General features: G+C 43.4%; 1 long non-coding RNA gene across 1 annotated transcript; it reads left to right on the plus strand.

Annotated features, from left to right (window-relative positions):
* Positions 1-3,242: 3,242 nt before the first annotated feature.
* Positions 3,243-5,070, plus strand: LOC125728375 (uncharacterized). Its single transcript, XR_007389049.1, has 2 exons — positions 3,243-3,609; positions 3,942-5,070. It is a non-coding gene; the product is annotated as an uncharacterized LOC125728375 (long non-coding RNA).
* Positions 5,071-144,179: the final 139,109 nt, after the last annotated feature.

The following is a 144,179-nucleotide window of genomic DNA, read 5'->3' on the forward strand; positions in this document are numbered from 1 at the left end:
AGAGGGCGTTACAGTGGTCCAAACTAGTAGTGACAAAAGAGTGGATTACTGTCTCAAAGTGCTGCCTAGAAAGAATTGGCTTTATTTTGGCCAACTGCCTCAATTGTAAAAAGCTTGACTTGACAACTAACCTTATCTGAGTGTCAAACTTAAGGTTGGTGTCGACTTTAACCCCTAGGTGTGTGATGACTGGTTTACAATATTGTTCCAAGGAACCTAAAATTACAGTGGAGGTCAGAGGAGTGGAGTTACCAAAAACCAACACTTCTGTCCATTACCTCCCCACTTCCTTGTTAGTTACAATATTTGTTCTGCATTACTGTACTGCTTTGGAGCCTTTTGATATTAAGGTGAATAACACAGGTGAAAAATTAAGGTGAAAAAAGAGACAGATGCATTGACAGCAGTCGTGGCCACACTTTGGACTGGGAGTGTAAGAGCAAAGGAAACTGAATCCACTATGTTCTGTCCTGTAAATTTTTATTAAACACCACATGACACACATACGAGTCCTGTTTTAACTTTCAGGGCTGATGGTCTGCAGCCTGGCTTGTGTTCTACAGTGCAGCGCAGGTGCAGTCACTGTGCTGAGCCCGGCGTTATATTAATGACGCAGCCTTTCACACTGACCAGTGAGAAATAACCTTGAAAATGACTGTGCTCTTTGTGGTTCTCCTTTTTTCTTACCACCAAGCAAGAGACTAAACATATTTTCTACTTATCAGTTATCAGAAATCAGAAATGTCATGCAGTAATCAGAGGTTAGACAGCAAGAATGACTTTTGTATTTTTATCTTTTGTCAATCTTTTATCCAGCGACTACTAATTCTCATCGGGGTCTGGAGAGGGTGGGACCTGTCCCAGGAAGCACAGAGCACAGGCCTGCATGGGATGCCATTCCACACAAGCAAAAACAATTAAGATGGTCAGATTTGCCTCACTGTGTGATTTTGACTGAAAGATGAACTAAGCACAGTCTTGTGTGTATAAAAATGCGTAGATTCATTTAACTTTAACAATGAGATTCAGCAACATGACCTTATAGTGTTAATGATCGGTATCTTACTGGTATTAACTGAATTATGCAAAATTCTACATTATTCTATATTATTGCACCCAAATTGTTCATACTGACTAAATGTAATTACTGACATCCTGGACATACTGCTTTTTAGGTTTGAATTTAAAATGTTAGTAGACAAATTCATGCTGTCAATAACATCTCACTTGCTCACCCACTTTTAGATAAAAATACCCTTTGTGGTTTTTCTAGTGAAGCAGTGGGCCTGAGCTGAGGACCTGATGGTTGTGTGGTTTTCGCTCACTGAGAAGAGAGACACAAACACCCTGCTCTCAGTCGGTCAGTCTTCCTGTAAAATGCAGAGGTGAGACTGCTAGTGGAAAATTACTGACTGCAGCGTCAACAACACATATAAACAGCAGCACAAACAAAATGTTCCACAAATGCAGGACATCTGTATGCTTACAGCACACATCAGACACGCTGACCCTCAGCACTGAGCTCCTCCAGGCTCTGTGCTCTCCCTCTTCTCTTCAATTTCTACACAAATCACTGCTGCTCCAGTGAAGATCCTGAATTTTGCAGGTGATACTACTGTGTTTGCCATCATAACTGAAGGTGATGAGTCTGCCTACAGACTGGAAGTCGTACAGCTGACCATCCAGTTCTGAACTCACATTATCCCAAATGTCCACATGCTTAGACTCCTCTCATCATCAGGGAGGAGCGTCCCTTGGCACTGTAGAGTAGATGGATGAGAGCAGGCTGATAACAAGGCTGTCATCAATTTTATGTGACACCTCTCACCCCCCCAGCAGACTATGGAGGCCCGTAAGGGCAGCTCCTTCAGTAAGAGACTCAGACACCCGGCGTGTGACAGAACGGTACCGCAGGTCATTGGGCCCCACAGCAGTCAGGCTTTATAATCTGCACTCTGCTCATTGAACTTTTCCCCTGTTCACTGTCTTCTGATACAGTTTCTATCTGCTGCTGATCTGCAATATTGTTCCTCCTTATTCACTGATGTGCAGTGTTGCATTGAGCCAGTGCATTATGCCCTGTGTGGCAGCTTCCTTTGGGAGGCTAATATCTGGCACATGAGCAATAATGTTACATGCAATAGGATTGTGTATAAGTTAAGGATTGTGTATAAGTTAATTTTAATATTCCTATAATATTCCTCTGTATGTAATATATTCTTATTTTTTGTTTCTATTATTACCCTATATTTATATATACATCCATTTATTTTACATTCATAATGATGTTGTTTGTTGTTTTGTGCCCCACTGCTCTTGTAACAAGCCTCAGTCTTGACTCTCCCTTTTAAGGTCTTGGCCTTAAATCACACTCGATATAGGTGGTGTCGTCCCCATCACCCTGACCAGGATACATGCTGTAAGATTAATGGATGGTGTTTATCTGTGTGATGAAAAAGAATGTGAATAAAACAAAAATGTACCATTATAAATGGGAGCCCTAGGATGTGTGGTGGTTAGAGATGTGGACTGATGAGAATTTTGCTTTTCTAAAGTTCTGTTGTGAAAACTGTACATTCCGTTCCATGTACAGTAGTGATATGTAGCAATCATGTGCTCCAGTCAAATGTCCAGCTGCATGAATAATAATGGTGGCTTGTTTGGATAAAATAACTTAGGCTGAATACTTGAAAGCGTGACCTGGGTGAGGTAGAGAGGAAACAGGGTCTTACAAGAAGCAGATATTGTTCTGTCTGTGTGGTTTTTACTCTTTGCAAAGTGAGTCCAGCACAGTGCAGTCAGTGGGTCAGTCTTCCTGAGCTGCATCTAACCAGTGGAAACATCTGCAGCACTGCAGAGAAGCACTCAGCAGACAAACAAACCCAAACAGCTTACAGCTGTATGTCACTTTTGGACAGAGGTGGACAAAGTACACAACTTCACTACTTGAGTTAAGTATAGATACTCCTCGTCAAATAATACTCAAAGTTTTTCAGTTAATTTTTTACTTCAGTTAAAGTACTGGAGTATTTGCATCTAAAAATACTTAAGTATTCAAAAGTACATTATGTTTTAAATGCAAGACATTTTTCAGAACCTAATGACTCCTGAACACCCCACTGAATACACTGACTGGCTTGTACATCTTGTAGAATAAAAAGCTTGTGGAATATGATACAATGACTATAGAAACACAACTGACATAACAAAAGTACAGCCATTGTCATTTTCATCTTATTTAACCCTAGGATGCACAAGTGGGTCAAAAATGACCCGGTGAGGTTGTTTTCTTGCAGTATCTTTGTAATGAAAAGTTTTTATCTTTTCATATTCCAGGTATTCCTAAAATTACATGTTTTTGATATCATGTCATTAAAATTTTTAAGTTACCTCTTATACTTTTTAAGAAATTGTAATATTTGTATTACTACCCCAAGCTTCCATAAGTGGGTCAAAAATGACCCACATGCATTTCCCATACAATTTCTTGGGAACCTGTGCTTCTTATCAATTGTGGCTGTCAAGGATACATTTACTGTGGACCACACACCCTATGTTAGAAGTGTCACCGTTCAGGAAGATTATTTTCCACAGCAAGACCTGATACATGTAAGTATTATTTTTTTATCTCAGAAAAAAATATATATATTTCACCATACTTACACATTCATGAATATTATGTGAAGGATTATTATTATTGTTGTTATTAGGTATTATCAAATTATCCTACTTTATAGTTAGCTAACACTTGCTAGCTAACTAAGCTAGGTATCATTACTGTACATATGTATTGTGTGAGTGTGTGTATGGGTGGGGTTTGAGGAGAGAGTGTGTGTGTGTGAGAAAGAGAGAGAGAGAATGTGCATGTGTGCATTTATTTACATAGCTACATATTGATTGTCATTCAAAACATTCTCTTCCTTTTATGTTTCCTCATCTAGTGTCATGACTGCTAGGTTTACAGGAGATATGGTCATCCAGATGCCAAACAAGCCCACCAAGTATGGCCTAAAGATCTTCTGGGTTTGTGATGCACGCATCCCATATGCAATAGATGGGATGGTTTACACAGGGAGACAACCAGGGGAAGAAGTTCAGAAGAATCTGGGAGACAACATTGTCCGGCAGTTGTGCAGTAGATTCAGAAACACAGGTCGCAACATCACCACAGATAACTTTTTCACCAGTGTGCAGCATGCGCAGCATCTCCTGGAAATGGATCTCACTATTGTGGGGACTCTACGACAGAACAAGCCAGACATCCCTCCTCTGATGAAGGCTTCTAAGTCCAGGGAGGTTCACAGTACAGTTTGGATTCAATGGCAGCATTACCATGGCCAGCTATGACCTTCTATAACAAGACCAAAGGAGGTGTTGACACCATGGACCAGATGGTTGGCACCTACACCTGCAAGCGACAAACACAGAGGTGGCCCATGGTGCTGTGGTACAACATCCTTGACATCGCCACCCTAAATGCCTACACCTTTTTCACGACTCAGCACCCTGAATTCAACAGAGGTATCACCAATGCACGACGACTCTTGCTCAAAGAGCTCTCAAGGGAACTTATCACACCACACATGAGGAGTCGACTGGAAGGCTGCCCACAACTGCAAACCCCGATCATTGAAGCAATGGGAAGGTGTGGGGTGACAAAAGCCACAACCCAGCCACAGGACAGAAGCACACAGGGCCAACAGAAGAGAAAGAGGTGTCAGATCTGCCCAAGTAATAAAGATCGCAAAGTCAGCAATAGGAGTGGGAAGTGCAATGTGCCTGTGTGCAATGATCACAGCCAGAAACAGGTAGTCTGTCACAACTGCATGCAGTGAGGAGACAAGAAGGCAAAACAGGGACTATCACATCAAAAGCTTCAGCAAACACCGACACTTACCTGCAAGAGAATAGAAAAGAGAAAGGAACTGTCAATGACCGGACATTTACCCACATACACATAATGAATGTTCACATTGTTCTGTTGCTGTTCTGTGCAGTATTAGTTTTTTAATTATCAAAATGTTTAAAATCTGTAATAAAGTGGAAAATAATAAAATTTCAAACATGAAATCATTCTTGTGTGGTCCAGAAAGTAATACAGACTATAGTACAATTCATTATTCGTAACCAAAATGTCAAAAAATGGCATGAAACACATTGATTTTTATAAGTGGGTCAAAAATGACCCACTTATGGAAGAGTGTAGGGTCATATGACTCATGCATCCTAGGGTTAACACCCCCCACCCCACTCACACAAAAGAGCATGGTAGTGTTCTTACAGAGCCGTAGCAGTGTGTGTGTGTGCATGTGTGCATGTGTGTTTGTGTGTGTGTGTGTCTATGTGTGTGTGTGTTTGTGTGTCTGTGTATGTTTGTGTGTGTGTCTATGTGTGTGTATGTTTGTGAGCCAAGTAACAAGACAGGGAGCAAGAAACAAAACTCCTCTTTCTTAATTATCCACATCGTTATTAACGACACAGGTATATATACAGGTACATATACAGGTACATGTATATACTCAAAAATACATCCAGAACACACAATTAAATGAAAAACGTAATTTAAGAACACTTGAAATTTTCATTCAGTTTCTTTCATCTGTTTAATATAATCGATCAGTCCCTGTGCGTTTGCCCCAAACCATTCAGCATGGTACACAAGGGAGACAAGTAAGCATGTGTGACATCAAAGAACTGATTGCAGCAACTCAGCCTTTCCACAACATTAAAGCCGCTTATTCCCCCCCATGCCATGAAGAAATAATCTCTGTGGCTCCCCTCTCCCCCTCCCTCAGCCCCCAGTCTGGCTTGAACATTTGCACTTCCAGTAAAAATGCGCCCCAAACACACTGACACCAAACTCAGCACCGGTACTCCGTAAAATCCCGTGATTCAGTCTCAGAAGCACTGGCTCCCCTGCCCTCCTCTGAACATTATTAAAGCTACACCCTGAACACTCTGTGTGACTGACATGAATGAGAAGCATCTTTATTCATAATCTCTGTAGCGGAGGTCAGAATACAGAGTGTCATTATTCCCGTCTTTCTTCTGTCTCCTGGGTTTTGGCTTCTTAAGGTTCAGGGCAGCGTAATTCAGTGTGTCCTCGTCATGGCACTGTGGAGACAAAGATGGCAGAATTGGATGGATCAAATCGGTTTGCTATTACCTATTTTCACAAATAGCACTTAAAATGCTGATCCCAGGATGGAAATCAGTCTGAGGTTCATTTGTTTTACTGACGATTTGTAATTTGAAATATTTATTACATACTTGCTTGCGTGACCATTCCACTTTTGATATATCACTGTTCTTTTCATCTGTTTAAAATATATAACACATCAATATATTATTTAATTTCGCACGGTATCATACCGTGGTCAGATAACATTCCGAATTTTCAAGCAATCAACATCCTTTTTGTCTCAAAAATGAAAGTAAAAATGACTTCTGTCAATTTAAGTGTGCATGTTTGGATACGTGTCATTTGTTCTCATATATCATATATAATAAAATTGCTATAAAGGAGATCTTGGTAATAAAAGTTATTGATATGCAACTTATTGCAACATGTATATTTCAATAGATTTTGCAAAATATGAAAGATATAATACAAAAATGTAAATCTTACAGTACAAAAAGGTTTATATAAATAAGGTGAGATTTAATAATGGATTTTAAAACTGTATTACCTGCAAGAGTGGTTTTAATATGAAAATGTTATCTATCATAAAACAATTTTATATTTCTATAATTTGTTAAAATCTACATTTTGTCCTTCTGAGTGCATAAAGCCGGGCAGCGTACCTGCACAGTGTGTACAGGTCAGTTTACATCTTATACAAATGAGAGCAACGTTCAGAATAATGCTGCAAGATAAAACTATCAGCAAGCCAGAGTGAAGAGGATCCAGCAGCTTCTGAAAGCCTGTAACAAAGAGATAGATTTCAGCATAATGATATAGAGACACATTTCCCATTTGCTTACATTACATTAGTTAAAGATCAAATCGATAACACATTACAGCAGTTGTTTTGTAAATAGTCCATTTTTAACATGAACTTCTAGTATTTTGCATTTTAACAATTTATATTAATATTTGAAATAATTATTAAATTAGGGTTAGGGTCGAGTTTGGGACCCGGATAAAGGGGATTTAACCCAGAGGCTGCAAGATAGTATTTATCACTTTAGTCCTAATCAGGATAGAAGTCCAATCTGGAAAGTTTATAAAGAAGTTAGCAAATCAGACAGTCATGAAGTAATCAAGACAACATTTATTAAACATATTACAATATATAATTATTGACATGTGGCCACATACTTGTAAATACATTTGGACAAATACAATATTAAACAATCACATTCCTCAGCTGAGAGTGCACAAAGTTCTGCGGAAAGTATCTGACTACAGATGGACTTTCACGCAGTTCTCTGTGGGAGCTCTGATTACAGAGTAACTCCCCGAATCCTTCTGAGGCCCTTCCTTAAGTATCCAAACCAGGTGATGGCATGTCTCTGAAGACTGACCAATTTCGGTCAACGGTTAATTTTAGGGGCATTGTTGGCCTTGGTTCTCAAGTCCTCAGCCAATCAGATCACTTTAGGGGGTGGTCGTAATTCCCTTGTTCTGCCATGTGAGAGGCTCTCTCAGTTTGGTGGGTTTAGCCGAAGTTTCTATAGTTCTCTTAGGGAAAACTATACTGCCTTAAATCTGAGTGTATAACACTCGCCGTCTCATGCCTATTCAAACGAGACCAAACATGCGTGTATTTGTCCCTAACATCTATGTGTGGTGAGTTATCCTATTTCTAGTGGAAAAGGTGTCTGTGTCTGGGGACTGACAGCTGTTGTTGCTGTGGTTTGACTGTGGAACTCCGGCCACTCCAGGGGGTGAAAGGTCTTGCTTTTTCTGTATTGCTCCAGTTATTCTCAGGAGCCGGCAGGGCTTTGCCTTCCTTAAAAGGGATGGTTTGATGCGTGGAGTCCAATCTTGCCTGGGCCAGTGGATCCTTTTCTTGGAGCTCTGAGATGGACTGATGCAGGCTGATCAGAGTTGGGGCCTGCAGGACCTATAAGTTTTATGTCCTTACATCAATCTCTAGTTGTGATAGCAGTTGTTTCTGGCCACAACCGGGATTCGAACCCCGGTCTCCCGTGTGAAAGGCGGCGATCTTACCACTACACTATCCAGCAACTATATAATACAATATATAAAAAATATAATATAAATATAATATAAATATATAAAATATATAAAATATATTTTTGGCCACAACCGGGATTCGAACCCCGGTCTCCCGTGTGAAAGGCGGCGATCTTACCACTACACTATCCAGCAACTATATAATATAAGGGAGATTTACGGGAAAATACTAATACGGGAGGACGGCGGGAAAGAGAAGTAAAATACGGTAGTTTCCCGGCCAAAACGGGAGACTTGACAGCCTGAGATGGCTGTCTCTGGCCACGCCCCCTACAGTCGGTCCGGCCCCTGGCTTTTCCAGCGTGTTCGCGAAAACGACTTCATTATTTATCTGATTGATTTATCGACAGACCATCATACTTTTTAGACGTTATAATAACAACACTCTATTGATCCCCCTCTTACTGTCCATGATACACAATGACGAGACACATGTTCACTAATGACGAGAACTATTCTATTTTTCATGCCGGGTCCTTCAAATCTTACATTTACAAATCTTGTTCTTGTTCTCTGCTCGTTCCCGTAGATATATATTATTATACGGAGATTTACGGAGTCTTCAAAGACGGTCCAGCTCAAGGATCACTGTTGCTGTGGTGTAGATCAGCTGATCTGTAGTAGTCTTCTACGTACATCTTCTAGTAGACCTTCTGAGGGTACTTCACGCATTCTTGGTCGGAGGGTCCAGGTTTCCAGCTTAGCTTATTTCTTATTTCTCAGGTCAGCTGCTCTTGTATTCAGCCTACTAATATATATGGGGCTTGGTACCCAATCTCGGAATGTGGGGATGATGATATCTCCCCCCTGACCTGTCGTCCTGGCTCCCCCTTGTCGTAGCAATCGTGTTGTACCTCATCAATCTCTAGTTGTGATAGCAGTTGTTTCTGGCCACAACCGGGATTCGAACCCCGGTCTCCCGTGTGAAAGGCGGCGATCTTACCACTACACTATCCAGCAACTATATAATATAAGGGAGATTTACGGGAAAATACTAATACGGGAGGATTACTGTCCATGATACACAATGACGAGACACATGTTCACTAATGACGAGAACTATTCTATTTTTCATGCCGGGTCCTTCAAATCTTACATTTACAAATCTTGTTCTTGTTCTCTGCTCGTTCCCGTAGATATATATTATTATACGGAGATTTACGGAGTCTTCAAAGACGGTCCAGCTCAAGGATCACTGTTGCTGTGGTGTAGATCAGCTGATCTGTAGTAGTCTTCTACGTACATCTTCTAGTAGACCTTCTGAGGGTACTTCACGCATTCTTGGTCGGAGGGTCCAGGTTTCCAGCTTAGCTTATTTCTTATTTCTCAGGTCAGCTGCTCTTGTATTCAGCCTACTAATATATATGGGGCTTGGTACCCAATCTCGGAATGTGGGGATGATGATATCTCCCCCCTGACCTGTCGTCCTGGCTCCCCCTTGTCGTAGCAATCGTGTTGTACCTCATCAATCTCTAGTTGTGATAGCAGTTGTTTCTGGCCACAACCGGGATTCGAACCCCGGTCTCCCGTGTGAAAGGCGGCGATCTTACCACTACACTATCCAGCAACTATATAATACAATATATAAAAAATATAATATAAATATAATATAAATATATAAAATATATAAAATATATAAAATATATTTTTGGCCACAACCGGGATTCGAACCCCGGTCTCCCGTGTGAAAGGCGGCGATCTTACCACTACACTATCCAGCAACTATATAATATAAGGGAGATTTACGGGAAAATACTAATACGGGAGGACGGCGGGAAAGAGAAGTAAAATACGGTAGTTTCCCGGCCAAAACGGGAGACTTGACAGCCTGAGATGGCTGTCTCTGGCCACGCCCCCTACAGTCGGTCCGGCCCCTGGCTTTTCCAGCGTGTTCGCGAAAACGACTTCATTATTTATCTGATTGATTTATCGACAGACCATCATACTTTTTAGACGTTATAATAACAACACTCTATTGATCCCCCTCTTACTGTCCATGATACACAATGACGAGACACATGTTCACTAATGACGAGAACTATTCTATTTTTCATGCCGGGTCCTTCAAATCTTACATTTACAAATCTTGTTCTTGTTCTCTGCTCGTTCCCGTAGATATATATTATTATACGGAGATTTACGGAGTCTTCAAAGACGGTCCAGCTCAAGGATCACTGTTGCTGTGGTGTAGATCAGCTGATCTGTAGTAGTCTTCTACGTACATCTTCTAGTAGACCTTCTGAGGGTACTTCACGCATTCTTGGTCGGAGGGTCCAGGTTTCCAGCTTAGCTTATTTCTTATTTCTCAGGTCAGCTGCTCTTGTATTCAGCCTACTAATATATATGGGGCTTGGTACCCAATCTCGGAATGTGGGGATGATGATATCTCCCCCCTGACCTGTCGTCCTGGCTCCCCCTTGTCGTAGCAATCGTGTTGTACCTCATCAATCTCTAGTTGTGATAGCAGTTGTTTCTGGCCACAACCGGGATTCGAACCCCGGTCTCCCGTGTGAAAGGCGGCGATCTTACCACTACACTATCCAGCAACTATATAATATAAGGGAGATTTACGGGAAAATACTAATACGGGAGGATTACTGTCCATGATACACAATGACGAGACACATGTTCACTAATGACGAGAACTATTCTATTTTTCATGCCGGGTCCTTCAAATCTTACATTTACAAATCTTGTTCTTGTTCTCTGCTCGTTCCCGTAGATATATATTATTATACGGAGATTTACGGAGTCTTCAAAGACGGTCCAGCTCAAGGATCACTGTTGCTGTGGTGTAGATCAGCTGATCTGTAGTAGTCTTCTACGTACATCTTCTAGTAGACCTTCTGAGGGTACTTCACGCATTCTTGGTCGGAGGGTCCAGGTTTCCAGCTTAGCTTATTTCTTATTTCTCAGGTCAGCTGCTCTTGTATTCAGCCTACTAATATATATGGGGCTTGGTACCCAATCTCGGAATGTGGGGATGATGATATCTCCCCCCTGACCTGTCGTCCTGGCTCCCCCTTGTCGTAGCAATCGTGTTGTACCTCATCAATCTCTAGTTGTGATAGCAGTTGTTTCTGGCCACAACCGGGATTCGAACCCCGGTCTCCCGTGTGAAAGGCGGCGATCTTACCACTACACTATCCAGCAACTATATAATACAATATATAAAAAATATAATATAAATATAATATAAATATATAAAATATATAAAATATATAAAATATATTTTTGGCCACAACCGGGATTCGAACCCCGGTCTCCCGTGTGAAAGGCGGCGATCTTACCACTACACTATCCAGCAACTATATAATATAAGGGAGATTTACGGGAAAATACTAATACGGGAGGACGGCGGGAAAGAGAAGTAAAATACGGTAGTTTCCCGGCCAAAACGGGAGACTTGACAGCCTGAGATGGCTGTCTCTGGCCACGCCCCCTACAGTCGGTCCGGCCCCTGGCTTTTCCAGCGTGTTCGCGAAAACGACTTCATTATTTATCTGATTGATTTATCGACAGACCATCATACTTTTTAGACGTTATAATAACAACACTCTATTGATCCCCCTCTTACTGTCCATGATACACAATGACGAGACACATGTTCACTAATGACGAGAACTATTCTATTTTTCATGCCGGGTCCTTCAAATCTTACATTTACAAATCTTGTTCTTGTTCTCTGCTCGTTCCCGTAGATATATATTATTATACGGAGATTTACGGAGTCTTCAAAGACGGTCCAGCTCAAGGATCACTGTTGCTGTGGTGTAGATCAGCTGATCTGTAGTAGTCTTCTACGTACATCTTCTAGTAGACCTTCTGAGGGTACTTCACGCATTCTTGGTCGGAGGGTCCAGGTTTCCAGCTTAGCTTATTTCTTATTTCTCAGGTCAGCTGCTCTTGTATTCAGCCTACTAATATATATGGGGCTTGGTACCCAATCTCGGAATGTGGGGATGATGATATCTCCCCCCTGACCTGTCGTCCTGGCTCCCCCTTGTCGTAGCAATCGTGTTGTACCTCATCAATCTCTAGTTGTGATAGCAGTTGTTTCTGGCCACAACCGGGATTCGAACCCCGGTCTCCCGTGTGAAAGGCGGCGATCTTACCACTACACTATCCAGCAACTATATAATATAAGGGAGATTTACGGGAAAATACTAATACGGGAGGATTACTGTCCATGATACACAATGACGAGACACATGTTCACTAATGACGAGAACTATTCTATTTTTCATGCCGGGTCCTTCAAATCTTACATTTACAAATCTTGTTCTTGTTCTCTGCTCGTTCCCGTAGATATATATTATTATACGGAGATTTACGGAGTCTTCAAAGACGGTCCAGCTCAAGGATCACTGTTGCTGTGGTGTAGATCAGCTGATCTGTAGTAGTCTTCTACGTACATCTTCTAGTAGACCTTCTGAGGGTACTTCACGCATTCTTGGTCGGAGGGTCCAGGTTTCCAGCTTAGCTTATTTCTTATTTCTCAGGTCAGCTGCTCTTGTATTCAGCCTACTAATATATATGGGGCTTGGTACCCAATCTCGGAATGTGGGGATGATGATATCTCCCCCCTGACCTGTCGTCCTGGCTCCCCCTTGTCGTAGCAATCGTGTTGTACCTCATCAATCTCTAGTTGTGATAGCAGTTGTTTCTGGCCACAACCGGGATTCGAACCCCGGTCTCCCGTGTGAAAGGCGGCGATCTTACCACTACACTATCCAGCAACTATATAATACAATATAATATAAATATAATATAAATATATAAAATATATAAAATATATTTTTGGCCACAACCGGGATTCGAACCCCGGTCTCCCGTGTGAAAGGCGGCGATCTTACCACTACACTATCCAGCAACTATATAATATAAGGGAGATTTACGGGAAAATACTAATACGGGAGGACGGCGCGAAAGAGAAGTAAAATACGGTAGTTTCCCGGCCAAAACGGGAGACTTGACAGCCTGAGATGGCTTTTCCAGCGAAAACGACTTCATTATTTATCTGATTGATTTATCGACAGACCATCATACTTTTTAGACGTTATAATAACAACACTCTATTGATCCCCCTCTTACTGTCCATGATACACAATGACGAGACACATGTTCACTAATGACGAGAACTATTCTATTTTTCATGCCGGGTCCTTCAAATCTTACATCTTACATTCAAATCTTGTTCTTGTTCTCTGCTCGTTCCCGTAGATATATATTATTATACGGAGATTTACGGAGTCTTCAAAGACGGTCCAGCTCAAGGATCACTGTTGCTGTGGTGTAGATCAGCTGATCTGTAGTAGTCTTCTACGTACATCTTCTAGTAGACCTTCTGAGGGTACTTCACGCATTCTTGGTCGGAGGGTCCAGGTTTCCAGCTTAGCTTATTTCTTATTTCTCAGGTCAGCTGCTCTTGTATTCAGCCTACTAATATATATGGGGCTTGGTACCCAATCTCGGAATGTGGGGATGATGATATCTCCCCCCTGACCTGTCGTCCTGGCTCCCCCTTGTCGTAGCAATCGTGTTGTACCTCATCAATCTCTAGTTGTGATAGCAGTTGTTTCTGGCCACAACCGGGATTCGAACCCCGGTCTCCCGTGTGAAAGGCGGCGATCTTACCACTACACTATCCAGCAACTATATAATACAATATATAAAAAATATAATATAAATATAATATAAATATATAAAATATATAAAATATATTTTTGGCCACAACCGGGATTCGAACCCCGGTCTCCCGTGTGAAAGGCGGCGATCTTACCACTACACTATCCAGCAACTATATAATATAAGGGAGATTTACGGGAAAATACTAATACGGGAGGATTACTGTCCATGATACACAATGACGAGACACTAATGACGAGAACTATTCTATTTTTCATGCCGGGTCCTTCAAATCTTACATTTACAAATCTTGTTCTTGTTCTCTGCTCGTTCCCGTAGATATATATTATTATACGGAGATTTACGGAGTCTTCAAAGACGGTCCAGCTCAAGGATCACTGTTGCTGTGGTGTAGATTCTACGTACATCTTCTAGTAGACCTTCTGAGGGTACTTCACGCATTCTTGGTCGGAGGGTCCAGGTTTCCAGCTTAGCTTATTTCTTATTTCTCAGGTCAGCTGCTCTTGTATTCAGCCTACTAATATATATGGGGCTTGGTACCCAATCTCGGAATGTGGGGATGATGATATCTCCCCCCTGACCTGTCGTCCTGGCTCCCCCTTGTCGTAGCAATCGTGTTGTACCTCATCAATCTCTAGTTGTGATAGCAGTTGTTTCTGGCCACAACCGGGATTCGAACCCCGGTCTCCCGTGTGAAAGGCGGCGATCTTACCACTACACTATCCAGCAACTATATAATACAATATATAAAAAATATAATATAAATATAATATAAATATATAAAATATATAAAATATATTTTTGGCCACAACCGGGATTCGAACCCCGGTCTCCCGTGTGAAAGGCGGCGATCTTACCACTACACTATCCAGCAACTATATAATATAAGGGAGATTTACGGGAAAATACTAATACGGGAGGACGGCGCGAAAGAGAAGTAAAATACGGTAGTTTCCCGGCCAAAACGGGAGACTTGACAGCCTGAGATGGCTTTTCCAGCGAAAACGACTTCATTATTTATCTGATTGATTTATCGACAGACCATCATACTTTTTAGACGTTATAATAACAACACTCTATTGATCCCCCTCTTACTGTCCATGATACACAATGACGAGACACATGTTCACTAATGACGAGAACTATTCTATTTTTCATGCCGGGTCCTTCAAATCTTACATTTACAAATCTTGTTCTTGTTCTCTGCTCGTTTACGGAGTCTTCAAAGACGGTCCAGCTCAAGGATCACTGTTGCTGTGGTGTAGATCAGCTGATCTGTAGTAGTCTTCTACGTACATCTTCTAGTAGACCTTCTGAGGGTACTTCACGCATTCTTGGTCGGAGGGTCCAGGTTTCCAGCTTAGCTTATTTCTTATTTCTCAGGTCAGCTGCTCTTGTATTCAGCCTACTAATATATATGGGGCTTGGTACCCAATCTCGGAATGTGGGGATGATGATATCTCCCCCCTGACCTGTCGTCCTGGCTCCCCCTTGTCGTAGCAATCGTGTTGTACCTCATCAATGTAGGGAGCCGCCCACTGGCCCAATGGCGGAATCCAATGGCGCAGCCGAAGGCTGTGAATGCGTGTTGGTCCTTCCAAGCGCTCCTGGGAATTACTTACCCTTTTTAATATACAAGATATTCTTTTAGACACACATCTGACTCCATTTTATTAATGACCTTATTTCAGTATATTGTAGTCATGACGTTTATGTTGTTCGGATTACTTCGGGACTCTCCTTTAGATTACCAACTCTAGTTTACCCCTGACGAAGGAGTCCGCCAGATTCGCCTCGGCCGACAGGGCGATCCGTGGGCTTGTTCCACAGGGTTTGTCTTAGATGCACGGAAATCGGCACCATTTAAGACAATGTCAGCCTCTGATTATTCGGGTCCCTCGACCTATATAATTTCCCAAAGGCCCAGTGTCTGCCAATTACTGAGCATGTGGGTGCCTCGGAGATTAAGCCGATGTTTACCCGAACCACACGTACATCCACCTCAGAGGCTCAGCCGGGGGCAGCCCATATCATAACATGTGTCAACCTCAGCGGCTGTGACGGCGCACCTTTTGTTGCGGTAGTTTGTACGAGGTTTTACTTTGGGCTCGTCTCAGGGACTCCGCCGATGCCGCCCATTGTCTTACCATGTGAGCGTCTCAGGGACTATGCCCGGTGCCTAGGAACATAGTGTGTACGCCCCTCAGAGGGCAGACCGGTACCTTTCATCAGCATGTGTTGACCTCAGAGGTTAAGTCGGCCCGTAACTGAGCGTGTGCGAACTCCAGAGGTGCGGTTTTGGTATCCACCTAACTTAACTTGGGCAGTCGAGTTTGGGACCCGGATAAAGGGGATTTAACCCAGAGGCTGCAAGATAGTATTTATCACTTTAGTCCTAATCAGGATAGAAGTCCAATCTGGAAAGTTTATAAAGAAGTTAGCAAATCAGACAGTCATGAAGTAATCAAGACAACATTTATTAAACATATTACAATATATAATTATTGACATGTGGCCACATACTTGTAAATACATTTGGACAAATACAATATTAAACAATCACATTCCTCAGCTGAGAGTGCACAAAGTTCTGCGGAAAGTATCTGACTACAGATGGACTTTCACGCAGTTCTCTGTGGGAGCTCTGATTACAGAGTAACTCCCCGAATCCTTCTGAGGCCCTTCCTTAAGTATCCAAACCAGGTGATGGCATGTCTCTGAAGACTGACCAATTTCGGTCAACGGTTAATTTTAGGGGCATTGTTGGCCTTGGTTCTCAAGTCCTCAGCCAATCAGATCACTTTAGGGGGTGGTCGTAATTCCCTTGTTCTGCCATGTGAGAGGCTCTCTCAGTTTGGTGGGTTTAGCCGAAGTTTCTATAGTTCTCTTAGGGAAAACTATACTGCCTTAAATCTGAGTGTATAACACTCGCCGTCTCATGCCTATTCAAACGAGACCAAACATGCGTGTATTTGTCCCTAACATCTATGTGTGGTGAGTTATCCTATTTCTAGTGGAAAAGGTGTCTGTGTCTGGGGACTGACAGCTGTTGTTGCTGTGGTTTGACTGTGGAACTCCGGCCACTCCAGGGGGTGAAAGGTCTTGCTTTTTCTGTATTGCTCCAGTTATTCTCAGGAGCCGGCAGGGCTTTGCCTTCCTTAAAAGGGATGGTTTGATGCGTGGAGTCCAATCTTGCCTGGGCCAGTGGATCCTTTTCTTGGAGCTCTGAGATGGACTGATGCAGGCTGATCAGAGTTGGGGCCTGCAGGACCTATAAGTTTTATGTCCTTACATCAATCTCTAGTTGTGATAGCAGTTGTCTGCCAATTACTGAGCATGTGGGTGCCTCGGAGATTAAGCCGATGTTTACCCGAACCACACGTACATCCACCTCAGAGGCTCAGCCGGGGGCAGCCCATATCATAACATGTGTCAACCTCAGCGGCTGTGACGGCGCACCTTTTGTTGCGGTAGTTTGTACGAGGTTTTACTTTGGGCTCGTCTCAGGGACTCCGCCGATGCCGCCCATTGTCTTACCATGTGAGCGTCTCAGGGACTATGCCCGGTGCCTAGGAACATAGTGTGTACGCCCCTCAGAGGGCAGACCGGTACCTTTCATCAGCATGTGTTGACCTCAGAGGTTAAGTCGGCCCGTAACTGAGCGTGTGCGAACTCCAGAGGTGCGGTTTTGGTATCCACCTAACTTAACTTGGGCAGTCGAGTTTGGGACCCGGATAAAGGGGATTTAACCCAGAGGCTGCAAGATAGTATTTATCACTTTAGTCCTAATCAGGATAGAAGTCCAATCTGGAAAGTTTATAAAGAAGTTAGCAAATCAGACAGTCATGAAGTAATCAAGACAACATTTATTAAACATATTACAATATATAATTATTGACATGTGGCCACATACTTGTAAATACATTTGGACAAATACAATATTAAACAATCACATTCCTCAGCTGAGAGTGCACAAAGTTCTGCGGAAAGTATCTGACTACAGATGGACTTTCACGCAGTTCTCTGTGGGAGCTCTGATTACAGAGTAACTCCCCGAATCCTTCTGAGGCCCTTCCTTAAGTATCCAAACCAGGTGATGGCATGTCTCTGAAGACTGACCAATTTCGGTCAACGGTTAATTTTAGGGGCATTGTTGGCCTTGGTTCTCAAGTCCTCAGCCAATCAGATCACTTTAGGGGGTGGTCGTAATTCCCTTGTTCTGCCATGTGAGAGGCTCTCTCAGTTTGGTGGGTTTAGCCGAAGTTTCTATAGTTCTCTTAGGGAAAACTATACTGCCTTAAATCTGAGTGTATAACACTCGCCGTCTCATGCCTATTCAAACGAGACCAAACATGCGTGTATTTGTCCCTAACATCTATGTGTGGTGAGTTATCCTATTTCTAGTGGAAAAGGTGTCTGTGTCTGGGGACTGACAGCTGTTGTTGCTGTGGTTTGACTGTGGAACTCCGGCCACTCCAGGGGGTGAAAGGTCTTGCTTTTTCTGTATTGCTCCAGTTATTCTCAGGAGCCGGCAGGGCTTTGCCTTCCTTAAAAGGGATGGTTTGATGCGTGGAGTCCAATCTTGCCTGGGCCAGTGGATCCTTTTCTTGGAGCTCTGAGATGGACTGATGCAGGCTGATCAGAGTTGGGGCCTGCAGGACCTATAAGTTTTATGTCCTTACATCAATCTCTAGTTGTGATAGCAGTTGTTTCTGGCCACAACCGGGATTCGAACCCCGGTCTCCCGTGTGAAAGGCGGCGATCTTACCACTACACTATCCAGCAACTATATAATACAATATATAAAAAATAAATATAATATAAATATATAAAATATATAAAATATATTTTTGGCCACAACCGGGATTCGAACCCCGGTCTCCCGTGTGAAAGGCGGCGATCTTACCACTACACTATCCAGCAACTATATAATATAAGGGAGATTTACGGGAAAATACTAATACGGGAGGACGGCGCGAAAGAGAAGTAAAATACGGTAGTTTCCCGGCCAAAACGGGAGACTTGACAGCCTGAGATGGCTTTTCCAGCGAAAACGACTTCATTATTTATCTGATTGATTTATCGACAGACCATCATACTTTTTAGACGTTATAATCCCCCTCTTACTGTCCATGATACACAATGACGAGACACATGTTCACTAATGACGAGAACTATTCTATTTTTCATGCCGGGTCCTTCAAATCTTACATTTACAAATCTTGTTCTTGTTCTCTGCTCGTTCCCGTAGATATATATTATTATACGGAGATTTACGGAGTCTTCAAAGACGGTCCAGCTCAAGGATCACTGTTGCTGTGGTGTAGATCAGCTGATCTGTAGTAGTCTTCTACGTACATCTTCTAGTAGACCTTCTGAGGGTACTTCACGCATTCTTGGTCGGAGGGTCCAGGTTTCCAGCTTAGCTTATTTCTTATTTCTCAGGTCAGCTGCTCTTGTATTCAGCCTACTAATATATATGGGGCTTGGTACCCAATCTCGGAATGTGGGGATGATGATATCTCCCCCCTGACCTGTCGTCCTGGCTCCCCCTTGTCGTAGCAATCGTGTTGTACCTCATCAATCTCTAGTTGTGATAGCAGTTGTTTCTGGCCACAACCGGGATTCGAACCCCGGTCTCCCGTGTGAAAGGCGGCGATCTTACCACTACACTATCCAGCAACTATATAATACAATATATAAAAAATATAATATAAATATAATATAAATATATAAAATATATAAAATATATTTTTGGCCACAACCGGGATTCGAACCCCGGTCTCCCGTGTGAAAGGCGGCGATCTTACCACTACACTATCCAGCAACTATATAATATAAGGGAGATTTACGGGAAAATACTAATACGGGAGGACGGCGCGAAAGAGAAGTAAAATACGGTAGTTTCCCGGCCAAAACGGGAGACTTGACAGCCTGAGATGGCTTTTCCAGCGAAAACGACTTCATTATTTATCTGATTGATTTATCGACAGACCATCATACTTTTTAGACGTTATAATAACAACACTCTATTGATCCCCCTCTTACTGTCCATGATACACAATGACGAGACACATGTTCACTAATGACGAGAACTATTCTATTTTTCATGCCGGGTCCTTCAAATCTTACATTTACAAATCTTGTTCTTGTTCTCTGCTCGTTCCCGTAGATATATATTATTATACGGAGATTTACGGAGTCTTCAAAGACGGTCCAGCTCAAGGATCACTGTTGCTGTGGTGTAGATCAGCTGATCTGTAGTAGTCTTCTACGTACATCTTCTAGTAGACCTTCTGAGGGTACTTCACGCATTCTTGGTCGGAGGGTCCAGGTTTCCAGCTTAGCTTATTTCTTATTTCTCAGGTCAGCTGCTCTTGTATTCAGCCTACTAATATATATGGGGCTTGGTACCCAATCTCGGAATGTGGGGATGATGATATCTCCCCCCTGACCTGTCGTCCTGGCTCCCCCTTGTCGTAGCAATCGTGTTGTCTGCCAATTACTGAGCATGTGGGTGCCTCGGAGATTAAGCCGATGTTTACCCGAACCACACGTACATCCACCTCAGAGGCTCAGCCGGGGGCAGCCCATATCATAACATGTGTCAACCTCAGCGGCTGTGACGGCGCACCTTTTGTTGCGGTAGTTTGTACGAGGTTTTACTTTGGGCTCGTCTCAGGGACTCCGCCGATGCCGCCCATTGTCTTACCATGTGAGCGTCTCAGGGACTATGCCCGGTGCCTAGGAACATAGTGTGTACGCCCCTCAGAGGGCAGACCGGTACCTTTCATCAGCATGTGTTGACCTCAGAGGTTAAGTCGGCCCGTAACTGAGCGTGTGCGAACTCCAGAGGTGCGGTTTTGGTATCCACCTAACTTAACTTGGGCAGTCGAGTTTGGGACCCGGATAAAGGGGATTTAACCCAGAGGCTGCAAGATAGTATTTATCACTTTAGTCCTAATCAGGATAGAAGTCCAATCTGGAAAGTTTATAAAGAAGTTAGCAAATCAGACAGTCATGAAGTAATCAAGACAACATTTATTAAACATATTACAATATATAATTATTGACATGTGGCCACATACTTGTAAATACATTTGGACAAATACAATATTAAACAATCACATTCCTCAGCTGAGAGTGCACAAAGTTCTGCGGAAAGTATCTGACTACAGATGGACTTTCACGCAGTTCTCTGTGGGAGCTCTGATTACAGAGTAACTCCCCGAATCCTTCTGAGGCCCTTCCTTAAGTATCCAAACCAGGTGATGGCATGTCTCTGAAGACTGACCAATTTCGGTCAACGGTTAATTTTAGGGGCATTGTTGGCCTTGGTTCTCAAGTCCTCAGCCAATCAGATCACTTTAGGGGGTGGTCGTAATTCCCTTGTTCTGCCATGTGAGAGGCTCTCTCAGTTTGGTGGGTTTAGCCGAAGTTTCTATAGTTCTCTTAGGGAAAACTATACTGCCTTAAATCTGAGTGTATAACACTCGCCGTCTCATGCCTATTCAAACGAGACCAAACATGCGTGTATTTGTCCCTAACATCTATGTGTGGTGAGTTATCCTATTTCTAGTGGAAAAGGTGTCTGTGTCTGGGGACTGACAGCTGTTGTTGCTGTGGTTTGACTGTGGAACTCCGGCCACTCCAGGGGGTGAAAGGTCTTGCTTTTTCTGTATTGCTCCAGTTATTCTCAGGAGCCGGCAGGGCTTTGCCTTCCTTAAAAGGGATGGTTTGATGCGTGGAGTCCAATCTTGCCTGGGCCAGTGGATCCTTTTCTTGGAGCTCTGAGATGGACTGATGCAGGCTGATCAGAGTTGGGGCCTGCAGGACCTATAAGTTTTATGTCCTTACATCAATCTCTAGTTGTGATAGCAGTTGTTTCTGGCCACAACCGGGATTCGAACCCCGGTCTCCCGTGTGAAAGGCGGCGATCTTACCACTACACTATCCAGCAACTATATAATACAATATATAAAAAATATAATATAAATATAATATAAATATATAAAATATATAAAATATATTTTTGGCCACAACCGGGATTCGAACCCCGGTCTCCCGTGTGAAAGGCGGCGATCTTACCACTACACTATCCAGCAACTATATAATATAAGGGAGATTTACGGGAAAATACTAATACGGGAGGACGGCGCGAAAGAGAAGTAAAATACGGTAGTTTCCCGGCCAAAACGGGAGACTTGACAGCCTGAGATGGCTTTTCCAGCGAAAACGACTTCATTATTTATCTGATTGATTTATCGACAGACCATCATACTTTTTAGACGTTATAATAACAACACTCTATTGATCCCCCTCTTACTGTCCATGATACACAATGACGAGACACATGTTCACTAATGACGAGAACTATTCTATTTTTCATGCCGGGTCCTTCAAATCTTACATTTACAAATCTTGTTCTTGTTCTCTGCTCGTTCCCGTAGATATATATTATTATACGGAGATTTACGGAGTCTTCAAAGACGGTCCAGCTCAAGGATCACTGTTGCTGTGGTGTAGATCAGCTGATCTGTAGTAGTCTTCTACGTACATCTTCTAGTAGACCTTCTGAGGGTACTTCACGCATTCTTGGTCGGAGGGTCCAGGTTTCCAGCTTAGCTTATTTCTTATTTCTCAGGTCAGCTGCTCTTGTATTCAGCCTACTAATATATATGGGGCTTGGTACCCAATCTCGGAATGTGGGGATGATGATATCTCCCCCCTGACCTGTCGTCCTGGCTCCCCCTTGTCGTAGCAATCGTGTTGTACCTCATCAATCTCTAGTTGTGATAGCAGTTGTTTCTGGCCACAACCGGGATTCGAACCCCGGTCTCCCGTGTGAAAGGCGGCGATCTTACCACTACACTATCCAGCAACTATATAATACAATATATAAAAAATATAATATAAATATAATATAAATATATAAAATATATAAAATATATTTTTGGCCACAACCGGGATTCGAACCCCGGTCTCCCGTGTGAAAGGCGGCGATCTTACCACTACACTATCCAGCAACTATATAATATAAGGGAGATTTACGGGAAAATACTAATACGGGAGGACGGCGCGAAAGAGAAGTAAAATACGGTAGTTTCCCGGCCAAAACGGGAGACTTGACAGCCTGAGATGGCTTTTCCAGCGAAAACGACTTCATTATTTATCTGATTGATTTATCGACAGACCATCATACTTTTTAGACGTTATAATCCCCCTCTTACTGTCCATGATACACAATGACGAGACACATGTTCACTAATGACGAGAACTATTCTATTTTTCATGCCGGGTCCTTCAAATCTTACATTTACAAATCTTGTTCTTGTTCTCTGCTCGTTCCCGTAGATATATATTATTATACGGAGATTTACGGAGTCTTCAAAGACGGTCCGGCTCCAGCTCAAGGATCACTGTTGCTGTGGTGTAGATCAGCTGATCTGTAGTAGTCTTCTACATACATCTTCTAGTAGACCTTCTGAGGGTACTTCACGCATTCTTGGTCGGAGGGTCCAGGTTTCCAGCTTAGCTTATTTCTTATTTCTCAGGTCAGCTGCTCTTGTATTCAGCCTACTAATATATATGGGGCTTGGTACCCAATCTCGGAATGTGGGGATGATGATATCTCCCCCCTGACCTGTCGTCCTGGCTCCCCCTTGTCGTAGCAATCGTGTTGTACCTCATCAATCTCTAGTTGTGATAGCAGTTGTTTCTGGCCACAACCGGGATTCGAACCCCGGTCTCCCGTGTGAAAGGCGGCGATCTTACCACTACACTATCCAGCAACTATATAATACAATATATAAAAAATATAATATAAATATAATATAAATATATAAAATATATAAAATATATTTTTGGCCACAACCGGGATTCGAACCCCGGTCTCCCGTGTGAAAGGCGGCGATCTTACCACTACACTATCCAGCAACTATATAATATAAGGGAGATTTACGGGAAAATACTAATACGGGAGGACGGCGGGAAAGAGAAGTAAAATACGGTAGTTTCCCGGCCAAAACGGGAGACTTGACAGCCTGAGATGGCTGTCTCTGGCCACGCCCCCTACAGTCGGTCCGGCCCCTGGCTTTTCCAGCGTGTTCGCGAAAACGACTTCATTATTTATCTGATTGATTTATCGACAGACCATCATACTTTTTAGACGTTATAATAACAACACTCTATTGATCCCCCTCTTACTGTCCATGATACACAATGACGAGACACATGTTCACTAATGACGAGAACTATTCTATTTTTCATGCCGGGTCCTTCAAATCTTACATTTACAAATCTTGTTCTTGTTCTCTGCTCGTTCCCGTAGATATATATTATTATACGGAGATTTACGGAGTCTTCAAAGACGGTCCAGCTCAAGGATCACTGTTGCTGTGGTGTAGATCAGCTGATCTGTAGTAGTCTTCTACGTACATCTTCTAGTAGACCTTCTGAGGGTACTTCACGCATTCTTGGTCGGAGGGTCCAGGTTTCCAGCTTAGCTTATTTCTTATTTCTCAGGTCAGCTGCTCTTGTATTCAGCCTACTAATATATATGGGGCTTGGTACCCAATCTCGGAATGTGGGGATGATGATATCTCCCCCCTGACCTGTCGTCCTGGCTCCCCCTTGTCGTAGCAATCGTGTTGTACCTCATCAATGTAGGGAGCCGCCCACTGGCCCAATGGCGGAATCCAATGGCGCAGCCGAAGGCTGTGAATGCGTGTTGGTCCTTCCAAGCGCTCCTGGGAATTACTTACCCTTTTTAATATACAAGATATTCTTTTAGACACACATCTGACTCCATTTTATTAATGACCTTATTTCAGTATATTGTAGTCATGACGTTTATGTTGTTCGGATTACTTCGGGACTCTCCTTTAGATTACCAACTCTAGTTTACCCCTGACGAAGGAGTCCGCCAGATTCGCCTCGGCCGACAGGGCGATCCGTGGGCTTGTTCCACAGGGTTTGTCTTAGATGCACGGAAATCGGCACCATTTAAGACAATGTCAGCCTCTGATTATTCGGGTCCCTCGACCTATATAATTTCCCAAAGGCCCAGTGTCTGCCAATTACTGAGCATGTGGGTGCCTCGGAGATTAAGCCGATGTTTACCCGAACCACACGTACATCCACCTCAGAGGCTCAGCCGGGGGCAGCCCATATCATAACATGTGTCAACCTCAGCGGCTGTGACGGCGCACCTTTTGTTGCGGTAGTTTGTACGAGGTTTTACTTTGGGCTCGTCTCAGGGACTCCGCCGATGCCGCCCATTGTCTTACCATGTGAGCGTCTCAGGGACTATGCCCGGTGCCTAGGAACATAGTGTGTACGCCCCTCAGAGGGCAGACCGGTACCTTTCATCAGCATGTGTTGACCTCAGAGGTTAAGTCGGCCCGTAACTGAGCGTGTGCGAACTCCAGAGGTGCGGTTTTGGTATCCACCTAACTTAACTTGGGCAGTCGAGTTTGGGACCCGGATAAAGGGGATTTAACCCAGAGGCTGCAAGATAGTATTTATCACTTTAGTCCTAATCAGGATAGAAGTCCAATCTGGAAAGTTTATAAAGAAGTTAGCAAATCAGACAGTCATGAAGTAATCAAGACAACATTTATTAAACATATTACAATATATAATTATTGACATGTGGCCACATACTTGTAAATACATTTGGACAAATACAATATTAAACAATCACATTCCTCAGCTGAGAGTGCACAAAGTTCTGCGGAAAGTATCTGACTACAGATGGACTTTCACGCAGTTCTCTGTGGGAGCTCTGATTACAGAGTAACTCCCCGAATCCTTCTGAGGCCCTTCCTTAAGTATCCAAACCAGGTGATGGCATGTCTCTGAAGACTGACCAATTTCGGTCAACGGTTAATTTTAGGGGCATTGTTGGCCTTGGTTCTCAAGTCCTCAGCCAATCAGATCACTTTAGGGGGTGGTCGTAATTCCCTTGTTCTGCCATGTGAGAGGCTCTCTCAGTTTGGTGGGTTTAGCCGAAGTTTCTATAGTTCTCTTAGGGAAAACTATACTGCCTTAAATCTGAGTGTATAACACTCGCCGTCTCATGCCTATTCAAACGAGACCAAACATGCGTGTATTTGTCCCTAACATCTATGTGTGGTGAGTTATCCTATTTCTAGTGGAAAAGGTGTCTGTGTCTGGGGACTGACAGCTGTTGTTGCTGTGGTTTGACTGTGGAACTCCGGCCACTCCAGGGGGTGAAAGGTCTTGCTTTTTCTGTATTGCTCCAGTTATTCTCAGGAGCCGGCAGGGCTTTGCCTTCCTTAAAAGGGATGGTTTGATGCGTGGAGTCCAATCTTGCCTGGGCCAGTGGATCCTTTTCTTGGAGCTCTGAGATGGACTGATGCAGGCTGATCAGAGTTGGGGCCTGCAGGACCTATAAGTTTTATGTCCTTACATCAATCTCTAGTTGTGATAGCAGTTGTTTCTGGCCACAACCGGGATTCGAACCCCGGTCTCCCGTGTGAAAGGCGGCGATCTTACCACTACACTATCCAGCAACTATATAATATAAGGGAGATTTACGGGAAAATACTAATACGGGAGGACGGCGCGAAAGAGAAGTAAAATACGGTAGTTTCCCGGCCAAAACGGGAGACTTGACAGCCTGAGATGGCTTTTCCAGCGAAAATGACTTCATTATTTATCTGATTGATTTATCGACAGACCATCATACTTTTTAGACGTTATAATCCCCCTCTTACTGTCCATGATACACAATGACGAGACACATGTTCACTAATGACGAGAACTATTCTATTTTTCATGCCGGGTCCTTCAAATCTTACATTTACAAATCTTGTTCTTGTTCTCTGCTCGTTCCCGTAGATATATATTATTATACGGAGATTTACGGAGTCTTCAAAGACGGTCCAGCTCAAGGATCACTGTTGCTGTGGTGTAGATCAGCTGATCTGTAGTAGTCTTCTACGTACATCTTCTAGTAGACCTTCTGAGGGTACTTCACGCATTCTTGGTCGGAGGGTCCAGGTTTCCAGCTTAGCTTATTTCTTATTTCTCAGGTCAGCTGCTCTTGTATTCAGCCTACTAATATATATGGGGCTTGGTACCCAATCTCGGAATGTGGGGATGATGATATCTCCCCCCTGACCTGTCGTCCTGGCTCCCCCTTGTCGTAGCAATCGTGTTGTACCTCATCAATCTCTAGTTGTGATAGCAGTTGTTTCTGGCCACAACCGGGATTCGAACCCCGGTCTCCCGTGTGAAAGGCGGCGATCTTACCACTACACTATCCAGCAACTATATAATACAATATATAAAAAATATAATATAAATATAATATAAATATATAAAATATATAAAATATATTTTTGGCCACAACCGGGATTCGAACCCCGGTCTCCCGTGTGAAAGGCGGCGATCTTACCACTACACTATCCAGCAACTATATAATATAAGGGAGATTTACGGGAAAATACTAATACGGGAGGACGGCGGGAAAGAGAAGTAAAATACGGTAGTTTCCCGGCCAAAACGGGAGACTTGACAGCCTGAGATGGCTGTCTCTGGCCACGCCCCCTACAGTCGGTCCGGCCCCTGGCTTTTCCAGCGTGTTCGCGAAAACGACTTCATTATTTATCTGATTGATTTATCCACAGACCATCATACTTTTTAGACGTTATAATAACAACACTCTATTGATCCCCCTCTTACTGTCCATGATACACAATGACGAGACACATGTTCACTAATGACGAGAACTATTCTATTTTTCATGCCGGGTCCTTCAAATCTTACATTTACAAATCTTGTTCTTGTTCTCTGCTCGTTCCCGTAGATATATATTATTATACGGAGATTTACGGAGTCTTCAAAGACGGTCCAGCTCAAGGATCACTGTTGCTGTGGTGTAGATCAGCTGATCTGTAGTAGTCTTCTACGTACATCTTCTAGTAGACCTTCTGAGGGTACTTCACGCATTCTTGGTCGGAGGGTCCAGGTTTCCAGCTTAGCTTATTTCTTATTTCTCAGGTCAGCTGCTCTTGTATTCAGCCTACTAATATATATGGGGCTTGGTACCCAATCTCGGAATGTGGGGATGATGATATCTCCCCCCTGACCTGTCGTCCTGGCTCCCCCTTGTCGTAGCAATCGTGTTGTACCTCATCAATGTAGGGAGCCGCCCACTGGCCCAATGGCGGAATCCAATGGCGCAGCCGAAGGCTGTGAATGCGTGTTGGTCCTTCCAAGCGCTCCTGGGAATTACTTACCCTTTTTAATATACAAGATATTCTTTTAGACACACATCTGACTCCATTTTATTAATGACCTTATTTCAGTATATTGTAGTCATGACGTTTATGTTGTTCGGATTACTTCGGGACTCTCCTTTAGATTACCAACTCTAGTTTACCCCTGACGAAGGAGTCCGCCAGATTCGCCTCGGCCGACAGGGCGATCCGTGGGCTTGTTCCACAGGGTTTGTCTTAGATGCACGGAAATCGGCACCATTTAAGACAATGTCAGCCTCTGATTATTCGGGTCCCTCGACCTATATAATTTCCCAAAGGCCCAGTGTCTGCCAATTACTGAGCATGTGGGTGCCTCGGAGATTAAGCCGATGTTTACCCGAACCACACGTACATCCACCTCAGAGGCTCAGCCGGGGGCAGCCCATATCATAACATGTGTCAACCTCAGCGGCTGTGACGGCGCACCTTTTGTTGCGGTAGTTTGTACGAGGTTTTACTTTGGGCTCGTCTCAGGGACTCCGCCGATGCCGCCCATTGTCTTACCATGTGAGCGTCTCAGGGACTATGCCCGGTGCCTAGGAACATAGTGTGTACGCCCCTCAGAGGGCAGACCGGTACCTTTCATCAGCATGTGTTGACCTCAGAGGTTAAGTCGGCCCGTAACTGAGCGTGTGCGAACTCCAGAGGTGCGGTTTTGGTATCCACCTAACTTAACTTGGGCAGTCGAGTTTGGGACCCGGATAAAGGGGATTTAACCCAGAGGCTGCAAGATAGTATTTATCACTTTAGTCCTAATCAGGATAGAAGTCCAATCTGGAAAGTTTATAAAGAAGTTAGCAAATCAGACAGTCATGAAGTAATCAAGACAACATTTATTAAACATATTACAATATATAATTATTGACATGTGGCCACATACTTGTAAATACATTTGGACAAATACAATATTAAACAATCACATTCCTCAGCTGAGAGTGCACAAAGTTCTGCGGAAAGTATCTGACTACAGATGGACTTTCACGCAGTTCTCTGTGGGAGCTCTGATTACAGAGTAACTCCCCGAATCCTTCTGAGGCCCTTCCTTAAGTATCCAAACCAGGTGATGGCATGTCTCTGAAGACTGACCAATTTCGGTCAACGGTTAATTTTAGGGGCATTGTTGGCCTTGGTTCTCAAGTCCTCAGCCAATCAGATCACTTTAGGGGGTGGTCGTAATTCCCTTGTTCTGCCATGTGAGAGGCTCTCTCAGTTTGGTGGGTTTAGCCGAAGTTTCTATAGTTCTCTTAGGGAAAACTATACTGCCTTAAATCTGAGTGTATAACACTCGCCGTCTCATGCCTATTCAAACGAGACCAAACATGCGTGTATTTGTCCCTAACATCTATGTGTGGTGAGTTATCCTATTTCTAGTGGAAAAGGTGTCTGTGTCTGGGGACTGACAGCTGTTGTTGCTGTGGTTTGACTGTGGAACTCCGGCCACTCCAGGGGGTGAAAGGTCTTGCTTTTTCTGTATTGCTCCAGTTATTCTCAGGAGCCGGCAGGGCTTTGCCTTCCTTAAAAGGGATGGTTTGATGCGTGGAGTCCAATCTTGCCTGGGCCAGTGGATCCTTTTCTTGGAGCTCTGAGATGGACTGATGCAGGCTGATCAGAGTTGGGGCCTGCAGGACCTATAAGTTTTATGTCCTTACATCAATCTCTAGTTGTGATAGCAGTTGTTTCTGGCCACAACCGGGATTCGAACCCCGGTCTCCCGTGTGAAAGGCGGCGATCTTACCACTACACTATCCAGCAACTATATAATATAAGGGAGATTTACGGGAAAATACTAATACGGGAGGACGGCGCGAAAGAGAAGTAAAATACGGTAGTTTCCCGGCCAAAACGGGAGACTTGACAGCCTGAGATGGCTTTTCCAGCGAAAACGACTTCATTATTTATCTGATTGATTTATCGACAGACCATCATACTTATTAGACGTTATAATAACAACACTCTTACTGTCCATGATACACAATGACGAGACACATGTTCACTAATGACGAGAACTATTCTATTTTTCATGCCGGGTCCTTCAAATCTTACATTTACAAATTTACGGAGTCTTCAAAGACGGTCCAGCTCAAGGATCACTGTTGCTGTGGTGTAGATCAGCTGATCTGTAGTAGTCTTCTACGTACATCTTCTAGTAGACCTTCTGAGGGTACTTCACGCATTCTTGGTCGGAGGGTCCAGGTTTCCAGCTTATTCCAGCTTATTTCTTATTTCTCAGGTCAGCTGCTCTTGTATTCAGCCTACTAATATATATGGGGCTTGGTACCCAATCTCGGAATGTGGGGATGATGATATCTCCCCCCTGACCTGTCGTCCTGGCTCCCCCTTGTCGTAGCAATCGTGTTGTACCTCATCAATCTCTAGTTGTGATAGCAGTTGTTTCTGGCCACAACCGGGATTCGAACCCCGGTCTCCCGTGTGAAAGGCGGCGATCTTACCACTACACTATCCAGCAACTATATAATACAATATATAAAAAATATAATATAAATATAATATAAATATATAAAATATATAAAATATATTTTTGGCCACAACCGGGATTCGAACCCCGGTCTCCCGTGTGAAAGGCGGCGATCTTACCACTACACTATCCAGCAACTATATAATATAAGGGAGATTTACGGGAAAATACTAATACGGGAGGACGGCGCGAAAGAGAAGTAAAATACGGTAGTTTCCCGGCCAAAACGGGAGACTTGACAGCCTGAGATGGCTTTTCCAGCGAAAACGACTTCATTATTTATCTGATTGATTTATCGACAGACCATCATACTTTTTAGACGTTATAATAACAACACTCTATTGATCCCCCTCTTACTGTCCATGATACACAATGACGAGACACATGTTCACTAATGACGAGAACTATTCTATTTTTCATGCCGGGTCCTTCAAATCTTACATTTACAAATCTTGTTCTTGTTCTCTGCTCGTTCCCGTAGATATATATTATTATACGGAGATTTACGGAGTCTTCAAAGACGGTCCGGCTCCAGCTCAAGGATCACTGTTGCTGTGGTGTAGATCAGCTGATCTGTAGTAGTCTTCTACGTACATCTTCTAGTAGACCTTCTGAGGGTACTTCACGCATTCCTGGTTTCCAGCTTAGCTTATTTCTTATTTCTCAGGTCAGCTGCTCTTGTATTCAGCCTACTAATATATATGGGGCTTGGTACCCAATCTCGGAATGTGGGGATGATGATATCTCCCCCCTGACCTGTCGTCCTGGCTCCCCCTTGTCGTAGCAATCGTGTTGTACCTCATCAATCTCTAGTTGTGATAGTAGTTGTTTCTGGCCACAACCGGGATTCGAACCCCGGTCTCCCGTGTGAAAGGCGGCGATCTTACCACTACACTATCCAGCAACTATATAATACAATATATAAAAAATATAATATAAATATAATATAAATATATAAAATATATAAAATATATTTTTGGCCACAACCGGGATTCGAACCCCGGTCTCCCGTGTGAAAGGCGGCGATCTTACCACTACACTATCCAGCAACTATATAATATAAGGGAGATTTACGGGAAAATACTAATACGGGAGGACGGCGCGAAAGAGAAGTAAAATACGGTAGTTTCCCGGCCAAAACGGGAGACTTGACAGCCTGAGATGGCTGTCTCTGGCCACGCCCCCTACAGTCGGTCCGGCCCCTGGCTTTTCCAGCGTGTTCGCGAAAACGACTTCATTATTTATCTGATTGATTTATCGACAGACCATCATACTTTTTAGACGTTATAATAACAACACTCTATTGATCTTACTGTCCATGATACACAATGACGAGACACATGTTCACTAATGACGAGAACTATTCTATTTTTCATGCCGGGTCCTTCAAATCTTACATTTACAAATCTTGTTCTTGTTCTCTGCTCGTTCCCGTAGATATATATTATTATACGGAGATTTACGGAGTCTTCAAAGACGGTCCAGCTCAAGGATCACTGTTGCTGTGGTGTAGATCAGCTGATCTGTAGTAGTCTTCTACGTACATCTTCTAGTAGACCTTCTGAGGGTACTTCACGCATTCTTGGTCGGAGGGTCCAGGTTTCCAGCTTAGCTTATTTCTTATTTCTCAGGTCAGCTGCTCTTGTATTCAGCCTACTAATATATATGGGGCTTGGTACCCAATCTCGGAATGTGGGGATGATGATATCTCCCCCCTGACCTGTCGTCCTGGCTCCCCCTTGTCGTAGCAATCGTGTTGTCTGCCAATTACTGAGCATGTGGGTGCCTCGGAGATTAAGCCGATGTTTACCCGAACCACACGTACATCCACCTCAGAGGCTCAGCCGGGGGCAGCCCATATCATAACATGTGTCAACCTCAGCGGCTGTGACGGCGCACCTTTTGTTGCGGTAGTTTGTACGAGGTTTTACTTTGGGCTCGTCTCAGGGACTCCGCCGATGCCGCCCATTGTCTTACCATGTGAGCGTCTCAGGGACTATGCCCGGTGCCTAGGAACATAGTGTGTACGCCCCTCAGAGGGCAGACCGGTACCTTTCATCAGCATGTGTTGACCTCAGAGGTTAAGTCGGCCCGTAACTGAGCGTGTGCGAACTCCAGAGGTGCGGTTTTGGTATCCACCTAACTTAACTTGGGCAGTCGAGTTTGGGACCCGGATAAAGGGGATTTAACCCAGAGGCTGCAAGATAGTATTTATCACTTTAGTCCTAATCAGGATAGAAGTCCAATCTGGAAAGTTTATAAAGAAGTTAGCAAATCAGACAGTCATGAAGTAATCAAGACAACATTTATTAAACATATTACAATATATAATTATTGACATGTGGCCACATACTTGTAAATACATTTGGACAAATACAATATTAAACAATCACATTCCTCAGCTGAGAGTGCACAAAGTTCTGCGGAAAGTATCTGACTACAGATGGACTTTCACGCAGTTCTCTGTGGGAGCTCTGATTACAGAGTAACTCCCCGAATCCTTCTGAGGCCCTTCCTTAAGTATCCAAACCAGGTGATGGCATGTCTCTGAAGACTGACCAATTTCGGTCAACGGTTAATTTTAGGGGCATTGTTGGCCTTGGTTCTCAAGTCCTCAGCCAATCAGATCACTTTAGGGGGTGGTCGTAATTCCCTTGTTCTGCCATGTGAGAGGCTCTCTCAGTTTGGTGGGTTTAGCCGAAGTTTCTATAGTTCTCTTAGGGAAAACTATACTGCCTTAAATCTGAGTGTATAACACTCGCCGTCTCATGCCTATTCAAACGAGACCAAACATGCGTGTATTTGTCCCTAACATCTATGTGTGGTGAGTTATCCTATTTCTAGTGGAAAAGGTGTCTGTGTCTGGGGACTGACAGCTGTTGTTGCTGTGGTTTGACTGTGGAACTCCGGCCACTCCAGGGGGTGAAAGGTCTTGCTTTTTCTGTATTGCTCCAGTTATTCTCAGGAGCCGGCAGGGCTTTGCCTTCCTTAAAAGGGATGGTTTGATGCGTGGAGTCCAATCTTGCCTGGGCCAGTGGATCCTTTTCTTGGAGCTCTGAGATGGACTGATGCAGGCTGATCAGAGTTGGGGCCTGCAGGACCTATAAGTTTTATGTCCTTACATCAATCTCTAGTTGTGATAGCAGTTGTTTCTGGCCACAACCGGGATTCGAACCCCGGTCTCCCGTGTGAAAGGCGGCGATCTTACCACTACACTATCCAGCAACTATATAACACAATATATAAAAAATATAATATAAATATAATATAAATATATAAAATATATAAAATATATTTTTGGCCACAACCGGGATTCGAACCCCGGTCTCCCGTGTGAAAGGCGGCGATCTTACCACTACACTATCCAGCAACTATATAATATAAGGGAGATTTACGGGAAAATACTAATACGGGAGGACGGCGCGAAAGAGAAGTAAAATACGGTAGTTTCCCGGCCAAAACGGGAGACTTGACAGCCTGAGATGGCTTTTCCAGCGAAAACGACTTCATTATTTATCTGATTGATTTATCGACAGACCATCATACTTTTTAGACGTTATAATCCCCCTCTTACTGTCCATGATACACAATGACGAGACACATGTTCACACATGTTCAGGATGGCGGGAAAGAGAAGTAAAATACGGTAGTTTCCCGGCCAAAACGGGAGACTTGACAGCCTGAGATGGCTGTCTCTGGCCACGCCCCCTACAGTCGGTCCGGCCCCTGGCTTTTCCAGCGTGTTCGCGAAAACGACTTCATTATTTATCTGATTGATTTATCGACAGACCATCATACTTTTTAGACGTTATAATCCCCCTCTTACTGTCCATGATACACAATGACGAGACACATGTTCACACATGTTCAGGATGGCGGGAAAGAGAAGTAAAATACGGTAGTTTCCCGGCCAAAACGGGAGACTTGACAGCCTGAGATGGCTGTCTCTGGCCACGCCCCCTACAGTCGGTCCGGCCCCTGGCTTTTCCAGCGTGTTCGCGAAAACGACTTCATTATTTATCTGATTGATTTATCGACAGACCATCATACTTTTTAGACGTTATAATAACAACACTCTATTGATCCCCCTCTTACTGTCCATGATACACAATGACGAGACACATGTTCACTAATGACGAGAACTATTCTATTTTTCATGCCGGGTCCTTCAAATCTTACATTTACAAATCTTGTTCTTGTTCTCTGCTCGTTCCCGTAGATATATATTATTATACGGAGATTTACGGAGTCTTCAAAGACGGTCCAGCTCAAGGATCACTGTTGCTGTGGTGTAGATCAGCTGATCTGTAGTAGTCTTCTACGTACATCTTCTAGTAGACCTTCTGAGGGTACTTCACGCATTCTTGGTCGGAGGGTCCAGGTTTCCAGCTTAGCTTATTTCTTATTTCTCAGGTCAGCTGCTCTTGTATTCAGCCTACTAATATATATGGGGCTTGGTACCCAATCTCGGAATGTGGGGATGATGATATCTCCCCCCTGACCTGTCGTCCTGGCTCCCCCTTGTCGTAGCAATCGTGTTGTACCTCATCAATCTCTAGTTGTGATAGCAGTTGTTTCTGGCCACAACCGGGATTCGAACCCCGGTCTCCCGTGTGAAAGGCGGCGATCTTACCACTACACTATCCAGCAACTATATAATACAATATATAAAAAATATAATATAAATATAATATAAATATATAAAATATATAAAATATATTTTTGGCCACAACCGGGATTCGAACCCCGGTCTCCCGTGTGAAAGGCGGCGATCTTACCACTACACTATCCAGCAACTATATAATATAAGGGAGATTTACGGGAAAATACTAATACGGGAGGACGGCGCGAAAGAGAAGTAAAATACGGTAGTTTCCCGGCCAAAACGGGAGACTTGACAGCCTGAGATGGCTGATCTCCCTTATACTACAGTCGGTCCGGCCCCTGGCTTTTCCAGCGTGTTCGCGAAAACGACTTCATTATTTATCTGATTGATTTATCGACAGACCATCATACTTTTTAGACGTTATAATAACAACACTCTATTGATCCCCCTCTTACTGTCCATGATACACAATGACGAGACACATGTTCACTAATGACGAGAACTATTCTATTTTTCATGCCGGGTCCTTCAAATCTTACATTTACAAATCTTGTTCTTGTTCTCTGCTCGTTCCCGTAGATATATATTATTATACGGAGATTTACGGAGTCTTCAAAGACGGTCCAGCTCAAGGATCACTGTTGCTGTGGTGTAGATCAGCTGATCTGTAGTAGTCTTCTACGTACATCTTCTAGTAGACCTTCTGAGGGTACTTCACGCATTCTTGGTCGGAGGGTCCAGGTTTCCAGCTTAGCTTATTTCTTATTTCTCAGGTCAGCTGCTCTTGTATTCAGCCTACTAATATATATGGGGCTTGGTACCCAATCTCGGAATGTGGGGATGATGATATCTCCCCCCTGACCTGTCGTCCTGGCTCCCCCTTGTCGTAGCAATCGTGTTGTACCTCATCAATGTAGGGAGCCGCCCACTGGCCCAATGGCGGAATCCAATGGCGCAGCCGAAGGCTGTGAATGCGTGTTGGTCCTTCCAAGCGCTCCTGGGAATTACTTACCCTTTTTAATATACAAGATATTCTTTTAGACACACATCTGACTCCATTTTATTAATGACCTTATTTCAGTATATTGTAGTCATGACGTTTATGTTGTTCGGATTACTTCGGGACTCTCCTTTAGATTACCAACTCTAGTTTACCCCTGACGAAGGAGTCCGCCAGATTCGCCTCGGCCGACAGGGCGATCCGTGGGCTTGTTCCACAGGGTTTGTCTTAGATGCACGGAAATCGGCACCATTTAAGACAATGTCAGCCTCTGATTATTCGGGTCCCTCGACCTATATAATTTCCCAAAGGCCCAGTGTCTGCCAATTACTGAGCATGTGGGTGCCTCGGAGATTAAGCCGATGTTTACCCGAACCACACGTACATCCACCTCAGAGGCTCAGCCGGGGGCAGCCCATATCATAACATGTGTCAACCTCAGCGGCTGTGACGGCGCACCTTTTGTTGCGGTAGTTTGTACGAGGTTTTACTTTGGGCTCGTCTCAGGGACTCCGCCGATGCCGCCCATTGTCTTACCATGTGAGCGTCTCAGGGACTATGCCCGGTGCCTAGGAACATAGTGTGTACGCCCCTCAGAGGGCAGACCGGTACCTTTCATCAGCATGTGTTGACCTCAGAGGTTAAGTCGGCCCGTAACTGAGCGTGTGCGAACTCCAGAGGTGCGGTTTTGGTATCCACCTAACTTAACTTGGGCAGTCGAGTTTGGGACCCGGATAAAGGGGATTTAACCCAGAGGCTGCAAGATAGTATTTATCACTTTAGTCCTAATCAGGATAGAAGTCCAATCTGGAAAGTTTATAAAGAAGTTAGCAAATCAGACAGTCATGAAGTAATCAAGACAACATTTATTAAACATATTACAATATATAATTATTGACATGTGGCCACATACTTGTAAATACATTTGGACAAATACAATATTAAACAATCACATTCCTCAGCTGAGAGTGCACAAAGTTCTGCGGAAAGTATCTGACTACAGATGGACTTTCACGCAGTTCTCTGTGGGAGCTCTGATTACAGAGTAACTCCCCGAATCCTTCTGAGGCCCTTCCTTAAGTATCCAAACCAGGTGATGGCATGTCTCTGAAGACTGACCAATTTCGGTCAACGGTTAATTTTAGGGGCATTGTTGGCCTTGGTTCTCAAGTCCTCAGCCAATCAGATCACTTTAGGGGGTGGTCGTAATTCCCTTGTTCTGCCATGTGAGAGGCTCTCTCAGTTTGGTGGGTTTAGCCGAAGTTTCTATAGTTCTCTTAGGGAAAACTATACTGCCTTAAATCTGAGTGTATAACACTCGCCGTCTCATGCCTATTCAAACGAGACCAAACATGCGTGTATTTGTCCCTAACATCTATGTGTGGTGAGTTATCCTATTTCTAGTGGAAAAGGTGTCTGTGTCTGGGGACTGACAGCTGTTGTTGCTGTGGTTTGACTGTGGAACTCCGGCCACTCCAGGGGGTGAAAGGTCTTGCTTTTTCTGTATTGCTCCAGTTATTCTCAGGAGCCGGCAGGGCTTTGCCTTCCTTAAAAGGGATGGTTTGATGCGTGGAGTCCAATCTTGCCTGGGCCAGTGGATCCTTTTCTTGGAGCTCTGAGATGGACTGATGCAGGCTGATCAGAGTTGGGGCCTGCAGGACCTATAAGTTTTATGTCCTTACATCAATCTCTAGTTGTGATAGCAGTTGTTTCTGGCCACAACCGGGATTCGAACCCCGGTCTCCCGTGTGAAAGGCGGCGATCTTACCACTACACTATCCAGCAACTATATAATATAAGGGAGATTTACGGGAAAATACTAATACGGGAGGACGGCGCGAAAGAGAAGTAAAATACGGTAGTTTCCCGGCCAAAACGGGAGACTTGACAGCCTGAGATGGCTTTTCCAGCGAAAACGACTTCATTATTTATCTGATTGATTTATCGACAGACCATCATACTTTTTAGACGTTATAATAACAACACTCTATTGATCCCCCTCTTACTGTCCATGATACACAATGACGAGACACATGTTCACTAATGACGAGAACTATTCTATTTTTCATGCCGGGTCCTTCAAATCTTACATTTACAAATCTTGTTCTTGTTCTCTGCTCGTTCCCGTAGATATATATTATTATACGGAGATTTACGGAGTCTTCAAAGACGGTCCAGCTCAAGGATCACTGTTGCTGTGGTGTAGATCAGCTGATCTGTAGTAGTCTTCTACGTACATCTTCTAGTAGACCTTCTGAGGGTACTTCACGCATTCTTGGTCGGAGGGTCCAGGTTTCCAGCTTAGCTTATTTCTTATTTCTCAGGTCAGCTGCTCTTGTATTCAGCCTACTAATATATATGGGGCTTGGTACCCAATCTCGGAATGTGGGGATGATGATATCTCCCCCCTGACCTGTCGTCCTGGCTCCCCCTTGTCGTAGCAATCGTGTTGTACCTCATCAATGTAGGGAGCCGCCCACTGGCCCAATGGCGGAATCCAATGGCGCAGCCGAAGGCTGTGAATGCGTGTTGGTCCTTCCAAGCGCTCCTGGGAATTACTTACCCTTTTTAATATACAAGATATTCTTTTAGACACACATCTGACTCCATTTTATTAATGACCTTATTTCAGTATATTGTAGTCATGACGTTTATGTTGTTCGGATTACTTCGGGACTCTCCTTTAGATTACCAACTCTAGTTTACCCCTGACGAAGGAGTCCGCCAGATTCGCCTCGGCCGACAGGGCGATCCGTGGGCTTGTTCCACAGGGTTTGTCTTAGATGCACGGAAATCGGCACCATTTAAGACAATGTCAGCCTCTGATTATTCGGGTCCCTCGACCTATATAATTTCCCAAAGGCCCAGTGTCTGCCAATTACTGAGCATGTGGGTGCCTCGGAGATTAAGCCGATGTTTACCCGAACCACACGTACATCCACCTCAGAGGCTCAGCCGGGGGCAGCCCATATCATAACATGTGTCAACCTCAGCGGCTGTGACGGCGCACCTTTTGTTGCGGTAGTTTGTACGAGGTTTTACTTTGGGCTCGTCTCAGGGACTCCGCCGATGCCGCCCATTGTCTTACCATGTGAGCGTCTCAGGGACTATGCCCGGTGCCTAGGAACATAGTGTGTACGCCCCTCAGAGGGCAGACCGGTACCTTTCATCAGCATGTGTTGACCTCAGAGGTTAAGTCGGCCCGTAACTGAGCGTGTGCGAACTCCAGAGGTGCGGTTTTGGTATCCACCTAACTTAACTTGGGCAGTCGAGTTTGGGACCCGGATAAAGGGGATTTAACCCAGAGGCTGCAAGATAGTATTTATCACTTTAGTCCTAATCAGGATAGAAGTCCAATCTGGAAAGTTTATAAAGAAGTTAGCAAATCAGACAGTCATGAAGTAATCAAGACAACATTTATTAAACATATTACAATATATAATTATTGACATGTGGCCACATACTTGTAAATACATTTGGACAAATACAATATTAAACAATCACATTCCTCAGCTGAGAGTGCACAAAGTTCTGCGGAAAGTATCTGACTACAGATGGACTTTCACGCAGTTCTCTGTGGGAGCTCTGATTACAGAGTAACTCCCCGAATCCTTCTGAGGCCCTTCCTTAAGTATCCAAACCAGGTGATGGCATGTCTCTGAAGACTGACCAATTTCGGTCAACGGTTAATTTTAGGGGCATTGTTGGCCTTGGTTCTCAAGTCCTCAGCCAATCAGATCACTTTAGGGGGTGGTCGTAATTCCCTTGTTCTGCCATGTGAGAGGCTCTCTCAGTTTGGTGGGTTTAGCCGAAGTTTCTATAGTTCTCTTAGGGAAAACTATACTGCCTTAAATCTGAGTGTATAACACTCGCCGTCTCATGCCTATTCAAACGAGACCAAACATGCGTGTATTTGTCCCTAACATCTATGTGTGGTGAGTTATCCTATTTCTAGTGGAAAAGGTGTCTGTGTCTGGGGACTGACAGCTGTTGTTGCTGTGGTTTGACTGTGGAACTCCGGCCACTCCAGGGGGTGAAAGGTCTTGCTTTTTCTGTATTGCTCCAGTTATTCTCAGGAGCCGGCAGGGCTTTGCCTTCCTTAAAAGGGATGGTTTGATGCGTGGAGTCCAATCTTGCCTGGGCCAGTGGATCCTTTTCTTGGAGCTCTGAGATGGACTGATGCAGGCTGATCAGAGTTGGGGCCTGCAGGACCTATAAGTTTTATGTCCTTACATCAATCTCTAGTTGTGATAGCAGTTGTTTCTGGCCACAACCGGGATTCGAACCCCGGTCTCCCGTGTGAAAGGCGGCGATCTTACCACTACACTATCCAGCAACTATATAATACAATATATAAAAAATATAATATAAATATAATATAAATATATAAAATATATAAAATATATTTTTGGCCACAACCGGGATTCGAACCCCGGTCTCCCGTGTGAAAGGCGGCGATCTTACCACTACACTATCCAGCAACTATATAATATAAGGGAGATTTACGGGAAAATACTAATACGGGAGGACGGCGCGAAAGAGAAGTAAAATACGGTAGTTTCCCGGCCAAAACGGGAGACTTGACAGCCTGAGATGGCTTTTCCAGCGAAAACGACTTCATTATTTATCTGATTGATTTATCGACAGACCATCATACTTTTTAGACGTTATAATAACAACACTCTATTGATCCCCCTCTTACTGTCCATGATACACAATGACGAGACACATGTTCACTAATGACGAGAACTATTCTATTTTTCATGCCGGGTCCTTCAAATCTTACATTTACAAATCTTGTTCTTGTTCTCTGCTCGTTCCCGTAGATATATATTATTATACGGAGATTTACGGAGTCTTCAAAGACGGTCCAGCTCAAGGATCACTGTTGCTGTGGTGTAGATCAGCTGATCTGTAGTAGTCTTCTACGTACATCTTCTAGTAGACCTTCTGAGGGTACTTCACGCATTCTTGGTCGGAGGGTCCAGGTTTCCAGCTTAGCTTATTTCTTATTTCTCAGGTCAGCTGCTCTTGTATTCAGCCTACTAATATATATGGGGCTTGGTACCCAATCTCGGAATGTGGGGATGATGATATCTCCCCCCTGACCTGTCGTCCTGGCTCCCCCTTGTCGTAGCAATCGTGTTGTACCTCATCAATCTCTAGTTGTGATAGCAGTTGTTTCTGGCCACAACCGGGATTCGAACCCCGGTCTCCCGTGTGAAAGGCGGCGATCTTACCACTACACTATCCAGCAACTATATAATACAATATATAAAAAATATAATATAATATAAATATATAAAATATATAAAATATATTTTTGGCCACAACCGGGATTCGAACCCCGGTCTCCCGTGTGAAAGGCGGCGATCTTACCACTACACTATCCAGCAACTATATAATATAAGGGAGATTTACGGGAAAATACTAATACGGGAGGACGGCGGGAAAGAGAAGTAAAATACGGTAGTTTCCCGGCCAAAACGGGAGACTTGACAGCCTGAGATGGCTTTTCCAGCGAAAACGACTTCATTATTTATCTGATTGATTTATCGACAGACCATCATACTTTTTAGACGTTATAATAACAACACTCTATTGATCCCCCTCTTACTGTCCATGATACACAATGACGAGACACATGTTCACTAATGACGAGAACTATTCTATTTTTCATGCCGGGTCCTTCAAATCTTACATTTACAAATCTTGTTCTTGTTCTCTGCTCGTTCCCGTAGATATATATTATTATACGGAGATTTACGGAGTCTTCAAAGACGGTCCAGCTCAAGGATCACTGTTGCTGTGGTGTAGATCAGCTGATCTGTAGTAGTCTTCTACGTACATCTTCTAGTAGACCTTCTGAGGGTACTTCACGCATTCTTGGTCGGAGGGTCCAGGTTTCCAGCTTAGCTTATTTCTTATTTCTCAGGTCAGCTGCTCTTGTATTCAGCCTACTAATATATATGGGGCTTGGTACCCAATCTCGGAATGTGGGGATGATGATATCTCCCCCCTGACCTGTCATCCTGGCTCCCCCTTGTCGTAGCAATCGTGTTGTACCTCATCAATCTCTAGTTGTGATAGCAGTTGTTTCTGGCCACAACCGGGATTCGAACCCCGGTCTCCCGTGTGAAAGGCGGCTATCTTACCACTACACTATCCAGCAACTATATAATATAAGGGAGATTTACGGGAAAATACTAATACGGGAGGACGGCGCGAAAGAGAAGTAAAATACGGTAGTTTCCCGGCCAAAACGGGAGACTTGACAGCCTGAGATGGCTTTTCCAGCGAAAACGACTTCATTATTTATCTGATTGATTTATCGACAGACCATCATACTTTTTAGACGTTATAATAACAACACTCTATTGATCCCCCTCTTACTGTCCATGATACACAATGACGAGACACATGTTCACTAATGACGAGAACTATTCTATTTTTCATGCCGGGTCCTTCAAATCTTACATTTACAAATCTTGTTCTTGTTCTCTGCTCGTTCCCGTAGATATATATTATTATACGGAGATTTACGGAGTCTTCAAAGACGGTCCAGCTCAAGGATCACTGTTGCTGTGGTGTAGATCAGCTGATCTGTAGTAGTCTTCTACGTACATCTTCTAGTAGACCTTCTGAGGGTACTTCACGCATTCTTGGTCGGAGGGTCCAGGTTTCCAGCTTAGCTTATTTCTTATTTCTCAGGTCAGCTGCTCTTGTATTCAGCCTACTAATATATATGGGGCTTGGTACCCAATCTCGGAATGTGGGGATGATGATATCTCCCCCCTGACCTGTCGTCCTGGCTCCCCCTTGTCGTAGCAATCGTGTTGTACCTCATCAATGTAGGGAGCCGCCCACTGGCCCAATGGCGGAATCCAATGGCGCAGCCGAAGGCTGTGAATGCGTGTTGGTCCTTCCAAGCGCTCCTGGGAATTACTTACCCTTTTTAATATACAAGATATTCTTTTAGACACACATCTGACTCCATTTTATTAATGACCTTATTTCAGTATATTGTAGTCATGACGTTTATGTTGTTCGGATTACTTCGGGACTCTCCTTTAGATTACCAACTCTAGTTTACCCCTGACGAAGGAGTCCGCCAGATTCGCCTCGGCCGACAGGGCGATCCGTGGGCTTGTTCCACAGGGTTTGTCTTAGATGCACGGAAATCGGCACCATTTAAGACAATGTCAGCCTCTGATTATTCGGGTCCCTCGACCTATATAATTTCCCAAAGGCCCAGTGTCTGCCAATTACTGAGCATGTGGGTGCCTCGGAGATTAAGCCGATGTTTACCCGAACCACACGTACATCCACCTCAGAGGCTCAGCCGGGGGCAGCCCATATCATAACATGTGTCAACCTCAGCGGCTGTGACGGCGCACCTTTTGTTGCGGTAGTTTGTACGAGGTTTTACTTTGGGCTCGTCTCAGGGACTCCGCCGATGCCGCCCATTGTCTTACCATGTGAGCGTCTCAGGGACTATGCCCGGTGCCTAGGAACATAGTGTGTACGCCCCTCAGAGGGCAGACCGGTACCTTTCATCAGCATGTGTTGACCTCAGAGGTTAAGTCGGCCCGTAACTGAGCGTGTGCGAACTCCAGAGGTGCGGTTTTGGTATCCACCTAACTTAACTTGGGCAGTCGAGTTTGGGACCCGGATAAAGGGGATTTAACCCAGAGGCTGCAAGATAGTATTTATCACTTTAGTCCTAATCAGGATAGAAGTCCAATCTGGAAAGTTTATAAAGAAGTTAGCAAATCAGACAGTCATGAAGTAATCAAGACAACATTTATTAAACATATTACAATATATAATTATTGACATGTGGCCACATACTTGTAAATACATTTGGACAAATACAATATTAAACAATCACATTCCTCAGCTGAGAGTGCACAAAGTTCTGCGGAAAGTATCTGACTACAGATGGACTTTCACGCAGTTCTCTGTGGGAGCTCTGATTACAGAGTAACTCCCCGAATCCTTCTGAGGCCCTTCCTTAAGTATCCAAACCAGGTGATGGCATGTCTCTGAAGACTGACCAATTTCGGTCAACGGTTAATTTTAGGGGCATTGTTGGCCTTGGTTCTCAAGTCCTCAGCCAATCAGATCACTTTAGGGGGTGGTCGTAATTCCCTTGTTCTGCCATGTGAGAGGCTCTCTCAGTTTGGTGGGTTTAGCCGAAGTTTCTATAGTTCTCTTAGGGAAAACTATACTGCCTTAAATCTGAGTGTATAACACTCGCCGTCTCATGCCTATTCAAACGAGACCAAACATGCGTGTATTTGTCCCTAACATCTATGTGTGGTGAGTTATCCTATTTCTAGTGGAAAAGGTGTCTGTGTCTGGGGACTGACAGCTGTTGTTGCTGTGGTTTGACTGTGGAACTCCGGCCACTCCAGGGGGTGAAAGGTCTTGCTTTTTCTGTATTGCTCCAGTTATTCTCAGGAGCCGGCAGGGCTTTGCCTTCCTTAAAAGGGATGGTTTGATGCGTGGAGTCCAATCTTGCCTGGGCCAGTGGATCCTTTTCTTGGAGCTCTGAGATGGACTGATGCAGGCTGATCAGAGTTGGGGCCTGCAGGACCTATAAGTTTTATGTCCTTACATCAATCTCTAGTTGTGATAGCAGTTGTTTCTGGCCACAACCGGGATTCGAACCCCGGTCTCCCGTGTGAAAGGCGGCGATCTTACCACTACACTATCCAGCAACTATATAATACAATATATAAAAAATATAATATAAATATAATATAAATATATAAAATATATAAAATATATTTTTGGCCACAACCGGGATTCGAACCCCGGTCTCCCGTGTGAAAGGCGGCGATCTTACCACTACACTATCCAGCAACTATATAATATAAGGGAGATTTACGGGAAAATACTAATACGGGAGGACGGCGCGAAAGAGAAGTAAAATACGGTAGTTTCCCGGCCAAAACGGGAGACTTGACAGCCTGAGATGGCTTTTCCAGCGAAAACGACTTCATTATTTATCTGATTGATTTATCGACAGACCATCATACTTTTTAGACGTTATAATCCCCCTCTTACTGTCCATGATACACAATGACGAGACACATGTTCACTAATGACGAGAACTATTCTATTTTTCATGCCGGGTCCTTCAAATCTTACATTTACAAATCTTGTTCTTGTTCTCTGCTCGTTCCCGTAGATATATATTATTATACGGAGATTTACGGAGTCTTCAAAGACGGTCCAGCTCAAGGATCACTGTTGCTGTGGTGTAGATCAGCTGATCTGTAGTAGTCTTCTACGTACATCTTCTAGTAGACCTTCTGAGGGTACTTCACGCATTCTTGGTCGGAGGGTCCAGGTTTCCAGCTTAGCTTATTTCTTATTTCTCAGGTCAGCTGCTCTTGTATTCAGCCTACTAATATATATGGGGCTTGGTACCCAATCTCGGAATGTGGGGATGATGATATCTCCCCCCTGACCTGTCGTCCTGGCTCCCCCTTGTCGTAGCAATCGTGTTGTACCTCATCAATGTAGGGAGCCGCCCACTGGCCCAATGGCGGAATCCAATGGCGCAGCCGAAGGCTGTGAATGCGTGTTGGTCCTTCCAAGCGCTCCTGGGAATTACTTACCCTTTTTAATATACAAGATATTCTTTTAGACACACATCTGACTCCATTTTATTAATGACCTTATTTCAGTATATTGTAGTCATGACGTTTATGTTGTTCGGATTACTTCGGGACTCTCCTTTAGATTACCAACTCTAGTTTACCCCTGACGAAGGAGTCCGCCAGATTCGCCTCGGCCGACAGGGCGATCCGTGGGCTTGTTCCACAGGGTTTGTCTTAGATGCACGGAAATCGGCACCATTTAAGACAATGTCAGCCTCTGATTATTCGGGTCCCTCGACCTATATAATTTCCCAAAGGCCCAGTGTCTGCCAATTACTGAGCATGTGGGTGCCTCGGAGATTAAGCCGATGTTTACCCGAACCACACGTACATCCACCTCAGAGGCTCAGCCGGGGGCAGCCCATATCATAACATGTGTCAACCTCAGCGGCTGTGACGGCGCACCTTTTGTTGCGGTAGTTTGTACGAGGTTTTACTTTGGGCTCGTCTCAGGGACTCCGCCGATGCCGCCCATTGTCTTACCATGTGAGCGTCTCAGGGACTATGCCCGGTGCCTAGGAACATAGTGTGTACGCCCCTCAGAGGGCAGACCGGTACCTTTCATCAGCATGTGTTGACCTCAGAGGTTAAGTCGGCCCGTAACTGAGCGTGTGCGAACTCCAGAGGTGCGGTTTTGGTATCCACCTAACTTAACTTGGGCAGTCGAGTTTGGGACCCGGATAAAGGGGATTTAACCCAGAGGCTGCAAGATAGTATTTATCACTTTAGTCCTAATCAGGATAGAAGTCCAATCTGGAAAGTTTATAAAGAAGTTAGCAAATCAGACAGTCATGAAGTAATCAAGACAACATTTATTAAACATATTACAATATATAATTATTGACATGTGGCCACATACTTGTAAATACATTTGGACAAATACAATATTAAACAATCACATTCCTCAGCTGAGAGTGCACAAAGTTCTGCGGAAAGTATCTGACTACAGATGGACTTTCACGCAGTTCTCTGTGGGAGCTCTGATTACAGAGTAACTCCCCGAATCCTTCTGAGGCCCTTCCTTAAGTATCCAAACCAGGTGATGGCATGTCTCTGAAGACTGACCAATTTCGGTCAACGGTTAATTTTAGGGGCATTGTTGGCCTTGGTTCTCAAGTCCTCAGCCAATCAGATCACTTTAGGGGGTGGTCGTAATTCCCTTGTTCTGCCATGTGAGAGGCTCTCTCAGTTTGGTGGGTTTAGCCGAAGTTTCTATAGTTCTCTTAGGGAAAACTATACTGCCTTAAATCTGAGTGTATAACACTCGCCGTCTCATGCCTATTCAAACGAGACCAAACATGCGTGTATTTGTCCCTAACATCTATGTGTGGTGAGTTATCCTATTTCTAGTGGAAAAGGTGTCTGTGTCTGGGGACTGACAGCTGTTGTTGCTGTGGTTTGACTGTGGAACTCCGGCCACTCCAGGGGGTGAAAGGTCTTGCTTTTTCTGTATTGCTCCAGTTATTCTCAGGAGCCGGCAGGGCTTTGCCTTCCTTAAAAGGGATGGTTTGATGCGTGGAGTCCAATCTTGCCTGGGCCAGTGGATCCTTTTCTTGGAGCTCTGAGATGGACTGATGCAGGCTGATCAGAGTTGGGGCCTGCAGGACCTATAAGTTTTATGTCCTTACATCAATCTCTAGTTGTGATAGCAGTTGTTTCTGGCCACAACCGGGATTCGAACCCCGGTCTCCCGTGTGAAAGGCGGCGATCTTACCACTACACTATCCAGCAACTATATAATACAATATATAAAAAATATAATATAAATATAATATAAATATATAAAATATATAAAATATATTTTTGGCCACAACCGGGATTCGAACCCCGGTCTCCCGTGTGAAAGGCGGCGATCTTACCACTACACTATCCAGCAACTATATAATATAAGGGAGATTTACGGGAAAATACTAATACGGGAGGACGGCGGGAAAGAGAAGTAAAATACGGTAGTTTCCCGGCCAAAACGGGAGACTTGACAGCCTGAGATGGCTGTCTCTGGCCACGCCCCCTACAGTCGGTCCGGCCCCTGGCTTTTCCAGCGTGTTCGCGAAAACGACTTCATTATTTATCTGATTGATTTATCGACAGACCATCATACTTTTTAGACGTTATAATAACAACACTCTATTGATCCCCCTCTTACTGTCCATGATACACAATGACGAGACACATGTTCACTAATGACGAGAACTATTCTATTTTTCATGCCGGGTCCTTCAAATCTTACATTTACAAATTTTGTTCTTGTTCTCTGCTCGTTCCCGTAGATATATATTATTATACGGAGATTTACGGAGTCTTCAAAGACGGTCCAGCTCAAGGATCACTGTTGCTGTGGTGTAGATCAGCTGATCTGTAGTAGTCTTCTACGTACATCTTCTAGTAGACCTTCTGAGGGTACTTCACGCATTCTTGGTCGCATTCTAGTTTACCCCTGACGAAGGAGTCCGCCAGATTCGCCTCGGCCGACAGGGCGATCCGTGGGCTTGTTCCACAGGGTTTGTCTTAGATGCACGGAAATCGGCACCATTTAAGACAATGTCAGCCTCTGATTATTCGGGTCCCTCGACCTATATAATTTCCCAAAGGCCCAGTGTCTGCCAATTACTGAGCATGTGGGTGCCTCGGAGATTAAGCCGATGTTTACCCGAACCACACGTACATCCACCTCAGAGGCTCAGCCGGGGGCAGCCCATATCATAACATGTGTCAACCTCAGCGGCTGTGACGGCGCACCTTTTGTTGCGGTAGTTTGTACGAGGTTTTACTTTGGGCTCGTCTCAGGGACTCCGCCGATGCCGCCCATTGTCTTACCATGTGAGCGTCTCAGGGACTATGCCCGGTGCCTAGGAACATAGTGTGTACGCCCCTCAGAGGGCAGACCGGTACCTTTCATCAGCATGTGTTGACCTCAGAGGTTAAGTCGGCCCGTAACTGAGCGTGTGCGAACTCCAGAGGTGCGGTTTTGGTATCCACCTAACTTAACTTGGGCAGTCGAGTTTGGGACCCGGATAAAGGGGATTTAACCCAGAGGCTGCAAGATAGTATTTATCACTTTAGTCCTAATCAGGATAGAAGTCCAATCTGGAAAGTTTATAAAGAAGTTAGCAAATCAGACAGTCATGAAGTAATCAAGACAACATTTATTAAACATATTACAATATATAATTATTGACATGTGGCCACATACTTGTAAATACATTTGGACAAATACAATATTAAACAATCACATTCCTCAGCTGAGAGTGCACAAAGTTCTGCGGAAAGTATCTGACTACAGATGGACTTTCACGCAGTTCTCTGTGGGAGCTCTGATTACAGAGTAACTCCCCGAATCCTTCTGAGGCCCTTCCTTAAGTATCCAAACCAGGTGATGGCATGTCTCTGAAGACTGACCAATTTCGGTCAACGGTTAATTTTAGGGGCATTGTTGGCCTTGGTTCTCAAGTCCTCAGCCAATCAGATCACTTTAGGGGGTGGTCGTAATTCCCTTGTTCTGCCATGTGAGAGGCTCTCTCAGTTTGGTGGGTTTAGCCGAAGTTTCTATAGTTCTCTTAGGGAAAACTATACTGCCTTAAATCTGAGTGTATAACACTCGCCGTCTCATGCCTATTCAAACGAGACCAAACATGCGTGTATTTGTCCCTAACATCTATGTGTGGTGAGTTATCCTATTTCTAGTGGAAAAGGTGTCTGTGTCTGGGGACTGACAGCTGTTGTTGCTGTGGTTTGACTGTGGAACTCCGGCCACTCCAGGGGGTGAAAGGTCTTGCTTTTTCTGTATTGCTCCAGTTATTCTCAGGAGCCGGCAGGGCTTTGCCTTCCTTAAAAGGGATGGTTTGATGCGTGGAGTCCAATCTTGCCTGGGCCAGTGGATCCTTTTCTTGGAGCTCTGAGATGGACTGATGCAGGCTGATCAGAGTTGGGGCCTGCAGGACCTATAAGTTTTATGTCCTTACATCAATCTCTAGTTGTGATAGCAGTTGTTTCTGGCCACAACCGGGATTCGAACCCCGGTCTCCCGTGTGAAAGGCGGCGATCTTACCACTACACTATCCAGCAACTATATAATACAATATAATATAAATATAATATATAAAATATATAAAATATATTTTTGGCAACAACCGGGATTCGAACCCCGGTCTCCCGTGTGAAAGGCGGCGATCTTACCACTACACTATCCAGCAACTATATAATATAAGGGAGATTTACGGGAAAATACTAATACGGGAGGACGGCGCGAAAGAGAAGTAAAATACGGTAGTTTCCCGGCCAAAACGGGAGACTTGACAGCCTGAGATGGCTTTTCCAGCGAAAACGACTTCATTATTTATCTGATTGATTTATCGACAGACCATCATACTATAACATTTAGACGTTATAATAACAACACTCTATTGATCCCCCTCTTACTGTCCATGATACACAATGACGAGACACATGTTCACTAATGACGAGAACTATTCTATTTTTCATTCCTTCAAATCTTACATTTACAAATCTTGTTCTTGTTCTCTGCTCGTTCCCGTAGATATATATTATTATACGGAGATTTACGGAGTCTTCAAAGACGGTCCAGCTCAAGGATCACTGTTGCTGTGGTGTAGATCAGCTGATCTGTAGTAGTCTTCTACGTACATCTTCTAGTAGACCTTCTGAGGGTACTTCACGCATTCTTGGTCGGAGGGTCCAGGTTTCCAGCTTAGCTTATTTCTTATTTCTCAGGTCAGCTGCACTTATATTCAGCCTACTAATATATATGGGGCTTGGTACCCAATCTCGGAATGTGGGGATGATGATATCTCCCCCCTGACCTGTCGTCCTGGCTCCCCCTTGTCGTAGCAATCGTGTTGTACCTCATCAATCTCTAGTTGTGATAGCAGTTGTTTCTGGCCACAACCGGGATTCGAACCCCGGTCTCCCGTGTGAAAGGCGGCGATCTTACCACTACACTATCCAGCAACTATATAATACAATATATAAAAAATATAATATAAATATAATATAAATATATAAAATATATAAAATATATTTTTGGCCACAACCGGGATTCGAACCCCGGTCTCCCGTGTGAAAGGCGGCGATCTTACCACTACACTATCCAGCAACTATATAATATAAGGGAGATTTACGGGAAAATACTAATACGGGAGGACGGCGCGAAAGAGAAGTAAAATACGGTAGTTTCCCGGCCAAAACGGGAGACTTGACAGCCTGAGATGGCTTTTCCAGCGAAAACGACTTCATTATTTATCTGATTGATTTATCGACAGACCATCATACTTTTTAGACGTTATAATAACAACACTCTATTGATCCCCCTCTTACTGTCCATGATACACAATGACGAGACACATGTTCACTAATGACGAGAACTATTCTATTTTTCATGCCGGGTCCTTCAAATCTTACATTTACAAATCTTGTTCTTGTTCTCTGCTCGTTCCCGTAGATATATATTATTATACGGAGATTTACGGAGTCTTCAAAGACGGTCCAGCTCAAGGATCACTGTTGCTGTGGTGTAGATCAGCTGATCTGTAGTAGTCTTCTACGTACATCTTCTAGTAGACCTTCTGAGGGTACTTCACGCATTCTTGGTCGGAGGGTCCAGGTTTCCAGCTTAGCTTATTTCTTATTTCTCAGGTCAGCTGCTCTTGTATTCAGCCTACTAATATATATGGGGCTTGGTACCCAATCTCGGAATGTGGGGATGATGATATCTCCCCCCTGACCTGTCGTCCTGGCTCCCCCTTGTCGTAGCAATCGTGTTGTACCTCATCAATCTCTAGTTGTGATAGCAGTTGTTTCTGGCCACAACCGGGATTCGAACCCCGGTCTCCCGTGTGAAAGGCGGCGATCTTACCACTACACTATCCAGCAACTATATAATACAATATATAAAAAATATAATATAAATATAATATAAATATATAAAATATATAAAATATATTTTTGGCCACAACCGGGATTCGAACCCCGGTCTCCCGTGTGAAAGGCGGCGATCTTACCACTACACTATCCAGCAACTATATAATATAAGGGAGATTTACGGGAAAATACTAATACGGGAGGACGGCGCGAAAGAGAAGTAAAATACGGTAGTTTCCCGGCCAAAACGGGAGACTTGACAGCCTGAGATGGCTTTTCCAGCGAAAACGACTTCATTATTTATCTGATTGATTTATCGACAGACCATCATACTTTTTAGACGTTATAATAACAACACTCTATTGATCCCCCTCTTACTGTCCATGATACACAATGACGAGACACATGTTCACTAATGACGAGAACTATTCTATTTTTCATGCCGGGTCCTTCAAATCTTACATTTACAAATCTTGTTCTTGTTCTCTGCTCGTTCCCGTAGATATATATTATTATACGGAGATTTACGGAGTCTTCAAAGACGGTCCAGCTCAAGGATCACTGTTGCTGTGGTGTAGATCAGCTGATCTGTAGTAGTCTTCTACGTACATCTTCTAGTAGACCTTCTGAGGGTACTTCACGCATTCTTGGTCGGAGGGTCCAGGTTTCCAGCTTAGCTTATTTCTTATTTCTCAGGTCAGCTGCTCTTGTATTCAGCCTACTAATATATATGGGGCTTGGTACCCAATCTCGGAATGTGGGGATGATGATATCTCCCCCCTGACCTGTCGTCCTGGCTCCCCCTTGTCGTAGCAATCGTGTTGTCTGCCAATTACTGAGCATGTGGGTGCCTCGGAGATTAAGCCGATGTTTACCCGAACCACACGTACATCCACCTCAGAGGCTCAGCCGGGGGCAGCCCATATCATAACATGTGTCAACCTCAGCGGCTGTGACGGCGCACCTTTTGTTGCGGTAGTTTGTACGAGGTTTTACTTTGGGCTCGTCTCAGGGACTCCGCCGATGCCGCCCATTGTCTTACCATGTGAGCGTCTCAGGGACTATGCCCGGTGCCTAGGAACATAGTGTGTACGCCCCTCAGAGGGCAGACCGGTACCTTTCATCAGCATGTGTTGACCTCAGAGGTTAAGTCGGCCCGTAACTGAGCGTGTGCGAACTCCAGAGGTGCGGTTTTGGTATCCACCTAACTTAACTTGGGCAGTCGAGTTTGGGACCCGGATAAAGGGGATTTAACCCAGAGGCTGCAAGATAGTATTTATCACTTTAGTCCTAATCAGGATAGAAGTCCAATCTGGAAAGTTTATAAAGAAGTTAGCAAATCAGACAGTCATGAAGTAATCAAGACAACATTTATTAAACATATTACAATATATAATTATTGACATGTGGCCACATACTTGTAAATACATTTGGACAAATACAATATTAAACAATCACATTCCTCAGCTGAGAGTGCACAAAGTTCTGCGGAAAGTATCTGACTACAGATGGACTTTCACGCAGTTCTCTGTGGGAGCTCTGATTACAGAGTAACTCCCCGAATCCTTCTGAGGCCCTTCCTTAAGTATCCAAACCAGGTGATGGCATGTCTCTGAAGACTGACCAATTTCGGTCAACGGTTAATTTTAGGGGCATTGTTGGCCTTGGTTCTCAAGTCCTCAGCCAATCAGATCACTTTAGGGGGTGGTCGTAATTCCCTTGTTCTGCCATGTGAGAGGCTCTCTCAGTTTGGTGGGTTTAGCCGAAGTTTCTATAGTTCTCTTAGGGAAAACTATACTGCCTTAAATCTGAGTGTATAACACTCGCCGTCTCATGCCTATTCAAACGAGACCAAACATGCGTGTATTTGTCCCTAACATCTATGTGTGGTGAGTTATCCTATTTCTAGTGGAAAAGGTGTCTGTGTCTGGGGACTGACAGCTGTTGTTGCTGTGGTTTGACTGTGGAACTCCGGCCACTCCAGGGGGTGAAAGGTCTTGCTTTTTCTGTATTGCTCCAGTTATTCTCAGGAGCCGGCAGGGCTTTGCCTTCCTTAAAAGGGATGGTTTGATGCGTGGAGTCCAATCTTGCCTGGGCCAGTGGATCCTTTTCTTGGAGCTCTGAGATGGACTGATGCAGGCTGATCAGAGTTGGGGCCTGCAGGACCTATAAGTTTTATGTCCTTACATCAATCTCTAGTTGTGATAGCAGTTGTTTCTGGCCACAACCGGGATTCGAACCCCGGTCTCCCGTGTGAAAGGCGGCGATCTTACCACTACACTATCCAGCAACTATATAATACAATATATAAAAAATATAATATAAATATAATATAAATATATAAAATATATAAAATATATTTTTGGCCACAACCGGGATTCGAACCCCGGTCTCCCGTGTGAAAGGCGGCGATCTTACCACTACACTATCCAGCAACTATATAATATAAGGGAGATTTACGGGAAAATACTAATACGGGAGGACGGCGCGAAAGAGAAGTAAAATACGGTAGTTTCCCGGCCAAAACGGGAGACTTGACAGCCTGAGATGGCTTTTCCAGCGAAAACGACTTCATTATTTATCTGATTGATTTATCGACAGACCATCATACTTTTTAGACGTTATAATAACAACACTCTATTGATCCCCCTCTTACTGTCCATGATACACAATGACGAGACACATGTTCACTAATGACGAGAACTATTCTATTTTTCATGCCGGGTCCTTCAAATCTTACATTTACAAATCTTGTTCTTGTTCTCTGCTCGTTCCCGTAGATATATATTATTATACGGAGATTTACGGAGTCTTCAAAGACGGTCCAGCTCAAGGATCACTGTTGCTGTGGTGTAGATCAGCTGATCTGTAGTAGTCTTCTACGTACATCTTCTAGTAGACCTTCTGAGGGTACTTCACGCATTCTTGGTCGGAGGGTCCAGGTTTCCAGCTTAGCTTATTTCTTATTTCTCAGGTCAGCTGCTCTTGTATTCAGCCTACTAATATATATGGGGCTTGGTACCCAATCTCGGAATGTGGGGATGATGATATCTCCCCCCTGACCTGTCGTCCTGGCTCCCCCTTGTCGTAGCAATCGTGTTGTACCTCATCAATCTCTAGTTGTGATAGCAGTTGTTTCTGGCCACAACCGGGATTCGAACCCCGGTCTCCCGTGTGAAAGGCGGCGATCTTACCACTACACTATCCAGCAACTATATAATACAATATATAAAAAATATAATATAAATATAATATAAATATATAAAATATATAAAATATATTTTTGGCCACAACCGGGATTCGAACCCCGGTCTCCCGTGTGAAAGGCGGCGATCTTACCACTACACTATCCAGCAACTATATAATACAATATATAAAAAATATAATATAAATATAATATAAATATATAAAATATATAAAATATATTTTTGGCCACAACCGGGATTCGAACCCCGGTCTCCCGTGTGAAAGGCGGCGATCTTACCACTACACTATCCAGCAACTATATAATATAAGGGAGATTTACGGGAAAATACTAATACGGGAGGACGGCGCGAAAGAGAAGTAAAATACGGTAGTTTCCCGGCCAAAACGGGAGACTTGACAGCCTGAGATGGCTGTCTCTGGCCACGCCCCCTACAGTCGGTCCGGCCCCTGGCTTTTCCAGCGTGTTCGCGAAAACGACTTCATTATTTATCTGATTGATTTATCGACAGACCATCATACTTTTTAGACGTTATAATAACAACACTCTATTGATCTTACTGTCCATGATACACAATGACGAGACACATGTTCACTAATGACGAGAACTATTCTATTTTTCATGCCGGGTCCTTCAAATCTTACATTTACAAATCTTGTTCTTGTTCTCTGCTCGTTCCCGTAGATATATATTATTATACGGAGATTTACGGAGTCTTCAAAGACGGTCCAGCTCAAGGATCACTGTTGCTGTGGTGTAGATCAGCTGATCTGTAGTAGTCTTCTACGTACATCTTCTAGTAGACCTTCTGAGGGTACTTCACGCATTCTTGGTCGGAGGGTCCAGGTTTCCAGCTTAGCTTATTTCTTATTTCTCAGGTCAGCTGCTCTTGTATTCAGCCTACTAATATATATGGGGCTTGGTACCCAATCTCGGAATGTGGGGATGATGATATCTCCCCCCTGACCTGTCGTCCTGGCTCCCCCTTGTCGTAGCAATCGTGTTGTCTGCCAATTACTGAGCATGTGGGTGCCTCGGAGATTAAGCCGATGTTTACCCGAACCACACGTACATCCACCTCAGAGGCTCAGCCGGGGGCAGCCCATATCATAACATGTGTCAACCTCAGCGGCTGTGACGGCGCACCTTTTGTTGCGGTAGTTTGTACGAGGTTTTACTTTGGGCTCGTCTCAGGGACTCCGCCGATGCCGCCCATTGTCTTACCATGTGAGCGTCTCAGGGACTATGCCCGGTGCCTAGGAACATAGTGTGTACGCCCCTCAGAGGGCAGACCGGTACCTTTCATCAGCATGTGTTGACCTCAGAGGTTAAGTCGGCCCGTAACTGAGCGTGTGCGAACTCCAGAGGTGCGGTTTTGGTATCCACCTAACTTAACTTGGGCAGTCGAGTTTGGGACCCGGATAAAGGGGATTTAACCCAGAGGCTGCAAGATAGTATTTATCACTTTAGTCCTAATCAGGATAGAAGTCCAATCTGGAAAGTTTATAAAGAAGTTAGCAAATCAGACAGTCATGAAGTAATCAAGACAACATTTATTAAACATATTACAATATATAATTATTGACATGTGGCCACATACTTGTAAATACATTTGGACAAATACAATATTAAACAATCACATTCCTCAGCTGAGAGTGCACAAAGTTCTGCGGAAAGTATCTGACTACAGATGGACTTTCACGCAGTTCTCTGTGGGAGCTCTGATTACAGAGTAACTCCCCGAATCCTTCTGAGGCCCTTCCTTAAGTATCCAAACCAGGTGATGGCATGTCTCTGAAGACTGACCAATTTCGGTCAACGGTTAATTTTAGGGGCATTGTTGGCCTTGGTTCTCAAGTCCTCAGCCAATCAGATCACTTTAGGGGGTGGTCGTAATTCCCTTGTTCTGCCATGTGAGAGGCTCTCTCAGTTTGGTGGGTTTAGCCGAAGTTTCTATAGTTCTCTTAGGGAAAACTATACTGCCTTAAATCTGAGTGTATAACACTCGCCGTCTCATGCCTATTCAAACGAGACCAAACATGCGTGTATTTGTCCCTAACATCTATGTGTGGTGAGTTATCCTATTTCTAGTGGAAAAGGTGTCTGTGTCTGGGGACTGACAGCTGTTGTTGCTGTGGTTTGACTGTGGAACTCCGGCCACTCCAGGGGGTGAAAGGTCTTGCTTTTTCTGTATTGCTCCAGTTATTCTCAGGAGCCGGCAGGGCTTTGCCTTCCTTAAAAGGGATGGTTTGATGCGTGGAGTCCAATCTTGCCTGGGCCAGTGGATCCTTTTCTTGGAGCTCTGAGATGGACTGATGCAGGCTGATCAGAGTTGGGGCCTGCAGGACCTATAAGTTTTATGTCCTTACATCAATCTCTAGTTGTGATAGCAGTTGTTTCTGGCCACAACCGGGATTCGAACCCCGGTCTCCCGTGTGAAAGGCGGCGATCTTACCACTACACTATCCAGCAACTATATAATACAATATATAAAAAATATAATATAAATATAATATAAATATATAAAATATATAAAATATATTTTTGGCCACAACCGGGATTCGAACCCCGGTCTCCCGTGTGAAAGGCGGCGATCTTACCACTACACTATCCAGCAACTATATAATATAAGGGAGATTTACGGGAAAATACTAATACGGGAGGACGGCGGGAAAGAGAAGTAAAATACGGTAGTTTCCCGGCCAAAACGGGAGACTTGACAGCCTGAGATGGCTTTTCCAGCGAAAACGACTTCATTATTTATCTGATTGATTTATCGACAGACCATCATACTTTTTAGACGTTATAATAACAACACTCTATTGATCCCCCTCTTACTGTCCATGATACACAATGACGAGACACATGTTCACTAATGACGAGAACTATTCTATTTTTCATGCCGGGTCCTTCAAATCTTACATTTACAAATCTTGTTCTTGTTCTCTGCTCGTTCCCGTAGATATATATTATTATACGGAGATTTACGGAGTCTTCAAAGACGGTCCAGCTCAAGGATCACTGTTGCTGTGGTGTAGATCAGCTGATCTGTAGTAGTCTTATATCTTCTAGTAGACCTTCTGAGGGTACTTCACGCATTCTTGGTCGGAGGGTCCAGGTTTCCAGCTTAGCTTATTTCTTATTTCTCAGGTCAGCTGCTCTTGTATTCAGCCTACTAATATATATGGGGCTTGGTACCCAATCTCGGAATGTGGGGATGATGATATCTCCCCCCTGACCTGTCGTCCTGGCTCCCCCTTGTCGTAGCAATCGTGTTGTACCTCATCAATCTCTAGTTGTGATAGCAGTTGTTTCTGGCCACAACCGGGATTCGAACCCCGGTCTCCCGTGTGAAAGGCGGCGATCTTACCACTACACTATCCAGCAACTATATAATACAATATATAAAAAATATAATATAAATATAATATAAATATATAAAATATATAAAATATATTTTTGGCCACAACCGGGATTCGAACCCCGGTCTCCCGTGTGAAAGGCGGCGATCTTACCACTACACTATCCAGCAACTATATAATATAAGGGAGATTTACGGGAAAATACTAATACGGGAGGACGGCGGGAAAGAGAAGTAAAATACGGTAGTTTCCCGGCCAAAACGGGAGACTTGACAGCCTGAGATGGCTGTCTCTGGCCACGCCCCCTACAGTCGGTCCGGCCCCTGGCTTTTCCAGCGTGTTCGCGAAAACGACTTCATTATTTATCTGATTGATTTATCGACAGACCATCATACTTTTTAGACGTTATAATAACAACACTCTATTGATCCCCCTCTTACTGTCCATGATACACAATGACGAGACACATGTTCACTAATGACGAGAACTATTCTATTTTTCATGCCGGGTCCTTCAAATCTTACATTTACAAATCTTGTTCTTGTTCTCTGCTCGTTCCCGTAGATATATATTATTATACGGAGATTTACGGAGTCTTCAAAGACGGTCCAGCTCAAGGATCACTGTTGCTGTGGTGTAGATCAGCTGATCTGTAGTAGTCTTATATCTTCTAGTAGACCTTCTGAGGGTACTTCACGCATTCTTGGTCGGAGGGTCCAGGTTTCCAGCTTAGCTTATTTCTTATTTCTCAGGTCAGCTGCTCTTGTATTCAGCCTACTAATATATATGGGGCTTGGTACCCAATCTCGGAATGTGGGGATGATGATATCTCCCCCCTGACCTGTCGTCCTGGCTCCCCCTTGTCGTAGCAATCGTGTTGTACCTCATCAATGTAGGGAGCCGCCCACTGGCCCAATGGCGGAATCCAATGGCGCAGCCGAAGGCTGTGAATGCGTGTTGGTCCTTCCAAGCGCTCCTGGGAATTACTTACCCTTTTTAATATACAAGATATTCTTTTAGACACACATCTGACTCCATTTTATTAATGACCTTATTTCAGTATATTGTAGTCATGACGTTTATGTTGTTCGGATTACTTCGGGACTCTCCTTTAGATTACCAACTCTAGTTTACCCCTGACGAAGGAGTCCGCCAGATTCGCCTCGGCCGACAGGGCGATCCGTGGGCTTGTTCCACAGGGTTTGTCTTAGATGCACGGAAATCGGCACCATTTAAGACAATGTCAGCCTCTGATTATTCGGGTCCCTCGACCTATATAATTTCCCAAAGGCCCAGTGTCTGCCAATTACTGAGCATGTGGGTGCCTCGGAGATTAAGCCGATGTTTACCCGAACCACACGTACACGAACCACCCGAACCCTGGCTTTTCCAGCGTGTTCGCGAAAACGACTTCATTATTTATCTGATTGATTTATCGACAGACCATCATACTTTTTAGACGTTATAATAACAACACTCTATTGATCCCCCTCTTACTGTCCATGATACACAATGACGAGACACATGTTCACTAATGACGAGAACTATTCTATTTTTCATGCCGGGTCCTTCAAATCTTACATTTACAAATCTTGTTCTTGTTCTCTGCTCGTTCCCGTAGATATATATTATTATACGGAGATTTACGGAGTCTTCAAAGACGGTCCAGCTCAAGGATCACTGTTGCTGTGGTGTAGATCAGCTGATCTGTAGTAGTCTTCTACGTACATCTTCTAGTAGACCTTCTGAGGGTACTTCACGCATTCTTGGTCGGAGGGTCCAGGTTTCCAGCTTAGCTTATTTCTTATTTCTCAGGTCAGCTGCTCTTGTATTCAGCCTACTAATATATATGGGGCTTGGTACCCAATCTCGGAATGTGGGGATGATGATATCTCCCCCCTGACCTGTCGTCCTGGCTCCCCCTTGTCGTAGCAATCGTGTTGTACCTCATCAATGTAGGGAGCCGCCCACTGGCCCAATGGCGGAATCCAATGGCGCAGCCGAAGGCTGTGAATGCGTGTTGGTCCTTCCAAGCGCTCCTGGGAATTACTTACCCTTTTTAATATACAAGATATTCTTTTAGACACACATCTGACTCCATTTTATTAATGACCTTATTTCAGTATATTGTAGTCATGACGTTTATGTTGTTCGGATTACTTCGGGACTCTCCTTTAGATTACCAACTCTAGTTTACCCCTGACGAAGGAGTCCGCCAGATTCGCCTCGGCCGACAGGGCGATCCGTGGGCTTGTTCCACAGGGTTTGTCTTAGATGCACGGAAATCGGCACCATTTAAGACAATGTCAGCCTCTGATTATTCGGGTCCCTCGACCTATATAATTTCCCAAAGGCCCAGTGTCTGCCAATTACTGAGCATGTGGGTGCCTCGGAGATTAAGCCGATGTTTACCCGAACCACACGTACATCCACCTCAGAGGCTCAGCCGGGGGCAGCCCATATCATAACATGTGTCAACCTCAGCGGCTGTGACGGCGCACCTTTTGTTGCGGTAGTTTGTACGAGGTTTTACTTTGGGCTCGTCTCAGGGACTCCGCCGATGCCGCCCATTGTCTTACCATGTGAGCGTCTCAGGGACTATGCCCGGTGCCTAGGAACATAGTGTGTACGCCCCTCAGAGGGCAGACCGGTACCTTTCATCAGCATGTGTTGACCTCAGAGGTTAAGTCGGCCCGTAACTGAGCGTGTGCGAACTCCAGAGGTGCGGTTTTGGTATCCACCTAACTTAACTTGGGCAGTCGAGTTTGGGACCCGGATAAAGGGGATTTAACCCAGAGGCTGCAAGATAGTATTTATCACTTTAGTCCTAATCAGGATAGAAGTCCAATCTGGAAAGTTTATAAAGAAGTTAGCAAATCAGACAGTCATGAAGTAATCAAGACAACATTTATTAAACATATTACAATATATAATTATTGACATGTGGCCACATACTTGTAAATACATTTGGACAAATACAATATTAAACAATCACATTCCTCAGCTGAGAGTGCACAAAGTTCTGCGGAAAGTATCTGACTACAGATGGACTTTCACGCAGTTCTCTGTGGGAGCTCTGATTACAGAGTAACTCCCCGAATCCTTCTGAGGCCCTTCCTTAAGTATCCAAACCAGGTGATGGCATGTCTCTGAAGACTGACCAATTTCGGTCAACGGTTAATTTTAGGGGCATTGTTGGCCTTGGTTCTCAAGTCCTCAGCCAATCAGATCACTTTAGGGGGTGGTCGTAATTCCCTTGTTCTGCCATGTGAGAGGCTCTCTCAGTTTGGTGGGTTTAGCCGAAGTTTCTATAGTTCTCTTAGGGAAAACTATACTGCCTTAAATCTGAGTGTATAACACTCGCCGTCTCATGCCTATTCAAACGAGACCAAACATGCGTGTATTTGTCCCTAACATCTATGTGTGGTGAGTTATCCTATTTCTAGTGGAAAAGGTGTCTGTGTCTGGGGACTGACAGCTGTTGTTGCTGTGGTTTGACTGTGGAACTCCGGCCACTCCAGGGGGTGAAAGGTCTTGCTTTTTCTGTATTGCTCCAGTTATTCTCAGGAGCCGGCAGGGCTTTGCCTTCCTTAAAAGGGATGGTTTGATGCGTGGAGTCCAATCTTGCCTGGGCCAGTGGATCCTTTTCTTGGAGCTCTGAGATGGACTGATGCAGGCTGATCAGAGTTGGGGCCTGCAGGACCTATAAGTTTTATGTCCTTACATCAATCTCTAGTTGTGATAGCAGTTGTTTCTGGCCACAACCGGGATTCGAACCCCGGTCTCCCGTGTGAAAGGCGGCGATCTTACCACTACACTATCCAGCAACTATATAATACAATATATAAAAAATATAATATAAATATAATATAAATATATAAAATATATAAAATATATTTTTGGCCACAACCGGGATTCGAACCCCGGTCTCCCGTGTGAAAGGCGGCGATCTTACCACTACACTATCCAGCAACTATATAATATAAGGGAGATTTACGGGAAAATACTAATACGGGAGGACGGCGGGAAAGAGAAGTAAAATACGGTAGTTTCCCGGCCAAAACGGGAGACTTGACAGCCTGAGATGGCTGTCTCTGGCCACGCCCCCTACAGTCGGTCCGGCCCCTGGCTTTTCCAGCGTGTTCGCGAAAACGACTTCATTATTTATCTGATTGATTTATCGACAGACCATCATACTTTTTAGACGTTATAATAACAACACTCTATTGATCCCCCTCTTACTGTCCATGATACACAATGACGAGACACATGTTCACTAATGACGAGAACTATTCTATTTTTCATGCCGGGTCCTTCAAATCTTACATTTACAAATCTTGTTCTTGTTCTCTGCTCGTTCCCGTAGATATATATTATTATACGGAGATTTACGGAGTCTTCAAAGACGGTCCAGCTCAAGGATCACTGTTGCTGTGGTGTAGATCAGCTGATCTGTAGTAGTCTTCTACGTACATCTTCTAGTAGACCTTCTGAGGGTACTTCACGCATTCTTGGTCGGAGGGTCCAGGTTTCCAGCTTAGCTTATTTCTTATTTCTCAGGTCAGCTGCTCTTGTATTCAGCCTACTAATATATATGGGGCTTGGTACCCAATCTCGGAATGTGGGGATGATGATATCTCCCCCCTGACCTGTCGTCCTGGCTCCCCCTTGTCGTAGCAATCGTGTTGTACCTCATCAATCTCTAGTTGTGATAGCAGTTGTTTCTGGCCACAACCGGGATTCGAACCCCGGTCTCCCGTGTGAAAGGCGGCGATCTTACCACTACACTATCCAGAAACTATATAATACAATATATAAAAAATATAATATAAATATAATATAAATATATAAAATATATAAAATATATTTTTGGCCACAACCGGGATTCGAACCCCGGTCTCCCGTGTGAAAGGCGGCGATCTTACCACTACACTATCCAGCAACTATATAATATAAGGGAGATTTACGGGAAAATACTAATACGGGAGGACGGCGGGAAAGAGAAGTAAAATACGGTAGTTTCCCGGCCAAAACGGGAGACTTGACAGCCTGAGATGGCTGTCTCTGGCCACGCCCCCTACAGTCGGTCCGGCCCCAGGCTTTTCCAGCGTGTTCGCGAAAACGACTTCATTATTTATCTGATTGATTTATCGACAGACCATCATACTTTTTCTCATTTATTGTGGGCAGTATAAGGTACACCTGTGCACTACCCATGATGTCAGATCAGCATCTTGATGTGGCACACCTGTGAGGTGGGATGGATTATCTCAGCAAAGCAGAAGTGCTCACTATCACACATTTAGACTGATTTGTGAGAAATGTTTGAGAGAAATGGTAATATTGTGTATCTGGAATGAATTGTAGGTCTTTAAGTCCATCTCATGAAAAATGGGAGCAGAAACAAGAGTGTTGCGTTTATATTTTTGTTCAGTATATATATTTATGGGTGTATCGAGACTAGATGGTCAGTATGGATAACTAAGGTGCACTAAAACTGGGTGAGCAGGCAAGGCATGTCACCCAGGTTGTGTGACAATTATTTTATATAAATGTATATATGTATATATATATTCCATCCACCATCCCTCCTTTACAGAGAACTGCGTTATTTTTATTGTCCATTACGAAAAAAATAAAAAAACTATATATATATATATATATATATATATATACATATATATTTATGGGTGTATCCCTCCTTTACGGAGAACTGCGTTATTTTTCTTTTCTATTGCTAATAAAAAAACTATATATATGTACATATATATATATATATTTATGGGTGTATCGAGACTAGTTGGTCATTATGGATAACTAAGGTGCACTAAAATTGGGTGAGCAGGCAAGGCATGTCTCCCCAGTTGTGTGACAATTATTTTATATAAATGTATATATATATTCCCTCCACCACCCCTCCTTTACGGAGGACTGCTTTATTTTTAATATCCATTGCGAAAAAAAAACACAAGAAAAAGAAAAAATATCTATATATATACATATATATATATATATATATATATATATATATATGGGTGTGTCGAGACTAGATGGTCAGTATGGATAACTGAGGTGCACTAAAATTGGGTGAGCAGGCAAGGCATGTCACCCAGGTTGTGTGACAATTATTTTATATATATGCATATACATATTCCATCCACCATCCCTCCTTTACGGAGAACTGCGTTATTTTTATTGTCTATTGCAAAAAAAAAACAGAAAAACTATATATATATATATATATATACATATATATTCATGGGTGTATCGAGACTAGATGGTCATTATGGATAACTAAAGTGCACTAAAATTGGGTGAGCAGGCAAGGCATGTCACCCAGGTTGTGTGACAATTATTTTATATAAATGTATATATATATATATATATTCCATCCACCATCCCTCCTTTACGGAGAACTGCGTTATTTTTCTTTTCTATTGCTAATAAAAAAACTATATATATATACATATATATTTATGGGTGTATCGAGACTAGATGGTCATTATGAATAACTAAGGTGCACTAAAATTGGGTGAGCAGGCAAGGCATGTCACCCCGGTTGTGTGACAATTATTTTATATATATATTCCATCCACCATCCCTCCTTTACGGAGGACTGCTTTATTTTTAATATCCATTGCGAAAAAAAAACACAAGAAAAAGAAAAAATATCTATATATATATACATATATATATATATATATATATATATATATATATATATATATATATGGGTGTGTCGAGACTAGATGGTCAGTATGGATAACTAAAGTGCACTAAAATTGGGTGAGCAGGCAAGGCATGTCACCCAGGTTGTGTGACAATTATTTTATATAAATGTATATATATATATATATATATATATATATATATATATATATATATATATATATATATATATTCCATCCACCATCCCTCCTTTACGGAGAACTGCGTTATTTTTCTTTTCTATTGCTAATAAAAAAACTATATATATGTACATATATATATATATATATGGGTGTATCGAGACTAGTTGGTCATTATGGATAACTAAGTTGCACTAAAATTGGGTGAGCAGGCAAGGCATGTCACCCAGGTTGTGTGACAATTATTTTATATATATATGTATATATATATTCCCTCCACCACCCCTCCTTTACGGAGGACTGCTTTATTTTTAATATCCATTGCGAAAAAAAAACACAAGAAAAAGAAAAAATATCTATATATATATACATATATATATATATATATATATATATATATATATATATATATATATGGGTGTGTCGAGACTAGATGGTCAGTATGGATAACTAAAGTGCACTAAAATTGGGTGAGCAGGCAAGGCATGTCACCCAGGTTGTGTGACAATTATTTTATATAAATGTATATATATATATATATATATATATATATATATATATTCCATCCACCATCCCTCCTTTACGGAGAACTGCGTTATTTTTCTTTTCTATTGCTAATAAAAAAACTATATATATGTACATATATATATATATATATATGGGTGTATCGAGACTAGTTGGTCATTATGGATAACTAAGTTGCACTAAAATTGGGTGAGCAGGCAAGGCATGTCACCCAGGTTGTGTGACAATTATTTTATATATATATGTATATATATATTCCCTCCACCACCCCTCCTTTACGGAGGACTGCTTTATTTTTAATATCCATTGCGAAAAAAAAACACAAGAAAAAGAAAAAATATCTATATATATACATATATATATATATATATATATATATATATATATATATATGGGTGTGTCGAGACTAGATGGTCAGTATGGATAACTAAGGTGCACTAAAATTGGGTGAGCAGGCAAGGCATGTCACCCAGGTTGTGTGACAATTATTTTATATAAATGTATATATATATATATATATTCCATCCACCATCCCTCCTTTACGGAGAACTGCGTTATTTTTCTTTTCTATTGCTAATAAAAAAACTATATATATATGTACATATATATATATATATGGGTGTATCGAGACTAGTTGGTCATTATGGATAACTAAGTTGCACTAAAATTGGGTGAGCAGGCAAGGCATGTCACCCAAGTTGTGTGACAATTATTTTATATATATGTATATATATATTCCATCCACCATCCCTCCTTTATGGAGAACTGCGTTATTTTTATTGTCTATTGCAAAAAAAAAAACAAAAAAAACTATATATATATACATATATATTTATGGGTGTATCGAGACTAGATGGTCATTATGAATAACTAAGGTGCACTAAAACTGGGTGAGCAGGCAAGGCATGTCACCCAGGTTGTGTGACAATTATTTTATATATATGTATATATATATTCCATCCACCATCCCTCCTTTATGGAGAACTGCGTTATTTTTATTGTCTATTGCAAAAAAAAAAAACAAAAAAAACTATATATATATATACATATATATATATGGGTGTATCGAGACTAGAAGGTCATTATGCATAACTAAAGTGCACTAAAATTGGGTGAGCAGGAAAGGCATGTCACCCCAGTTGTGTGACAATTATTTTATATATATGTATATATATATATATATATATTCCCTCCACCACCCCTCCTCTACGGAGGACTGCTTTATTTTTATTTCCATTGCAAAAATAAAAAATTTTAAAACACAAAAAAAAAAAAAAACGAAAATAATAATAATAAAAATAATTTTGAATGTGTATTCTGTCATGCCCGGCTCGTCCGCTCCTCCTGTGTGCCACGCCCCCTAATTACCCACGTGTGATTTCCTGATCCTGCCCAGTCGTGTCTTGTTTCCTGCTGTCTGGTTCCGTGTATTTAAGTCCTGGTCTCCCCAGTTTGCTTTGTCTGTCATTAATGTCAGTTGATGTTAGTCGGCGTGCCATGTTCCCGAGTCCTCGTCCTCCCAATAAATCCCCGTTTGCCCTAATTCTGCCTGCTTGCTTGCCTCTCCGCTCAACACCTTACCCGTGCGTCTCTACCGCCGACGCATATCGTGACAGAATGACAGACCCCGCAAAGAAGCGGAGCAAGCACATTCCGGAAGAACCGGAACTCCGTCTGGGAGCCTGCGCGTTGGCCAGGCTTTGGCCCTTGAGCGAGGAGGAGGTGGATGAATCCCTGCTACTGTGGCCATCCGAACCGGACGCCACGGAGTTGCCACCGCCGCTCGAGCGGAATTACTTCCGGCCTGAGCGGGTGGCGAACAAAGGGGCCGCCACTGTAAGAGATGCCATCCCGCGAATCCCGCGGCGTCTTAAAGGGACCAAGCCCGTCTCATCTGTGCAGGCTCAGCTCGTACCACCGCTTACGGCAGAGACACTCCGGCCGGAGGTGATCGCTCCAACCCCGACTCACATTACCCAGTTCTTCACCCTCCAGGGGTTATACTGGAGGGTGAGGGATGAACTGGCCGGGCAGATGTCGCCCGAAGCGGCCCAGCTCGTGATGCAGCTAGAGGAGGGGTTCGCTGCGTTCACTCCTGCTTCCCCCCCGGAAGTCCTGGAGCAGTTCGCAGCGGATCTCCGAGGGCTGCTCCTGCTCCGGAGAGCGGTGGATCCCGCTCCAGAACGGCCGTCGCTGCCCGCGGACCCCTCTCCAGTACAGCCGCCCGTGCAGCCGCCATTGCCGGCGGACCCTGCTCCCGTGCAGCCGCCTGCGCAGCCGCCTTCGCTGCCTGCTGCAGCTCCCGGGCAGGCGCCCCCACTGCAGCAACCTGCAGCTCCCGGGCAGGCGCCCCCTCTGCAGCAACCTGCAGCTCCCGGGCAGGCGCCCCCACAGCAGCCACCTCCAGTTCCTGACCGTGCTCCAGTTCCTGCAGAGGCACCCCCTCTGCAGCCGCCTGCTGCAGCTCCCGGGCAGGCACCCCCTCTGCAGCCGCCTGCTGCAGCTCCCGGGCAGGCGCCCCCACTGCAGCCACCTGCTGCAGCTCCAGGGCAGGTGCCCCCACTGCAGCCACCTGCAGCTCCAGGGCAGGCGCCCCCTCTGCAGCCGCCTGCTGCAGCTCCCGGGCCGGCGCCCCCACTGCAGCCACCTCCAGTTCCTGACCGCGCTCCAGTTCCTGACCGCGCTCCAGTTCCTGACCGCGCTCCAGTTCCTGACCGCGCTCCAGTTCCCGGGCAGGCGCCCCCCCCGCGGCCTGACCGTGTTCCTGTCCCGGCGCCCCGGCGACCTGACCGTGTTCCTGTCCCGGCGCCCCGGCGGCATGCAGCAGCTCCAGAGGCGCCCCCTCCGCCTGCAGCAGCTCCAGAGGCGCCCCCTCCGCCTGCAGCAGCTCCAGTCCCTGTCCTAGTCCCCGAGGTGGTCCTGGACAACTCCATCTTGGCTCCTCCCTCTTCGGAGGTGGAGGAGCTGGAATGGGACCCCTCGGGGACAGAACTCGTAACCCCTAGTCCCTCGCCCCGGCGAGATCGACCCCGAACTAGGGTCGGCTTGTCTGTGTCCCGCAGGGGAAGGGGACACAGACGCAGGGCTGGGGTCCCGCCCGCCCTGCCCCCTGGCTCGCCCTCCCTCGCCTGCGCTGGGGCTCGGTTGGCGCCTGCGGGTCCTGGCCCTCCGGGTCGGCTGTCGCCTGCAGGTCCCTCTCCGGTGCCTCGTCGCCCTGCCTCGCTCCCCTCTCTGGGTCCTGGTCGGTCGCCTGGGGGTTCCCCGACGGCGGCTCCTCGGTCGCCTGCGGGGCCCTTACCTCCGGCCCTTTCCCGGACGTCGCCGCCTGCTGCGGCTCCCCCCTCCTCCGGGCCTTCGCCCTGGCCCCTTCCTACTCCCTCGTCCCCTTCCCTGGTGCTCCCTCCTGCTCCCTCCCTGGCCCCTCCGCGGGTCCCTCGCCCTGTCTCCTCGGCCCCTCCGGGGTCCCCTCCGGCTCCGGCCTCCCGGCCGCCTGCGGCCCCTCCGGCTGCCTCCCGTCGCCCGCTGGGGCTCCCACGGGCTCCCCTTTGTTCCCCCGCCTTCTCTCCCTTCTCTCCTGCCCTGGTCCCTCCTTTGTTTGCTCCTCCTCCTGTCTTTCCTCCTTTCTCCGTTCCTCGTTCCTTTGTTCCTCCCGTCTCTGTTCCTTGTGCCCCGGTGTACCCGCCTTGCACTCCTGGCCCCTTTGTTCCGCCCGTTCCCTCTGTGTCTCCCTTCCTGGTTTGCCTGTCTGCCTTCCCGACCCTCTGTCAGGTTTTGTCTTTTGTCTTGTCCCTCGCTCTGTTTTGTGCCTCGGTCCTGTTCCCTGTCCTGCGTTAATTCTGTTCTTGTTTTCCAGGTCCTGTCCTGCCTCGTCCCGTCCGTCGCCCCCTTCCTTGGCGCGCCCGGTGTAGCGCGCCTTTGGGGGGGGGTTCTGTCATGCCCGGCTCGTCCGCTCCTCCTGTGTGCCACGCCCCCTAATTACCCACGTGTGATTTCCTGATCCTGCCCAGTCGTGTCTTGTTTCCTGCTGTCTGGTTCCGTGTATTTAAGTCCTGGTCTCCCCAGTTTGCTTTGTCTGTCATTAATGTCAGTTGATGTTAGTCGGCGTGCCATGTTCCCGAGTCCTCGTCCTCCCAATAAATCCCCGTTTGCCCTAATTCTGCCTGCTTGCTTGCCTCTCCGCTCAACACCTTACCCGTGCGTCTCTACCGCCGACGCATATCGTGACAGTATTCAAATAAGTTTGAATGTGTGTGAACTATATATAAATATATATATACACATGCATATACAGAAATATATACACACACACACATATATATATATACACACACACACACAGACACACACTCACATAAACACATACACACACTGTGTACAGTCTTATGCAAAGGTTTGGCACCCCTTGACAAATAACATCTTTTCAATTACAAAAGCAACAATATCAGTTAATACAGTCTCTTTAGGAACTGGGGGAAAAATACACAATATTTTCAGCAAACATTGATGAATAGTTACTTTTTATGCCATAAATTGAACAAAATTACAAAATAAAAACATTATTATGGCACTCTGCAAAAGTTTGGGCACCCTACGTAATCAGTACTTAGTAACACCTCCTCTGCCAGATATCACAGCTTACAAGCGCTTCTTATAGCCAGCTGAAAGGCTTTCAGTTCTTGTACTTGGGATTTTCTCACATTCTTCCTTGCAAAAGGCTTCTAGTTCTGTAATATTCTAATATATCAAGGGCTGTATTGTCAAATAGGAGATCGGCAGCATTCTCCCACCTGAGAAAACTGTACTACAATGCCCTTGATAGTGTGTAGAAACACACTCGTCAGCTCTAGTCCTCCTGTAACAACGCAAAAGGACTGGCAACCCTCAGGTATTTATGCGTGCGATTGTATGATAAATTCACCCTGACAGTCTCACACTTCTCTTGGTACCAACAGGTCTCATGGAATATATAAAAGGCAACTGCAACAATTATACTCGGCACTAAACATCGAGGCACGGAAATGCAGCAGAGCTTGTGTATTTCTCAGGATGCATTCTAGTAAAATGCCCGGAAAATGAGCTAAAGACATATTTCAAGGGGCACTATATAAAACCGATGGAAATTTTACTGATTAAATAAAAGGAAAAGCATCGTTTGAAAAATCACAAATGTTTCTAAGATTCAATGCATCGCTTTTTGACCACATCATAGCGATGAACACATCATTGTTCCTGACAATGTCCTAATACAGAAATAAAACTTTATGTTGGTAAACTCAAAAAGCCTTCAGCTGTCACACTGGCTAACGATCTCAAACGATTATAAAGCAGCATTTTGAAAAGCGCTGTTTTAAAATAACAGATACAACACTTACCTTGTCTTCTGGCCAAATGCTTTTCACGGCTTGGCACTCCAACGGTGCTGAAACGAAATTTGTATTTCCTCCTACCTCGTTGGCCCTTCAGTTCTTCTTTTCTCCCTTTGGATGTTTTTTTCCTTCTTCTTTGGATATTGTTTTTTATTTTTGTTTGTTTTTTTTTACTTTGCATGTTTTTCCTTCTTCGGATATTATTTTTTTGGCTTATTTTTTTAGACGATGTTTTTTTCGTCTTCTTTAAAAATTGATTTTTTTCGTCTTCTTTAAATATTGTTTTTTTTTTCATCCTTTTGATGTTGTTTTACGGAACAAGAGCCGTACAGTGCTACTCTATCAGGAGGTAGCGCCAACTGAACGCCTTGAAGCAGTACCCAGCTCTTTTATAGGGAGCGTCAACCCGAAGTCAAGTTCTAGAACGTTGCACTCACTTTTCATTGGTTTCCCAGCTATGCTGTCAGAATAATGTTTGCTGATTGGTCGAAAATTTTAAAACGTACCCGAGTACTGTAAAAAAAACTCAAGATCTTGCTACCCTACGGAGCACCCATAAGGTGATTTTTTTTATACGTTATATGCAGCTATTTGTAGCAGGCCGTAATTAGACTAATCCACCCTTTGTCAATAAAGCCAACAAGAGAACAGGTTGCCCAAAGTTTGCTCAGGTACACGCCACAGCACAACCTTAAAAACACATCCAGCACAAATCACACTAGTGAATGACACAGCAAATCACAGCAATAAAAAAGACCCCTATGGGCAATCCAGCACCCAGACTACAGGTGCCAAAAGGCCCAGCCTGCCTAATAATGAACCCAAAATATACATACAACAAAGAAAAAGACACAAACAAAAAAGAAAATAAAACTAGCCAGCTGCTCCCACTAAACCCCGCTCCCGAGGCCACTAAGCCGGCTGGCTTGATAATACACGATACAACCTCAGATAAAACATATTAAAGCAACACCAGGGAGGTTTACAACCTGATCCTTAAAATTATCGACCCGTAATTCCACCTTGAAAACCCCTAAAGAACAGTAGTTTACCCCATGACTCACTGCCCCATTCAAACAAAAAAAAAACAGGTTTTTGGGGTAACCTTTAGGTCAGCTCTTCAAAACCAGGTATGAGGACTCTTCAGCTAATCAGTCCTCTAATTAGAAATCTAATTAGGGAGTTGCAGCGAAAACCTGCATACACACCGGCCCTTTGCGGATAAGATTGTTCACCCCTGAAACAAGCAAACAGAAAGGCTGCTACACTGCAAATTCAATATGCCCGCCGATGCTCCACCAAATCTATCAGGACCCTGCCTGTCTTTCCCGTGCCTGCTCCTTTGCCAATATGCCCTACCATCGGAACATGCACAGCCATCTCGCCCCGGCTATGCCTCCAGTCCGAACTGCAGTTCCTATACCTGCCTATAATTGCCTGGCTACAATCCATCCCCCAAAATGAAATTGATGACCCAACGATCACAGCTAAGAATTCTATCCCCAAACCACTGGTCTTCCTCCCCAACCGAACGATCATTCACTGACCGTGGTAACTTATAAGGGTTGGTATGATGACCAGTGGTGGACCTCACCGAACGTTTAACTGGTCTCTACACCTCGGGGGGGACATAACCTCCTCCATTATACGAGGCCTACTTGTGGATGCTCTATTGCGACCCCTCCCACCAGCCCTGTCCCCGTAAAATCACAGAGTCCTCATCCGATTCCATTTCTGTTGCCCCTGTGGGCAACCCAGACTCAGGAGACATTACCAGAACATCTTCCCCTGACATAACAACCCCCTGTGGTACTGGACGCAACTCTGTTCGGTGAACTTGACGGACAACCCCGTCCCCCTCCATTGGAGTTGCAGAGTAAACTGCACCCTGATCTTGGGGACACTTGTAACATGCACCCATGATTTGGAACAGCAGCATACCTGTCAAGGTTTGGATTTGAAAATAAAGGAAATTTTCCGGCACCCGCCGTGAGCCATCCCACCACCGCAACCAGGCTCCAGTATCCCTTACATTTCAAGACAGGAAATATAAAATAATATAAATTATATAAAATATAATATAAATATAAATATATAAAATATATAAAATATAAAATAACCATTTGTCATTTATTTTCTATTAATTTTTCATGTTCACTCATGCGGCTCTGTCATTCACTAATGACTTGGATTTTTCATGCCGACTGACATCGTTCCTTCCCCGTGGGAGACAAATCTTACAGAACGCGTGACCCATCCTGCTCCTCTTCAGGAAAGTAAATTCGTCATCTTCGTCATCACCCCTTAAAACAATTACTGAAGCGAGACGGCGCACGCGTTACGGCGACAGATTTAAATTGTGAGTGCACTATATCTCGTCGCAAATGGTGCTTAACCACGGCGGGTCTCAAGCACAGGAGACTCCCAATTTCTAAATGACACACACTTGGCTCACAGCGCAAAGTTGTGTTAAACTTGCTTTGTCTAAAGCAGGCACACACATACGAGTATGATCCTGATAGGTAACTAAGCTATCGGTCTTATGTCCAAGCGCAACATAATTTAGGTTAGAACCTCATAACAAGTATTCCCGTTCGCTAATAGAGAGATCTCTCCCAGGATATATAGAAACGGAGACACTCGTCCGAATTGAACCTGGAAACAAAGCGCTACATCTGAGAATCTCGTCAGACATAGGGTTAAAGTTTACTGCAGTTTAATACGAAAGAACTACAATGAAATCACCGAAAATAAAACAAAATAATATAACTACTAATAATAGAAATAAAAATAACTATAATAAGCCCATATGATCCCGCTTAAATGCCTTCAGATTGCCATGAGTGCGACTTTTGCAACCAGTTGACAGTAGCGCTTCTTCACTGCACGTTCGGTCATAAAAAGTTTAAATTGTGTGCTCAGAATAAGTTTAAACCTTGTGCCTTGTGATTATTAACCAATTTTTATGCTGAATGGTCGGCTCAAACTCAATTGCGAAACACCGTGAGTCTGTTAATGTGTGACTTAAATGGAACTCATTAATAACCAGTATCACGTAATAACCTGGGTTAGAATAGAAGGCTTGTCCAACGAGCTGCGTCACCAGGTAATGTAAACGATCGGTAGCGAAGCTCCCCTCACGGCCAATGAGAGAGAGTCTCGCGATATTTCAGGCGAATTTGAGGTTTCAGAGCGTAGATCGCACAGGCAGGGATTCTTGTGAGCACTCAATGAACGGAGGCTGAAGTTGTGTAAAAGACATGCATTTATTCCTATAACTAACATAAGACAGACATTACACCTAACAAACAATAAACACGAAATAACGGAGTGGACACAAACAATGTAATCATGAAAATGCAATGACCAGATTTAAAATGAGTAACCTTAAAAGGGAAAATACTGTTCTGCAAAGCAAGCAATTTGTGGAAATACTGTCCTAAAGTAATATAGCAGGTGAATAGGAGTTTAGGTTGTTATAAATGAAAGGAAGTTTGTTTACTTGGTTGCAGAGTGGGGGGGGGGGGGGTCTTGGCAGTTGGTTGCGGAGGCTGATGAGCTGATGGGTGATGGCACTCAGGGAGGCGCGGTGTTTGCAGCGGTTGTTGGAGTGGAGCCCCTCTGATTCCCTCTCCTGGTGAAGCTTGGGCTTGGTTGCAGTTCTCTGTCCAGCTGGGTCTTCACTGATAGGCTTCAGGAGGGCTTCTTGTGGGCTTCTCTTCTCTTGGGCTGATGTTCTCTGCCTCTCTTCGTGCTGATGGTCTTTTGTTTTCTCCTCCCTTCTGTTTCTCCTCTCCTGGCTTTGTTCTGAGGTGCCAGGTTTTATAGTGTAAAGTTCGTGAATAGGAGTGACCAGGAATTCGACTCCTGGACCAATGGCTGACCATCCATTTGGCGGGCTTTCGGAAGGGGGTCTGTATCAGTCCTTTTGAGATTTATGACCAGAGTGATTTCCCTTGTATTGATGATTTTCGTTAGGCTGGTGTTACTTTTGATATATTCACTTTCGTGGTAACCACTGACCAGATTTGGAAACTGGAGTGATTTTCCATCGGTTTGATACCAAACATGCCATAGCAGCCTAGCGGTTCACACCTCATACCATCTGTAATGATTAATTAATGATTACTTATATTATGTCGTTATGTTATATTACTCACACCTTATTTTATGCCTCACAATCTATATAATTGTAAATATACTGTGTAGCTGCTGGCGCGTTCCAAACTAAATCTCATTGTACTTACAATGTCAATAAAAACATCCATCCATCCATCTAGGCAGGCCAGTGTCGCCTCCATCCTTCCTGAAGTCAGTGATTCCTTTGTCTTTGTGCTGTTTAGTGCCAAATTGTTTGCTGAACTCCAACCTATCAGTTTCTGGACCTCATCTCTGTAAGCTGACTCATAAGAACCAAAGAGATTTACAAATGAGAGGAGGCCATTCGGCCCATCAAGCTCCTTTGAGGAGAACTTAGCTAATAGCTCAAAAATCTTATCTAGCTCTGATTTAAAAGAACCCAGGGTTTTAGCTTGTGTTACAATAACAGGAAGACTATTCCATACTCTAACTACACGCTGTGTACAGAAATGCTTCATCAAATTCGTTTTAAAATGTTCTCCAGCTAATTTCCACTTATGGCCACGAGTTCTGGTATTTAAACTAACATTGAAATAGCCATTTGGCTGAACAGCATCCAGACCTGTTAGAATCTTAAACACCTGGATTATGTCCCCCCTTAGTCTCCTTTGCTCGAGGCTAAACAGATTCAGCTCAGCTAACCTCTCCTCATTAGACATTCCTCTAAGACCAGGAATCATTCTCGTTGCCCTACGTTGCACCTTTTCCAAGGCAGCAATGTCCTTCTTAAGGTATGGTAACCAAACCCGCACACAATATTCTAGGTGGGGTCTTACCAAGGAATTATATTATCGTAGCATCACTTGCCTTGTCTTAAACTCCACACACCTAGAGATGCAATGTGCCTTCTCGCGTGGTGTTCCTGCAGAGGGAGTCTGTGAGTGCTGGAGATTGGGGGAGGGGGCAGTGTGGCTATGTCTGCTCTGTGTTCCTCCAGACGAGCAAAGAAGCTGTTTAGCTCCTTTGCTAAAAGGGCGTTGCTGTTAACAGTGACGGTGTTGTTGCCTTTGAAGTTTGTAATGTGTTGTATTCCCTGCCACACCCACTGTGGGTTGTTGTATGTGAAGTAGACCTCTATTTTCTGTTTCTCTGCCTGCCTGGCAACCTTGATGCCCCTATTCAGGTTAGCTCTGGCTGCACTCTGTGTTCTTGACTGCGCTGTCTTGTCCTGTAGTATTGTATTGTTGCTCTTGTGTTTATCTTGCACTTTCTCCCTCTGTTTGTGCTCCTTTCACTCTGTATAGTTCTATCTTGCCCGCACTTGTGTCATCTTGTGTTGTTTCTGTTTTTCTTCTTTGTGTTGCACCGTGGTCCAGGAGGAACAATGTTTCCTTTCACTGTGTACTGTGTATATTGCTGAAATAACAATAAACCCACTTGACCACCTGCCTCAATTCATCCTGAAGAGTTTTCCAATGTTGTTCAAAGGTCTGTTTGTTTCGAGTGAAGGACACGCCCCTGGACGTGCTGGATAAGGGGACCACAGATCAGTGTCCTCAGTCCTGCTTCTCCCTTCAAAGCTGAGAGGAAGATGACCCGCCTGCTGCTTCTGGTTTTGGCTTATGGAGCTCTGCTTATCTCCACAGAGGCCCAGCAAGATTACCACAGTCTCCCTGCACTCACAAGACGGCCATTAAACTCGCAGTCGAAAATGCTCATCAAGGAACCCGTCAGCACATGAATTTCTATAACATCCAGGGCCGTCCGAAGGTAACTGCTGAGAAAGTGTTTACAAAAGTGTGAAACTTTCATCATCTGCAAGCTGAACTAATGAGTATCACATTGATTTTGATGTTTTAATTTCAATGCATATGATGCTTAATGTCTCTTCACAATGAAAGTGATGGTTGTATATCTCAGCCCTGGTCAATTTTACCTTCTCACAGTTTCTCTCTGAATCTGCTGCAGTCAAGTCTGTGACAGTTTGCCATTTTTTGGGTGATTATTGTTTGTTATATTGCCTTTAAAACAGTTGTAGGCAATTTTGTATATAACGTGTTTATGTGATTTAGATCAGCAGTGAATACATTGACATTGAGATTCTCTTGAGAGCAACAAAATGTCCAAAGTCAACTGCAACAGACCATCGGGCTGACTGTATTTTCATGGACAAGAGGGTAAGTAAAGAGTCACTGTGACTGTGAGCATTGGACATATCAGTTAGCAAATTAATTTAGGTTCATGTTAACTTTTTTGATGCCCTGCGGGGGAAAGTTAGCCAACAATAAAGTAACAAATACATAGGTGGCCTCAAAGAGCCAGTTCCTTCACCTTATTCTCAAATTTTAGTAGGTTTACAGGCTTAAAGGCTGGATTACCAGGCAGAAGCAAATGCTAATCATCTGAGGGGTGACCTGTAGATTATGCTTCGAGCTATGAACCCTAGCTGGCCTTATTTAAAGACCTGTGGGCTGTACTACAAAGCGGGTTTTACATACCCAGAGTTAACTCAATCGAGCCAGGTTAACTAAAACTCATTGTTGAAATCAGCCTTAAATGGCAGTGTGGTGTTTTGTGGTGAAAGGGCAGGACTTAACTCTTGTTTTAATTAGAAAGCCAGTAATTAAACCTGGTCAGAGCAGGGTAGATGTGCAGTGTGAATTACCCTTTAAATTTACCTCTTTAAATAGTGAACTACAGGACCACTTAGCTTGATCGGAGGACAGTATTTTAATACAGAGCAGTGTTCAGTTAAACGGGATTTGTTGTTCATACTTTTAGATGAACTTGCTTTGTATAATATAGCCTTATGGTGACCCTGCTTTGGAAGCTCTTTCCTCTAAAATTGTTCTGTGTCATTAAACCCTGCACTCCAGCAGCTCTGCCTTAAATCATTAGATATATCTTTACTACACCTTCTCTCACTGTATTTATTGCCCACCACTCTTTAAATACTGTTTTTGTGTGTCTGTGTGTTTTTGCAGCCATTCATTAACTGTAGAGTTTGCAGCAGACGGTCTGGTAATGATCTTACACATCCATCAAATGACTGTGTACCAAACAAGAAAGTGGATGAAGTAAGTGTAGAGAGTCTTAGCATTATGGAAATGTAACAGGTGTGTGAATTGTGTCTAAACATGTGGTTAAACTTTGATTGTGTTTGTACATGCAAAAATTTGATCAGAGTACTGTTTATTAATGACAATGTTACTTTTAATCTGAACAACAGTGGCAGCACCAAGGAAAAGCTTGGGGGGGGGGGCTCTAGCTCCTCCTCCAATGACCATAGTACCCCCACAGCACCCCCAAAATATTGGTTTCATTTTTTCTTTAACTATCTGTAAAATCTGTATATTGTGTAAGACATTTTTGCGGTTTTTACAGCATACTTGTAGTGTATTTTTTCTTCAAAGTACACATAGAGGCTCTGTGAGCTAGACGTTAGAATTTTATATTTTATCCTATTTTATCCATGCTGTAGCTTATCGTGCTGTGTGCTTCTATACACCATCTACATAAGCTGAAAAGCTAAAGCACCCGGTCTAAATAATCTCACTCCCCTATAGCACCTGTAGCATTAAGTCACTGGCGCTGCCACTGCTGAATAAACGACTCCAATCTGACTAAACCGCTTAACTTTTCCTCCCCATGTTACATTTCAGGACAAACGACGTAATATGTGTCCTTCTGATAAACCTCTTCTCAGACCTAAAACTGCCTTGGCTTCCAAGGACACTAAAGAAGCTGAAGGAGACCGTCTGGCTGTTTCTGATGGCTGATGGTCCTGCAATGTGGACCAGAGGAGGAAACTGGGAGGGAAAATGCTTTGCTTTATATCATGCCCACCCAAAGCCCCCAGTGAGTAAGCCATAGGCGCCGATAGCATGGAAAAACTCCCAAGAAGGAAGAAACCTTGGGAGGGACCAAACTCAAAGGGGGAGCCCATCCTCCTGGGGCCGGCAAAGTGTAGGTGCAGGATCACAAAAAAACTTGACGAGAGAAACGAGAGAATTCGACTGTCCCTCACAAAAACTGTAAAGTTTTAGTGGCTAAATTGCTTTTTCTATGCCTTTTCAAACAGGAGGAGATTTGTTTGGCTATACGTAGAAATTTTCTATACAATTTAGACAGCACAGAATCATTAACCTACTTTAATGCATTTATTAATACAACCACATATTTCACACATTTTGACATCAGTCATGCAGTGAAGATACAGTCTCTTTATTTCTTGACGCCAACCCTCCCCATTAATCCGGGCTTGGGACCGACACCTAGTTGAGCTGGCTTTCTCCCTTAAGTGGCTGGGTTAGGCTAAACTATGTACATATTTATGAAGACTACTATAAATTTATAAAGACCTCCCTAAATATGTAGTCTAACAAAACGCAGTTTAAAGAAGGTAGCCTACCTGGTAAACAAAGAAATTAAAAGGCCCACAGCATATAATCGGGCTATATCCAAGCAGTTTTTAAGAACGTAACCTACATGGCGAAATTGAATTACTTTCTGGACCAACAAACGCAACCAGACATGAACATTATGCACCTTCCTAGTCTTGATGTATGTCGTCATACAGATGAGGACGTTAAGGCAGCCTTTAGGTCCGACCCATCATGCACTGCAGTTTTTTGCAAATTCCTCAGATGGAAAACCATTAAATACCTCTTCTATTACCTTATATTACCTTATATTCATGTAATAAATATACAAATATCAATTAGTTGGAAATCAGCCAGACAGACGTAATTACTACAAATGGTTTCCACTGTATTTGTGACTCTGAGTGCCGCAGGCTTGGATGCAGTGCCGCACCATTTTGTAAGGCATGCACTGGCCAATCATGTAGCACTTCTCTCATAAATATTAATGAGACATCACCTACCACCCTGCAAAAAAGAAATTTGCCGCTCGTCCCCCTGCACATGAACCAACATGGCTGTGTCAACCAGCGGAGCTCCGGAGCCTCTGGAGAAACACGCGGCAAAAAAGGCTCGCATACGGTCTTCCAGAGTTTGGGAATACTTCAGTCATGACACCTTTTCTGCGCCTCTACTGTAGCTGGCGTTAATGACGCTGTTTCAGCCATTTTATATTTTCTGTTTACTTATTCTGTCATGTAAGACTGAGACAAATTATCGTTTACGACTATTCTTACACACTGTAGCCTGACTTGCTGACTTAAGTAAGCTTAACTATAAGCTACCTTTGCTAGTGTTTGTGAATAACATGTTTCTCTAGTTATGAAATTATTCCATGTTTTAGCATCTGTTTCAACATTAAAGTCAAATTGGTATATTGAAATATGTAAAAACTATTGAACTATTAGCTTAAGTCTAACATAGAAAATCCTACTGAATCTCTTAAGATTTTCCTTTTTTGTTAATGCACTAATGTTTAAGAAGTGTCTTAAATTGAATTTCAGATTTGTGTGTGGGTGGGAGTGGGTGAATTGTATTAAATTCATACATTCATTCTTTTGGCTCAGACATTACTGACCTAAAACAAATTGAGGCATTGGGTAAGTGCTTAAATTAGCTACTAAATGGCAAAAAATATTCTAAATATCACATTTTCCATTCTTCGGTATAATTTTAATGAATCACCTATGCTGCCAAACATTAACGCATAGATTGTCACAACACTCTATGTTTTAGTTCTTCTTTATGTGTATAGGACGGTGTGATGGTTCTGGTGGTGGGTGTGGCCGACGCTGCTCGCGATGTTTGGCTATGCTGCAGTCCCAGGGACCAAGTTGGAACACATTTCCACCTTCAAGCTTAGGTGGAAAAACGGCACCGAGACCCAGCAGCAGGACAACTTCTTGTCCAGACAACCAGCCCTGCTTCATCATTGAAGTAAGCCCTGTGAACAGGAGCGAGATGTACTTCTGCAGTGGATGTTATAGCGGAAAGAACATCCCCATCCTCACGTCTGCCGGAGTGCCCCCTCAAGTGGGTGTGTGACTTAACTCGATGGATGAATTGGACAGAATGTACTGTTACTAGAGGTCGACCGATATGGGTTTTTCAAGTCAAGGGTCAGGCGATGGCCGATATATGCTGCTGATTTTTTTTGGCCGATAATTGGACGTTTTCCCCTCTATTTGCATGGTAAAATATCACACTAATAATAACAAACGATACACAAAATTTCTCAATTTAGCATTTATTGAATACTCAACTTGGAAACAATAACACATTTATAAACAATAAAAATAGCAGCATCAGAATCTCTGTTAGTGCACAATATAGCAGCAAACTCCTCATGTTTGACGGAAGGAAATTTGTAAACAATACAAAAAGGAATAAGCATGTTATCTTTAGTTGTAATCCCACTTCCAGTCCCTGAGTCTTACTCACCACACTCATACTTCACAGCAAACAGACAGCAGTTAATTAACCAGAAGAGAAAAATGCAAAAACACAACAGAACTTGTAAATAATAACAAACTAATAGACAATAAAAATAGCAGCATCAGAATCTCTATTAGTGCCAAATATAGCAGCAAACTCCTCATGTCTGACGGAAGGAAAATTTGTAAATACACAAAGGAATGAGCACATCTTCAGTTTTAATCCCATTTCCAGTCCCTGAGTCTTCCTCATCCCACAAGCAGGCAAGGCATGTCACCCCGGTTGTGTGACACTTATTTTATATAATAAAATAAGTGCCCCCTGCGGCCCCAGAGCCCGAGCAGCCGTCTCCGCTGCCTGCAGCTACCGCGCCCACGTCCGAGGCGCTTTCCCTGCCTGCAGCTCCCGGGCAGGCGCCCCCTCTGCAGCCTGCAGCTCCAGTCCCTGGCCCCACTCCAGTCCCTTCTCCCCCTGTGACTCTGGTACCCTCACCCCGACGAGCCCGACCCCGGCCGCAGGTCCTTATGTCTGTGTCCCATAAGGGGAGAGGACACAGACGCACGGCTGGGGTCCCACCCGCCCAGCCCCCTGGCTCGCCCTCCCTCGCCGGCGCTAGGGCTTGGTCGGCACCTGCGGGTCCTGGCCCTCCGGGTCGGCTGTCGTCTGCGGGTCCCCCTCCGCGGCCTCGTCGCCCTGCCTCGGTCCCTCCTCCGGCGTCTTATCGGTTGCCTGCGGGCCCCCCGACGGCGGCTCCTCATTCGCCTGCTGGTCCTCCCGCTCTGGCGTGTCGGAGGACGTCGCCGTCTGCTGCGGCTCCCCCTCTCTCCTTGCCCTCGCCAGGGTCCCTTCCAGCTCCTTCGTCCCCTTCCCTGGTCTCCCCTCCGACTCCCTCCTTCGTCCCTGCGTCTGTCCCTCACCCCGTCTCCTCGGCCCCTCCGGCTCCGGCCTCCCGGCCGCCTGCAGCCCTTCCGGCTGCCTCCCGTCGCCCGCTGGGTCTCCCTCGGGCTCCTCTTGGTTCCCCCTCCTTCTCTCCCTGGCCTCCCGTCTTTGTCCCTCCTGCCTCTGCTCCCCCTCGCTTTGTTCCTCCTGTCTCTGTCCCTCCTCTCTTTGTCCCTCGTCCCTCTGGCTTCTGCTCCTCTTTCCCCGATGTTCCCTTCGTTCACTCCCGGTCCTTTTGTCCTGCCTGTTCCCTCCGTGTCCCCCTTTCTGATCTGTTTCTCTGCCTTTCCTGTCTTATGTCAAGTCTTGTCCTGGCTCCTTCCCCTGTGCCAGTTCTGTCTGTCCGTTCTGTTCCCTGTCCCTCATTAATGAGGTTTTATATAGATATACATATATGCCCGGCTTGTCCGCTCCTCGTGTGTGCCACGCCCCCTGATTACCCACGTGTGCTTCCCTGATCGTCTCCTGCTTTGCCCGATTACTTTGATTAGTCATGACCTATTTTAAGTCCTGGTCTTACCTGTTTGCCCTGTCCGTCATTGTAGTTTGTCAATGCCTGCGTTCCGTCCTGCTCTACCCGCTCCGTTTCCCCGATTAAAGACCCGTTTTCACAAACACAAAAAAAACTATATGTATACATATACATACACTGAACAAAAATATAAACGCAACACTTTTGTTTTTGCTCCCATTTTTCATGAGATGGACTTAAAGATCTACAATTCATTCCAGATACACAATATTACCATTTCTCTCAAACATTTCTCACAAATCAGTCTAAATGTGTGATAGTGAGCACTTCTGCTTTGCTGAGATAATCCATCCCACCTCACAGGTGTGCCACATCAAGATGCTGATCTGACATCATGGGTAGTGCACAGGTGTACCAGTTCCCACTAATATCCAACAACTTCGCACAGCCATTGAAGAGGAGTGGACCAACATTCCACAGGCCACAATTGACAATCTGATAAACTCTATGCGAAGAAGATGTGTTGCATTGTATGAGGCAAATGGTGGTCACACCAGATACTGACCGGTTCTGAGTCCCCAGACCCCCAATAAAGCAAAAAACTGCACATTCCAGGGTGGCCTTTTATTGTGGGCAGTATAAGGTACACCTGTGCACTACCCATGATGTCAGATCAGCATCTTGATGTGGCACACCTGTGAGGTGGGATGGATTATCTCAGCAAAGCAGAAGTGCTCACTATCACACATTTAGACTGATTTGTGAGAAATGTTTGAGAGAAATGGTAATATTGTGTATCTGGAATGAATTGTAGGTCTTTAAGTCCATCTCATGAAAAATGGGAGCAGAAACAAGAGTGTTGCGTTTATATTTTTGTTCAGTATATATATTTATGGGTGTATCGAGACTAGATGGTCAGTATGGATAACTAAGGTGCACTAAAACTGGGTGAGCAGGCAAGGCATGTCACCCAGGTTGTGTGACAATTATTTTATATAAATGTATATATGTATATATATATTCCATCCACCATCCCTCCTTTACGGAGAACTGCGTTATTTTTATTGTCCATTACGAAAAAAATAAAAAAACTATATATATATATATATATATATATACATATATATTTATGGGTGTATCGAGACTAGATGGTCATTATGGATAACTAAGGTGCACTAAAACTGGGTGAGCAGGCAAGGCATGTCACCCAGGTTGTGTGACAATTATTTTATATAAATGTATATATATATATATATATTCCATCCACCATCCCTCCTTTACGGAGAACTGCGTTATTTTTCTTTTCTATTGCTAATAAAAAAACTATATATATGTACATATATATATATATATATAAATATATATATATATATATATATATATATATATATATATATGGGTGTATCGAGACTAGATGGTCAGTATGGATAACTAAGGTGCACTAAAATTGGGTGAGCAGGCAAGGCATGTCACCCAGGTTGTGTGACAATTATTTTATATATATGCATATACATATTCCATCCACCATCCCTCCTTTATGGAGAACTGCGTTATTTTTATTGTCTATTGCAAAAAAAAAACAGAAAAACTATATATATATATATATATATATATATATATATATATATATATATATATATATACATATATATTCATGGGTGTATCGAGACTAGATGGTCATTCTGGATAACTAAAGTGCACTAAAATTGGGTGAGCAGGCAAGGCATGTCACCCAGGTTGTGTGACAATTATTTTATATAAATGTATATATATATATATATATATATATATATATATATATATATATATATATATTCCATCCACCATCCCTCCTTTACGGAGAACTGCGTTATTTTTCTTTTTTATTGCTAATAAAAAAACTATATATATATACATATATATTTATGGGTGTATCGAGACTAGATGGTCATTATGAATAACTAAGGTGCACTAAAATTGGGTGAGCAGGCAAGGCATGTCACCCCGGTTGTGTGACAATTATTTTATATATATATTCCATCCACCATCCCTCCTTTACGGAGGACTGCTTTATTTTTAATATCCATTGCGAAAAAAAAACACAAGAAAAAGAAAAAATATCTATATATATATACATATATATATATATATATATATATATATGGGTGTGTCGAGACTAGATGGTCAGTATGGATAACTAAAGTGCACTAAAATTGGGTGAGCAGGCAAGGCATGTCACCCAGGTTGTGTGACAATTATTTTATATAAATGTATATATATATATATATATATATATATATATATATATATATATATATATATATATTCCATCCACCATCCCTCCTTTACGGAGAACTGCGTTATTTTTCTTTTCTATTGCTAATAAAAAAACTATATATATGTACATATATATATATATATATGGGTGTATCGAGACTAGTTGGTCATTATGGATAACTAAGTTGCACTAAAATTGGGTGAGCAGGCAAGGCATGTCACCCAGGTTGTGTGACAATTATTTTATATATATATGTATATATATATTCCCTCCACCACCCCTCCTTTACGGAGGACTGCTTTATTTTTAATATCCATTGCGAAAAAAAAACACAAGAAAAAGAAAAAATATCTATATATATACATATATATATATATATATATATATATATATATATATGGGTGTGTCGAGACTAGATGGTCAGTATGGATAACTAAGGTGCACTAAAATTGGGTGAGCAGGCAAGGCATGTCACCCAAGTTGTGTGACAATTATTTTATATATATGTATATATATATTCCATCCACCATCCCTCCTTTATGGAGAACTGCGTTATTTTTATTGTCTATTGCAAAAAAAAAAACAAAAAAAACTATATATATATACATATATATTTATGGGTGTATCGAGACTAGATGGTCATTATGAATAACTAAGGTGCACTAAAACTGGGTGAGCAGGCAAGGCATGTCACCCAGGTTGTGTGACAATTATTTTATATATATGTATATATATATTCCATCCACCATCCCTCCTTTACGGAGAACTGCGTTATTTTTATTGTCTATTGCAAAAAAAAAAACAAAAAAAACTATATATATATATACATATATATATATGGGTGTATCGAGACTAGAAGGTCATTATGCATAACTAAAGTGCACTAAAATTGGGTGAGCAGGAAAGGCATGTCACCCCAGTTGTGTGACAATTATTTTATATATATGTATATATATATATATATTCCCTCCACCACCCCTCCTCTACGGAGGACTGCTTTATTTTTATTTCCATTGCAAAAATAAAAAATTTTAAAACACAAAAAAAAAAAAAAACGAAAATAATAATAATAAAAATAATTTTGAATGTGTATTCAAATAAGTTTGAATGTGTGTGAACTATATATAAATATATATATACACATGCATATACAGAAATATATACACACACACACATATATATATATATATACACACACACACACAGACACACACTCACATAAACACATACACACACTGTGTACAGTCTTATGCAAAGGTTTGGCACCCCTTGACAAATAACATCTTTTCAATTACAAAAGCAACAATATCAGTTAATACAGTCTCTTTAGGAACTGGGGGAAAAATACACAATATTTTCAGCAAACATTGATGAATAGTTACTTTTTATGCCATAAATTGAACAAAATTACAAAATAAAAACATTATTATGGCACTCTGCAAAAGTTTGGGCACCCTACGTAATCAGTACTTAGTAACACCTCCTCTGCCAGATATCACAGCTTACAAGCGCTTCTTATAGCCAGCTGAAAGGCTTTCAGTTCTTGTACTTGGGATTTTCTCACATTCTTCCTTGCAAAAGGCTTCTAGTTCTGTAATATTCTAATATATCAAGGGCTGTATTGTCAAATAGGAGATCGGCAGCATTCTCCCACCTGAGAAAACTGTACTACAATGCCCTTGATAGTGTGTAGAAACACACTCGTCAGCTCTAGTCCTCCTGTAACAACGCAAAAGGACTGGCAACCCTCAGGTATTTATGCGTGCGATTGTATGATAAATTCACCCTGACAGTCTCACACTTCTCTTGGTACCAACAGGTCTCATGGAATATATAAAAGGCAACTGCAACAATTATACTCGGCACTAAACATCGAGGCACGGAAATGCAGCAGAGCTTGTGTATTTCTCAGGATGCATTCTAGTAAAATGCCCGGAAAATGAGCTAAAGACATATTTCAAGGGGCACTATATAAAACCGATGGAAATTTTACTGATTAAATAAAAGGAAAAGCATCGTTTGAAAAATCACAAATGTTTCTAAGATTCAATGCATCGCTTTTTGACCACATCATAGCGATGAACACATCATTGTTCCTGACAATGTCCTAATACAGAAATAAAACTTTATGTTGGTAAACTCAAAAAGCCTTCAGCTGTCACACTGGCTAACGATCTCAAACGATTATAAAGCAGCATTTTGAAAAGCGCTGTTTTAAAATAACAGATACAACACTTACCTTGTCTTCTGGCCAAATGCTTTTCACGGCTTGGCACTCCAACGGTGCTGAAACGAAATTTGTATTTCCTCCTACCTCGTTGGCCCTTCAGTTCTTCTTTTCTCCCTTTGGATGTTTTTTTCCTTCTTCTTTGGATATTGTTTTTTATTTTTGTTTGTTTTTTTTTACTTTGCATGTTTTTCCTTCTTCGGATATTATTTTTTTGGCTTATTTTTTTAGACGATGTTTTTTTCGTCTTCTTTAAAAATTGATTTTTTTCGTCTTCTTTAAATATTGTTTTTTTTTTCATCCTTTTGATGTTGTTTTACGGAACAAGAGCCGTACAGTGCTACTCTATCAGGAGGTAGCGCCAACTGAACGCCTTGAAGCAGTACCCAGCTCTTTTATAGGGAGCGTCAACCCGAAGTCAAGTTCTAGAACGTTGCACTCACTTTTCATTGGTTTCCCAGCTATGCTGTCAGAATAATGTTTGCTGATTGGTCGAAAATTTTAAAACGTACCCGAGTACTGTAAAAAAAACTCAAGATCTTGCTACCCTACGGAGCACCCATAAGGTGATTTTTTTTATACGTTATATGCAGCTATTTGTAGCAGGCCGTAATTAGACTAATCCACCCTTTGTCAATAAAGCCAACAAGAGAACAGGTTGCCCAAAGTTTGCTCAGGTACACGCCACAGCACAACCTTAAAAACACATCCAGCACAAATCACACTAGTGAATGACACAGCAAATCACAGCAATAAAAAAGACCCCTATGGGCAATCCAGCACCCAGACTACAGGTGCCAAAAGGCCCAGCCTGCCTAATAATGAACCCAAAATATACATACAACAAAGAAAAAGACACAAACAAAAAATAAAATAAAACTAGCCAGCTGCTCCCACTAAACCCCGCTCCCGAGGCCACTAAGCCGGCTGGCTTGATAATACACGATACAACCTCAGATAAAACATATTAAAGCAACACCAGGGAGGTTTACAACCTGATCCTTAAAATTATCGACCCGTAATTCCACCTTGAAAACCCCTAAAGAACAGTAGTTTACCCCATGACTCACTGCCCCATTCAAACAAAAAAAAAACAGGTTTTTGGGGTAACCTTTAGGTCAGCTCTTCAAAACCAGGTATGAGGACTCTTCAGCTAATCAGTCCTCTAATTAGAAATCTAATTAGGGAGTTGCAGCGAAAACCTGCATACACACCGGCCCTTTGCGGATAAGATTGTTCACCCCTGAAACAAGCAAACAGAAAGGCTGCTACACTGCAAATTCAATATGCCCGCCGATGCTCCACCAAATCTATCAGGACCCTGCCTGTCTTTCCCGTGCCTGCTCCTTTGCCAATATGCCCTACCATCGGAACATGCACAGCCATCTCGCCCCGGCTATGCCTCCAGTCCGAACTGCAGTTCCTATACCTGCCTATAATTGCCTGGCTACAATCCATCCCCCAAAATGAAATTGATGACCCAACGATCACAGCTAAGAATTCTATCCCCAAACCACTGGTCTTCCTCCCCAACCGAACGATCATTCACTGACCGTGGTAACTTATAAGGGTTGGTATGATGACCAGTGGTGGACCTCACCGAACGTTTAACTGGTCTCTACACCTCGGGGGGGACATAACCTCCTCCATTATACGAGGCCTACTTGTGGATGCTCTATTGCGACCCCTCCCACCAGCCCTGTCCCCGTAAAATCACAGAGTCCTCATCCGATTCCATTTCTGTTGCCCCTGTGGGCAACCCAGACTCAGGAGACATTACCAGAACATCTTCCCCTGACATAACAACCCCCTGTGGTACTGGACGCAACTCTGTTCGGTGAACTTGACGGACAACCCCGTCCCCCTCCATTGGAGTTGCAGAGTAAACTGCACCCTGATCTTGGGGACACCGAACTACTATATACAAACAGGCATCCCAATGATCCTGTATTTTACCTCGAACATGGTTCCGCAAACACACCAGCTGACCTTCATCAAACCCCTAATCATTAACCAACTCATTGTGTTTCCGATTTCGTGGTGTGGCTTGTTCCTCCAACTAAGCCTTCACATACTCTTGAAGCACCTGCAAACTTTCCTGATGGTTTTGTACCCATTCCTCCAAAGGTCCACCATACTGACTGATCCCGGCAGGAGCCTGAAGATAGTGTATCGGTAATCGAGGCTCACAGCCAGACCTTAAATAAAAAGGCATCATCCAGTCATTTGGTGGGGTGTAGTATTGTAAGCTTCTCTGCTGGAGGAAGTGTGTGAAGCAAATTGTGCAAAAAAAATATTAAAGCAACACCAGGGAGGTTTACATCTAGATCCTTAAAATGATCGACCTGCAATTCCACCTTGAAAATCCAATTACCATATAAAGGATACAAGATGTAAAGATGACAAATGACATGGCACACATTTGTTGTTTAGACTGTTGTGTCAGGTTAATTGAAAGCTGAAGGATCTTAGTGTTTACTAGTCTAAGTAACAGAATGTCTAAACACTGTGCTTGCCTTTATGGGTTTTTAAGCAGAACATATAGGTATAGAAACATATTAACATTACGTTTCACGATTCACTGACTGGAGAATAGGAGAATATACACATCAATATTACTACTTAAGTTAACTAACCCTAATCCCAACCCCTATTGGCACGGAGCCCGCCAGGGTTCAGGTGAGATATAAATCTGTAATCTGTATCAATGGTTTTGCTATCCATACCCACCCTATTAATGTTAGCTTCCCAGGGTTTCTTGTTAGACAAGCTCTGTGTCTCTCTATACCCCCATTTACTGCACGACTGATTGTCCATTTATAAAGAATCAAATAGGGTGAAGATGGTTTTAGTTTACAATTACTCTGGAAGGTGACCAGATTAAAAAAAACTAAATACCATGCCTACGTGTATGTAATCTCCATCACAGTCCCCATTTTCCCCATAATCCTCGTTTTGATAGTGCCAATTTGTGTAATGTGAGTTTTTTTTTTTTTTTAAAAACTGTTATAGAAGAACATACTGGATGCCACATGTGTACAATTACCCCTTTCTAATTAGTGGGGTCCGTTGTGTCAGCTACAGCCTTTACTAACATACACATAAGTATACAGTCTTACAGCACTTTTGTTTTCCTTTTGTATTTAATGGTTTTCCATTTAGGGGGCAGCATGGTGGTGCAGTGGTTAGCACTGTTGCCTCACACCTCTAGGGCCCGGGTTCGAGTCTCCACCTGGGTCACATGTGTGTGGAGTTTGCATGTTCTACCCATGTCATCGTGGGGTTTCCTCCGGGTACTCTGGTTTCCCCCACAGTCCAAAAACATGCTGAGGCTAATTGGAGTTGCTAAATTGCCCATAGGAGTGTATGCGTGAGTGAATAGTGTGTGAGTGTGCCCTGCGATGGGCTGGCCCGCCATCCTGAGTTGTTCCCTGTCTCGTGCCCATTGCTTCCGGGATAGGCTCCAGACCCCCCGCGATCCAGTAGGATAAGCGGTTTGGAAAATGGATGGATGGATGGACAGTTTTCCATTTGAGGAATTAGCAAAAAACTGCAGTGCATGATGGGTAGGATCTAAAGGCTGCCTAACGCCCTTAATTTGTTTGCAATTTCGCCAGGTAGGCTACCTTCTTTAAACTGCGTTTTGCTAGACTACACATTTCGAGATGTTTTATTGTAGTCTTGGTAAATATATATATATAGTTTAGCCTAACCCAGCCACTTAAGGGAGCAAGCCAGCTCAGGTAGGTGCCAGTCCCAAGCCCGGATTAATGGAGAGGGTTGGCGTCAAGAAATAAAGAGAAATAAAGACAACTAATACTCCTAGTTTGCGAGATCTGACTGCAATGGCAGCACTGCTACAAGGGTGTGGATAAATCTATACAAATATCACCTGCATGCACATTACTTCTTTTACAATAACCAACTCCTGATCCATACTGTTAGTCGTGAAAAAAAAAACTATCGTGTACATAGAGGCCCTGTGTAAAAAGATAACTGCCAAGGAAAAGATCAAAAACATTTATTTCAAGGATACAAAGTTTTTATGGTCATGTACAGTGTACAGTGCAATTCTTATTTGATTAACTTGAATGTCTCCACAGACTAGACGATTAAACAAATAAAGCAGCGCAACATTACAATAACTAATAACAAATAAACAAAGCTCACGAGTACTATTACAGTATTTATATCATTTATTTAAACTTAATTTTACCAGGTAAATTAACTACAAAGCAGTTACCACTGCTTTACCTGCTTCTCGGGAGAAATAGCAGATATACGTCATGTATGTGACTAAATTCTTAAGCCAATAAGGGCAAAGTTGTGTCGTAATGGAGGCGGATCCAGTTTGTGCAGCCGGTTAAAGACACTACGGGCATGTAAATGGAGAACGAAATTATAGTTATACCGAATCTCCTACACACAATACCAAGGTTACCAACTTTGGTCAGCTGACCGGAGTGAGACGTTCAATTCCCGTAAGATTTCTTTGCGCCAGCCTGAGAGTCTGAAAACACGTCACACCAGATGCATGAGAGATGGAAACCTGGGATATTCAGTCGAATCAGATCAAATATGATGCTAAGTTAGTACTAAGTTAAAATATGTTCCGGACTTGTAACATGCACCCATGATTTGGAACAGTCAGCAGGCTGTCTCTGGCCACGCCCCCTACACTCGGTCCGGCCCCTGGCTTTTCCTGAATTCTGATTCCTTTAGATAAACATTGACTTCATTGATATTGTTATTGATTTATCGACAGACCATCATACGTTTTAGACGTTATAATAACAACACTCTATTGATCCCCAAAGAGAGAAATTCTCTCCTTGCCTGCCCCCTCTTACTGTCCATGATACACAAGCACATATGTAGAAAAACGTCAGCTTGGAAGCCAAGGCTGGACTTAACCTACTCCTTAGGGTTCAACTGGAAACTGCCCCATGGCCGAGCGGTCTAAAGCCTCCTGCGCAGCGAAAATGGCCTTTCAAAGTAAGGGGTATTCTGTTCTCCGAAGTAAGGCGTGGGTTCGAATCCAACTTCCGACAAAAGTTCTTCAATCGCTACAGCAGAATTTGAGCCACTGATCGGCTTTAATTGCTTTGTTTTATTTTTGCGTTTCAGGCAAAACTACATAACACTTAAAGACACTACGGGCATGTAAATGGAGAACGAAATTATAGTTATACCGAATCTCCTACACACAATACCAAGGTTACCAACTTTGGTCAGCTGACCGGAGTGAGACGTTCAATTCCCGTAAGATTTCTTTGCGCCAGCCTGAGAGTCTGAAAACACGTCACACCAGATGCATGAGAGATGGAAACCTGGGATATTCAGTCGAATCAGATCAAATATGATGCTAAGTTAGTACTAAGTTAAAATATGTTCCGGACTTGTAACATGCACCCATGATTTGGAACAGTCAGCAGGCTGTCTCTGGCCACGCCCCCTACACTCGGTCCGGCCCCTGGCTTTTCCTGAATTCTGATTCCTTTAGATAAACATTGACTTCATTGATATTGTTATTGATTTATCGACAGACCATCATACGTTTTAGACGTTATAATAACAACACTCTATTGATCCCCAAAGAGAGAAATTCTCTCCTTGCCTGCCCCCTCTTACTGTCCATGATACACAAGCACATATGTAGAAAAACGTCAGCTTGGAAGCCAAGGCTGGACTTAACCTACTCCTTAGGGTTCAACTGGAAACTGCCCCATGGCCGAGCGGTCTAAAGCCTCCTGCGCAGCGAAAATGGCCTTTCAAAGTAAGGGGTATTCTGTTCTCCGAAGTAAGGCATGGGTTCGAATCCAACTTCCGACAAAAGTTCTTCAATCGCTACAGCAGAATTTGAGCCACTGATCGGCTTTAATTGCTTTGTTTTATTTTTGCGTTTCAGGCAAAACTACATAACACTTAAGAGGTGCAGGATGATCTGTCTTGCTCTCGCGAGGTTTTTGTACGACGTGACATGGTGACATAATGCAGCGGACGATAAAAATCTAACCACAATGCATTGCGTCAGGACCAGAATGTATTGCTTTAAGCCAGCGCTGTATGTGGGTACATGAAGTGGAAAGCACCCAATAACAAACATAACATTTAAAAAAAATCTACAAACTAGTGGGAATATAAAATAAAATAAATGTGTCTGGGCAAATTGGTAAGTTAAATTAAATCGTTTTAAGCAGTGTTAAGCAGTGTGTGGTTTTAAACACGAGTAGCATGTACCGTGTTGACGGCGCATGAACGTATCTTGGCAGCACATGTAAAACTTAGATTTGCAAGCGGGATGTGAAACAGCATTTAGGTGTTTAAAACAGCAATAGAGTGCGTGTTTGTTCACGCAGTTACAATGTTTAGTTGTTATTTCTGTGGAACATCAGTGCAAACCCTTAGGGAACATGTTTTACATGTCAAACTTCACCGTCATGAACCACGATGCGTGTTCAAGTGTGGCGCTACAGATTGCCACAATACGTTTCGTTCATATGGGGAATTTAAGGCTCATTTTTACCGTAAACATAACACAGATTCATATATTGATACTACAAATGCCCTTACGGTGTTTACGTGTAATATGTCTATGTGCCAGCGCCAATGTCGCGATGTCAGATCACTAACAGCTCACTTAAAGGAACATATAGCCGAAGGACGTGTTGTGACATGTCCGGTGACAGGATGCGACCATACGTTCACTGTGAGATCGTCGTTTACAGCCTACATGTCCAGGAAACACAGACAATGTTCTGTGGACAGTATAAGAGATCTTTATAAGGAGACAGTTTCTCAGTTTCTTGAAACTGAACCGTTAGTTACAGGCCCTACAGAGAGATTTAGTGAGACTGATGAAGGTGAAGTCCATCTTACAGAAAATTTCAGTGACCTTTTTCTTAGAAATATTTCTCTTTTCTACTTGAAATTACATGGGCAGTTTCTTCTGCCAGCATCAACTATACAAAATATTATTGAAGAGATGCTAAGCATACATGAACTAGGACAGACATATACTTTGAATAAATTAAGTGCATTCCTGAAAAGTGACTTAACTGAATTAACAGATGAGGTTATTGGTAGTATATGTGATGTTGTGAAGGAATCTGACCTTTTCACCATTAGTCATGAAGGACCAATGAGAACCAATTTTTAAAGAACTAGGGCTTTTAAACAGATGTTTAGATACACAGAACCTGTAAAGTTGTACTTAGGAAGGGATGAAACAAGGTCACAGAGGTTTGCCTACTATGTTCCATTGAAAGACACTTTGAGACATTTACTGGAGTCAGACTTATGGCAGAATTGTGCTGCACAGGGTACATACGTACCATACACTGATGTGCTTTGTGATGTCAGTGATGGTCAGGTATATAAAAACAATGAGTTCTTTTCTCAAAACCCATCATGTCTAAAACTAATTCTATATCAAGATTCTTTTGAGGCGGTGAACCCATTAGGTTCAGCAAAAAGCAGCACAAAGTAGTAGCTGTATATTTGTCTCTGGCTAATTTACCACCTCATCAAGTACAGACCACATGTCACTTGTAATGCTGTGTCAGGAAAAAGACTTCAAACACTTTGGCCATGACAAAGTTTTCTCAAGGCTCATTGCAGACTTAAAAGACCTGGAAGACAATGGAATAACGGTGGCAGAGGAAAAAGTTAAAGGGACTGTTTTGTGCATTGCAGGGGACAATTTGGGGTCTCATAATATCGGTGGATTTACAGAAAATTTTTGTTTTTCTGAATATTTCTGCAGGTATTGCCGAACAACCCGAACAGATTTTCAAACAGATCCAAATGCATTTTACAGTCTGAGGAACAACAAAACGTTGAAGGTATAATATCTGAGTTTTAATTCATTGAATTACTTCGATGTTTGTATGCCTGGCCTGCCACCTTGTTTAGGCCATGACATTTTTGAGGGTATCCTTTCCTATGATTTAGCCCTTTACCTGAAGTACTTCATCAAGCAGAAAAAGTGGTTCACTTATTCAATTCTGAATAGACGCATTAAGAAATTTAAGTACAGTGGCTCTGATGTGTTGAGTAAGCCATGTGCAGTAAACTCCAATGGAGTAAAGCTTTATGGTCAGGCTGTTCAGAACTGGAATTTTCTAAGACTTCTTCCTGTGATCATGTGTGACAAGGTGAAAGAGCCCACAGATGATGATTGGCAGTTGACCCTTCAGCTAAAAGACATTGTGGAGCTGATTTGTGCACAGAAAATTTTATTGCCAGAGGTTGCATACCTTGACGTTCTTATCCAAGAATATCTTGCTTGTAGATTTTCTTTCTTTCCAGGACATAGGTTAAAGCCTAAGCATCACTACTTGCGACACTACCCTGCACTGATTTTAAAGTTTGGTCCTTTGATCAGGTTGTGGACAATGCGATTTGAAAGTAAATAAGGCACCATGGCAACAACAGTCAGAACAGCATCCAGTTCACAGCTAGTTTTAAAAATTGCTTTAACGCAGAGTGATTACAGGAAATAGGTGTACTGCTTAATATTAATTAAATTATTAAAATGTGCTAATAATAGACATATTTGTCAGTCAGACATTGTGCTTTTTAAAGAGCAGAAGGGATACATTAAATTACGATTATATTGTCCTTACTGTATATATTTTTACATTTTTCCCCTCAATGATATAAATATTTTCCCCCCTGACATATAATCAGTGTAAGCACACAAACACATTGGCCGGTTATCCTATTCATTCAGTTCCACGGACAGTGACCTGTGTTACTGTGCTGTGACATCTGGTTCCTTCATTGGCTCTGTATATTTCTATAAATGACTAAATGGCTCTGTTGTAGAAATTTCCAGCCAGAGACTTGGTTCCTATATAACGAGAAGATTTTATTTTTACTCGGACTGAGAAGCTACAGAAAATCATCTCTGCATGTGATCTCCCCTTTACTGCTCAAGCAGAGCACACGCACATCAGCAAGTGTCAAGGCAGCAAGTGCATACAAACAACTTCTCAGGGCCTTCAGGAAGAGTCAGACTGCGGTGTCATTCAGAGATACCATTGTCTAAGACTTGCACTAAAACATTCTATGCACTTGGGCATATTTAAACAAAGTAGTATGGTACCTATGTCAGAATCCATCCCTGCCTTGTCCTGTTCACATGTCACTGGCCATCCTATTCTCTCCTCTGTCTTGTACCCCTTAGCCCATAGTGTGTTTGCCTGCTCATCGGGCCACCATGTGGCTTAACGGGCCAAGTGGTTGGCCACCGTGCCTGACTCCCCTTTTGATTGTGGGTTTTGAGGATATCAGTGGGTCTGTGTTTTCATGATTGTCCCCCAGGCCACCATGCAGCTCAGCCCTTGATTCCAACTACAGTAGCAATCAGGTGGTTCTCGGTCTACTAGGACTGTATAACAGGATTCTTCACCCATTCTATCTTTACTCCTTCAGCCGCATACATGAGTCAGACCTATAGGTTATTCAAATTCCGTCCTGCCAAATTTACTGGACAGGAAGTGGACACTGCAAATGAATGTGTGAATACGCCAATACCTACATCTTTACAAGTTACATTAAGGGGTTTGGTACAGTAAATGGCTGTGAGGTGGGATTTCTTCTTGATGTCTGTTTGTAGCCCGTCCACCAGCAGCTGCTGCTGTATTTATCACACCAAGCAGGGAAAGTATATTGCTAAATTTTCCTTAGTTCAATTACGCTTGATTAAGCTAATTAAGCCGGCTATGTTATTTACATTCAGAAGGATGCCGCCATATTGGGTTATACACAGATGCCACGATAGCTCACACTCACATTCCCTCTTCATTATTTTTCTAAACACACTCTATCCTGCCTTGTCACCTGCAACAAGATCTCACTCCCTGTAGCAATAAAAGTCTTTCTTATGATTGAGCAGATTTCTGCTTCTCTCCTAACCATGGGCATCCAAAGTAAGATGAAGCAAAATGTTAGGAAATTTGATAACACATGGTTACTCTTTTGGTAACAGTGACTTTGGTTTTATTTTGATAGATGTAAACTACATAATATGGTCTTAACCTTGTTTTCTGTCCTAAAAGCAAACTTTTATGTTACAGGAGAAAAGTGCACAGCTGCTTGGATCAACCCCAGCTAATCAGCGCATATGGGAATCTTTTCAAAATACCATGTGAGTCTTATGCAATTTACCCAATTAATATAAGCTCTTTAGATGACGCTTAAATAATCAATTCCCATCAACTTAGTGTCAAAACACAAACTCAGTGGCAAAAAAGTGAAGGGCAACAGACTAAGTTGTGAAAATGAAATCTGCATGTGATGAAAGGGCATGTGACTGTATCGCGATGATTATAATCATCAGATCAAACGGACCACGGAGTTGGCGGTATGGTCACACTGCTGGTCCCATGTCAGTAGGGTATAGCACACCCCTGGGCCCGGATACTACTAGGATGTCACTGGTGTACCACTGTGCCGTCAGAGTGTGGTGTGTCACTCCACAGCATTGGCAGGATTGCTCCTCTCCCTGCAGCGCCACCATACGCACATGACGGTCATCTGTGGTACTGCAGAACTGAGATGTATCGCTGAACATGGTAGGACGCCAGTCGTCATCAGTCCATCAGTCCATGCCTCCCAGTGACTACACCACTCCAAACGCAACCGTTTCTGTGCTATTGTGAACGGCAGCCTATGCATGGGACGGTGAACCCGTAGTCCAGCTGATGCCAGTCATCGCGACACGATGATATAGGGTGTTGTAGAGAGTCCAGTAGCTGTGTCCATATATCAGGCGCAGGTGTCATGGGGATCTGTGATGCTTGGAGCACAATCCGACGATCCTTCCTTGGCGTGGTCTGTCTTGGATGACCAGAAACTTCACGACGTGTGTGGATGCCTCACGTGCCCATTGGTTTCAATATCAGGCCACTGTGATATCCGCATGGCCCACATGCAATTGCAGCACATGACCACCTGGCTTCATGTAAACCCGCAATGCAACCCTATCAAACTCCGTCAAGTGCCGTTAACACTGTCTAATGTGACTACGAGGCATCCTGTGTCTGGTGATTAAACATGCCAACTCCTTGCAATTTGAATCATTTACATATCCATCACTGGTCTGCACATGTACCAGATTACATCTTTAATCGGATAGTTACTTCTGGGTTCTCAACTTTTTTTTTCATAATACCCCTTAAGTGTATATGCCCTTCACTGATGAGAAATTCATCAACATCTAAGTCCTACATTCATGTACAATGCATATTAAATGAATATTTTGTCACTATTAGTTTTGATGTATCATTCTTTGAATGCACTCAATTGAATCATGGACAGTGGTTCCACATGGAAAAAAATGAATATTCCGAAAAGGAAAAATCCTTCTTCGGTTGATACATTCACTTTGTGTTCTGAGAATTTTTCCCTTGAGTGCCTTGTACAGTATGTCTAGTGTGTTTTTGGTGTGAATGTGGCCATAATCATACAAGGAAAAAACCACTGACTTGTAGTGAACATGTAAAACCGCAACATGCAGTGTCATACGTAACTGAAATAAGAAATGCTGGATTGCCTGAGTTGCATGCGTGCATGTTTTTTAATATGGGCAACATGGTTCCCTGAGATGCCTCAGTGTTGCTCACCGCCATCTCTAACACACAACCTCACAAACCATCTTAAAACTACTGAAAGAAATAATTGGCTACACTGCAGCTCCACTGTTTTGTTTGGCACCCCTGCATGTCCTGCATTGTGTGGGGAAAAAAGCTGAAGGCTGAGGAATGTTACATAACACAGCTAGAATGTAAAAACTCTCTCTGGTGTAATTCACTGCGTAAAACCAATGGTCCTAAGTGTGGTGTCTTCTTCATAACACTCCCTGATGTTTGTGTCCGTGACCATGAGATAGGGTGGCTGCTTTTCTTCCTTGCTTTCCTTGTATTCCTACGTTTCCTCCCCAGCCTTGGTTGGTAGGTCAGGCAGCATCACCTTGTTTTAATAGACCCAGGTGCAATTTATCTTGAAATTAGACTCAAGTGCAGAAAATGTTCTATCAGAAGTCTTTGACAATCTCTGAATTACACAGAAATCTGACTTCTTCTGAAGCTGTGAAATTGTTCATCTGTATTTGCTGCATTGGTACTTGTTGATGTGCGTGTGCCCTGCTTAAGGAGTAAAGGGGAGATGACATGCAGAGCTAGTTTTCTGTAGTTTATTTTCTTTGTCTGAATAATAATATTCTCTTCATATAGGAACCCAGTCTCTGGCTGGAAATTTCTACAATAGAGCCATTTAGTTATTTCTAGAAAAATATTTAGAGCCAATGACCTGATGTCATAGTAACACAGGTCACTGTCCGTGGTGCTGAATTCTCTACTTGATGGGCTGGTGCTGAATGAATAGGCCAGGTGTCTGTGTGCTTCCACTGACTGGCACCCAGACATATAATGACTTTTAACAATGAAGGGGGAAAAGTCCAGACAGGAAATTAGTCAACAGTAATTAGTAATCAAATATAGTTCTCATTTATCATTATGTAAATTTCAAAAACCTTTTCTGACTATTAATCTGCACGTTGCAATAATTTAATATTAACTAACTTGCTGTAACGTAAAGTGAAAAACAAGTTTTAAAACTAGCTGTGAAATTTTTGATGCTGTTGACCTGAATGTTGTTGCCAGAGCCTTAGGATACGTCTCTACACATAAGTGAGGGGATGGATGCACTATTCTATGGAGGCTTCTGAAGAGAATTATTATCCCAAATTTAAATTGAGAGAGATGATTAATTCCTTTTTAATGCAGTCTGCCTTAAGAGCCCCTGTTCTGCCGTTGATCTTTTGCATGGATGCTATCATGTATTAGTTTACTCTATGAAATTTAGTTTGAATTTTGATCACATGTCAAACTAAAGCATTTTGGACTGGATTCCTGAGTTCTTTTTAACGCTGTTAAGTTACATTTTTATTTCAGCATAATTACAAGTTCCCGCAGGGAAGAAATAAGTCAGTTACTTAATAAATGACTATAAAGTAGTTGCTGCAGTATATATTCCATAAATTTACTGAACTGGAGTTTTATGCATCCTTACAAAGTAATAACTGTATGTGTTCTTTAAGTATGAAAGAGTTTAGGACATTGTCACCTGCAGTGGACGGCCACGTGTCCCCATAATTATAACTTTAGATTATATTTCTGCATGACTGAGTATTCACTGAGTACCTGGTAGTGTTGGATGATATTTACGTCTCATATTTACCATTTATGTCAGTCTTCAAAGTGTGTGGATTATTAAGGTTGGTCTTGGTTGTTTTCTTCCCTGGAGAAACAGAAGTTTAATGCCATGATGCCACAGCAGCTCGCCGTTCCTGTCAGTACGGTGGAGGTAAGAGTTTGAAACATTCATCAGCCTGTCAGCTACGCATCTCGCCTGGACATGGGACTCAGCTTTTATTCTTCCATAATACCGCTTAAGTACCTCACTCTACTCAATCTCAGTACTGTTTAAGGGTAAATAACTTTTGTCACTGACTGCCAGAGATTATGGCAATTAAATGGAAAATATGAAGCAGACATATGAAATACAGTGGGCTGTTTGCAGTAAGTTGGGCTTAGGGTTAGTAATGGGGCTTTTTCCACTGACTTCTGCTTCTGTGCCCTTTCTTCACACTGCTGTTCAACTGTCCTCTTTATAGGAGGGAGGAGCAGCGCAAATGCAGCCGACAGATATAAAGCCATGTGCTGGCAGCAGACGCTTCGCACCCCTTAATAGCATATCTGTTGCTGGTAAGACTGTCTGTGCTGCCGGTCATCTCAGTAACCAGGTGAAACTCCCCAGGCAAGATCAGGACAATGTTGTGTTGAGTTTCAGTGAGTTTCCTGTGTGTAAAGCCAGTTTTGGGGTCAATGTGGAGCCTGGTCCAGTCATGAGCTGGGGAGACGTGACCAAGGCTGCACTGTTACTCTTGTGTGTCTTTTCATTCAAAACTCTTTTTTTTTTTATTTCCCCATAGTGTCCATCATCTTGAGCAGCACCGGCTGTCATTTAGCACAAAAGATGCCTGTTCAGTTTTCCATCTGAACAAGGGCCCTCTGGACCCAGGTGTGCACTACATGAGCACTTTGTTCCTGACTCCTTATCAGCGTTTACATTTACACTCTCAGCCAGTCTTTAATCTGCAAAGTTACGCTTGGTGAGATTTATACAGACACGAGTAAAGAGGATTTTTTCACTTTTCCCAAATTCCCTCTAAGTCTGTATTTTCACCTCTTGAATGCTGGGATTTGTAGGCCCAGCTCTTCACCATGTATAACAACATCACCCTCAACGCTAGAGAAACCAAGGAGCTGATCCTGGACTTTCGCAAACGGATGACTCCCCAAAGTCCTATCTACATCGCAGAGGATGCTGTAGAGGCTTCAACAGCTTCCAGTTCCTCGGGCACACAGCTTCTGGCGGTCAAAGGCATCGTCTTCAGGTGCTGCCTCAGAAAAGCAAGCAGCACCTTGAGAGACTCTAGCCACCCAGCACTGTCACTTTTCACCTTCCATCCATCCATCTGCACAAGCATTTCCAGATTTAGAGACAAGTTTCCTCCCCATTGCTGTTAACCAGCCAGTGACGCTGACATTTCCTCACACTGCCACTGTTACCTCATTCTGTACTGTTACTGTGTCTGTCTATGCTGGTGCCATTACTTTAATTTTATTTATATAGTATTATCACTGGTTATACTGTTGAGGTGCAACTACAGACAATTTTTCTTTGAATTAATCTAGCGACTATTTTCCCAAGCTGTTGATTCATCAAAACTATTATTTTTCCTCCAGAAAATCAGATTGACCGTTTAAGTTAATATTATTTTAAGAACAACACAAACTACGTCATTGCGGGGTTTTAGATAATGGACACTATACAGATATTTTTTTCGCCCACCATTCAATAAGCAGATAAGTAACTTGTCTAAAATATTTAGATTTGTATTGTGATCCCCAAAAGTTAGTAATCTGTATAAAATCAGTGTATCTTTGTTTTTTAAATTTGATTCTGTAAATCAATGTACACTGAACAAAAATATAAACGCAACACTTTTGTTTTTGCTCCCATTTTTCATGAGATGGACTTAAAGATCTACAATTCATTCCAGATACACAATATTACCATTTCTCTCAAACATTTCTCACAAATCAGTCTAAATGTGTGATAGTGAGCACTTCTGCTTTGCTGAGATAATCCATCCCACCTCACAGGTGTGCCACATCAAGATGCTGATCTGACATCATGGGTAGTGCACAGGTGTACCTTATACTGCCCACAATAAAAGGCCACCCTGGAATGTGCAGTTTTGTCTCACAGCAAAATGCCACAGATGCCACAAGCATTGAGGGAGCGTGCAATTGGCATGCTGACAGCAGGAATGTCAACCAGATCTGTTGCTCGTGCATTGAATGTTCATTTCTCAACCATAAGCCGTCTCCAAAGGCGTTTCAGAGAATATGGCAGTACATCCAACCGGCCTCACAACCGCAGACCACGTGTAACCACACCAGCCCAGGACCTCCACATCCAGCAGGTTCACCTCCAAGATCGTCTGAGACCAGCCACTCAGACAGATAATGCACGGCCCCATGTTGCAAGGATCTGTACACAGTTCTTGGAAGCTGAAAATGTCCCAGTTCTTGCATGGCCAGCATACTCACCGGACATGTCACCCGTTGAGCATGTTTGGGATGTGCTTGACCGGCGTATACGACAGCGTGTACCAGTTCCCACTAATATCCAACAACTTCGCACAGCCATTGAAGAGGAGTGGACCAACATTCCACAGGCCACAATTGACAATCTGATAAACTCTATGCGAAGAAGATGTGTTGCATTGCATGAGGCAAATGGTGGTCACACCAGATACTGACCGGTTCTGAGTCCCCAGACCCCCAATAAAGCAAAAAACTGCACATTCCAGGGTGGCCTTTTATTGTGGGCAGTATAAGGTACACCTGTGCACTACCCATGATGTCAGATCAGCATCTTGATGTGGCACACCTGTGAGGTGGGATGGATTATCTCAGCAAAGCAGAAGTGCTCACTATCACACATTTAGACTGATTTGTGAGAAATGTTTGAGAGAAATGGTAATATTGTGTATCTGGAATGAATTGTAGGTCTTTAAGTCCATCTCATGAAAAATGGGAGCAGAAACAAGAGTGTTGCGTTTATATTTTTGTTCAGTATAGAATAAGCCCAGATTTTAACCTAAAAATTTTCCTCAAATGTTTATTCAGTGGAGATAAGTACAACCTCTAAAGATAGGCCTACACCCGTTTTGGCATTGTCTCCGGATCCCATGACAAATAATGCCTTCAGTACATCCTCCTCAACCCACACTGAAAGCAGAAGTGCTATGGGCTTTGCAAACGGTTTGCCGACATCACTCCTATACGTCCAATGATGACATTCACACCGTCTCCAGGGTGATGTTCCCTGACTCGCAGGGTCACTTGTGGTAAAGATAAAACCGCTTTTCTTGCGCGATTTGGACTCGCTCCATATATTAAAAGGGAGCTTCGTTGTCATGTTTGACGTAAGTATGAACAGGACCATCAAAAGAAAACAACTGGATGTGCATGTCAGGTATTGGGTGAATTATGAGAATGGCTCTCGAGTGCAGTCCTGGTTCTGGGATCACAGTACATGAGCCACTCCACCGCTGAAGACTTACTGGAGAAGTTTAAGGTAAGCCATTCAATAACATTTAAACTCATTAACGAACCCATGATTTTTAAATATCCATGGTTTATCTTTACATGTGTTTAAATGGGAGAACCATATTTATTGGTAAGCATATTTTAAAGATTTTATTGCTGCTTCATGGCTTTTGCTGCAAAAAAAATAGTTCATTGAGGAAATAGAATGTTTAAGTGTTGTGTAGCAACATGTACAGCTGTTGTACAGGCAAAAACTCTGGCTCAGTCCAAAGGAGGTGGATATAGGAATGGCTGTCATCAAGGTGGGACTTCTGTGAATTCACTGGTATCTTTACATACAAATGTATCAAACAATTGTGAAGTAAAAAATATGTGAATAACATGGAGTTTGAGCTGGTTTGATATGTACAGCTGAGGTAGTGTTAACCTTGGGCTGAGTGTGCAGAAAGATTCTGGAAATTTGACAAACCATCTTTTTGTCAGAGACAGTTAGGAGCCAAAGGCAGTGGAAGTGACCTTGGTGTCCTTCAGATTAAAAAAAATTGCCAGATTGTGCTCTCAAAAATGTGCAAAAAGGCCTTGGATAAATGCCCTCTGAAGTACTCGATTGTACATGAGATGACGTGCTTGGACCCAAACAAAATGCACACCAGCCAGATAACTGTCATGCCCGGCTCGTCCGCTCCTCGTGTGTGCCACGCCCCCTAATTACCCACGTGTGATTTCCTGATCCTGCCCAGTCGTGTCTTGTTTCCTGCTGCCTTGTTCTGTGTATTTAAGTCCTGGTCTCCCCAGTTTGCTTTGTCTGTCATTAATGTCTGATGTTCGTAAGCGTGAGCTGTTTCCCGGTCCCTGTCCTCGTATTAAACTCCCGTTTGCCCCGTATTCCTGCTTCCTGCTTGCCTGCTTGCCCGCACGATCGCCGCTTCACCCGTACCCGATCGTGACAGAATGACAGACCACAAAAGGAAAGGCCCCCGGAGAAGGAGGAGAGGACCGGAGGAGACGATCCGCCTGGGAGCCTGTTCGCTCTCCCGGCTATGGATCACTTCGGAGGAGAATGAGAGGGAAGTACCCGCTCTACCTCCAGCCCGGAAGCTGACCACACACTACCCCGATCCCGTGTGGAAGTACTGGCTCTCCAGTGAGGATGAGGACGAGGAGCCCTTCCTCTACCCTTACCCGGAGCCGATCCTTTCACCGCCTGTTTTTCAGGACATCGCACCACCTCTCGCCGCCGCTGGGCGCCGGAGAAGGAGGAGGAGACCGGCGATTGCCTGTCCCGAGGAGCTCCCTCCGTTAACGCCCACGGACACACAGCTCTCTCCCCCTGCAGTAACCACCCCGGAGGCGCTGCCCGCGCCTCACTTAGGGAAGCCGGTGAACTGCGCCTCCCAGTTCTTTGCCCTCCAGGGGTTGTTCTGGAGGATCTGGGGGGAACTGGTCCCTCCAGTAAGTCCGGAGGTAGCGGGGCTAGCGGAGCGACTCCAGAGGAGCTTTGCAGCATTTACTCCCGCTTCCGACCCCGAGGAGCTGGTGAGTATGGCAGAGGACGTGCGGCAGCTCTTACTGCTCCAGAGGGCTGCAGTCCCCGCTCCCGTGCAGCCGCCATTGCCGGCGGACCCCGCTCCCGTGCAGCCGCCATTGCCGGCGGACCCCGCTCCCGTGCAGCCGCCATTGCCGGCGGACCCCGCTCCCGTGCAGCCGCCATTGCCGGCGGACCCCGCTCCCGTGCAGCCGCCGCCGCCTGCGCAGCCGCCTTCGCTGCCCCCACTGCAGCCACCTGCAGCTCCAGGGCAGGCGCCCCCACTGCAGCCACCTGCAGCTTCAGGGCAGGCGCCCCCACTGCAGCCACCTGCAGCTCCAGGGCAGGCGCCCCCACTGCAGCCAGCTCCTGTTCCTGACCGCGTTCCTGTTCCTGACCGCGTTCCAGTTCCTGACCGCGCTCCAGTTCCTGCAGAGGCGCCCCCTCTGCAGCCGCCTGCTGCAGCTCCCGGGCAGGCGCCCCCTCTACAGCCGCCTGCTGCAGCTCCCGGGCAGGCGCCCCCTCTGCAGCCGCCTGCTGCAGCTCCCGGGCAGGCGCCCCCTCTGCAGCCGCCTGCTGCAGCTCCCGGGCAGGCGCCCCCTCTGCAGCCAGCTCCTGTTCCTGACCGCGCTCCAGTTCCTGACCGCGCTCCAGTTCCTGCAGAGGCGCCCCCTCTGCAGCCGCCTGCTGCAGCTCCCGGGCCGGCGCCCCCACTGCAGCCACCTCCAGTTCCTGACCGTGCTGCAGCTCCCGGGCAGGCGCCCCCACTGCAGCCACCTCCAGTTCCTGACCGCGCTCCAGTTCCTGACCGCGCTCCAGTTCCTGACCGCGCTCCAGTTCCTGACCGCGCTCCAGTTCCTGCAGAGGCGCCCCCTCTGCAGCCGCCTGCTGCAGCTCCAGGGCAGGCGCCCCCTCTGCAGCCGCCTGCTGCAGCTCCAGGGCAGGCGCCCCCACTGCAGCCGCCTGCTGCAGCTCCAGGGCAGGCGCCCCCTGACCGCGCTCCAAGTCCTGACCGCGCTCCAGCGGCTCCCGGGCCAGCTGACCGCGCTCCAGTCCCTGACCGCGCTCCAGTCCCTGACCGCGCTCCAGAGGTGCCCCCTCCGCCTGCAGCAGCTCCAGCTCCTGTCCCTTCTCCTCCAGTGACTTTGTCTCTCTCACCCCGGCGAATTCGACCCCGACCTGGGGTCTGTGTCCCGTAAAGGGAGGGGACACAGACGCAGGGCTGGGGTCCCGCCCGCCCTGCCCCCTGGCTCGCCCTGCCTCGCCTGCGCTGGGGCTCGGTTGGCGCCTGCGGGTCCCTCTCCGGTGCCTCGTCGCCCTGCCTCGCTCCCCTCTCCGGGTCCTGGTCGGTCGCCTGCGGGGCCCCTACCTCCGGCCCTCCCCCGGACATCGCCGCCTGCTGCGGCTCCCCCCTCCTCCGTGCCTTCGCCCTGGCCCCTTCCAGCTCCCTCGTCCCCTTCCCTGGTGCTCCCTCCTGCTCCCTCCCTGGCCCCTCCGCGGGTCCCTCGCCCTGTCTCCTCTGCCCCTTCTCGGTCCCCTCCGGCTCCGGCCTCCCGGCCGCCTGCGGCCCCTCCGGCTGCCGCCCGTCGCCCGCTGGGGCTCCCACGGGCTCCCCTTTGTTCCCCCGCCTTCTCTCCCTTCTCTCCTGCCCTGGTCCCTCCTTTGTTTGCTCCTCCTCCTGTCTTTCCTCCTTTCTCCATTCCTGGTTTCCCGTCGTTCCCTCCCGTCACTCCCGCTCCTTGTGTTCCGCCTGTTCCCTCTGTTTCTCCCTTCCTGATCTGTCTGTCTGCCTTCCCATCCCTTTGTCAGCTCTTGTCGCACGTCTTGTCCCTGGCTTTGTTTTGTGCTTCGGTCCTGTTTCCCGTCGTGCGTTAATTCTGTTCTTGTTTTCCAGGTCCTGTTCTGCCTCGTCCTGTCCGTCGCCCCCTTCCTTGGCGCGCCCGGTGTAGCGCGCCTTTGGGGGGGGGTTCTGTCATGCCCGGCTCGTCCGCTCCTCGTGTGTGCCACGCCCCCTAATTACCCACGTGTGATTTCCTGATCCTGCCCAGTCGTGTCTTGTTTCCTGCTGCCTTGTTCTGTGTATTTAAGTCCTGGTCTCCCCAGTTTGCTTTGTCTGTCATTAATGTCTGATGTTCGTAAGCGTGAGCTGTTTCCCGGTCCCTGTCCTCGTATTAAACTCCCGTTTGCCCCGTATTCCTGCTTCCTGCTTGCCTGCTTGCCCGCACGATCGCCGCTTCACCCGTACCCGATCGTGACAATAACTGCCAGCAGAAAAGGAGAAATCTCATGCAGAAGTTTGCGCAGGAGAATCGGTTGGCAGGCAGGATATCTGCTGGTAAATCATAGGATAAGAATAGGATAGTTCAGAATATTATTTTTAAATTATGCTTTTCTTTTTTCACATCTAACTGAATCAGGGACGGATTACAAACCGGGTTAGCGGGGCCGCTGCCCAGGGGCCCTTGGGGTGCAGGGGGCCCGTGGGCCCCAAGCCCAAAACAATTTGCAACGCTTATCAGCAATGTATTTTCGTTTGTCTATTTTAGAGGGCCTACATTCTTTGATCCTCTGCCTACAAGGTCCCCTGACCCTATAGGGAGGGTGTTTGGCTGCCAAGGGCCCTTGACTTGTGGTGGTTGTGGTGGTGGTGCAGGTGGTGGTGGTGGGGGGGGGCCTCGCGAACGTTTTACCCAGGGGCCCACACAACCCATAATCCGTCCCTGAACTGAATAGTGTTAACACGTAGATTTTAGCAGTATTTAGAAGACCGACTCTTGGTGTTTGAAAAGAAGCATCAGCCCAGTTATATTTTCTTTGATGAGCCTAGAGATATCTCAAGATTAAATTAAAATGATTGCACATTTATGGTATCATAGGAAAATTGGGTTATAAATCACTTTCCTATTCTACATGTGATTCTGTGTATTGACATTGTTGATCTGCATCTAATCTACTGTAATTAATGTAATTACAGGTGATGCAATATCCCAGCAGTCTGATAATCACCTGCACAATGAGGCAAAAGGCTTGGATTTTATATCCTTCATTCCTTCAGCACCATCCAAAGTTGATGTCTTTTTACATCAAAAAGTTAGTGGGCCTTATCCTGACCTCTGGATGTTCTGCAAGAACTTGCTGCTGCTGTCCTATGGGCAAGCCGAAGTGGAACGAATAGAGGTGGAGACCTGCAACTTATCAGAGGAAACAGTTGTTGCACAGAGGCTTATATGCGACCATGTCAGAGTGTGTGGGGGAGCAACCAAAGCGCCTCTGACCAAAGGTGAAAGATGAGCGAAAAGCAAAAAAGAAAACTTGAGGAACTCAAGAGGAAGAGAGTCTCACTGGAAAGTGTATGTGAGAGTTTACAAAAGGATGCTGAGCACATGGCAGAGGAAGCAGAGAGTGCTGCTGGAACCAAAAGGGCAACATTACTTACCAAGTCCAATACTCTGAGCCGACGAGCGAAGGAGGAGAAAGAGCAGTTGGTGGTCTTAAATGCAGATACTGAAGAATAGGCTACTGAACTGTGACTCCTAACACATCAAGAGTGAATCGGTGGAAACAAAAATATTTAGGTTCTTTGCATTTTTGGAGTATTTTACTTTCTGTGCCTGTTTGTACATTGTTCACAGCCATAATACTTTATAATTACAAGGTAGTTTTATGTTAGAGCTCTTGCTCCAATAAATATGTGCCTTGTAATTAACTAAATTCTAGGCTATTCAGTTTTTTTTGCCCTCGTGATGGTCGTGGGTTGTGAAAAAAGCCTTCTTCTTAGGGGTACCGCTGGGGCCAGCCGGGCGTATGTCGTGGCTTCAGTGAGTACTTATGTTTGTCATGCTGCCTGTGTACTTTATAGCGGCACAACATATTTCTGCAAATTGCATGCGTCAAATTGTCTGTCTCTCTTAAAAAATATGAAGTGTCACCAAAATTTTAAACGGGGAATCAATCTCAATGAAAAATATTCGTCAAGTAACGTTCCTAAAATAATATAGACATACTAATAATTATATATTAATAAATCGGATGAACGATGCATCCCAAATTGTATCCGCTGCGCACTTCTTAATCAGGGCAATCGCATCGTGGAGGTTTCTGCAGACGCCCAAAAAGACTTACTTAAGAAAACTGTTGCATGATAATTTGTACCATTTTCAAGGGTGGGGGGCGTGCAGTAGATGCCCCCTTTATTTTTGTGCTTCTGCCGTTCAAACCGAGCAGCACTGAGTTTGTCATGGCACCTGACGCCAAATCTACTGCTTAGCTGCTACAGACAGAACTATCTTCAAATCACCACTAGGGGGTGTCAATGCTGCAGCTTCGTTCTATGGTTGATCTTTTTCAAAGACAGTTTTTTTTCTCTCTCTCCACATAATCAACTTAACTGATTAGCGTGCTTTCATAGTAATGGTTTTTAATCCGTGTTAATCTTCTGAACAATGACTAGTAAAGGTTCTATGAGGTTGTCCTACTTACTATGGATTTTAAGTTTTTTATCAAGGTGTTAAAACGTACCACAGTTGCCAGTCCTGTGTTTTATGTCTAGCAATTTGTACAGTTTCTTCAGTATAAACACATGCCATGATCTGTGAGAATCTCCTCCAGAACTCTGCATTTCCTCAAGATCTTTTTGTAATATTGCATCATGGCACTGCTCAGAACAACACAGATGGTGCATAACAACACAAGGGAGTACAAGACAACATGGTGCAGAAACAGTGCGATACAAAGCAGGACAAAACTGGATGATACGTGGTCAGTGGTGGATAAAGTGCAGTAACAGCTGTACAGTGCAGCTGCCGTGGAAATGACTGTTACAGGGGATGCAAAAGCTGCAGGTTTGAATTGTTTGGCGAATGAAGCTGTTCATGAATCTGCTAGTCAGTGTTTGTGGATGGTGGTCAGAGTCCTGGATTATAGACTGAACCTTGTTACTGTGGCAGTTAAAGTACAGCTGGTCAATGGAGGGCAGTTCAGTGCGAATGATGTTCTTAACAGACTTCGCAATGTACTGCCTTCCTGTCATGTGGCTCCACCATACCATAGTACTACTGTAAGAACTAGGGATGTAACGATACATTCAACTCACCATTTGATACGATTCACGATTCTGAGTTCAATTTTCTCATTTTTTGCAGAATGAGCTGCAGACAAATATATTCAAAAATATTCTTATATTTATCTTTCTGAACTGTTGACACTGTTGTGAACAGTGCAACTGAATTTGAATAAAATACTGTTGAAAAAAATCCCAAATCAAAATAAGTAAATAAAAAAAAATAAATCAAATAAATAAGCTAAGGTTTGCATGTGCAGCTTTTTAGCGTGCTTTGCCCTTTTAATAATCTTCACTCAGCTCACGGTGGTGCCAGTGGACCTGTTTGTGTATGTTATCAGTCTATTACAATGTTTGCATGCAGTTTATGTCTTGTCTGTGCTTTTCTCGCTGTTTCCTCCTCGTTTGTGATTACCGGAAAGCTAATATGCTGCCACACCGCCAATTGAAGATCGGGCAGTGCGTCCATCCATCCATTTTCTGAAACCACTTAATCCCAACTGGGATCGCGGGGGAGACCGGAGCCTATCCCGGGAACAAGGGGCGCAGACAGGAACCAAGCCCAGGCAGTCACCTACACACCGCAGGTCGCACACACTCACACAACTACAGGGCCAATTTAGACTCACCAGTCAACCTATCCTGCATGCTTTTGGACCGTGGGAGGAACCTGGAGTCCCCGGCGAAAACGGGGAGAGCATGCGAACTCCACACAGAAAGGGCCCTGGACCGAAGCCAGCACTAACCACTGTGCCGTCCTCAGTTTCAAATTCATTCATCATCTCGCGTTCGCTCAAAACCAAAAACTGACGTACGATGTCGACGTGATACGCAGTGACATCTGACGTCAAACTCACATTGTGAAATCAAATGTAATATTACACCAGTTTTTCTGTTAAAGTACTGTGAAGTACTCCTACAATAGTGATTCATTTTCCACATCAGCCGGTTTAAATCTTCATGCATTTGCACCGATTTTTAACTGATTTGTGATTCATCATTACATGCCAGGGCCAGCAGCTCTGCATGGCTCGACCCTCATAAACATTCTCCACACATGCTGTTCAGGCAGTGGCCACAGAAATTCCCCCAGTGAACTTTATGCTTTCTGTCGGAGAGTATGCTGTGTTCTGGCCTTAAACCCTGCATACTACTTTGCAGACTTTGATCCTCTTAACAACAATTGGCATTTCTGGTGGCTGAATATCCATCCATCCGTCATCCAACTGCATGCTTAAAAGCTGTGAATAATAGTAATAATTCTTAAAATTGCAACTATCTAGAATTTCAGCCTAGTTACTCAGCTAAATTACTATTTAAACCTAGAATAATTTCTATAAGGGGCGGCATGGTGGTGCAGTGGTTAGCACTGTCGCCTCACACCTCTGGGACCCGGGTTCGTGTCTCCGCCTGGGTCACATGTGTGTGGAGTTTGCATGTTCTCCCCATGTCGTTGTGGGGTTTCCTCTGGGTACTCCGGTTTCCCCCCACAGTCCAAAAACATGCTGGGGCTAATTGGAGTTGCTGAATTGCCCGTAGGTGTGTGTGTGTGAGTGGATGGTGTGTGAGTGTGCCCTGCGATGGGCTGGCCCCCCATCCTGGGTTGTTCCCTGCCTCGTGCCCATTGATTCTGGGATAGGCTCCGGACCCCCCGCGACCCAATAGGATAAGCGGTTTGGAAAATGGATGGATGGATAATTTCTATATGTGTGATAGAATCAAAAAATATTTTGTTTTACATATAAATCTTCACAAGGTGTATTACACATGGTATTCCCCAGACACCGCCACCCCAACAGATGCTTTGTTTGTTAAGACAATAGCTCAGAAAGTGGTTGATCGATCTTTTGCAGCTTTTACCAAGGTTTGTACAAGCCAAAATTAAATTTTGAAACGGATCCCTGCCACACCCTGCCCTCCTGAACCTCCCGTTTCCTCCCTAGTGTGGTATAACGTGCCATGCCTGTTCCGCGTTTGTTTTACCTCTCCTTCCTGCCCTTGTGTTACTCATTTCAGGTGCCTCTAGTTTGCTCCCTGCTTAGCCTTGTATAAATGTGCTTCTCAGTCCTGCCTTTAATGTTGCTGCTGCTGTTTGCCTGTGTGTTCTTCCCTGCTTATGATTCCCCCGTGATCCAGTTGTGATCCAGTTGTCTTCATATCATGTATTCAACTCTACTGCCTCAGTCCAGTATTATCTCTGACCATCATCTTATTGCGTTCAATATTTCCCTTGCTCAAAATATTAGCCCCCCGACTCGCCAAACGTACAATCACGTCAAATACAGCAAGTAACTTTATCGATAACCTCCCTGAGCTATCGTTTTCAACCAAACTAATGTCGAATTCTGCTGAACTTGATAGCATTACGGATTATTTAGCATCTATGCTTAATTCCACTAGAGAAAATTGCTCAGTTAAAAATAAAAAAGGTTGTACGAGGTTTACTTTGGGCCTCCGCCGATGCCACCCATTGTCTTACCATGTGAGCGTCTCAGGGACTATGCCCGGTGCCTAGGAACATAGTGTGTACGCCCCTCAGAGGGTAGACCGGTACCTGTCATCAGCGTGTGCGAACTCCAGAGGTGTAGTTTTGGTATCCACCTAACTTAACTTGGGCAGTCAAGTTTGGGACCCGGATAAATAAATGGGATTTAACCCAGAGGCTGCAAGATAGTATTTACCACCATAGTCCTAATAAGGATAGAAGTCCAATCTGGAAAGTTTATGAAGAAGTTAGCAAATCAGACAGTCATAAAGTAATCGAAACAACATTTATTAAAAATACTACAATATACAATTATTGACATGTGGACACATACTTGTAAATACATTTGGACAAATACAATATTAAACAATCACATTCCTCAGCTGAGAGTGAACAAAGTTCTGTGGAAAGTATCTGACTACAGATAGACTTTCACCCAGTTCTCTGCGGGAGCTCTGATTACAGAGTGACTCCCCGACTACTTCTGAAGCCCTTCCTTAAGTATCCAGACCAGGTGATGGCATGTTTCTGAAGACTGACTAATTTCGGTCAATGGTTAATTTTAGGGGCATTGCTGACCTTGGTTCTCAAGTCCCCAGCCAATCAGATCACTTTAGGGGGTGGTTGTAATTCCCTTGTTCTACCATGAGAGAATCTCTCTCAGTTTGGTGGGTTGAGCCGAAGTTTCTGTATTTCTCTTAGGAAAAGCTATACTGCCTTAAATCTGAGAGTATAATACTCCTCGTCTCATGCCTATTCAAACGAGACCAAACATGCGTGTATTTGTCCCTAACATCTATGTGTGCTGAGTTATCCTGTTTATAGTGGAAAAGGTGTCTGTGTCTGGAGGCTGACAGCTGTTGTTGCTGTGGATTGATTGTGGAACTCTGGTCACTCCGGGGGTGAAAGGTCTTGCTTTTTCTGTGCTGCTCCAGTTATTCCTATCCAGTCTCTCAGGAGCCGGCAGGCATTTGCCTTCCTTAAAAGGGGTGGTTTGACGAGTTGAGTCCAGTCTTGCCTGGGCCAGCGGAGCTCTGAAATAGACTGATGCAGGCTGATCAGAGTTGGGGCCTGCAGGACCTATAAGTTTTATGTCCTTACAGAATGTAAGTGGCATCATACTAAACTAGTGGTGTTCGAACTAGCATGGAAAGAGGCTATGGGTAGCTACAAAAAGGCTCTTAGTGCCGCCAAATCATCTAGTATCTATCAGAACTAATTGAAATAAACAAAAATAATCCTAGATTCCTATTTACTATGGTGTCCAAGCTGACTAATAACCAGACCACTGGTTATTTTCCAGTGACGACTTTATGAAACTTTTTGACCAAAAATATGCTCAATTAAACAGAACATTTTGAATATTGAATATTGGTTAACCAGTCAGAACTGATGTACTTAATTTTATCTTCAAATTCATCTACTTGTATGCTAGACCCTGTTCCATCAAAATTATTCAGCGATGCTCCCAGCATTGATTGAACCGCTACTAGCAATAGTTAAACTAAAACATATAATCATATTACCCCAATTTTATCTTCACTGCACTGGCTGCCAGTTAGATTTCGTGTTGACTACAAAACACTGCTCTTAACCTATAAAGCTGTAAATGGTCTTGCACCGCAGTATGTGAGTGACCTCATTTGCGTTCCGAATCATACACTTAGATGACGAGATGGAGGTATTCTATCCGTACCCAGAATAAAGAACATTACCTTTGGGGGAAGAGCATTTGCTCATAAAGCACCACAGCTATGGAATAAACTTCCTATTAGTGTTCGGAACTCAGACACAATCTCTGCTTTTAAGTCAAGGCTTAAGATGTACCTCTTTCGCCAGTCTTTTGGATAGTTAAATCTTCTTTTCTAAGGTGAATGGGAAATCTGGAGGTTCATAGTTATTTGAGATTGAAGGGGAAAGGGGGGATTGGTGCTGTCGTCCTGCCACTCTCGCCGATCACTTAAGCTGTGGATGGGAGGTGGCTTGACGCCAAAACCTCTGTAAACCCTCATGCCTGTGCTTCCTTCCAGGTCACTCTTTTAGGCAGGCTGTCATAGTTGCTTTAGTCCTGCCGGTTAGGTGTAGGGCAATAACTCTTCTCCATCTTCTCTTTTTCGAGCTGATACCGAGCCGACTACACCGTGTGAACCCGCACCTGGACTCCTGGATATAACTACATGAAACCAACTGGGACTTTATAACTATATGAACTCTAATGAATGTCAATGTAAATGCAGTTTCATGCTCCTTGGTCGCCCAGAGGAGGATGGGGTCCCCTTCTGAGTCTAGGTTCCACTCAAGGTTTCTTCCTGCTAGAGGGAGTTTCCTTGCCACTGTCGCCTCAGGCTTGCTTGGTGGGGTTCTGGCCGGTTAAATGTAAAGTGCTTTGTGACAATGCATGTCGTTAAAAGCGCTATATAAATAAAATTGAATTGAATTGAAGTGCTTCCTCAGATTCATTTTTAAATGTTCTCCAGCTAATTTCCACTATGGCCACGAGTTCTAGTATTTTAAATTAATATTGAAATGGTCATTTGGCTGAACAGCATCCCGACCTGTTAGAATCTTATATACCTGGATCATGTCCCCCCATAGTCTCCTTTGCTTGAGGCTAAACAGATTCAGCTCAGCGAACCTCTCCTCATAAGACATTCCTCTAAGTGCAGGAATCATTCTAGTCATCCTACGTTGCACCTTTTCCAAGGCAGCAATGTCCTTCTGAAGGTATGGTGACCAAACCTGCACACAGTATTCTAGGTGGGATCTTACCAAGGAATTATATAATCGTAGCATCACTTCTCTTGACTTACATCTCTAGGTGTGTGGAGTTTAATCCAACATCCTTTTGCCTTTTTTTAATGCTTCCCCACACTGGCAAGAGTGGGACATGGAAGTATCAACATACACACCGAGATCTTTCTCGTAATCAGCTACCTTTATTTCAGTGGAACCCATAAAATATCTGTACTTTACTATATTTACTATATTTCTGCTCCCTGCATGGATTACCTTATATTTATCTATGTTAAATTTCATCTGCCACGTATGAGCCCAGTCGCTAATTAAATCCAGATCCTGTTGTAGCCTCTCTGGACATGAGACATGATCTAACATCAATCAGAAGATACCACACCAGCAGATAATGATTTCTGGAATAGTAAAGTTAAAGGTTGGCTAATAATACCCCTCATCTCTTTTAAAACTATAGATAAGATGCCATCAGGGCCTTGCGATTTATTTATTTTGAGCTTAGCTAGGCTTTGTACCACATCAGCCTCAGTTATACATATATTGGTCATAGACATCGTTGTATTTGTACTAAATGGTGGTAAGCTATTCTACTGTGAACAGCCATTGTAAAATAATCATTAAACTCATTTATATCAATTTCATTTTCAATTATAAGGCCCTTACTATCCTGCAAATGAGTGATTTTCAGCTTTTAGAGCTCTTTCGGAGTTAAAATATTGGAAGAAACTTTTAACGTCATCCTTATAACTGTTATTAACTAAACCTGTAGACTTAGATACTCCTGCTTTATTTTGAAATCATTAGTTAATTTCCATTTGTGGAAGAAAGCCCTTTTGCTCCTGACTTTATTCTTAATTTTCGTAGTAAACCACCTGTGACATCGCGTGCTGGACGAACAGGCAGGAAGCGAGGAATCAAGGATCCGGGAAACGGAGAGTCGGGAATGAGGGTTTATTGATGAAAACAGGTACCAACAGCGAGAGATTTCAATGACAGGACTGGGGAAACAGACTTGAATGTGGACTAAATACACAGGACTACTCAAACTGACAGAAAACAGCTGGTTACAATCGGGGCAGCACACATGGTTAATGAGGGGGCGTGGCACACACGAGGATCGTACAAGCAGGTCATGACACCAGCTTGGTTGCAGTTTCCTAGATTTAGTTTTTCTGGAAACGGGTATGAAGTTCTTTTGCACTTGCAACAATGTGCTTTTAAAAAATTCCCATGCCTCTTCCACAGTATTGCTATTTAACTCCATCCGATTTACAGTTTCTAGTTTCAGTCTCATACCATTGAATTACCCTTCCTAACATTGTATACTTTTGTTTTGGACTTGGTTGAAGACTCAGGCAGCAGGAGTTGCCCCAACGTTGGTATGTCCTTATCCATAAGGGGGAGTAAACGTTCTGGTTTCCCGACCTTATAGATGAAGGAGTTGGGGGATGTTGCCAGTGACCTGCCGGATTCCAGGCAGAACAGGCCTCGCTATGCCACAGCCCTTCAGAGACTGGGCCTTCCGTGCAGAACCTCTGCATCCAAATTAGACCAGTTGTTTAACAAAACCCTAAAATGGGGTTATTTTTGACATGGAACGGGACTTTGATTCAACAACCCATTACTTAGTTGCGGCAAGTACCCAATATCAAGTATAGCTGCAAAGAATCTGCCAGAGATTTTCAGAGAAGTTCCCCAGATGCATGGACTGGACTAAGGTGCGTCAGATTAAACAGGAGCCTGGTAAATTCTGTGAGCCCCACGCCAAGTGACTGATGGAAACATACTCCAGCTACAGTGAGATGGACCCTCCAGCGGACCGAGAGTGGGATTCCCTCTGGGAGCGACAACTCGTGCAGTTGCTGGTGGATGAGCTGCAAACAGACATCAAGAAGGACTTCCAACCTCACAATCATTTACCAAACCACTTCAGGTAACTTGTAAAGATGTAGGTATTGGAGTATTCACACATTCATTTGCAGTGTCCACCTCCTGTCCGGTAAATTTGGCAGGACAAAATTTGAATAACCTATAGGCCAGACTCATGAATGCGGCTGAACGAGTAAAGGTAGAACAGGTGGCCAATCCTGTTATACAGTCCTAGTAGATTGAGAACCACCTGATTGCAACTGTAGTTGGAATCAAGGGCTGAGCAGCATGGTGGCCTGGGGGACAATTATGAAAACACAGACCCACTGATATCCTTAAAACCCACAATCAAAAGAGGAGTCAGGATGGCCAGTGACATGTGCTGGCTAAATGGGGACAACAAAGAGAGAACAGAACAAGGCAGGGAGGGATTCTGACACAGGTGCCATGCTACTTTGTTTAAATATGCTGTAATGTTTTAGTGCAAGCCTTAGACAATGGAATCTCTGAATGACGCCGCAGTCTGGCTCTTTCTGAAGGTCCTATACTGTAACCGTCCTGAGAAGTTGTTTGCATGCACTTGCTGCCTTGACACTTGTTGATGTGCGTGTGCCCTGCTCGAGCAGTAAAGGGGAGATCACATGCAGAGCTGATTTTCTGTAGTTCCTTAGAATAAAAATAGAATATTCTCTTCAAATAGGAACACATGCTGCGTTTGATTATTTCACTCCAACTCGGACAAAAACGTCACGAAAAACATCACTTCCCATTAGAAACGCCTCTTTTATGACGTTAATGTCTGACAGAATCTTCTTGTCCGAGTTGCCCCTGTGACGTAATTTCAACATGGCGGCTTACACACTCAACATTAATTCTATTTTACAAATCCTTAAAAATGTTTATTTTGTTAAATTTATTATTATCCCATCCATCCATTTTCCAAACTGCTTATCCTACTGGGTCACGGGGGGTCCGGAGCCTATCCCGGAAGCAATGGGCACGAGGCTGGGAACAACCCAGGATGGGGGGCCAGCCCATCGCAGGGCACACTCACACACACCATGCACTCTCACATGCATTCCTACGGGCAATTTAGCAAGTCCAATTAGCCTCAGCATGTTTTTGGACTGTGGGGGGGAACCGGAGTACCCGGAGGAAACCCCACGACGACATGGGGAGAACATGCAAACTCCACACACATGTGACCCAGGCGGAGATTTGAACCTGGGTCCCAGAGGTGTGAGGCAACAGTGCTAACCAGTGCACGACCATACCGCCCATTTATTATTATTATTATTTATAATTATTAGTAATTATTAATGTAATTGCACGTGTTCGATTTAGAGAATACCATATTGTGACCGTAAACAGTATCCTAACATGCAATATCAGATTTTTACCAGACTTGTTAGTGTTTTTGGTTTGTTTGTAGTTTGTTTGCCTCTCGAAAAAAGAATATCGCTATGAATGTACTAAAATACTTTATAAAGCTTTTAATGTGGTTTGACTAGTTCCTGTTTCTTGTTTATTTGTCTGAAATAATAATCTTACTCCATAACTGCTAAAATATAAAGCAACAACACAGCAGCGTATTCATGGAGGCAGCCATGTTTGTTCCGAGTTGTGCTAGCTTGAACGGGAGATTGTTGGATGTGATGTCACCCAATTTGGAATTTCCAAGTTCCGAGAGAAAAACGAACGCACCACAAGACTCTGGCTGGAAATTTCTACAATAGAGCCATTTAGTTATTTCTAGAAAAATATTTAGAGCCAATGACCTGATGTCATTGTAACACAGGTCACTGTCCGTGGTGCTGAATTCTCTACTTGATGGGCTGGTGCTGAATGAATATGACAGCTGGCCAACATGTCTGTGTGCTTCCACTGACTGGCACCCAGACATATAATGACTTTTAACAATGAGGAGGGAAACGTCCAGACAGGAAATTAGTCAACAGTAATTAGTAATCACATATAGTTCGCATTTATCATGATGTAAAATTCAAAAACCTTTTTATATTATTAAGGGATAAATGTAATTGAGTTTTAATGTATCCTTTCCGCTCTTAAAATCGCAAATTATTTCTGACTATTAATCTGCACATTTTAATAATTTCATTAATATTACCTAATTGGTTTGTCTTTTTTATTAAATTTTAAAACTAGCTGTACAATTGTTGATGTTGTTGCTGTTCTGAATGTCATTGGCCTGTTGCCTTACGTCTGTCTAAACATGAGTGAGGGGATGGATGCACTATTCTATGGGGGCCTCTGTAGAGAATAAATGATCCTAATTTTATATTGAGAGAGATGGTTAATTCCTTTTTAATCCATACTGCGTTCAGAGCCCCTGTTCTGCCGTTGATCACTGCTGCATATCATCCCCAAACCAATGGCCTGGATGAGAAAACGAATGATGACATAAAATGGTAAGTCTGTTTTTGAGGTTGTTTTAGAACTGTGTGAGACAGGCTCTATTCTTTTAACATTACATCAGGAATTACTGATATTATTGACAATCAATCCCTTAATATACAGTATCTCACAAAAGTGAGTACACCCCACACATTTTTGTAAATATTTTATTATATCTTTTCAAGGGACAACGTTAAAGATATGAAACTCTGATAGAATGTAAAGTAATCAGTGTACAGCTTGTATAATGGTGTAAATTTGATGTCCCCTCAAAATAACTCAACACACAGCCATTAATGTCTGAACTGCTGGCAACAAAAGTGAGATTAAAAATGATTTGTGGCAAGATCGGATCATGTGTGTTGAAGAGTTTCTTATGACTGACAAGTAGTTATTTAAAAACATATCTTGAAACAGCAAATTACATTGTTCTTAATGCTTTTAGAAAATGACTCTTTATAATGATCTGTGAATAATAATAATTTGCTATGAATGTTTTTCCACTTCAGCTTTCCACAATTATTCTTCCCGATGAGAAAAGCTACGGCACGTTTTTTGATGAAAAAAATAAAGTAGTTGAGACAATAAGCAACAACAGCTGAAAACATCTCCTAGTCACAGGAAAAACAGAAGCAGGCATGTGGTAAACGAATACAAAAGAGGTACCAAAACACAGTTTATCATGTTGGAGATGAGGCGCTTCTGTTCAACATGAGGAAGCGGGGACGGAAAGGAGGAAGAACGGAACCGGATTTTACCGGACCTTATGTCATCCAGGCAATATGTGGCAAGCTGGTTACACTGTCTAATTCTGAAGGGGCAACTTTAAAGAACAAATACAATGTAAACCACATACAGAAGGAGCCAAACTGATGTCCCAAGTCAGGAATCACACAAGGTGCCAGAAGAGTATAAGACCAGTAAACCTCCCTCTAGCGCAGAGCTTCTGACAATCGAGAAGGATGCTGACAGTTGAAAAAAAACTCATGTCTGTGTGTTATGAAAGAATATCAATAAATGTTTCCGAAAGGGGATGACTCATTTGGTAATTATTTACGGCTTATGTTATGGCTGCCAATTTACAGTCTTTACTGAAGTCTGACTTCTTTTGAGTCACCTTTAATATAGATTGGACACTCTCTATGCAATGTGCAATACTTACATAGATGGTAAATGTTTACCTGCTTGCACAGATGGATGATTAGGTAATTAGTGTAAGTGTGTGTGTGCGTTCAATCGCATGTATGTCCAAGGTCCATAGTAAATAATATACACTGATCAAGAGATGCCCGAAAGTGGATAAAAGAGGACATTAGTGGGTGTATCACTTAGTGTAACGCGTGCAGGAAAATGAGCAGGACTGCAAGCCATATAATGACCCTTGTCTAGCTCTTAATACAGTATGCATACAGTGATGTATCTACAATGGACAGCTACTATGAGCAGATAGCACAGTACAGGTGCTTATAAGATCTGTATGCTATTTCCATCCATCCATCCATTGTCCAAACCGCTTATCCTACTGGGTCGTGGGGGGTCTGGAGCCTATCCCGGAAGCAATGGGCACGAGGCAGGGAACAACCCAGGATGGGGAGCCAGCCCATCACAGGGCACACTCACACACTATTCACTCATACATGCATACCTACGGGCAATTTAGTAACTCCAGTTAGCCTCAGCATATTCTCAGCATATTCTTGGACTGCGGGAGGAAACCCCACGACGACATGGGGAGAACATGCAAACTCCACACCCATGTGACCCAGGCAGAGACTCGAACCCGGGTCCCAGAGGTGTGAGGCAACAGTGCTAACCACTGCACCACCATGCCGCCCCCTGTATGCTATTTCATTCTATAAAAAGAAACTTACTGTACTGTACAATAAAGTATTTCACCACTGCTTCTTCCTCAGCTCCCACTGTTTGCTAGCACATGCATCTTTTGATTTCTTAGTGCAATCTGTGCTTTATTTTTTTTTTGTGAAATGTAAGTGCAGTATCTGTTTATTAAGTGCTGTGGTTTAATATGTACATTATTATTTCAGTACTGTGTATACTGTCCTTAATGTCTTGCCTCTCTCGTATAACTTGAGATACGCCCAAATTGACTTGCAACAAGTGGTCCTGGTTCCAAATGCGGAAGGCGATGGATACCTGTATTTTATATGCTGTAGTGTGCTGGGTGTCAGACATTGCAATGCACCTTGCTTTGATCTTGACCTGTTAGATCAGAGGGAGGTAATCTTATCCAGAAAGGGCCACTGTGTATGATGGTTTTCACTGCAACTCTCTTAACAGCGAACCTAACAGTTATCCCAATACCTTGATCTTGCTAGCATATTTAAATGTGTACCTATTCAGGAATAGAGTGGTGAAGGCATTCAGAGGAGGACTGATGATTATCAGAGGGAACAAAGGGGCTGGGTACTTGTCAGTATCCAGTAGAACCACCAGACTCCTACACTGAATGGTTCTGGATGTGGCACAGACGTTAATCCCTCTGTATTAGGGGATCCGTCTCCAGTTTGTACTCTTCTAGTTAATAGGTAGATTATCAGGCAGTTTTTCACCCTAGTCCAGTACTCATTGACAGCCTAATACACCGTGTTTCAGTTTGTCTTGATAGTCAATACATGTCACAGGATGTACATTACTCTGATGGGCAGGCCCTCTTACATATGATGGAAATTGCAATACCTACTTTTGGCCACGAGATGGCAGCAAGAAAATAGAAAAATTATTTTCCCACGGTCTACTAGCAGCTTTTAGATGTTAATTCTTCATAAAAATAATTTGACTTGATCCAATGTATTTTTAATACAAACAATTACCACACAAAGCTGCTAGTTTCCTCCGGTTTCCCCCCACAGTCCAAAAACATGCTGAGGCTAATTGGAGTAGCTAAATTGCCCGTAGGTGTGCATGTGTGAGTGAATGGTGTGTGAGTGTGAGCTGTGATGGGCTGGCCCCCCATCCTGGGTTCTTCCCTGCCTCGTGCCCATTGATTCCGGGATAGACTCCGGACCCCCTGTGACCCAGTAGGATAAGCGGTTTGGACAATGGATGGATGGAAATAGCATACAGATTAAGCACCTGTACTGTGCTATCTGCTTATAGTAGCTGTCCATTGTAGATACATCACTGTATGCATACTGTATTAAGAGCTAGATAAGGACAGTGGGTCATTATATGGCTTGCAGTCCTGCTCATTTTCCTGCACCCGTTACACTAAGTGATACACCCACTAATGTCCTCTTTCATCCACTTTCAGGCATCTCTTGATCAGTGTATATTACTTACTATGGACCTTGGACATACATGCGATTGGACACACACACACACACACACACACTTACACTAATTACCTAATCAACCATCTGTGCAAGCAAGTAAACATGTACCATCTATATAAGTATTGTACATAGCATAGAGAGTGTCCAATCTATATTAAAGGTGACTCGAAAGAAGTCAGACTTTAGTAAAGACTGTAAATTTCTCAGCCATAACATAAGCCGTAAATAATTACCAAATGAGTCATCCCCTTTCGGAAACATTTATTGATATTCTTTCATAACACACAGACATGAGTTTTTTTTCAACTGTCAGCATCCGATCCAAACGGGATTCCCATTTCCTTTCTGTGGGATCCAACAGAACACGGGCTGACCATCAGTCAACATGTCTTCAACCGTGCAGGACAGGACCCAGTCCAGGCCAAACCTCACGGTGCTGGTGTTAATAAAAAAAATGTAAGGAACATGCAGCTGCAGCTCACACACAAACACAGTCCACAGCATCCAGAAAAAGGTCAGGCCTTTTTCTTCTTTAGCTGACTCCGCCCAGACCTCGCCCCCTTTCTGGGCGCCTCGCACTATGCCTTTGAACTGGCCCTGCAGCTTGGCCCGTTTCCTGTTTCCCAATGCAAGTCATAAGATTCACCCGTAAATGATATTTTGAATCGGAACGATATTTATTACTATTGTTTAGATTAAATATATAACGGTTTAATGATTGAATATAACTTGATATTGTTGTTTGTGTTGTTTAGTTTGAGGTTCTAGTTTCTGTCTTTATCCGCTTTCGTTTCAGTAGGCAGCTGGTTCATCCCAGGCTCAGGGTCTCTCTGCTCTTCATCAAACCCACACCCCCAGTTTGGGAGCACCCTCTCCCTCTCCTCCCCCCACGGCTGTGACTGTTACTCCTCCTTGAGGAGTAACTGCTCCGCCCCCTATCCCAGCCCCTATACCCACAGGAGTGCATCACCCAGTGAGCCGCCGCCCTGCCTGTCCCCTCACACAAGCACACACTGAAATCATGGTCCTAAGCTCTCTGTGTGGGTCACCACGATAGTACAGCACACCGACGATTACCCTCTGACTGAATCAGAATCAGCTTTATTTGGCCAAGTATGTTCACACATATTGGGAATAGTTAGACATTTAATCAAAATAATTAAGACAAGACATAAACATACAGTTCTGTTGATATGCGACGCATATAACCTCTGCATTCACAGCACTGCTTCAGTTATCGAAGAGCAAATTTCGAAAACTCACTCAGTCCGATAACCTAAAGTAATAAGTCATAATCCTCTTCATACGTTGCAGTAATGGGAATGAAATCTCACTCAGTGTTTATGTAATGGAGCAATGGAATTTCGTGAAATTTCCAAAAGTCCACAGAAATATTTAGAAAAACATTCCTGCAGACTGAGTTTTTGATATTTGCTTTTCAATTAACACAATTTTCTTCAGTCTGAGGTTTAACAGAATTCAGCCATATGCTGTTCAAAAAAAACTACACAGAACAAAAACAGAATGGACTTTACATCTGTCTGAAAGGAAAGTTGACACAGGCTGCAGCAGTGAACAAATCAATCAATGTATTAAAGTTAGGCATTAAGTAACTGGAGGCAGTATATACATAACATGATAACATGCCTTTTCTGTATTGACCATATTAAGGACGCTGTAACACTGCCCACCACATACCTGCTTCATTTATTGTTTTATACTTGCAGCTGCTTATTCAGACAGCTCGTCTACCTGTCTGTCCATGTTGCCCTCCCATGACAACTGGTCCAGCCTACAGGTGCCGTCCCATTCCGGCATGTTACCCATGAGTCATAGCGGCACCTCCGGGAGCAGCTCCAGGTGAGCCCGTGCCTCCCCTCCCCCACCTGTCCCCATGCTGAGTCTCGGGCCCCCGTCTTCCCTCTTGTTCTCGCCTATACCCACATCCTGGCCTGTGTCTGCATCGTCTCACCTCGTTAACAGGACTTTCGCCTTCTTCTGTCCTGATCCATTCAGGCCCATCATTCTGGGACATGCTTTGATTTATTTCGCCATAGTTACTCTTTGTTTTCCTTTGTACTTTGCACTCTACAAGTAAAATGAATAAAAAATAGGCATTATTTTGATATTGTTTTAGTACAGTGACACTAGTATATTTGTTGTTGTTTCCAGGCAACACTGCATGCTGATTTAACGTCTTTCCTTAATCTCCACCCCATTGCTCACACACAGCCAGTATCCCAGTTTGTGGTCAATGAGCTCCTCCTCACTCACCCCAGTCTCCTAGTCCAGTGGAATGTCCAACAGCTTGGGCTCTCAGTTCCTGCGTGTCATGCCCGGCTCGTCCGCTCCTCCTGTGTGCCACGCCCCCTGATTACCCACGTGTTTTCTCCCGATTTGTACCCAGCTGTATCTAGTTAATTTGCTCAGTCCTGTGTATTTCAGTCCGTGTCTTACCTGAGTCCAGTGTCTGTCATTGATGTTTGTATGCGTGAGATGTTTCCCCGTCCGCGCTTCCTAATTAAACTCCCGTTTTTGCCTGTCCGCTTGCTCCTTGCACGCCTTGCCCGCACGATCGCCTGCCTGCTTGTACCCGATCGTGACACTGCGCAGCTCTACAACTCATTACCCAGGGCTCTCGCACCCGGCCACAGTGCCCCTCTCAGGCTCCCCGCTGTATGACAGCACTGCCCCATCGGAAGTTCATGAAGCCTCACAGTACGACGCCTCTCCCCACGCGCGCTTAGCCACCACCGGGACTCCCATCACTCCTCCTTCCCTGTAGGGCGGCGCACTTCCATTATTATTACAGTTTCTACTGTCACTCTGTTGCTTTTCCTGGTGCTGGACTTTTGACAGATAAATACATTATTTGTTGCATTCAGTGACAAAAGATTGGTCTGTTTAACACCCTCAGTCTCCACCCTATGAGCCCCTTGTTGGCGGCAGAATCAGGAAGATGTCGGAGAAAGCAGAGGTAAAGTGAATAGTCACCTCGACAATAATGTGAAAACCGCTAATGGTGATCATGCCTGTGTGGGTGAAATGGATCACCACAGTATAAGCGGATGATGATTATAGACGATTTTTCCCTTTTTCTTTATGTCTGTTTACCATCTAATAGGCATTTTTTTTCTTTGGGATGCGTCTAGGTCAGATACGACCAAAATATTTTTCTCATTTCAGAAGTGAAAAAAAATATTGCTCTCAGATTCTGTTCAGTTGTAGTTTTTTAAAATAATGTACCTTGATTTGTGTTTGTTTAAAATGCCATTACCTGTTGCTTACTGGGCCGCTGAAAATGTCTGGCCCAGCTAAATTTCTTGGTTTAAAAATCTGGCCCAACTACTTTCCAGACCTGGACTAGCCCTACTGAATCATACACTAATGTTATTCTGTTATGTGGGCTGTTGTGATAGGGAGATTTGCTGGATGCTGCACGACGGGTGGTGTCCCTGCTGCAGAATGCCCTGTCTGAAGCAGCACCTAGAGACAGTGAGGGTTGTTGTTATCACCTTAATATTGTATATACGCAATCTGTTATTTCTTAACTAATATAATTGTAAGGTATTCTTCTAATATATTGTGCACAGCCAACAAAAAAGAGAAAAATGCAAAACCAAAGGAAGGCTTTCTTTTCTCTTAAAAGTCTTTTTTCTAAACCAACTGAGAGTCAGTTAGAGGGGTGTTCATTATCAGTATTGTTGCTGGCATTTCTGAAAATGTGCCAATTTTAGTCAAGTGGCTACTTTTCAAATGCAGTCCCTGGCCAAGATGAAGAAAGTTCATGAAGACTACATGATAATATTAAGCACTGACATAACAAACAACATTTTTTACATGCAAAATATACAGGAAATATACACTGCAACAGGCTAGGATAGACAAATAACCAAATACACTTGCAAGCCTGACCACTTTAGACCCCAGATTAGAAAATTGGTGAATGAGCATATATTTTTTCCAAGTTTTGTTTTGCTTTCAAGTTCTCACAAATAAAAAAAAAAAAAAGATTTTCCCACTATAGCCAGATCCAGTTTCTGTGGGGGGCGGGGGGGGGGGTGACAATTTGTAGTAATAACTATTTCCTGCTGAAAACCACTGGTAAACTATCCACATGTCTCTGAATATCTGTGAGTCCCGAGACCTCCATGACAGATAGATATAAGTTGCTAGTGTTGATCGGCAGGAAATCTTCTCCAAAGCCCCACCACCACCTCACACCAATCCACCCAGGGTTTACTCCAAATAAATTTGCTGGTAATACAAACCGGATCAACTTGTGGTTTGTGTCCACGTGTACTAGAGACAAAGGCCCTGGTACATTCTGCGTACAACACAGCCAAGACTTGACAACCTTTATATGATGCGCATGGAATCAACCCTATGCATGGAGGCTGCAACTCTTCTCCACCGAACCCTGTAGCCCATTGACTGCAGCCTGCATTGACTATCCTGTAGCCTGCATTTGGTAGATCATTCTTGACAGAAGAAACCAAATTGTCAAGTTCCCTAACACAGAGCTCATACTCTTTTATTCTTCTTAAGATTGTTCTTCTTGAAACACCCATCAGTGTGGCTATGCAAGGCACAGGAAGTTGAGTATGGAGCATTTCTTTCAAACATTGTTCTTCAATCAAAATCTTGGGTCGTCTATTGGTGGCAGCGACTTCCTGTGTGACACATGGGGCTGGACATTCCAGATGTGCCCTCACAAGGTCAAAGAGCTCTTGCAAAGCCAGGGTGATAGCAGGAGGTACTTCAATGTGATTAGACAGGGCCTGCAGAAGATACAGCTCCTGATGACAAAGGAACTCCAGGTAATCCAAATTTAGTGGAGTCGCGCTGAATCCTATTTCTATTTTATGCAGAAGACTTTCGAGAAGGTGGTATCTGAGCTGTTCACAGAACAAATTATAGTTAATGAGGTGTCAAGATCTTGTCTCTGATCCACACACTAGGCCTACCATTCAAAAGTTTTAATTATGAAAATGAAATGTTTTTGTTTTGTGAGGTGCTTGTTCATGTATGATGATGTAGTGGCTGCTCTGTTTGACCGTGGTAAACCTTTTCACAAACAATATAAGTGAAGAAGTATGACATTAGATCTAAGGACCAGAGTATAATAAAGTTAAATAAAATCCATCAAAAACACTTACTCAGTGGAGATTCCAATGTAGTAGGCAGACAACTTTATGGCTTTAATAATGAGTGTATTTAGCAGCTACAAGGACAAAAGATATTATAAACCTCTCCATTTTAATGCTAATTTAATAAACATTAACAGATAGCACTTAAGGTGGTTTCGCCTATAGTCTGCTAACACTAACCCGAGAACTAATATCTGAGGAGCGTTCTTCCCAGGATTTGAATTTATTAAATTGGTTTTGTGATGTTGTATTAAGAAATTTTATTCACAATGCAATTTACCGTACATTGGCCCATTCTTTTATATACGGTAAGACGAAGCGGGAAATTCGAGCGAGCGAGTGCTGTGCAGACGCGAGCGCGTAGAGGGGATGGGTTTTCAGCACTCGAGCACACGCACGCGCGTGGTTCGACTTTTGGCCCTAATTTAACGGCGAGCGAGTGAGTGAGTGCTGTGCAATCGCGAGCGCGTAGAGAGCATGGATTTTCTGTTTTTATGCGCACGACTTTTGGCACTAATTTAACGCCATAGAAATGTGTGTTTAAAAGGGGAGGAGATCGGGTTGCAGCGCTGGTGTGAGCGGTTTCTCCGGGCAGTTCGCTCGAGGCTAACGTGGCTTTGGGAACGTGGTGCACCCGTCACCCATGCCAGGGAAGAAATCAAAACCGAAATGCTAGGAATATGGACTTCATCTTACGTCAAGCGTTTTCCCCTCCATTGACGCCCATAAAGAAAAGGCTTAAAGTCCATATTCCTAGCATTTCGGTTTTGATTTCTTGTCAGGTAAGTCTTTATGGCCAGATACATTCGCGAGAAATTTGGTGATTTGTGGTGACTGTTTTAATACATTAAGTTGCGTTACGCATTTTCACATTAAGCGTTTTAGAATGTCCCGTGGCAGGTATCCCCTTCTATTGCCCTAGGGAGGGTTGTAACCCTCGTCTGTATATTAATAAAGAATAATCCTTCTATTCCTGTCTCATGTATCTGGACCTCCCCAGCAATTTAACGAAATTTGGTGGCAGCGGTTACAAGTGAACCCGTTTAAGTTTAGCGCTCATACTTCCGTCCATATGTTTAAGACCCACCTTGGCTGACTTAGCTGACATGTCCTGATTTCATAATCTTCAAATTTGTAATCTTTTCTCCTTCATCTAACTCCATGTTTTTAACTTCTTGTCATTTTCTTGCCGTTTGACTCATAGAAAATTATCAGACTTAAATGACACGTCAGCCTGTGCAGACAGCGATTTCAATGTTTTAATAAATTGGCCAGCAGGTGGGGGCAGTGCTCAATTTCATTAATGCCATTCAGAAAACTTTCAGGCTTTATGTCTTAATGAACAGCCTAGAAAAGGACAAAGCATTATATTACTGATGCATACAGCAGATCCCCAACTCAGGCTGTGTTGCATATTCTTAACAGTGCTACAGTATGTTCACACAGCCAGTACAAACAAACTTGCAAGATCTAGACCAGGGGTCACCAACCTTTTTAAAACGGAGAGCTACTTCACGGGTACTGAGCCATACGAAGTTTGATATCAGTTTTAAACGCCCTCCTAAACATGTCTAAACTTCATGCATGATAAACATGTTTTAAATGCTTTTTTATATTCAATTTCAAATCTATATAAATGCAAATGTGATAGATTAGAAACAGGACAAAATAAAATTTTAGATGATGTTCGCTGGTGAGTTGTGCTATTTTATAGAACAGGTCCACGGGCAACTCATGTGGTCATTGGGGGCATCCTTGGGGCACCATGTTGGTGACCCCTTATCTAGACCTACCACATCAGGTAGGAAGGTGCCTATTTCTACCAACTATTCAGACCATCAGACCCAAACCATACATTCAGTCATGCACAGGCACTCCACCAGAGGGCTCTACATTCTGTCCTACATCTGCTCACCTGTTAGACCCACACTCAGTCTCCATCCTGATTTCTACCTACTACTCGGACTATCTCACCAAAACCAGTCCTGTGGCCTGTTCTATGAAGCGGGGTTACTGGCTTATTGGGGAAACTTGTCGGATTTCTTGATCGGGACCTTCAACTGCTCTGCCATAGAGAGCATCCTAACATGCTGCCTTACGGTCTGGTATGCGGGCTGCTGGTGGCCTCCTACCGCTCTGCCATAGAGAGCATCCTAACATACGGCCTTACGGTGTGGTATTCGGGCTGCTGGTGGCCTCTATGACTTTTTTTGTAGACAGTCCATCTGTGTGGTGCTGTTTGCACGAATTGTTTTGGGAAATGCACTTACAGTTTTGCAGATGTTAAGGGTGATTCCAGAAATGCATCAAAGCAACTGAGGAACTGCAATGTCACTGTACAGTTACTTATAATGGGCGCCAATGTAATGTGTAGAGTGGCAAATAAACTGATTCACCATTTACTCTCATGTACATCACTTAAAATGCTTGTTTTAAATGCAAATGTGTGAATGTAAATCTAAGCAGTAAAGCTACAATTTACATTCTGTTTGCATGGTGGAAAGAACATTTAATCTGCCTTTTAAGTGTGATTAGAAGATCTAATGCCTGTGTGCTTGTAATAAGATGGTCGCTGGTTCAAACCCAGCCACAGCACATCTCTGCGTCCTTGAGCGAGGCCCTTAACCCCCAGCTCACTGGGCATCACTATGGGTGGCTGCCCTTCGCAGACAACTTACTCTGTTTACTCTAAAAAAAAGAGAGCAAGTTGAGAGAGAAGTTAAGACAATTTCTCCACAGGGACCAATAAAGTATCAATTATTATTACTGTATGAGAGACTGTCTAATATCAGATAGATAACAGACTCATACTGTGCTGAGCTTGTCTGAGAGAGATGATTAGCAAATGCTCTCCCACAGTATCTCAGCACTCTGTACAAAGAACTTTATATGCTCAGTATCTGCTCCTGTTTATCTAATTGTTCTCATTTTAACTGGATGTTAAGGAGTAAATTAATAAACGTCATGTAAGTGCACATTAAAATGCTTTTTCACTGTTACTTAAGTTCCCATGTGAACAGCCAATCAGATCAGCCTGATGTGTGTCTCTCTGTTTCCTCTCTGTTTCCTGCCCTTTCATCCCGACCACGACCATGATCTCTCACTTAGCAGCAGAGCAGTTTATTCTAAACAGTGGAAGCACAAAAATGTTCAGACTCTTTGGTCTTCTCATTTTCATTAGTAAGGCCCTATAATATAAATTATTTTGGGATTTTAATATTTTCATTTATCTGTATGATGTGATCAGTGGAATTTGGCCATTTAATCTGCATCATAGTTAATAGTTATTTAGATTACTATTATATGTCTTATTTGATTATGATTTTTTTTGTTTTTCTGTTTTTGCAGACACTGCACTGACTACAGATGTTGTTCAGCCCAGTCACCTGATGAGGGTTCAGCTTGGAGACAGTGTGACCCTGACATGCTTCTGTCAAGGAGAAACAACTTTTGTTACTTTGTTTAAGCAAGCTGTTGGTCGGAAGCCCCAGCCCATGGCGAAAGCACTTCTCTACGTACCTGGTGAATTTTACAAGGAATATAAAAGCATAAAACGTTACTCCTTACTGAATGCAGAGGGGAGTTTTAACCTCACTATTTCTAACGTGGAGCCGTCAGATTCTGCAGTGTATTATTGTGCTGCTGTGTTTCTTCATGAGGTCACCTTCGGGAATGGAACCTTTGTCATAATCACAGGTAAATGAGATTCCAACTATTTTCATATTTGCTTTATTATAATGTCAGTAAGATTATTCCCTGCAAAATAATTTTGACAGTTTAGTTGTTTGTCAATATAAAATTAGCAAAGATACCTTATTGTCTGCTTTGTTCCATAAATGTTTTTCTAAACATCAAACAAAAATCATTCATTATTATTATTATTATTATTATTATACAATTTGTTGCATTTTGCTTGCTGTCAGCCAAAAGCCTAACCTTCTCTTTATACAGATGTTAATGTTACACATTGCAGCCTCTTTAAAACAAATAACATAAAAAAATGTTTGAGTTGTTATATACAGTATAGGACTGTGCAAAAATCTTAAGCAACAAAAGAAAATTATTTTTGACGTTATTTATCTGAGCAGTCAGTGTGTATTCACTCTGAAAAAAAAAATGCATGATTTAACATATGAACTAGGGATGTGCACCATTCAGAACTGATTTGAGAATGAAATTCTCAAATACGTATCCTAAAATTCAGGATTTTGAATACATATATGAACTTGAATTTCAGTTCATTTTGTTAATCTGAATTACATTTGAATTGTGGTTGAAAACAGGTTGTGGCATTGAAATTTATATTTGAATTTAAAGAAGAAGAACGAAAAAGGGTTTGGATTCAAATTCAAGTTCATATACGTACTGTAGGTGTAGCTTTTAACTAAAATATGAACTTTAATTTAAATATGAATTATACATAAACACATTAACATTGTTATACATCATTGTTATAAAAATGTCGTTTTGTAAAGAATGAAATAATGCAACATTTGAAGTGTCACCTAAAATAATAATTATACTGTCATTTTGTGCACCATGGTGGATCTGCTCATAGGAAGAGCTGAGTGTCTCTCCTTAAAAGTCAGTGTTGGCTGCAGTGACGGCAGTTTCTAACCTAAGAAACGTCCCTGTTGGGGAAAGCGCCCGGCGTTTCCACCCCAACTCCACATTTATGAGACACACACAGGTTACAGTTTTACTTGCAAGGGTACCCACACTCTCTGCAATGCAAACTACAGCAGAATGTGTTACAAAGGGTGGTTCCGCTTGTCTTCTTTATTTATAGTCAATGGGGGGCGCAAGAGAGGGAAGTGAGATTCTTATCTAAGTAGGCAGCTGTTAACCACCTACTTAGAGTACAATAGCTAAGAGTATGTGGCTAGAAGATAAGAAATAACGTATACATATATATTTACACTCATTGCTGATCATACAGAAATGATTAACAACTGTTTCTTCAACCTAACAGTCCCTCCTGTTTATCATGACAGTATGATCAGAAGCATCAACATTGTACAAGTTGCAAAAGCACTTTAGGTACAACCTTCATTTAGACCACATTGTCATTATCCTGGAAAACATTTAATTCCGGTTCTTCAGGTCCGAGCCCTGCACGGGTGCTTTCGGCTCGGCCGTCATTATGAATTATATGTCTTCTTCATCGCCATCGCTGGAAACAGGCTCTGTCTCTATAGTTTGGGTAAGGGAGAGAAACATTGTACTGCGTGTCCGAAAAGCAGCGTTAAGAGCTTGATTAATAAACATTTTCAAACATGGTATAACAGTAATAAAACAACAGAAAAATAAAATGAAAAACAAAAGAAAATATAAGTGAAACATTACTTTGATATCCTATACCTGCAGAAGATATTCATAGCTCTGCCATACACCGTAGGTCCTTCACTATGAGTGAGCATTACTGAACAAACATAGCAATTTGTCACATTTTTCGCTGTTACAGTATCATGTACATATCGGTACCAGTAGTTTTGCATAAATGGATGTGAGTGGTCAGCGGGCAACGGGCGTAGATGGAAGTCATCATGGGTCCATCGCCGTAGGTGCTGTAATGGAGCTGGTGAGAGCCAGGACAACCATACAAGTCCTACAACAAGAATGACCCCTAGAGTCACTTTACCACATCCCCACCCTATCAGGGCCATCCTAAATAGAGTGCAGCTCAGTTGTTTTCTTCACCGGGTTGAGACAACAGCACCCTATTGGTTACTGTGCCTTTGTAGCGGACTTCCACTGCTACTCTGTTGCTGAGGCCTCTGATAAGGGCTTGATGGGTTTACAGTGACTTTTGTGTATCCAGGAAGGTCGTTCTGCGATCTTTACTGCTGTTGGTGTTGTAAGGAGGACTTGATAAGGACCGTCCCACCGAGGTGTGCTCCAATCTTTCCGCAACAGGACCTTGACCAGGACCCAATCTCCCGGCTGCAAGTTATCCTGTTGAGTAGAAACAGAATTTACCGGCAGACTACTGGGGCTATGTTTTTGTTGTGATGTTAGTAGTTTACGCATCCAATCGGCCAGCGTATTTTCTCGGTCTGCTTTTTCTATGTCATTCATTTCAGTTGCTAGGGGAAATGGTCTACCATACACTATTTCAAAAGGTGTTAATCCTGCAGGAGTGGGAGTTATTCTCATCCATAATTTTACTAGAGACAAACATTCTGGCCACGGCCTTTTTGTCTCTTCCACTGTCTTTCTTAGCCTTGTTTTAATAGTGCCGTTGGTCCTTTCCACTAAGCCTGCGCTCTGAGGGTGATACGCACAATGATTCTTAAGCGTAAAACCTAATGCTTGTGAGCAAAGGGACATAGTCTGATTTACAAAATGAGTCCCATTGTCTGATCTTATAATATGAGGTATGCCATAGGTAGGGAAATAATGGCTTACCAAACATTTTGCAACGGTCATTGCATCACAATGCTTTACAGGGTATATTTCTACCCACTTAGAAAAGGTGTCTATAATAACTAGACAGTATTTCTTTCCTTGTGACCAAGATAATTCAATAAAATCCATATGTACAACTTGAAACGGATACTCAGCTGTGGGGAACTGGCCACGTTTTGGTCTGATGTTTCCTTGTGCATTGTGTTTACAACAAATTAAGCATGTCCTACAAAATTGTTTTGCATAATCAGAAAAATTTATAGCATAGAAATATTGTTGTATGATATGTACCATCCCTCCTGTTGAGACATGAGTATTTCCATGGCTCACCAAAGCAGCTGTTTTGTATAAATTTTTTGGTAGGATGGGCTTGTCATTCATATAGTAAACTTTCTCTCGTTGTATTGCTCCTCTTTTGATCCAACTTTGTACTTCTATTTTAGGAGCATGAATCTGTGCATCACATAGCACATCGCTATCTATAAAAAGAATGTCTGCCACTGATAAGGTAGGTTGTTTCAGTGCCGCTTCTTTGGCGGTTTTATCTGCAAAACTATTTCCTGCGGTTTCTGCAGAGTCATCAGTCTGGTGTGCTTTGCATTTGCACAGTGCAAAGTGAGTCGGTAAATGCACAACGTCTAATAATCTAAGTAGCAAATTTGTATGAGTAAGAGATGTGCCCTGTGATGTTCTAAAACCTCTATTTTTCCAGACTCTTGCATGGTGATGGACAGCTGCAAACACATATTGACTATCAGTGTAGATAGTAAGTGACTTGTTCTTGAACAGTTCACATGCCCTGATCACAGCATAGAGTTCAGCCGCTTGTGCTGAACAAGTAGAAGGGAGTGCATTGGCTTCTAACACTTCAGTAGATGTAACTACAGCATACCCAACTTTATTTTTTCCCATATCATTTTTTGATGCTGAGCCATCTACATAAACAACTTCTGATCCTGGTATAAAAGTTTGCAGAATATCTGCTCTTGGTTTTGTTTGTTCTTCTATTGTTGCTTTGCAAGAATGTGGCTCCCCATCCTCTGCGGTGGGGAGGAGCGTGCTAGGGTTCAATAGGCCACACCGCTGAAGTTCAATGTTAGGTTGTGAGAGCAAAAGTGACACTAAGGTAAGATGTCTTGTATGTGTTAAGAATGGAAGCGGTGTCTGCAACAAGATTAGAGACACAGAATGAGGAACTTTAAGTATGAGGGGGTGACAAAGTACCAATTCTGCTGATACCTTTACTGCTTCTGCAGCAGCTGCACATGCCTGTAAACACTGTGGAAAGCCAGCTGCTACTGCATCTAATCGTTTTGAATAGAATGCTAACGGTCTCTCTTTTGCTCCGAATGGCTGTGTTAATACTGCTTTCATATAACCTTGATTAGCATCTACACATAGGGTGAATGGTTGTTGATAATCTGGTAGAGCAAGGGTCACATTGGTTTGCAACATTCTTTTTAAATTTGTAAAAGCATTTTCTCCGTCCTCAGTCCATTGTATTTTGTCCTTTAGAGTCATCTCCTTCCCGTATATTAAATTTTGCAAAGGTTGAACTAGAAAAGCATAATCTGGTAACCATTCTCTACAATAATTGCAGAGCCCTAAAAAGGACATCATCTGTTGTTTAGTCTGTGGTTTAGGTGCTTCCTGTATAGCTTGTTTCCTTATCTCTAGCAGCGAGCGACCTTTTTGTGAAAGGTTATGCCCTAAATAGACAACTGTCTTTTTGCAATACTGCAACTTCTGTTTAGAAGCTTTATGTCCAGTATTGTATAAATGCTGAAGCACAGTTAGGGTAGTTTCTTTGCAATGTTGTTCTGAATCTGCTGCTATTAAGATATCATCCACGTATAGTAATACCTGACTATGTGATGGTATTTCACAGGTACTCATAGAGTATCTAAGGGCCATGGTATATACATGTGGACTTTCAGAAAATCCCTGAGGGAGTCTAGTATATGTATATTTTTTCCCTTTATAGGTAAATCCAAATAAATGTTGAGAATCAGGGTGCAATGGTACTGAGAAAAATGCATTACTAAGATCCACTACTGAGAAGTAGCTTTTATCAGGAGTCAATGAGTTGAGCAATAAGTGTGGGTTAGGCACGTCTGGTGCTGCATGTTGCACTATGTTATTAACCGGTCTTAAATCCTGCACCATGCGCCATTTCCCTGTATGTCCCTTCTGGACTGGAAAGATAGGAGTGTTGCAAGTGGCTTCAGGAGCCTCTCGCAATATTCCTGATGCTAACATGTCTTGCACTACAGGGGCTATACCTTTTTCTGCTTCAGGTTTTAATGGGTATTGCCTAACTACCGGACGGTGTTCTGATTTCACAATTACTTTGTAAGGTGGAAACCCCTTTACCAGCCCTACATCAGTGGGGGAGGACGACCACAACCCTTCTGGGAGGCGATCTAGATCTGGACATGATCCCTCCTCCAGGGTTGAAAAAATTTGTCAGGTTGGGTCCTTTAAGTGTGTGGTGGGAGTGGTTTGAACTCTCCATCCCAAAGGAAACCGCCACACATTGTGTTTCTCATCATAGCTCCAACAGGAGCCAGATACGGGTTGGTAGTCATTGTAACTGTGCATAGAATCTCGTAAGAACATCTCTACATCTCTCCACTGCATCTGGGGTGGTTTTGAAAGAGATACGTGTGGTGTTCTCTCTCTAAATACAGCCTGTTGCTTGTTAGATAAAATGACTGAGGCTGCTGAAAACCCAGTGGTGGGGTTAACATACATATGTTGTAAGGTAATACAAGTGTCTTGGAGGGCATGAAACGTTTTGTCATAGACATAATCTGGTCCAAGGGTGTCTTTGTACCACATAGTGACGTGTAAGGCATCGTCAGGCATGAACTGGGCCTGTCTAGGGGACTGCTTTTCTCTAGTTTTCCGCAATAATTCTCGTGTCTGTGCAGTTCCCCCTAGGTCCAGAGACCAGTAATATTGTGGTGTTGTGGTTCCTTGCACAACATAAGCTTCTTCATTTACGATTGCTTTCATGCCAGTGGCTGTGGCAACCACGCTAATGCCCATTTGTACCATAAGGTCTCGGCCTAACAAGTTAACAGGACAAGAAGGGCTTATTAACACCTGTGCTTGACATTCAAGTCCAGTTTCCTTATCTTTTACTGCAACTGGGTTTGTTAACTGATGTCTGTCTGTCTGACCTCCTGCCGTTTTTATATTTATGACTGATGAAGAATATGTGACTCCGGGAGGACTGGAGGTTAGGACAGTCCTACATGCTCCAGTGTCACACAGACATTCATATACTTTGCCGTTTATGACTAACTTCCGACTTGGCAAGGTTTCCCACTGCCTTTCTGCTAATAACTGACACACTGCTTGTAAATCTATTTCCTTATCTAAAAGGTCTTGTAAAGTGACCTCCGTTTCCTTTCTTAAAATCACCTCTGTTTTGCCTCGGATGGTGTCGGTAACAGGGGCCTCCGAGGGGGGTCATTGATCATTGTTTTCAATGGAGTTTGGGTTATATGGTTGTTTCCCTACTCTACAATTCCTAGCTAAGTGTCCAGGTTTCCTGCATGTCCAGCAAATGTTATCTTGCTGAGACGAATTCCTGTAATTGTTTCTGAAAACACCTCTCCCCCTTCCTCGGCCTCTTGACCTTCCTCTGAATCCTCCCCTCCCCGGAGGATTCATTTGCACTAGCGCTACTACTTCTGAGGCGCTGAATATTGTGTCTGTCTTTTCCTGTTTCTGCGCTTTCTGCGCGTGTTGAGCATATTATAGTGCTTGTTGGACTGAACCAGTATTCTGATGTACCCAATGTTTGTCAAGATATTTTCGCAATTCGGGCTTTAGGCCTGCGACAAAAGCTCGTTTTAGCTGTTGTTGGTACACTCCTACTGCCTCTTCATCAAATGGGATCCCTGAGTTTCCTCTAAATACAACTCTCATTCTATCCATAAAATCCTCAGGTTCCTCTCCATCTTTTTGTTTACATTGCGCTATTCGTCCATAGTCTGCGCGTCTTACGAAGGCTGTCTCTACCCTGTTTCGCAAGTCTCGTAATGCTTGTATGAGTTCCTGCGAGTCATGTGCTAAGACTTCATCATTATTACCATGTCCTGTGAAGTCTCCCGCTACACGTCCCCATTTATGGGTAAACAACTGTCTGAGACATCTATACATTTCCCTGCCGTTCAAATGAAAACTACTTTGTAATTCTAGGATGGCAGTCCAAAACTCGGGTACCCCTTCTTCAACCGGGGGTATTCCTTTTAAAGCCGCTGTTCTATCCTCAGCGGTCCAGGGTCTATATACTAACATAGTTTCGGGTCCTGCATTATTTGGGCCTCGATTTGGATTTGCCACTTCTACGAGTGGACACACCAAATCATTCTCCCAGTCTTCCTGTTCTGTGTCATTTTTTGGATGCCAGCGTACTTTACTTGTCTCCAGATCCTTTAACGGATACAGAGAAGGGTTAGACCCTCGGGTCATCATTCGAGATGATTCCCCTCCTCCTATTTGTCGTCTATTTACAGCTGGAACTGGTGCAGGCGCAATCATTGGAATTTGTGGGGGCAGTAAGGGAACTGGAGCGGCAGAAGATTTTGTTGCCGTCTCCTCATCTAGTGTAATTAAAGTCGCCTGTAATTTTTTCTCCTTATTTCCCTTTTTTTGCTGTCTTTTATTATCTCTTAATTTACTCTGTTCTAACCATGCATCAGAAAAAACATATTCTTTTTTTCTGTCTTTACCTTCTTTCTTATTGGTAGTCTGTAACATCTCCAGTTTTAAGTTTCCCTGTAATTTTAATATATCTGGAGTGTGGAGTTTTCCTTCAAACCCATGTTTTTTTCCTCCATCTCTGACTACTTATTTGTCCTGATCCTGGCTTATATCCTTCCATAAACTTCTCATCTCCCTCTAGTTCCATTTGTTTACTTTGATTCTTCCCCATTGTTACCTTTTAATGGATACACTACAAAAAATAAAAAATCCTAAAAGCAAGTCTCTGGCATGAGACCTCAGGAGGACACTAACACGGCCTTCTACTGCTCCCTATTAGAGCAGCGGTGTTAGTTTTCAGGGATGAAACCCGTCCTTGATCCTTCAGTCACCAGTATGTTGTTGCTTTTAGGGTGGATCGTGTAGGTTAATCTAAAACCTATAAAAACACATCCACATACAACACTGTATATATTTCCAACAACGCCTACTTTCTCTCCCGGTTAATTTCGGCTAACCTCAACCACATGCATGTCTTGGCCACCTACTTATTTAGGTGCCGTATCTCTCACTTGGCCACCTACTCACTTAGGTGCCATATCTCTCACCTGTATAGTGTGCTCTCTGATCCGTCACCGAGGTCCTTCAGACATCACCAGACGTCGAGCGCAGTTCTAACCACCGGCCTGATGACGAATTCACATCACAGGTCTTTCTTGCACCCGACTTCGAGTGGCTGTCGACAGACTTCGGTGTCGCTTCTCTCGGCGTACTGGAGACGTCTTCGGGGTTCCTCGGATCCGGCTCGAAGGACCAAATTCTATGTTGGGGAAAGCGCCCGGCGTTTCCACCCCAACTCCACATTTATGAGACACACACAGGTTACAGTTTTACTTGCAAGGGTACCCACACTCTCTGCAATGCAAACTACAGCAGAATGTGTTACAAAGGGTGGTTCCCCTTGTCTTCTTTATTTATAGTCAATGGGGGGCGCAAGAGAGGGAAGTGAGATTCTTATCTAAGTAGGCAGCTGTTAACCACCTACTTAGAGTACAATAGCTAAGAGTATGTGGCTAGAAGATAAGAAATAACGTATACATATATATTTACACTCATTGCTGATCATACAGAAATGATTAACAACTGTTTCTTCAACCTAACAGTCCCAAACACTTTTCCTGCATCAAAAGTCAAACTAGTCCCTATTCCTGCCATGAAAGGTTCACATAATGTCACCGATACCTGAACCAACCATGTTTATCAGAGGATGCCAACCCTTTGGCTGCAGCTTTCTCTGCACACGCTGAGAGAGTCTTCAGTGTAGCAGGAAAAGATTTCAGGCCAGAAGATTGCAAATTAAATCATGAAACCTTTGAAGATATTATGCTGAATAAATGTAATAATAATGAAAAATTAGCAATGTGTATTGGAATAAAGCATAATTGTATTTGCCATGACGTTTTGCTTTTCGCTGTAGTGCTATGGTTGAACGGAAAAACTTACTTTTGTGTGCATAAGAAAATAAATAGGAGGAACTACGAAACCAAGTAATTCCTTTTACTATGTATACTTTTTCTTTAATGTTAAAAGATAGACAAACTAGTAATGGGCAAACAGCTCTTCGGCTCTTGAATTAAATTATGCAGGTACTACAGCAAAATGCTCAAAAATACCAAAACACATCAAGAGCTAAATATGCAAAAACAATAAATACCTTCCTGTGGAAAAGGGGCAACATAAACCAAATGTAAAGTCACGAAAATCATGAAAATATAAAGTACACTTTACACACTTCATTTCTTTGAATTGAAATTAATTATATTCATCTACCTTCATACATTAATACAAGACATTATATGATTATAATGTTTGTTATTATCATATAATTTTTATTTAGGTATTATGTAGGTGCAGTTAATGTATAGTGTTACCTGATATATACTAATAAGCAGTAATACAATAAAAAGAGAGAAGAATGTCAGCTGTTCTCCAAGAAGTTACTGATTTCTTGGATGGCTAGAAGAACATCGATTCAGTTCCCAAAAATCTGTAAGAACAATTTTTGAGGATCTGTATTTTCCATTGTTATTCTCAAAGGGCTGTCATCATGACTATTTTGCTTTTCAGGTAAAGACTCCAACAGCAGGACTGTGGTACAGCAGCCTGTGTCTGACACATTGCAGCCAGGAGACTCTGTGAGCCTGCAGTGTACGATAGAGACTGGGAGCTGTGCAGGAGAACACAGTGTTTACTGGTTCAGACATGGATCAGGAGAATCCCTTCCTGGAGTCATTTACAGCCCTGGAAACAGCAGTGATGAGTGTGAGAAGAGCCCTGAGGCTGGATCTCCTACACGGAGCTGCGTCTACAGCCTCCCCAAGGGGAACCTCAGCCTCTCCGATGCTGGGACTTACTACTGCGCTGTGGCCATGTGTGGGGAGATGCTGTTTGGGAACGGCACATAGCTGGATATAGATGGTAACACCCAGTGTGGGGAGATGCTGTTTGGGAACGGCACACAGCTGGATATAGATGGTAGCACCCAGTGTGGAGAGTATATCTGCTTCAAAGTTTTATTTAGCTTATTCTGCTATTAAGACATTTATTTCTTTTTTTAATGTAATGAATTTTCTAATTTAAGTGCTTAAATTAAATTACACAGATGTTAATTTAATAATTATCCATCCATCCATCCATTTTCCAAACCGCTTATCCTATTGGGTCGCGGGGGGTCCGGAGCCTAATTTAATAATTATTTCAAATATTAATATCCATCCATCCATCCATTTTCCAAACCGCTTATCCTATTGGGTCGCGGGGGGTCCGGAGCCTAATTTAATAATTATTTCAAATATTAATATAAATTGTTAAAATACAAAATACTAGAAGTTCATGTTAAAAATGGACTATTTACAAAACAACTGCTGTAATGTGTTATCGATTTGATCTTTAACTAATGTAATGTAAGCAAATGGGAAATGTGTCTCTATATCATTATGCTGAAATCTATCTCTTTGTTACAGGCTTTCAGAAGCTGCTGGATCCTCTTCACTCTGGCTTGCTGATAGTTTTATCTTGCAGCATTATTCTGAACGTTGCTCTCATTTGTATAAGATGTAAACTGACCTGTACACACTGTGCAGGTACGCTGCCCGGCTTTATGCACTCAGAAGGACAAAATGTAGATTTTAACAAATTATAGAAATATAAAATTGTTTTATGATAGATAACATTTTCATATTAAAACCACTCTTGCAGGTAATACAGTTTTAAAATCCATTATTAAATCTCACCTTATTTATATAAACCTTTTTGTACTGTAAGATTTACATTTTTGTATTATATCTTTCATATTTTGCAAAATCTATTGAAATATACATGTTGCAATAAGTTGCATATCAATAACTTTTATTACCAAGATCTCCTTTATAGCAATTTTATTATATATGATATATGAGAACAAATGACACGTATCCAAACATGCACACTTAAATTGACAGAAGTCATTTTTACTTTCATTTTTGAGACAAAAAGGATGTTGATTGCTTGAAAATTCGGAATGTTATCTGACCACGGTATGATACCGTGCGAAATTAAATAATATATTGATGTGTTATATATTTTAAACAGATGAAAAGAACAGTGATATATCAAAAGTGGAATGGTCACGCAAGCAAGTATGTAATAAATATTTCAAATTACAAATCGTCAGTAAAACAAATGAACCTCAGACTGATTTCCATCCTGGGATCAGCATTTTAAGTGCTATTTGTGAAAATAGGTAATAGCAAACCGATTTGATCCATCCAATTCTGCCATCTTTGTCTCCACAGTGCCATGACGAGGACACACTGAATTACGCTGCCCTGAACCTTAAGAAGCCAAAACCCAGGAGACAGAAGAAAGACGGGAATAATGACACTCTGTATTCTGACCTCCGCTACAGAGATTATGAATAAAGATGCTTCTCATTCATGTCAGTCACACAGAGTGTTCAGGGTGTAGCTTTAATAATGTTCAGAGGAGGGCAGGGGAGCCAGTGCTTCTGAGACTGAATCACGGGATTTTACGGAGCACCGGTGCTGAGTTTGGTGTCAGTGTGTTTGGGGCGCATTTTTACTGGAAGTGCAAATGTTCAAGCCAGACTGGGGGCTGAGGGAGGGGGAGAGGGGAGCCACAGAGATTATTTCTTCATGGCATGGGGGGGAATAAGCGGCTTTAATGTTGTGGAAAGGCTGAGTTGCTGCAATCAGTTCTTTGATGTCACACATGCTTACTTGTCTCCCTTGTGTACCATGCTGAATGGTTTGGGGCAAACGCACAGGGACTGATCGATTATATTAAACAGATGAAAGAAACTGAATGAAAATTTCAAGTGTTCTTAAATTACGTTTTTCATTTAATTGTGTG

This window comes from Brienomyrus brachyistius, unplaced genomic scaffold, assembly GCF_023856365.1.
Source record: "Brienomyrus brachyistius isolate T26 unplaced genomic scaffold, BBRACH_0.4 scaffold267, whole genome shotgun sequence".
Taxonomy (NCBI): Eukaryota; Metazoa; Chordata; class Actinopteri; order Osteoglossiformes; family Mormyridae; genus Brienomyrus; species Brienomyrus brachyistius.